Consider the following 144,179-nt stretch of genomic DNA (forward strand, 5'->3'; position numbering starts at 1 on the left):
TTTTTTTTAATAAAAGCACACATAAGATTCTCAAGAGTTTACCATATGCTTGACCACAAGGCAAATATCAGTAATTTAAGAAAATTAAAATCATATTATACATTTTTTCTGATCACAGTGTTATGAGATTAAAAATAAAAGAAAAAGAGTATAACATACATGAATGTGTGGAGACTAAGCACTATGCTGCTGAACAATCAATGGATCACCAAAGAAATCAAAGAGGAAATTTTAAAAAAATACCAAGGTAAAAATGAAAATGAAATCACAACAATCTGAAACCTATAGGATTCAACAAAAGCAGTTCTAAAAGGGAAGATTATAGTAATACAATCTTAACTCAGGAAACAACCTGACCCTAAAAGAAACAACCTAACCCCTGTAGTTGTTCAGTCACTCAGTCGAGTCTGGTCTTTGAAACCCCATGGACTGCAACACACCAGGCTTCCCTGTCCTTCACTATCTCCTGGAGCTTGTTCAAACTTGTGTCCATTGAGTCAGTGATTCCATCCAACTAACTCACCTTCAGTCATCCACTTCTCCTCCTGACTTCAGTCTTTCCCAGCTTCAGGGTCTTTTCTAATGAGTCAGCTCTTCACTTCACCTGGCCAAAGTTTTGGATCTTCAGCTTCAGCATCAGTCCTTCCAATGAATATTCAGGACTGATTTCATTTAGGATTGGCTGGTTTGATATCCTGGCAAGTCAAGGAACTCTCAAGAGCCTTCTCTAAAACCACAGCTCAAAAGCATCAGTTCTTTGGGGTTCAGAACTCTTTGTGCTCAAACTCTCACATCTATACATGACTACTGGAAAAAACATAGCTTTGACTATACAGACCTTTGGTGGCAAATTTATGTCTCTGCTTTTTAATACATTGTCTAGGTTTGTCATAGCTTTTCTTCCAAGGAGCAAGCATGTTTTAATTTCATGGCTGCAGTCACCATCTACAGTGATTTTGGACCCCAAGAAAATCAAGTCTGTCACTGTTTCCATTGTCTCCCAATCTATTTGACATGAAATGATGGGATCAGATGCCATGATCTTCATTTTTTGAATGTTGAGTTTTAAGCCAGCTTTTTCACTCTTCTCTTTCAATTTCATCAAGAGGCTCTTTAGTTCTTCTTCACTTTCTGCCATAAGGGTAGTGTCATCTGCATATCTTATGTTATTAATATTTGTCCCAGCAATTTTGATCCCAGCTTCTGCTTCATCCAGCAGGCATTTCGTATGATGTACTCTGCATTTAAGTTAAATACCAGGGTGACAATATATAGCCTTGTCATATTCCTTTCCCAATTTGGAACCAGTCTGTTGTTCCATGTTTGGTTCTAACTATTCCTTCTTGACCTGCACACAGGTTTCTCACAAGGCAGGTCAGGTGGTCTAGTATTCCCATTTCTTTAAGAATTTTCCACAGTTTGTTGTGATCCACATAGTCAAAGGCTTTAGCATAGTCAATGAAGGAGAAGTAGATTTTTTTTTTCTGGAACTCTCTTGTCTTTTCTATGATCCAACAGATGTTGGCAATTTGGTATCTAGTTCCTCTGCCTTTTCTAAATCCAGCTTGAACATCTGCAATATCTTGGTTCATGTACTATTGAAGCCTGGCTTGGAGAATTTTGAACAAAACTTTGCTAGCATGTGAAAAGAGTTCAATGTGCAGTACTTTGAGCATTCTTTGGCATTGCCTTTCTTTGGGATTGGAATGAAAACCGATCTTTTCCCGTTCTGTTGCCACTGCTGAGTTCTCCAAATTTGCTGGTATATTGAGTGCAGCACTTTAACAACATCATCCTTTAGGATTTGAAAAAACTCAGCTGGAATTCCATCACCTCCACTAGCTTTGTTTGTAGTGAAGGCCCATTGACTCACATTCCAGGTGTCTGGCTCTAGGTGAGTGATCACACCATCCTGGTTATCCAGGTTATTAAGATCTCCTTTATAGAGTCCTTCCATGTATTCTTGCCACCTCTTCTTAAATTCTTCTGCTTCCATTAGGTTCATACCATTTCTGTCCTTTATTGTGCCCATCTTTGCCTGAAATGTTCCCTTGGTATCTCGAATTTTCTTGAAAAGGTCTCTAGTGTTTCACATTCTATTATTTTCCTCTATTTCTTTGCATTGTTCACTTAGGAAGACTGTCTTATTTCTCCTTGGTATTCTTTGGAACTCTGCATTTAAATGAGTATATCTTTGCTTATCTCCTTTGCCTTTAGCTTCTCTTCTTTCCTCAGCTCTTTGTAAGGCCTCCTCAGACAACTATTTTGCCTTTTTGCATTTCGTTTTTTGGGGGATGGTTCTGATCACCACTTCCTGTACAGTATCATTAACCTCGTCTCTAGTTCTTCAGGCACTCTATCATATCTAATCCCTTGAATCTATTTGTCACTTCCACTGTATAATTGTAAAGGGTATGATTTAGGTCATACCTGAATGGTCTAGTGGTTTCCCCTACTTTCTTCAATTTAAGTCTGAATTTGGCAATAAGGAGTTCATGATCTAAGCTACAGTCAGCTCCTGGTCTTGTTTTTGTTGACTGTATAGAGCTGCTCCATCTTCGACCACAAATAATATAATCAGTCTTGTTTCAGTTTTGACCATCTGGTGATGTCCATGTGTAGAGTCTTCTTTTGTGTTGTTGGAAGAGAGTGATTGCTATGCTTAGTGCATTCTCTTGGCAAAACTCTGATAATCTTTGCCCAGCTTTATTTTGTCCTCTAAGACCAAATTTGCTTGTTACTCCAGGTATCTCTTGACTGTCTACTTTTACATTCTAGTCCTCTATGATAAAAAGGACATTTTTTTTTAATGTTAGTTCTAGAAGGTCATGTAGGTCTTCATATAACCATTCACGCCATCTCTTTGGCATTAGGGGTTGGGGCATAGATTTTGATTACTGTGATATTGAATGGTTTGCATTGGAAATGAACAGAAATCATTCTGTCATTTTTGAAGTTGCACCCAGGTACTGCATTTTTTACTCTTGTTGACTATGAGTCTATTCCATTTCTTCTAAGGGATTCTTGCATACAATAGCAGATATAATAGTCACATGTATTCAATTCACCCATTCCAGATCACTGGTTCCTTAAATGTGGATGCTCACTCTTGTCATCTCCTGTTTTAACACTTCCAATTTACCTTGACTTCACATTCAAGTTTGTGCTTAGTCCTCAGTCCTGTCTGAATCTTGCAACCCCATAGACTGTAGCCTGCAAGGCTCCTTTGTTCACGGGATTTTCCATGCAAAAATACTGGAACGGGTTGCCATTTCCTTCTCCAGGGGATCTTCCTGGACTAGAAATTGAACCCAGGTATCCTGCATTGCATTGCAGGCAGACTCTTTACCGACTGAGCTATGGGGGAAGCCCTAACTTCCAGATTCCTATGCAATATTGTTCATGATTCCTATGTAATATTATTTTTTATAGCATTGGACTTAACTTTCTCCATCAGACACATCCACTACTGGGAATTGTTTCCTCTTTGGCTTCTTCATTCCTTCAGGAGCTATTTTCCTGCTCTTTTCCAGTAACATATTGGACACCTACTTGACCTGGGGAGTTCATCTTTCAGTGTCATATCTTTTTGTCTTTTCATACTGTTCATGAGGTTCTCAAGGCTAGAATGCTGAAGTGGTTTGCCATTCCCTTCTCCAGTGGGCCACATTTTGTCAGAACTCTCCATGACCCATCTGTCTTGGGTGGCCCTAAGCAGCATGGCTCATAGTTTCACTGAGTTACACAAGATTGTGATCCATGTGATCAGTTTGGTTTGTTTTCTGTGATTGTGGTTTTCATTCTGTCTGCCCTATGATGGATGAGGATAAGAGACTTGTGGAAGCTTCCTGGTGAGAGGGACTGGCTATGGGTAAAACGGTCTTGCTCTGGTGGGCAGGGCCATGCTCGGTAAATTTTTAATCCAATTTTTTAAGGTTAGGTTTAACCTAACCTTACCCTAAACAAACCAGAGAAAGAATAAATAAAATCTAATGTTAGTAGTAGGAAGAAATAATAAAGATCAAAGAAGAAATAAATAAAATAGAAACAAAAAAACAATAGCAAAGATCAATAAAAATAATAGTGGTTCTTAAAACTTTAGCCAAACTTATAAATAAAAGAAGAGAGAAGAATCAAGTCAGTAAAGTTAAAAAAGAAATAAGAGAAGCTACCATGGACACCATAGAAATAGAAAAGATCATAAGAAGCTACTACAAGTAACTATGGGCTTCCCTGGTGGTTTAGATATTTTTTTGCTTTCTTTTTTAATTTTTATTTTTTATCGGACATGACTGAGTGACTGATCTGATCTGATCTGATAATTAATTTATTTTAATTGGAAGCTAATTATTTTACAATATTGTAGTGGTTTTTGCCATACATTGATATGAATCAGCCGTTGGTGTACATGTGTTCCCCATCCAGGATCCTAGGAAGACTTGCTTAGCAACTGGGACCCTGCTCACAGTCTGGTGAAGGATGCCATCTGTGGGGCCAAGATTGTCCCTTGCCTTCTGGCTCTGGTTGTCACAGGCCTGCCTCTCTGCCTCCAGTGGGAGGATGGGCTGGTCCACAGCTGGCTAGCTCACCTTTGGTATTCACTCAATCCTTTGTCCTGTGAGCAGACCAGGCTGTGCCTTAGTTAGAGCTTTTCATGGGAAAGTTCTCTCTCTCTCTCCTCTTTCTGGTTATCCCACAGTTTGTGTTTCTATCTCACATTAGCTCCTTCAGATTGTCCACAGGGCACTCAGGCTCAGTCCTTACTCTAAGCATGCAACCCGTGCCTCCCTTTCAGCCCCTACTCACTTGTGACAGACGCAAGTGTCTGGGCTACTTCTCTGCTGGGAGTTTTGGTTAGGTGTGTACTCTGTGGGTTTTTTTTTTTTTTTCCCCTTCCGGTTATGTTGCCCTCTGAGATTCCAAAGCTCCCACATACCTGCTGGTGAGAGGGTTTCCTGCTGTTTGGAAACTTCTCCTCCTTCACTACTCCCTCCCCAGGACAAGTCTCCATCCCTAACTCTTTTGTCTCTCTTTTTTTCTTTCATCTTTTGTCCTACTTCCTTTTGAAGAGAATGGGCTGCCTTTCTTGGTGCCTGGTATCCTCTGCCAGTGGTTCAGAAGTTGTTTTGTGGAAGTTGCTCAGCATTCAAAAAATGGAAACTGTAATCAGAAATCTTCCAACAAACAAAAGCCCAGGACCAGAAGGTTTCACAGATGAATTCTACCAAAAATTTAGAGAAGAGTTAACACCTATCCTACTCAAACTCTTCCCGAAAATTGCAGAAGAAGGTAAACTGCCAAACTCACTCTATGAGGCCAGCATCACCCTAATACCAAAACCAGACAAAGATGCCACAAAAAAATAAAACTACAGGTCGATATCACTGATGAACATAGATGCAAAAATCCTCAACAAGATTCTAGCAAACAGAATCCAACAACATATTAAAAGGATCATACATAATGACCAAGTGGGCTTTTTCCCAGGGATGCAAGGATTTTTCAATATTTTCAAATCAATGTGATACACCACATTAACAAATTGAAAGATAAAAACCATATGATTATCTCAATAGATACAGAGAAAGCCTTTAACAAAATTCAATATCCATTTATGATAAAAAAAAAAAACCCTCCAGAAAGCAGGAATAGAGGGAACATACCTCAACCTAATAAAAGTAATATATGATTAACCCACAGCAAACATTATCCTCGATGGTGAAAAATTGAAAGCATTTCCCCTAAAGTCAGGAACAAGACAAGATGCCCACTCTCACCACTACTATTCAACATAGTTCTGGAAGTTTTAGCCACAGCAATCTGAGAAGAAAAAGAAACAAAAGGAATCCAGACTGTAAAAGAAGAAGTAAAACTTTCACTGTTTGCAGATGACACGATCCTCTACATAGAAAACTCTAAAGAATCCACCAGAAAATTACTAGAGCTAATCAATGAATATAGTAAAATTGCAGGATATAAAGTTAACACACAGAAATCCTTTGCATTCCTATACACTAACAATGAGAAAAAAGAAAGAGAAATTAAGGGAACAATCCCATTCACCATTGCAATGAAAAGAGTAAAATATTTAGGACTCAGTTCAGTTCAGTTAAATTCAGTCGCTCAGTCATGTCCAACTCTTTGCAACCCCATGAATCGCAGCATGCCAGGCCTCCCTGTCCATCACCAACTCCCACAGTTTACTCAAACTCACGTCCATTAAGTCGGTGATGCCATCCAGCCATCTCATTCTCTGTCGTCCCCTTCTCCTCCTGCCCCCAATCCCTCCCAGCATCAGAGTCTTTTCCAATGAGTCAACTCTTCGCATGAGGTGGCCAAAGCACTGGAGTTTCAGCATCAGCATAATTCCTTCCAAAGAACACCCAGGACTGATCTCCTTCAGAATGGACTGGTTGGATCTCCTTGCAGTCCAAGGGACTCTCAAGAGTCTTCTCCAACACCACACTTCAAAAGCATCAATTCTTCTGCACTCAGCTTTCTTCACAGTCCAATTCTCACATCCATACATGACCACTGGAAAAACCATAGCCTTGACTAGATGGACCTTTGTTGGCAAAGTAATATCTCTGCTTTTGAATATGCTATCTCGGTTGATCATAACTTTCCTTCCAAGGAGTAAGCGTCTTTTAATTTCATGGCTGCAGTCACCATCTACAGTTATTTTGGAGCCCCCCAAAATAAAGTCTGACACAGTTTCCACTGTTTCCCCATCTATTTCCCATGAAGTGATGGGACCAGATGCCATGATCTTCGTTTTCTGAATGTTGAGCTTTATGCCAAACATTTCACTCTCCTCTTTCACTTTCATCAAGAGGTTTTTTAGTTCCTCTTCACTTTCTGCCATAAGGGTGGTGTCATCTGCATATCTGAGGTTATTGTTTCTCCTGGCAATCTTGATTCCAGCTTGTGCTTCTTCCAGCCCAGCGTTTCCCATGATGTACTCTGCATATACGTTAAATAAGCATGGTGACAGTATACAGCCTTGACATACTCTTTTTCCTATTTGGAACCAGTCTGTTGTTCCATGGCCAGTTCTAACTGTTGCTTCCTGACCTGCATATGGAGAAGGAAATGGCAACCCACTCCAGTTTTCTTACTTGGAGAATTCCAAGGACCGGGGAGCCTGATGGGCTGCCGTCTATGGGGTTGCACAGAGTCGGACACAACTAAAGTGATGCAGCAGCAGCAAAGAAACAAAAGACCTATGTATATAAAACTATAAAACACTGATGAAAGAAATCAAAGAGAACACAAAAAAATGGAGAAATAGACCATGTTCATGGATCGGAAGAATCAATATAGTGATAATGAGTATACTACACAAAGCAATCTATAGATTCAATGCAATCCCTATCAAGCTACCAATGGTATTTTTCACAGAACTAGAACAAATTATTTCAGAATTTGTATGGAAATACAAAAAACCTTGAATAGCCAAAGCAATCTTGAGAAAGAAGAATGGAACTGGAGGAATCAACCTGCCTAACTTCAGGCTCTACTACAAAGCAACAGTCATCAAGACAGTATGGTACTGGCACAAAGCCATAAACATAGATGAATGGAAGAAAATAGAAAGCCCAGAGATAAATCCATGCACCTATGGACACCTTATCTTTGACAAAGGTGGCAAGAATATACAATGGAGAAAAGAAAAGACAATCTCTTTAAGAAGTGGTGCTTGGAAAACTGGTCAAACACTTGTAAAAGAATGAAACTTGAACACTTTCTAACACCATACACAAAAATAAACTCCAAATGGATTAAAGATCTAAATGTAAGACCAGAAACTATAAAACTCCTAGAGGAAAACATAGGCAAAACACTCTCTAACATAAATCATAGCAGGATCCTCTATGACCCATCTCCCAGAGTAATAGAAATAAAAGCAAAAATAAAAAAATGGGACCTAATTGAACTTAAAAGTTTTTGCACAACAAAGGAAACTCTATGCAAGGTGAAAAGACAGCCTTCAGAATTGGAGAAACTAATAGCAAATGAAGCAACTGACAAAGAATTAATATCAAAAATATATAAGCAACTCCTGCAGCTCAATTCCAGAAAAATAAATGACCCAATCAAAATATGCGCCAAAGAACTAAACAGATATATATCCAAAGAAGACATACAGATGGTAATAAACACATAAAAAGATGTTCAACATCACTCATTATCAGAGAAATGCAAATCAAACCCACCATGAGGTGCCATGCCATGCTGGTCAGAATGGCTGCTATCAAAAAGTTTACAAACAATAAATGCTGGAGAGGGTACAGGAAAAAAAAAAAAAACCTCTTACACTGTTGGTTGGGAATGCAAAGTAGTACAGCCACATCCAGAACACTCAAAGAGATTCACAGAGTTATATAGAGAAAAGAAGAGGGAGGAAGGAGACATATGTGACCAGGAGGAGAAAAAGGAGAGTTAAACGGGGAGAGAGCAACCTCACCCATAATCAAATCCTTAAGTGCTCTTTTTATCTAGGCTCGCTTGTTCAGTTGTGCTGTGGGGAGGGAGGGACACTGCAAACAAATACCACTGGCATGTGTGGGGAATGTTCACTGTGGATGGACCACACTGGGTTTGCTGCAGCCCAAGGTGGTGTGCACTTTCCAGGTCCACACTGCTGAGGTTTCAGGGTGCTCTGCAAGAGCACCAGAGAACGTCAGAGAAAAAAATAACGTCAGAGAAAAAAATAACGTCAGAGAAAAATAATAGACAAGGGTTCATCCAAAATTCCTCATACCTACACTGAAACCAAGCTCCATGCAAGAGCCAACAAGATCGAGTGCAAGATACACCACGCTATTTCTCCAGCAAAAGAGGAACACAACTCTGAACATTAAAAGACGGGCTGCCCAAAGCCATGCCAAACCTATAGACACCCCAAAACTCACTACTGGACACTTCATTGCACTCCATAGAGAAGAGACTCAGCCTCACCCACCAAAACACAGATAGATGCAAGCTCCCACAACCAGGAAACCTTGACAAGCCACTGGTCCAACCCCATCCACAATTAAAAGGAACCATGAACTTCCAGCCTGCAAAAAGGGCACCCCAAACACAGCAATCTAAACAAAATGAAAGGAGAGACAAATATTCAGCAGGTGAAGGAACATGATAAAAACCCACTAATCGAAACAAAAGAGGAGGAGATAGGGAGTCTACCTGGAAAGGAATTCACAATAATGATAGTAAAGATGATTCAAAATTTTTAAAACAAAATGGAGTTACAGATAAATAGACTAGAGACAAGGATTGAGAAGATGCAAGAAATGTTTAACAAGGACCTATAAGAAATAAAGAAGAACAAATCAATAATGAATAATGTAATAGCTGAGATGAGAAGCACTCTGGAGGAAACCAACAATATAATAACTGAGGCAGAAGGGAGGATAAGTGAGGTGGAAGATAGAATAGTGGAAATAAATGAAGCAGAGAGGGAAAAAAAATAAGAAGGTTCAAAAAAAAAAATGAGGAAAACATCAGAGATCTCTGAGACAATGTTAAATGCCACAACATTCGAATCATAGGTGTCCCAGAGGAAGAAGACAAAAAGAAAGGGCATGAGAAAATACTTGAGGGGATAATAGTCCTAAACTTCCCTAAAATGAGGAAGGGAAATAGCTATCCAAGTCCAAGAATCCCAGAGAGTTGCAAACAGGATAAACTCAAGGTAAAACACCCCAAGTCACATGTTAATCAAAATAACAAAAATTAAATGCAAAGAGCAAATATTAAAAGTACCAAGGGAAAAGCAACAAATAACACACTAAGAGATCGGCATATGGATAACAGCTGATCTTTAGTAGAATCACTTCAGACAAGGAGGGAATGTCAGGACATTGTTAAAGTGATGAAAGAGAAAAAACTACAACCAAGAAAACTCTACTCAACAAGAATCTCATTCAGATATGAAGAAGAAATCAAAAATATTACAGAGAAGTAAAAACTGAGAGAATTCAGCACCACCAAACAAGCTCTTCAACAAATGCTTAAAGATCTTTTCTAGACAAGAAACACAGAAAAGGTTTATAAAAATTAACCCAAACCAACAAAGTAAATGGTAATGAGATCATACTTATTAATAATTACCTCAAATTTAAATGGGTAAAATGGTCCAACCAAAAGACAAAGACTGGCCAAATAGATGCAAAAATAAGACGCTTATATATGCTGTCTACAAGAGACCCACTTCAAACCTAGGGACACATACAGACTGAAAGTGAAGGCCAGGAAATAGATATTTCATGAAAATGAAGACCAAAAGAAAGAAGGAGTAGCAATACTCATGTCAGATAAAATAAACTTTGAAATAAAGACTTTGAAAAGAAACAAGGAAGGATACTACATAATGATCCAAGGATCAATCCAAGAAGAAGATATAACAATTTATATATATATATATATATATATATATATATATATATATATATGACTGAAGTGACTTAGCAACTAGGCAACAACAATATGTAAGACAAAGGCAAATGTTTCTGCTGCTGCTAAGTCGCTTCAGTCATGTCCAACTCTGTGCGATCCCATAGATGGCAGCCTACCAGGCTCCCCCGTCCCTGGGATTCTCAAGGCAAGATCAGTGGAGTGAGTTGCCATTTCCTTCTCCAATGCATGAAAGTGAAAAGTGAAAGTGAAGTTGCCCAGTCGTGTCCGACTCTTAGCCACCCCATGGACTGCAACCTACCAGGCTCCTCCGTCCATGGGATGTTCCAGGCAAGAGTACTGGAGTGGGTTGCCATTGCCAAATGCTAACAAGTATGAAAGGGGAAGTAAGCAGTAACACAGTAACAGTGGGGGGACTTTAATACTCCACTCATACCTATGGAAAGATCAACCAAACAGAAAATAAGCAAGAAAACGCAAGCTTTAAGTGATACAGTGGACCAGTTAGTATTCACTGATATCTATAGGGTATTCAGTTCAGTTCAGTTCAGTCTCTCAGTGGTGTCCAACTCTTTTCGACCCCATGAATTGCAGCACGCCAGGCCTCCCTGTGCATCACCAACTCCCGGAGCTCACTCAAAACCACGTACATCGAGTCGGTAATGCCATCCAGCCATCTCATCCTCTGTTGTCCCCTTCTCCTCCTGCCCCCAATCCCACCCAGCATCAGAGTTTTTCCAATGAGTCAACTCTTCGCATGAGGTGGCCAAAGTACTGGAGTTTCAGCTTTAGCATCACTCCTTCCAAAGAACACCAAGGACTGATCTTTAGAATGGAGTGGTTGGGTCTCCTTGCAGCCCAAGGGACTCTCAAGAGTCTTCTCCAACACCACAGTTTAAAAGCATCAATTCTTCGGCACTCAGCTTTCTTCACAGTCCAACTCTCACATCCATACATGACCACTGGAGAAACCATAGCCTTGACTAGACGGACCTCTGCTGGCAAAGTAATATCTCTGCTTTTCAATATGCTATCTAGGTTGGTCATAACTTTCCTTCCAAGGAGTAAGCGTTTTTTAATTTCATGGCTGCAGTCACCATCCGTAGTGATTTTGGAGCCCCCCAAAAAATAAAGTCTGACACTGTTTCCACTGTTTCCCCATCTAGTTCCCATGAAGTGATGGGGCCAGATGCCATGATCTTAGTTTTCTGAATGTTGAGCTTTAAGCCAACTTTTTCACTCTCCTCTTTCACCTTCATCAAGAGGCTTTTTAGTTCCTCTTCACTTTCTGCCATAAGGGTACTGTCATCTGCATATCTGAGGATACTGATATTTCTCCTGGCAATCTTGATTCCAGCCTGTGCTTCTTCCAGCCCAGCGTTTCTCATGATGTACTCTGCATAGAAGTTAAATAAGCAGGGTGACAATATACAGCCTTGACGTACTCCTTTTCCTATTTGGAACCAGTCTGTTGTTCCATGTCCAGTTCTAACTGTTGCTTCCTGACCTGCATACAGGTTTCTCAAGAGGCAGGTCAGGTGGTCTAGTATTCCCATCTCTTTCAGAATTTCCCACAGGTTATTGTGATCCACACAGTCAAAGGCTTTGGCATAGTCAATAAAGCAGACATAGATGTTTTTCTGGAACTCTCTTGCTTTTTTGATGATCCAGCGGATGTTGGCAATTTGATCTCTGGTTCCTCTGCCTTCTCTAAAACCTTCTTGAACATCAGGAAGTTCATGGTTCATGTATTGCTGAAGCATGGCTTGGAGAATTTTGAGCAGTACTTTACTAGCGTGTGAGATGAGTGCAACTGTGCGGTAGTTTGTGCATTCTTTGGCACTGCCTTTCTTTGGGATTGGAATGAAAACTGACGTTTTCCAGTCCTGTGGCCACTGCTGAGTTTTCCAAATTTGCTGGCATATTGAGTGTAGCATTTCACAGCATCATCTTTCAGGATTTGAAATAGCTCAACTGGAATTCCATCACCTCCACTAGCTTTGTTCGTAGTGATGCTTTCTAATCCCCACTTGACTTCCCACTCCAGGATGTCTGGCTCTAGGTGAGTGATCACACCATCGTGATTATCTTAGTCATGAAGATCTTTCTTGTGCACTTCTTCTGTGTATTCTTGCCACTTCTTCTTAATATCTTCTACTTCTTTTAGGTCCATAGAATTTCTGTCCTTTTTTGAGCCCATCTTTGCATGAAATGTTCCCTTGGTATCTCTAATTTTCTTGAAGAGATCTCTAGTCTTTCCCATTCTGTTGTTTCCTATATTTCTTTGCATTGATTTCTGAGGAAGGCTTTCTTATCTCTTCTTGCTATTCTTTGGAACTCTGCATTCAGATGCTTATGTCTTTCCTTTTCTCCTTTGCTTTTCACTTCTCTTCTTTTCACAGCTGTTTGTAAGGCCTCCCCAAACAGCCATTTTGCTTTTTTGCATTTCTTTTCCATGGTGATGGTCTTGACCCCTGTCTCCTGTACAATTTCATGAACCTCCGTCCATAGTTCATCAGGCAGTCTATCTATAAGATTTTGTCCCTTAAATCTATTTCTCACTTCCACTGTATAATCATAAGGGATTTGATTTAGGTCATACCTGAATGGTCTAGTGGTTTTCCCTACTTTCTTCAATTTACGTCTGAATTTGGCAATACGAAATTCATGACCTGAGCCACAGTCAGCTCTCAGTCTTGGTTTTGCTGACTCTATAGAGCTTCTCCATCTTTGGCTGCAAAGAATATAATCAATCTGATTTTGGTGTTGAGCATCTGGTGATGTCCATGTGTAGAGTCTTCTCTTGTGTTGTTGGAAGAGGGTGTTTGCTATGACCAGTGTGTTCTCTTGGCAAAACTCTATTAGCCTTTGCCCTGCTTCATTTGATGTTCCAAGGCCAAATTTGCCTGTTACTCCAGGTGTTTCATGACTTCCTACGTTTGCATTCCAGTCCCCTACAATGAAAAGGACATCTTTTTTGGGTGTTAGTTCTAAAAGGTCTTGGAGGTCTTCATAGAACCATTCAACTTCATCTTCTTCAGTATTACTGGTTGGGGCATAGACTTGGATTACTGTGATATTGAATGGTTTGCCTTGGAAACGAACAGAGATCATCTGCCATTTCTGAGATTGCATCCAAGTACTGCATTTTCGACTTTTTTGTTGACCATGATGGCTACTCCATTTCTTCTAAGGGATTCCTGCCCACATTAGTAGATATAATGGTTATCTGAGTTAAATTCACCCATTACAGTCCATTTGAGTTCGCTGATTCCTAGAATGTCAATGTTCACCCTTGCCATCCCCTGTTTGATCACTTCCAATTTGCGCTCATTCATGGACCTAACATTCCAGGTTCCTATGCAATATTGCTCTTTACAGCATTGGACCTTGCTTCTCTCATCAGTCACATCCACAACTGGGTATTGTTTTTCCTTTGGCTCCATCCCCTCATTCTTTCTGGAGTTATTTCTCCATTGATCTCCAGTAGCATATTGGGCACCTACTGACCTGGGGAGTTCCTCTTTCAGTATACTATCATTTTGCCTTTTCATACTGTTCATGGGGTTCTCAAGGCAAAAATACTGAAGTGGTTTGCCATTCCCTTCTCCAGTGGACCATGTTCTGTCAGACCTCTCCACCATGACCCACCCGTCTTGAGTGGCATCACATGGCATGGCTTAGTTTCATTGAGTTAGATCAGACTGTGGTCTGTGTGATTAGATTGACTAGTTTTCTGTGATTATGGTTTCAGTGTGTCTGCCCTCTGATGCCCTCTCACAACACTTACCATCTTACTTGGGTTTCTCTTACCTTGGATATGGTGTTTTTCTTCATGGCTGCTCCAGCAAAGTGCAGCCACTGCTCCTTACCTTGGACAATGGGTATCTCCTCACTGCTGCCCCTCCTGACCTTGAACGTGGAGTGGCTCCTCTTGGCCCACCTGCGTCCCTGCAGCCACTGCTCCTTGGACGTGGGGTTGCTCCTCTGCACCACCGCCACTGACCTCAGGCGTTGGGTAGCTCCTCTCGGCTGCCGCCCCTGACCTCAGACGTAGGGTAGGTAGCTCCTCTTGGCCATGCTTCTGTGAGGTTCATCACAGCCGGCATTATTACACCCCCAAAAAATGGATTTCAGCTTTTTCTCAAGTGCACACAGAACATTCTTCAGGATAGATTACATCCTGAGCCATAAATCTAGCCCTGGTGAATTTTTAAAAATTGAAATCATTTCAGGCATCTTTTCTGATCACAATGCAGTAAGATTAGATGTCAACTAATTGACATTCAGGAAAAAAAATTTTTGTAAAACATATGGAGGTTAAACAGCACACTTCTGAATAGCCAATAGATCATGGAAGAAATCAAAAAGGAAACAAAAATATGCATAGAAACAAATGAAAATGAAAACACAATAACCCAAACCCTGTGTATGAGACAGCAAAAGAGACACTGATGTATAGAACAGTCTTATGGACTCTGTGGGAGAGGGAGAGGGTGGGAAGATTTGGGAGAATGGCATTGAAACATGTATAATATCATGTATGAAACGAGTTGCCAGTCCAGGTTCGATGCACGATACTGGATGCTTGGGGCTAGTGCACTGGGACGACCCAGAGGGATGGTATGGGGAGGGAAGAGGGAGGAGGGTTCAGGATGGGGAACACATGTATACCTGTGGTGGATTCATTTTGATATTTGGCAAAACTAATACAATTTGTAAAGTTTAAAAATAAAATAAAATTTAAAAAAAAGAAAAAAAAAAACAAGTGCTAAGAGGGAGGTTCATAGCAATTCAAGCCTACCTCAAGAAACAAGAGAAACATCAAATAAACAGCCTAACTTTACACCTAAAGCAACTAGATAAAGAAGAACAGAAGAACCCAATAGTTAGTAGAAGGAAGTAAATCATAAAAAATAGAGCCTAAATAAGTGAGAAAGAAATGAAGGAAACTATAGAAAGAATCATCAAAACTAAAAGCTGAATCTTTGAGAAGATAAATAAAGTAGACAAATCGGTAGCCAGCCTCAAGAAAAAAATGGGAGAAGAAACAAATCAATAAAATTAGAAATGAAAATGGAGAAATAACAACAGACAACACAGAAACACAAAAGATCATAAGAGACTACTATGAGCAATCATATGCCAATAAAATGAACAACTTGGAAGAAATAGACAAATTCTTAGAAAAGTATAACCATCCAAAACTGAACCAAGAAGAAAAGGAAAATCTTAACAGATCCCTAAGAAGCATAGAAATCGAAACTAATCAAAAATCTTCCAAAAAAAAAAAAAGCCCAGAACCAGATGTTTTCACAGGTGAATTCATTCAAAAATTTAGAGAAGGGCTAACACCCAGCTGCTGCTTCTGCTGCTGCTAAGTCGCTTCAATCGTGTCCGACTCTGTGTGACCCCATAGATGGCAGCCCACCAGGCTCCCCTGTCCCTGGGATTCTCCAGGCAAGAACACTGGAGTGGGTTGCCATTTCCTTCTCCAATGCATAAAACTGAAAAGTGAAAGGGAAGTCGCTCAGTCATGTCCGACTCTTAGTGACCCCATGGACTGCAGCCCACCAGGCTCCTCCATCCATGGAACACCCAGCTAATCTACTCAAAATCTTCCAGAAAATTGCAGAGGAAGTTAAACCCTCAAACTCATTCTATGAGGCCAACATTACCCTCATTCTAAAACCAGACAAAGATGCCACAAAAAAAGAAAACAACAGGCCAATATCACTGATGGACATAGATGCAAAAATCCTAGACAAAATTCTAGCAAACAGAATGCAACAACATATTTAAAAGGTCATACATCATGACCAAGTGGACTCAATCCCAGGGATGCAAGGATTATTCAATATTTGAAAATCAATTAATATTAACAAACTGAAAGATAAAAACCATATGATTATCTCAATAGATGCAGAGAAAGCCTTTAACAAAATTCAACATCCATTTATTATATAAACCCTACAGAAAGCAGGCATAGAAAGAACATACCTCAACATAATAAAAGCCATATATTACAAGTCCACAGCAAACATTATCCTCAATGGTGAAAAATTGAAAGCATTTCCTCTAAAATCAGGAATAAGACAAGTGTGCCCACTCTCACCACTACTATTCAACATAGTTTTGGAAGTTTTAGCCACAGCAATCAGAGAGAGAAAAAAAAAGAAAGAAATGAAAGGAATCCAGATTGGAAAAGACAAAATAAAGCTCACACCATTTGCAAATGACATGATCCTCTACGTAGAATACCAGAAAGATACCAGTAAAAAATTTCTAGAGCTAATCAAGGAATATAGTAAAATTTCAGGATATAAAATTAACACACAGAAATCCCTTGCATTCCTATACATTAACAATGAAAAAACAAAAAGAGAAATTAAGGAAACAATGCTATTCACCATTGCAAGATAAAGAATAAAATACTTAGGAATAAATTTGCCTAAATAAACAAAAGACTTATTAAAGAAAACTATAAAACACTGATGAAAGAAATTAAAGATGACTCAAATAGATGGAGAAATATATTATGTTCATGGATCGGAAGAATCAATATAGTGAAGATGAGTATACTACACAAAGCAATCTATAGATTCAATGCAATCCCTATTAAGCTACCAATGGTATTTTTCACAGAGCTAGAAAAAATAATTTCACAGTTTGTATGGAAATACAAAAAACCTCGAACAGCCAAAGCAATCTTGAGAGAGAAGAATGGAACTGGAGGAATCAACCTGCCTGACTTCAGACTATACTACAAAGCCACAGTCATCAAGATAGTATGGTACTGGCACAAAGACAGAAATATAGATAAATGGAACAAAACAGAAAGCCCAGAAATTAATCCACGCACCTATGGACACCTTATCTTTGACAAAGGAGGCAAGAATATGCCATGGAGAAAAGACAATCTCTTTAACAAGTGGTGCTGGGGAAACTGGTCAACCACTTGCAAAAGAATGAAACTTGAACACTTTCTAACACCATACACAAAAGTAAACTTAAAATAGATTAAATATCTAAATGTAAGACCAGAAACTACAAAACTCCTAGAGGAAAACATAGGCAGAACACTCTCTGACATAAATCACAGCAACATCCTCTATGACCCACCTCCCAGAGTAATGGAAATAAAAGCAAAAATAAACAAATGGGACCTAATTAAATGTAAAAGCTTTTGCACAACAAAGAAACCATAAGCAAAGAGAAAAGGCAGACTTCAGAATGGGAGAAAATAATTGCAAATGAACAACTGACAAAGAACTAATCTCCAAAATAAACAAGCAACACATTCAGCCCAATACCAGAAAAATGGGGCAAAGAACTAAACAGACATTTCTCCAGAGACCTACAGATGGCTAACAAACACATGAAGTGATGCTCAACATCCTTCATTATCAGAGAAATGCAAATCAAAACCACAGTGAGGTATCATTTCATGCCAGTCAGAATTGCTGCTGTCAAAAAGTCTACAAACAGTAAATGCTGGAGAGGGTGTGGAGAAAATGTAACCCTCTTACACTGTTGGTGGGAATGCAAAGTAGTACAGCCATTATGGATAGCAGTGTGGAGATTACTTAAAAAACTGGAAATAGGACTCCCATATGACCCAGCAATCCCACTTCTGGACATACACACCAAGGAAACCAGAATTGAAAAAGACACATGTACCCCAATGTTCATTGAAACACTGTTTACAGTGCTGGGTCATGAAAGCAACATAGATGTCCATCAGCAGATAAATGGTAAGAAAGTTGTGGTAATATATACATAGTGCATATATACATAGTACATAGTATATATACTCATCTATAAAAAATAATGCATTGAATAAGTTCTAATGAGGTGGATGAAACTGGAACCTAATATACAGAATGAAGTAACTCAGAAAGAGAAACATTAATACAGTATATTAACACATATATATGGAATTTAGAAAGATAGTAATGCTGACCCTATATGCAAGGCAGCAAAAGAGACACAGATGTAATTAACAGACTTTTGGACTCTGTGGGAGAAGGCGAGGCTGGGACGATTTGAGAGAATAACATTAAAGCATGTGTATTACCATATGAAAAATAGCTGACCAGTGCAAAGTTTGATGCATGAAGCATGGCACTCAAAGCTAGTACTCTGGGACAACCCAGAAGGATGGAGTGGAAAAGGAGGTGGGAGGGTGTTTCAGGATTAGGGGACACATTTGCACCCATGTCTGATTCATGTCAATGTATAGCAAAAACCACAATGATATTGTAAAGTTATTAGCTTCCAGTTAAAATAAATAAATTAATTTTAATGGGAAAAAAGGAATTGAAAAACATATACACAGAATATCAGTTGGCTTTGAAAAAACTGTCAACACCTAACATATAAATAACTGAAATTCTCAGAAAGTATGATAGGATAAATAGAAAATAGAAAGAGAATATAAAATACTATTTAAAGAAATAATGGCCACATTTTCCACAAATGTAGTAGTGTTAGATGCTCAGTTGTTTCTGACTCTTTGAAACCCCATGGACTGTGGCCCCCTAGCCACTTCAGTCCATGGAATTCTCCAGGCAAGGATACTAGAGTGGGTAACTGCTTCTTTCTCCACAGGATCTTCCCAACCCAGGGCATGAACCTGGGTTTCTCACATTGCAGGAAGATTCTTTGCCTTTTATGTCACCAGGGAAGCCTCAAATTTAATAAGAACTACATAAATCCACAGATTCAAAAATCCAATAAATCTCAAACACAAAAATCATGGATAAAATAACAATTAAAAGCTACATTATGATTCATTGGTCAAAAGCAGTGATAAAGAGAAAATATTAATAGCAGTCAAAGAGAGAAAAGAAATTGTTATGTACAGAGGACTAAAGGTAAACCTTACAGTGGATTTCTAGATAGAAACAATGCAAACCAGAAGACAATGGAGCAACATCTTTAAAGGATTCAAAAAAAAATTGTACACCTAGATTTCAATACTCCTCAAAAATATCTTCCAAATGAAATGTGAAGTAAAGACTTTCAGATATTCAAAAGTCAAAGAATCCCTCAACAATAGACTTCACTACAAGAAACATTAAGGAAGTTTTTCAGTCAGAAGATAAACAGTGCCAAAGGGAAATCCAGATCTCCTAAAAGGAATGAAGGGCCCAGAAATGGTCAATGCATGTATGCATTGTGTTTGTGCAGATTCAATAATGTTTGACTCTGGGACCACATGAACTGTGGCCCAGCAGGCTCCTCTGTCCATGGAATTTTTCAGGAAACAATACTGGAGTGAGTTGTCATTGCCCACTCCAGGGGTTCTTCCCAGCTCAGGGATTGAACCCGAATCTCCTGCACTGTAGGCCAATTCTTTACCACTAGTGCCACCTGGGAAGCCCAATACATGTATAAATACAAGTAATATGATTTCTATGTCAAAAAACAAACAACAAAGAGTCTTCTCCAACACTACAGTTCAAAAGCATCAATTCTTCAGTGCTCAGCTTTCTTTATGGGCCAACAATAAACCATAGTTTTGACTAGACAAACCTTTGTTGGTAAAGTAATGTCTCTGTTTTTTAATATACTGTCTAGGTTAGTCATAGGTTTTTTTTCCCAAGGAGCAAGTGTCTTTTAATTTCATGGCTGCAGTCACCATCTACAGTGATTTTGGAGCCCAAGAAAATAAAGTCCGTCACTGTTTCCCCATCTATTTGCCATGAAATGATGGAACAGGACGCTATGATCGTCACTTTCTGAATATTGAGCTTTAAGCCAATGTTTTCACTCTCCTCTTTCACTTTCATCAAGAGGCTTTGTAGTTCCTCTTCACTTTCTGGCATAAGGGTGGTGTCATCTGCATATCTGAGGTTATTGATATTTCTCCTGGCAATCTTGATTCCAGCTTGTGCTTCATCCATCCCAGCGTTTCTCATGAGGTACTCTGCATATAAGTGAAATAATCAAGCTGACAATATACAGCCTTGGCATACTCCTTTCCTAATTTGGAACCAGCCCATTGTTCCATGTCTGGTTCTAACTGTTGCTTCTTGAACTGCATACAGATTTCATAGGAGGCAGGTAAGGTGGTCTGGTATTCCCATCTCTTGAAGAATTTTCCACAGTTTGTTGTGATCCACACAGTCAAATGCTTAAGCATAGTTGATTAAGCAAAAGTAGATGTTTTTCTGGAATTCTCTTGCTTTTTACCCCTACCATAGTATGGCCTCAGGCCAAACTACAGGGAGGAAACAGCCCCACTCATCAGCAGAAAGTTGGATTAAAGATTTAATGAGCATGGCCACACCCATCAGAGCAAGACCCAGATTCCCCCACAGCAAGTTCCTCCCATCAGGAAGCTTCCACAGGCCTCTTATTCTTATCCATCAGAGGGCAAACAGAATGGAAACCATAATTATAGAAAACTAACCAAACTGACCACTTGAATCACAGCCTTGTCTAACTCAGTGAAACTATGAGCCATGCCATGTAGGGCCACCCAAAACAGAGGGTCATGATGGAGAGTTTTGACAAAATGTGTCCACTGGAGAAAGGAATGGCAAACCACTTCAACATTTTTGCCTCGAGCACCCCATGAACAGTATGTAATTTGTTACATTTACCTCATTGTTTTTTAATATTATTTCCTTAAATTTTGCCATTTTAAAGACAATATGTCTTGGTGTTAATCCTGTTTGGGAGCCTTTGTGTTTCTTAGATGATCTGGGTGTCTGTTTCCTTTCCCAAGTTAAGAAAGTTTTCAGCTATTATAGCTTCAAATATGTTCTCTGTACATTTCTCTCACTTTTCTCCTTCGGAGACACTTTTGAGATGAATGTTAATATGCCTTATGTTTTCCCAGTGGTCTATTGAACAGTTCTCATGTCTTTCCTTTTTTTTTTTTCTATTCAGCTTCAGTGATTTCCACTACTTTGTCTTCCAGTTTGGTTATCTGTTCCTCTGTATCATCTAATCTACATACCTTTTATTTCAACTATTCAGTTATATACCTTCAACTCTGGTTATTTTCTGACTCTTTACTAAAAAGTTCAATTTCTCACTCTTTATTAAATCTTCTCCAAAGGTCTTTGAACATCTTTACAACCATTACTTTGAACTGTTTTTTGGTTAGATTGCTTATCTCTACTTAAATTAATTCTCCTAGGGTTTTATCTTCTTCCTTTATTTTTAATATATTTCCCTATCATCTCATTTTTTCCCAATTTACTGGTTTTATTTTTATGTATTTTGTAGGTTGGTTATGTTTTCTTACCTTAGACAAGTTTTTTTTTTTTTAAATATAAGCCCAAACTTCTTATTATTAGATTCAACAGACAAAATGACATTTCAGTAAATAATAATAAACATAGCATAGGAAAAAGAAAAAAAGAAAAAAATTACAAAAATTACAGGGCTAATGACATGTTACTCATAAGGCATAATGTCTACCTAAAGTGTTTTAGGTTTTGATTTGGTAAAACTCATAGTAGAGAAACCATTCTTGCAGAGGCTATGTCAATAGGAAAGGAAGATTAGCTTTTTAAAGCAGTTTTCACAAGCTCAGGATATTTATTTAAACCTTTTATCCAAAGTGAAGCAAGTCATCCTATTATTTTCAAACTACTCTTCCATCTTTTATCAGTCACTGATTTCAACAATTCTCTAGTATATAATTTGCCTCTTGAAGAAAGAAATGATTTCTGAGTTTTATACACTGTTGGGTTACAGTTGATCACAAGCGTGAAAGTGTTAATATATTGTGATGTAGACCTAGTATATATTCCTGGCATGCAGCTTGTGCCACACATGACCCTGTCCATTAAGTTTGATGGTACCCTAACTAGTCTATGACTTGTCCAACGAGAAAAGTCCACTGACTACAAGCTTGGATGTCAGGGCAGTGTCAAGGTGCTAGAAAAGTTTCTAACTGCTTACTTCCATTTCTGTACATATCTCATAGGAAAGTAGCAAACCACTGGCCAATAGTCTTCAAGTATTATTCTTGAATAATATACGTTCTTCAAGTATTATTCTATCTCTCTGTTGTACGATTTATTTTTTCTCTTCTTCTGTGCCTATCCAAATCCTCCTTGGTAAACCAGTCTCTCAGAATCTCATTTTTGTGACTTCCTACTATGTTCATTTGTTCTATACATAGACAAGTGGTTTTTTGTAGGAGACTGCCTATGCATCCCAGTAGCATACCCCCCAGTCCCCCTGCCCTAGTCACCAGAACTATGTTCTTTAGGAGTGTCCCCTATTTGGTCTTCATGAGTCCTTCTGTTGTAGTGAGTAGACTACTGTGAGTAGTCTGGTGGGCATGGCTACTCTGGTTGGTTGCTAAGCCTCACCTTATATAAAGGCTGCTTATCACTTGTGTGGGGGGAAGGGTGTCACAAGGCCACTGGATGCAGAGCCCTAGAGGCTCTTGAAGCTAATGCTGGTCCACTGATGGTTGATCCAATTTCTGGACTGGGGCATTTGTGGGGATAGGGGTCCATGATCTAGTGCCAGCCTGTCACAACTGGCTGCAGGATGTGGGGTGTCCCAAAGCTGGTGTAAGTTCCCTGGTGGGGCTGGATCTCAGAGTGATTGGCTGAGGGCCCCATGGTATGCCAGAGTTTGTGTTGGCCTGCAATAAATAAGGACCAGGGCCCATGGATGGCTTGGGGGTGGTGCCCACCTAATGGTGAGTGGGCTGTGTCCTGAGGCTACCGCTGGCTCTATGGTGAATGGAGCCAGGTCATGAGGTTTCTGGAGTCCAGGAGGGACTTTGCAGGGTCCAGAAGTCCCAGAACTGATGTAAATTCATTGATGGGTGGAGCTGAATCCCAGGGGATCTTGAAGCTGGTGCCCACCCAGTGGTGCATGAGGCCAGATCCTAGGACTAATGCTAGCTCCTTGGTAGGCAGAGCTGGGTCCAAGGATCTCCAACTCTTGTGGCCTGAGTGTCCCAGGGCTACTGCTGGTGCACTGGTATGCACAGCTTTGTTCTGACCCTTATGGTGGATAAGGCTGTGGCCCAGGGATGTTGTGAATACAGATGGTACAAAGGCATCAGGCCTCTTAGTGGGTGGAACTGCATCTCCACTCAGTGCTTGGTCTGAGGCATACCGATACTGGTGAGGAAAGGCTGATGGGTGAAGTCAGGCCCTGGCACTAAGATAAATGGAGGATTCTAAAATACTGCCTGCCAGCACAAGAATACACATGTGGTAGAACAAGCTCTCAAAAATTACTGCCAGCAGTGTCTATGTTCCCAGCATGAGCTCCAGTTATATCCTGTTCCCAGGAGGCTCTCCAAGATCACTAAGTGGGTCTGACTGAGGCTTCTTTCAAGTCACTGCTTCTTCTCTGAGTCCTGGATTGTGTGACATTCTATATGCACTCTTTAAGAATGGAGTCTCTCTTTTCCACAGCCCTCTCACTATCCCCAAAGTAAGTTTCATTGACCTTCAAAACATATGAGAGATTCATCTTTTTAGTGCAAGACACCTGGACTAGAGAGCCCAATGAGGGACTCAGACCGCTCGTTCCCTAGGGAGAAACTGAGACTGTAATTATCCTCCTAATTGTGAGTTGCCAACTCTGAGGTATGTGTCTTGACTTTGTCACATCTCAGTCCCTCTTACCCATCTCATTATGATTCCTTCTTTATATTTTTAGTTGTAAAAGACCTTTCCTGCTCATCTTTATGTTTTTCTGGTCAATAGTTTCTCTGTAAACAATTGTAGTTTGGGGATAACCATGTGAGGAGGTGAGCTCAGGGTTTCCCTACTTCACAATCTTGGCCACTCTCCCCCCATTCTTCTTTAAAAAGTCATTTTATTGTGATAAATTGTGTATAGTATAAAATATAATATAAATTTTACCATTGTGACCATTGCTAAATATTCGAATCAAGTACATTCTCAATGTATATAACAATCACTACTGTCCATTACCCCAAACTGAAACCCTATAATTAGGCAATAACTCTTCATTCTCCTTTACCCTCAGCCTCTGGTAAACTCTATTCTACTTTTTTGTCTGTATTAATTTACCTGTTCTAAATATGTCATATAAGTGGAATCATATAATATGTTTCCCTTTCTGTTTGACTTTTATCACCACAATATTTTCAAGGTTCATTCATATTGTAGCACATATCAGAACTTCATTTGTTTTTATGACTGAATAATATTATATTCTATGTATACACCACATTTTGTTTATCCATTCATCTGTTGATAGATGCTTGGCCTGTTTTCACCTTTTAGCTATTGTAATCAATGTTGCTATGAACATTGGTGTGCGTGTCCTGTTCTTAAGCAAATCCCAGCCTGGACTGAAGGTGTTGGATCAATGACCTCAGATATTATTGGGACTGTTACTTAGCCTTAGCATGTTATTAAAGTGAATTATGAGCAAATTGGACATATCTGAATCACAGTTACCTTCCCCCATTGGCCCACACTGGACTCCTGCCTCTATGTCCCTACTTGGAATGTCTTCAGATTTGGAGGATGGTTATTATATAATTAGAAATTGTAAAGGGCCAAGGCAGCAACCTATCAGGAAGCAAACTGATCATAGAACTGGAGCAAGGTTATGAAAACTCGCCTGTTAGTCCAGGTGTAAATCTTTTAGTTGCTGATTGTGGGAAAGTCTAAGAAGTCCTGAAAGAGAGACTAGAGTGGACAGGGAAATGTTAGGAAGAATAAAGACCATGACCATTTATTTACTGGCATTGAAGTGTTTCAATATTTAAACAGTTAATGTGGATTTACTAGTAAATTGTGCCTGTCAGTCTTGTACATCCTAGAGTCCTAGATTCCTAAACCTGGTGCCATTCACAAGCTCTTCCAAAAAACTAAGGAGGCCACAGTCCCCCAACTCATTCTATGAGGCCAGCCTTACAATGATAGCAAAATCAGACAAAAAAAATCACAAGGAAAGAAAGCTAGGGATAAATATCCTTTCTTACTATAGATAAAAAATTTCTCAACAAAATACTAGCAGACAGAACCATCAACATATAAAAAGAATTTACATACCACAAGTAAGTGAGATTTATCTCAGTAATACAAGGCTGACTCACCATATGAAAATCAATCAATGTAATGCACAGTATTAATAGAACAAAGAAACAAATCACATGATCCTCTTAATAGATTCAAATATAACATTTTTCAAAATTCCTTTCATTATAAAAAAAAAAAAAAAACATGCAACACACTAGGAATAGAAGTGGACTTCCTCAGGCATCTATAAAAAATAACAATAACAGCTAATATCATACTTCATCATGAAACTGAAAGCATTGACACTAAAATTAGTAACAAGACAAGGAAGTCAGCTCTTGTCACTTCAGTTTAGCATTTTGCTGGAGGTTCTATCCAGAGAAATTAGACCATTAAAATGAATAAAATTTATTCAGTTTAAATAGTAAGAAGTAAAACTATCTCTGCCTGCAAATGATTTGATCTCACATATGGAAAATTCTGAGGAATTCTCCTCAAAATGTAAACATGCCATATGATCCAGTAATTCCACTCCAAGAGAAATAAAAATATATGTACATACAAAATCTTGTACATGAATAGTGATATTAGCATTATTTATAATATCAAAAAGTATTTAAAAACTCAAATTTCCATTAATTAATCATTAGATAAATTTAATCATTTAGATAAATTTTTTAGATAAATTTAAATTTTATGAATAGTCCATTCATTCAAAGAGTAAAAATGGACTATTCATTCATCCAAAGAGTAAAATAGGATTCATGTAAAAATTTGTATGAACCTTGAAAAGATTGTCCTAAATGAATGAAGCCAGATACAAAACATCATATATGATTTCATTTATGTAAACTATCTAGAATAGGCAAATCTATAAAGACAGAAAACAGGTTAGCGGTTTCAGGGATTTGTGGCAGCATAAGGAGAGAAGTGGAGAGAGACTGCTAATAGGTCTGAGGTTTCCTTTGGGGATTATGAAAATGTTCTGGAATTAGATAGTGGTAATGCTTGCATTACCTTGTGAATATAATAAAATCCACTGAATTATGCATCTTAAAAGGATGACATTTCTGGTAAGTGAATTTTATTACAGTAAGAAAAATTACAATAAAAATGAAGTAAAAAAATAATGACAATGTCTCATGAAAATCAGAACATCAATAAAATGAAATGAAAAATGAAAATTCTAAGGTTAAAATAACAGTAACTTACAGGTTCTGTGAAAAACAATATAGTTATTCCTCAAAAAAGTAAACATACAGTACCATACAATATATCAGATTCATCTCTGAGTATATAACCAAAATAATTGAAAGCAGAGATTTGAACAGATATTTATGTGCTCATCTTCACAACATTATTCAAAAAAGCCAAAAGGTGGAAACAATACAAATGTTATTCAATATATAAATGTTTAAACAAAATGTGGTATATGCATGCAATGAAATCTTATTTAGCCTTAAAAGAAATGAAATTCTGATACATGGTACAACATGGTTGAATCTTGAAGACATGATAAGAGAAATAAGCCAACACAAAAATACAAATATTGCATGATTCCACTCATATGAAGTACCTAGAAAAGTCAAACTCACAAAAATATAGGGTAGAACAGGGGTTACCAGGGTTAAGAGGAGAGGATACTGGGGAGCTATTGCTTAATGGTTATGGGGTTTCAGTTTGAGACAATGAACATTTTCTAGAGATATATAGTGGTGATGGATTTACCACACTGTACATGTACTTGATACAACTGAACTGTGTGTTAAAAACTGTTATAATAGTTAAGTTTTATGTTATGTACATTTTCCCAAAATTAAATATAGATGCATATAATAGATATGAACTGGCAATGAAGAGTAAGTAAACTTGAAAATAAACTGATAGATGTTATGCAATCCAAAGAACAGAGAAAAATAAAGAATGAAAAAAAAACAGTCTCAGAAAAATGTTGGACACCATTAAACCACCAAACTATAATAATGAAAGTACCAAATGAAAGGAGAGAAAAGAGAAAGAAAAATATTTGAAGAAATAATTATTGAAATTTGTCAAATTTTATAATAAAGCATTAACCTATCCATCCAACAATTTCAATCAACTAGATCCACCCATGTTGCTGCAGATGGCATTATTTCATTCCTTTTACTGGTTGAGTAATATTCTATTGTATATATGTACCACACCTCCTTTATCCATTCCTCTGTTGATAGACATTTCGGTTGCTTCCATGTCCTGGCTATTGTAGTGCTGCAATGAACATTGGAGTGCATGTATCTTTTCAAATTATGGTTTTCTCCAGAAATACGTCCAGCAGTGATATTTCTGGATCAGATGGTAACTCTATTTTTATTTTTTAAGAAACCTCCATACTGTTGTCAATAATGGCTATACCAATTACATTCCCACCAACACTGTAAAAGGGTTCCCTTTTCCTCACACTCTGTTCAGCATGTGTTGTTTATAGATTTTTGAGGATAGTTAGTCTGACCAGTGTGAGATGATACCTCATTGTAGTTTTGATTTGCATTTCTCTAATAATGCATGATGATTATCTTTTCACGTGCTTATTGACCATCTGTATGTCATCTTTGGTGAAATGTCTATTTAGAACTTCTGTGCATTTTTTGATTGGGTTGTTTATTTTTTATATTGGGCTGCATAAGCTGTTTGTATATTTTGGAAATTAATCAATTGTAAGTTGCTTTCTTTCCAAACATTTTCTCCCATTCTGAAGCTTGTCTTTTCATTTTTTTTTATGATTTCCTTTGCTATGCAAAAGATTTTAATTAAGTCCCATTTATTTATTTTATTACTCTATAGGGTGGATCAAAAACGATCTTGCTTCAATTTATGTCAGCCAACATTCTCCCTATGTTTTCCTCCAAGAGTTTTATAGTATCCAGACTTATATTTAGTACCTCATCTTGAATTTATTTTTGTGCATGGTGTTAGAGTGTGTTCTAATTTCATTCTTTTACATGTAACTGTCCAGTTTTCCCAGCACCACTTATTGAAGAGACAGTCCACTGTTTATTCCTGCCTCCTTTGTTGTATATTAGGTGTGTGGGCCTGTCCCTGGATTTTCTATCCTGTTCCATTGATCTATATTTCTGTTTTTGTTCCAGTACCATACTGTCTTGATGACTGCAGCTTTGTAGTATAGCCTGAAGTCAGGAAGCCTGATTTATTCAGCTCTACTTTTCTTTCTCAACCTTGCTCTATTTGTGGTCTTTTCTGTTTCCATACAAACTGTAAAATTTTTGAAGAGAAGGTTCAAAATGGCTAGGTAAAAGGACGTGGACTCATTTCCTGCAAGATCACAAAAATCACAACAAGCTGCTGAAAAACCATCAATAGGAGGATGCTAGAACCCACCAAAAAAAAAAAAAAAGACACACCACATACAAGGACAAAGGAAAAGCCACAGTGAGATTGTAGGAGGGGAATAGTCATGATAAAATCAAATCCCATACCAACCGAGTGGGATACTCAAAAACTGGAGAATAATGCCAAAGAAGTTCTTGCACTATTGTAAAGTTTCTAGGCCCCACAACAGGCTTCCTAGGCTGGGAATCTGAAAAAGGGATTGGGAATCTCCAAGGAATCTGACTTTGAAGGCCAGTGGGATTTGATTAGGACCTCGACAGGATTAGAGGAAAAAGAGACTTCACACTTGGAGGGCACAGACAAAACCTTGTGTACACCAGGACCCAAAAGAAAGGAGCAGCAACCCCACAGGATACAGAATCAGGCCTTCTTGTGAGTGTTTGAGGGTCTCCTGCAGAGGCGTGGGGTAGCAGAGGCCTGCCTCGGGGACAGGAGCCCTGGCAGCAGTAGTCCTGGGAAGCACACGCTGGCATAAGTCATTTTGGAGGACATTAGCCCTACCTGGGTTTCCCTGGTGGCTCAGTTGGTAAAGAATTCTTCAATGCAAGAAACCTGGGTTCCACCCCTGGGTTGGGAAGATACCCTGGAGGAGGGCATGGCAATCCACTCCAGTATTCTTGCCTGGAGAATCCCCATGGACAGAGGAGCCTGACAGGCTACAGTCTAGTCCGTCAGTCAGTTCAGTCGCTCAGTTGTGTCCGACTCTTTGTGACTCCATGAATTGCAGCACGCCAGGCCCTCTGTTCATCACCAACTCCCGGAGTTCACAGAAACTTATCTCCATCGAGTCGGTGATGCCATCCAGCCATCTCATCCTCTGTCGTCCCCTTCTCCTCCTGCCCCCAATCTCTCCCAGCATCACAGTCTTTTCCAATGAGTCAACTCTTTGCATGAGGTGGCCAAAGTACTGGAGTTTCAGCTTTAGCATCACTCCTTCCAAAGAACACCAAGGACTGATCTCCTTTAGAATGGACTGGTTGGATCTCCTTGCAGCCCAAGGGACTCTCAAGAGTCTTCTCCAACACCACAGTTCAAAAGCATAAACTCTTTGGTGCTCAGCTTTCTTCACAGTCCAACTCTCACATCCATACATGACCACTGGAAAAACCATAGCCTTGACTAGACGGACCTTTGTTGGCGAAGTAATGTCTTTGCTTTTGAATATGCTATCTAGGTGGGTCATAACTTTCCTTCCAAGGAGTAAGCGTCTTTTAATTTCATGGCTGCAGTCACCATCTGCAGTGATTTTGGAGCCCCCCAAAATAAAGTCTGACACAGTTTCCACTGTTTCCCCATCTATTTCCCATGAAGTGATGGGACCAGATGCCATGATCTTCGTTTTCTAAATGTTGAGCTTTAAGACAACTTTTTCACTCTCCTCTTTCACTTTCATCAAGAGGCTTTTTTGTTCCTCTTCACTTTCTGCCATAAGGGTGGTGTCATCTGCATATCTGAGGTTATTGATATTTCTCCCGGCAATCTTGATTCCAGCTTGTGCTTCTTCCAGCCCAGCGTTTCTCATGATGTACTCTGCATGTAAGTTAAATAAGCAGGGTGACAATGTACAGCCTTGACGTACTCGTTTTCCTATTTGGAACCAGTCTGTTGTTCGATGGCCAGTTCTAACTGTTGCTTCCTGACCTGGATATAGGTTTCTCAAGAGGCAGGTCAGGTGGTATGGTATTCCCATCCCTTTCAGAATTTTCCACAGGTTATTGTGATCCACACAGTCAAAGGCTTTGGCATAGTCAATAAAGAAGACATAGATGTTTTTCCGGAACTCTTGCTTTTTCAATGATCCAGCGGATGTTGGCAATTTGATCTCTGGTTCCTCTGACTTTCCTAAAACAAGCTTGAACATCTGGAAGTTCACGGTTCACGTATTGCTGAAGCCTGGCTTGGAGAATTTTGAGCATTACTTTACTAGTGTGTGAGATGAGTGCAATTGTGTGGTAGTTTGAGCATTCTTTGGCATTGCCTTTCTTTGGGATTGGAATGAAAACTGACCTTTTCCAATCCTGTGGCCACCGCTGAGTTTTCCAAATTTGCTGGCATATTGAGTGCAGCACTTTCACAGCATCGTCTTTCAGGATTTGAAAGAGCTCAACTGGAATTCCATCACGTCCACTAGCTTTGCTCATAGTGATGCTTTCTAAGGCCCACTTGACTTCACATTCCAGGATGTCTGGCTCTAGGTCAGTGATCACACCACTGAAACTATCTTGGTCGTGAAGATCTTTTTTATAGTTCTTCTGTGTATTCTTGCCATCTCTTCTTAATATATTCTGCTTTTGCTGGGTCCATACCATTTCTGTCCTTTACTGAGCCCATCTTTGCATGATATCTTCCCTTGGTATCTCTAATTTTCTTGAAGAGATCTTAGTCTTTCCCATTCTGGTGTTTTCCACTATTGCTTTGCATTGATCACTGAGGAAGGCTTTCTTATCTCTTCTTGCTATTCTTTGGGACTCTGCATTCAGATGCTTATATCTTTCCTTTTCTCCTTTGCTTTTCGCTTCTCTTCTTTTCACAGCTATTTGTAAGGCCTCCCCAAACAGCCATTTTGCTTTTTTTCATTTCTTTTCCATGGGGATGGTCTTCATTCCTGTCTCCTGTACAATGTCACAAACCTCCACCCATAGTTCATCAGGCACTCTATCTATCAAGTCTAGGCCCTTAAATCTATTTCTCACTTCCACTGTATAATCATAGGGGATTTGCTTTAGGTCATACCTGAATTGTCTGGTGGTTTTCCCTACTTTCTTCAATTTACGTCTGAGTTTGGCAATAAGGAGTTCATGATCTGAGCCACAGTCAGCTCCCGGTCTTGTTTTTGCTGACTGTATAGAGCTTCTCCATCTTTGGCTGCAAAGAATATAATCAATCTGATTTTGGTGTTGAGCATCTGGTGATGTCCATGTGTAGAGTCTTCTCTTGTGTTGTTGGAAGAGGGTTTTTGCTATGACCAGTGCATTCTCTTGGCAAAACTCTATTAGCCTTTGCCCTGCTTCTTTCTGTATTCCCAGGCCAAATTTGCCTGTTACCACATGTCCAAGGAGCGGTGGCTGCATGGGCGCAGTATGGCCAAGAGGAGCTACTCCAATGTTCAAGGTCAGGAGGGGTGGTGGTGAAGAGATACCCCTCGTCCAAAGTAAGGAGCAGCGGCTGCGTTTTGCTGGAGCAGCTGTGCAGAGATACCCCACGTCCAAGGTAAGAGAAACCCAAGTAAGATGGTAGGTGTTGTGACAGAGCATCAGAGGGCAGACGCACTGAAACCATAATCACAGAAAACTAGTCAATCTAATCACACAGACCACAGCATTGTCTAACTCAATGAAACTAAACCATGCCCTGTGGGGCCACTCTAGACGGGCGGGTCATGGTGGAGAGGTCTGACAGAATGTGGTCCATTGGAAAAGCGAATGGCAAACCACTTCAGTATTTTTGCCTTGAGAACCCCATGAATAGTATGAAAAGGCAAAATGATAGGATACTGAAAGAGGAACTCCCCAGGTCGGTAGGTGCCCAATATGCTACTGGAGATCAGTGGAGAAATAACTCCAGAAAGAATGAAGGGATGGAGCCAAAGCAAAAACAATACCCAGCTGTGGATGTGACTAATGAGAGAAGCAAGGTCCAATGCTGTAAAGAGCAATATTGCACCAGTTCAGTTCAGGTCAGTCACTCAGTCGTGTCCGACTCTTTGCGTCCCCATGAATCACAGCACACCAGGCCTCCCTGTCCATCACCAACTCCCGGAGTTCACTCAGGCTCACGTCCGTCGAGTCAGTGATGCCATCCAGCCATCTCATCCTCTGTCGTCCCTTCTCCTCCTGCCCCCAATCCCTCCCAGCATCACAGTCTTTTCCAATGAGTCAACTCTTTGCATGAGGTGGCCAAAGTACTGGAGTTTCAGCTTTAGCATCATTCCTTCCAAAGAAATCCCAGGGCTGATCTCCTTCAGAATGGACTGATTGGATCTCCTTGCAGTCCAAGGGACTCTCAAGAGTCTTCCCCAACACCACAGTTCAAAAGCATCAATTCTTCAGCGCTCAGCTTTCTTCACAGTCCAACTCTGACATTCATACATGACCACTGGAAAAACCATAGCCTTGACTAGACGGACCTTTGTTGGCAAAGTAATGTCTCTGCTTTTCAATATACTATCCAGGCTGGTCATAACTTTCCTTCCAAGGAGTAAGTGTCTTTTAATTTCATGGCTGCAGTCACAATCTGCAGTGATTTTGGAGCCCCCCCAAAATAAAGTCTGACACTGTTTCCACTGTTTCCCCATCTATTTGCCATGAAGTGATGGGACCAGATGCCATGATCTTCGTTTTCTGAATGTTGAGTTTTAAGCCAAGTTTTTCACTCTCATCTTTCACCTTTATCAAGAGGCTTTTTAGTTCCTCTTCACGTTCTGCCATAAATGTGGTGTCATCTGCATATCTGAGGTTATTGATATTTTTCCTGGCAATCTTCACTCCAGCTTGTGCTTCTTCTAGCCCAGAGTTTCTCATGATGTACTCTGCATATAAATTAAATAAGCAGGGTGACAATATACAGCCTTGATGTACTCCTTTTCCTATTTGGAACCAGTCTGTTGTTCCATGTCCAGTTCTAACTGTTGCTTCCTGACCTGCATACAAATTTCTCAAGAGGGAGGTCAGGAACTTGGAATGTTAGGTCCATGAATGAAGCTAAATTGGAAGTGGTCAAACAGGAGATGGCAAGAGTGAAGGTCGACATTCTAGGAATCAGTGAACTAAAATGGACTGGAATGGGTGAATTTAACTCAGATGACCATTACATCCACTACTGTGAGCAGGAACCCTTTAAAAGAAATGGAGTAGCCATCATGGTCAACAAAAGAGTCCAAAACACAGTACTTGGATGCAATCTCAAAAATGACAGAATGATCTCTGTTCATTTCCAAGGCAAACCATTCAATATCACAGTAATCCAAGCCTATGCCCCAACCAGTAATGCTGAAGAAGCTGAATTTGAACGGTTCTATGAAGACCTACAAGACCTTTTAGAACTAACACCCAAAAAAGATGTCCTTTTCCTTATTGGGGACTGGAATGCAAAAGTAGGAAGTCAAGAAACACCTGGAGTAACAGGGAAATTTGGCTACAGTCTATGAGGTTTCAAAGAGTGACTAAGAACATACATTATGCTTCACGACTAGGTTCCCTCAGGTGAAACAACTAGCAGGGAGGGAGCACAGCCCCACCCATCAGCAGAAAATTGGATTAAAGATTTTCTGAGTATGGCTGAGAGTCCCTTGGACAGCAAGGAAATCAAACCAGTCACTGGTCAAGGAAACCTTTCCTGAATATTCACTGAAGGACTCATGCTGAAGCTGAAGCTCCCCTACTTTGGCCACCTGATACGAAGAACTGACTCATTGGAAAAGACCCTGATGCTGGGAAAGATTGAAGGCAAGAGGATAAGGGGGTGACAGGGTGAGATGGTTGGATGGCGTCTCTAACTTGATGGACATGAGTTTGAGCAAGCTCCAGGAGTTGGTGATGGACAGGGAAGCCTGGTGTGCCGCAGTCCATGGGGCCACAAAAAGTTGGACACAACTGAGCGACTGAACTGAGCATGGCCCTGCCCACCAGAGCAAGACTCAGTTTTCCCCACAGCCAATCCTCCCATCAGGAAGCTTACACAACCTTTTATCCTCATCCACCAGAGGGCAGACAAGCTGTAAACTTTTTCTTCTAATTCTGGGGGAAATGCCATTCTTAATTTGATAGGGATTGCATTTAATCTGTAGACTGCTTTGGATAGTATAATCATTTTGTTAATATTGATTCTTCCCATTAAAGAACATGTTATATCTCTCCATCTGTTTGTGTCATCTTTTATTTCTTTCATCAATATCTTATAGTTTTTGGAGTACAGGACTTTGATCTCCATAGGTAGGTTTATTCCTTGGTATTTTATTCTTTTTTGATGTGATGATAATAGGATTGTTTCCTTAATTTGTCTTTCTGATCTGTCATCGCTAGTGTATAGGAATGCAAGAAATTTCTGTCTTTTAATTTTGTGTGCTATTGCTTTACTAAGGTCATTAATGAGCTCTAGTAGTTTTCAGGTGGCATGTCTGGATTTTCTAAATATAGTATCATGTCATCTGCCAACAGCAACAATTTCGCTTCTTTTTCAGTTTGGATTCCTTTTATTTCTTTTCTTCTCTGATTCCCATGGCTAGAACTTCAAAAACTATGTTGAACAAAAGTGGCAAGAGTGGACATGCTTATCTTATTCCTGATCTTACAGGAAATGCTTTCGGTTTTTTTATCATAGAGAATAATGTTACCTGTGGGTTTATCCTGTGTATGTATATCCTCACTTGAATCTAAATCTTTGCAACGCTATGAACTGTAGCATGCCAGGCTCCTCTGTCCATGGAATTTTCCAGGCAAGAATACTGGAGTGGGTCATTTCCTTCTCCAATGGATCTTCCCAACCCAGGGATCAAACCCGAGTATCTTGCATCTCCTGCAGTGACAGGCAGATTCTTTACCACTGCACCACCTGGGAAGACCATAGATTTGTCATATATAGCCTTTATAATGTTGAGGTAGATTCCTTCTATGTGCCTACTTTCTGGAGAGTTTTATCATAAATCGATGTTGAATTTTCTCAAAAGTCTTTTTCTACACCTATTGAGAAAATCACATGGTTTTTAAATTTGATAAGGTAGTGCATCACATTGATTTGAGTATATTGAAGAATCCTTGCATCCCTGGGATGATTCTCACTTGATCATGGAGTGTGACCCTTTAATATCTTATTGGACTAGGATTACCAGTATTTTGCTGAGGATGGTCGCACCCATTCATCAGTGATATTAGCCTGTAATTTTTTTAATATCTGGGTCTGGTTTTCATATCCGGGTGAGGTAGCCTCATAGAATGAGCTTGGGGGGTGTTCCTTTTTCTGCAATTATTTGGAAGAGTTTCAGAAGGGTTGGAGTTAACCCTTCTCTAAGTGATTGATAGAATTCACTTGTGAAGCCATCTGCTCCTGGACTTTTGCTGGTTGGAAGTTTTTTTCTCACACTTTCAATTTCAGTGCTTGTAAACGGTCTGTTTTATATATTCAATTTTTTTCTGGTTCAGTCTTGGAAGTTTGTACCTTTCTAAGAATTTCTCCATTTCTTCTAGGTTGTTTGGCCTTGTAGTAGTCTCTTGTGATCCTTTGGTTTCTGTGGTGTCAGCTGTAACTTTTTCATTTTAATTTTACTCATTTGAGTTTTCTCCCTTTTTTTCTTGATGAGTCTGGCTAAAGCTTTATCAATTTTGTTTAACTTCTCAAAGAATCAGCTTTTAGTTTCATGTATCTTAGCTTTTGTTTTCTTTGTCTCTGCTTTCTTTGTTTCTGCTCTGATATGTGTGTTTTCTTTTCTTCTAACTTTGGGTTTGTTTGTTTCTCTATATCCAGTTGCTTTAGGTATAAAGTTAGCTTTTTTTATTTGAAATTTTTATTTTTTCCTGAGGTAAGATTGTATTTCTATAAACTTCTTAGAATTGCTTTTGCTGTTTCCCATATGTTTTGGATCATAATGTTTTGGTTGTCATATGTCTCTAGGTATTTTTAAATTTCCTCTTTGATTTCTTCAGTGATCCATTGGTTGTTCAATAACCTATTGTTTGGTCTCCTTGAACTTTTGTTTTTTACCTCTTTTTTTCCCCTGTAATTGATTACTAATCCCTGAGGACACTAGTCAGAAAAGATGCTTGATATGATTCCAATTTCCTTACATTTACCAGTGTTTCAACTTCCCTGTTGGTCCAGTGGTTAAGAATCCACCTGCCAGTGCAGGGGATACAGGTTTGTTCCCTGGTCCATGAAGATCCCACATGCCATGGAGCAACTAAACTCATGCACCACCAAAACTACTAAGCCTGCTTGCCTAGAACTTGTGCTCTGCAACAAGAGAAGCCACTGCAACGAGAAGCCCACACACTGAAACTAGAGGACCTGCTGCTTGCCACAACTAGAACAAACCCATGCACAGCAAAGAAGCCCTAGCACAGCCAAAAGTAAATTAATTAATTAATTAACTTACCAAGGCATGATATGTTACCCAAGATGAGACCTATCCTGGAGAATGTTCCACATGCACTTTCATGAAGAAAGTGTATTCTGCTGCTTTCAGATGGAATGTCCTATAAATATCAATTGTCTCTCTGGTCTAATGTGTCATACAAGGTTGTCTTTTCTTATTAATTTTCTTTCTGGATGATCTGTTCATTGGTGTCAGTGGAGTGTTAAAATGTCCCATTATTGTTGTATTACTGCCAATTTCCCCTATTATGGCTGCTAGGATTTGCCTTATATATTGAGGAGCTCTTGTGTTGGATACATATTTATTTATAATTCTTATGCCCTCTTCTTTCATTGATATCTTGATCACTACGTACGTACTTTCCTTGTCTCTTGTAACAACAGTCTTTATCTTAAAGTTTATTTTGTCTGATATGAATATTGCTACTCCAGCTTTCTTTTGATTTCTATTTGCATGGGATATCTTTTTGCATTCTCTTACTTTCAGAGTGTATGTGTTCCTAGATCTGAAGTGGGTGTCTTATACAGGTCTTGTTTTTTATATATATTCTGTCAGTCTGAATCTTTTTTGAAGCATGAAATTCATTTAAATTTAGCATAAATATCAATATTTAAGTTCACTTCAAATCAACATCTATTTTCATTTCAGTAAATGTTTAGGGTTTGTTTTTGTAGGTCATTTTTTCTTCTCTTCCTGTTTTGTTCTCTTTTGGCTCATCTTTGGTGTTGTATTTGTGTTACTTTTTCTTTCATGTGTGTATATCTATTGTAGTCTTTGGGGGGGGGGTTCCATTTCCTATGAAGTTTTGATATAGCAGTTATATATATATATGCTTCCCTGGTGGCTCAGACGGTAAAGTGTCTGTCCACAATGTGAGAGACCTGGGTTCAATCCCTGGATTGGGAAGATTCCCTGGAGAAGGAAATGACAATCCACTCCAGTACTCTTGCCTTGAAAATCCCATGAACAGAGGAGCTTGGTGCAGGCTACTATCCATGGGGTCGCAAAGAGTTGGGCATGACTGAGTGACTTCACTTTCACACACACACACACACACACACACACACACATATATATATATATATATCCCTGGTGGCTCAGACAGTAAAGCAATGCAGGAGACCTGGGTTTGATCCCTGTGTCGGGAAGATCCCCTGGAGAAGGAAATTGCAACCCACTCCAGTATTCTTGCCTGGAAAATCCCATGGACAGAGGAGCCTGGTTGGCTACTATCCATGGGGTCGCAAAGAGTTGGACACGACTGAGTGACTTCACTATCTATCTACCTATCTATCTATATAGTTGCTTTAAGTTGCTGGTCTCTTCATTTCAAATTCAGTTCCCATTTCCTGCATTTGTACTCTCCTCCTCACATGGTTCCTGGTTTTGGTATCATATTCATGTATGGATGATTTCCATTTTTTACTGTTTGTTTTAATTGGGTTTCATTGAGCTTAAGAGTTAGCAGGACTGTGTTCCTTCTGGAGGTTCTGGGGGGAGAATCTGCTTCCTTGCCTTTCCCAGTTTTTAGAGGCCACCTGTATTCCTTGGCTTGTGTCCTCTTCATCTGCAAAGCCATCAACACTGCATCTTCAATTGTTTCTCTGACCCTCTTTGATCTTTTAAAGACCCTTGTAATTACATTGGGCCCACCTGGATAATCTAGAATCATCTCCCAAACTTAAACTCCTTAACTTAATCACACCACCATCGCCAAGTCCCTTTTTGCCACATAAGGTAATATATTCATCTTTGCGGGGGGCCATTATCTTGCCTGCCACATGTATCTTCCTGGAAACGTAAGACCACTTGTCTCCCATATTTGCACATATATAGCCCAACATACACACAGAAACAGGCACCCTCTGGTTGAAGCTGGAGGGAACCTCAGTTCAGTTCAGATCAGTCGTGTTTGACTCTCTGCAACCCCATGAATCGCAGCACGCCAGGCCTCCCTGTCTATCACAAACTCCCGGAGTTTACCCAAACTCATGTCCATCAAGTCGGTGATGCCATCCAGCCATCTCATCCTCTGTTGTCTCCTTCTCCTCCCGCCCCAAATCTCTCCCAGCATCAGAGTCTTTTCGAATGAGTCAACTCTTTGCATGAGGTGGCCAAAGTACTGGAGTTTCAGCTTCAGCATCAGTCCTTCCAATGAACACCAAGGACTGATCTCCTTTAGGATGGACTGGTTGGATCCTTGCAGTCCAAGGGGCTCTCAAGAGTCTTCTCCAACACCACAGTTCAAAAGCATCAATTCTTTGGCACTCAGCTTTCTTCACAGTCCAACTCTCACATCCATACATGACCACAGGAAAAACCATAGCCTTGACTAGATGGACCTTTGTTGGCAAAGTAATGTCTCTGCTTTTGAATATGCTATCTAGGTGGGTCATAACTTTCCTTCCAAGGAGTAAGCATCTTTTAATTTCATGGCTGCAGTCACCATCTGCAGTGATTTTGGAGCCCAAAAAAATAAAGTCTGACACAGTTTCCCCATCTATTTCCCATGAAGTGATGGGACCAGATGCCATGATCTTCGTTTTCTAAATGTTGAGCTTTAAGACAACTTTTTCACTCTCCTCTTTCACTTTCATTAAGAGGCTTTTTTGTTCCTCTTCACTTTCTGCCATAAGGGTGGTGTCATCTGCATATCTGAGGTTATTGATATTTCTCCCGGCAATCTTGATTCCAGCTTGTGCTTCTTCCAGCCCAGCGTTTCTCATGATGTACTCTGCATGTAAGTTAAATAAGCAGGGTGACAATGTACAGCCTTGACGTACTCGTTTTCCTATTTGGAACCAGTCTGTTGTTCGATGGCCAGTTCTAACTGTTGCTTCCTGACCTGGATATAGGTTTCTCAAGAGGCAGGTCAGGTGGTATGGTATTCCGATCTCTTTCTGATCCACACAGTCAAAGGCTTTGGCATAGTCAATAAAGCAGAAATAGATGTTTTTCTGGAACTCTTGCTTTTTCAATGATCCAGCGGATGTTGGCAATTTGATCTCTGGTTCCTCTGTCTTTTCTATTTGATGCCTTAGAACTGAAGGTGTGCAAATACAGTCATCCCTCAGTATCCATAGGGGATTGGTAACAGGTACCTTGCAGATATCAAAAGCAGTGCATGCTCAAGTCCCTTTTATAAAATGGTGCAGTATTTGCATATAATCTATGCACATCCTCCTGTATAGTTTAAATCATCTCTAGATTATTTATAATGCTTAAAACAATGTAAATGCTATGTAAATAGTTGCCAAGATGCAGCAAACTCAAGGTTAGCTTTTTGGAACTTTCCAGAATTGTTTCAAATATTTTTGATCCACAGTTGATTGAATCAGAGGATGTAGATTCCAAAGATACAAAGAATCAAATGTATTTCCTTTTTCCAGTGCATGTCTATCCTTCCTCAGGCCCTTGGTGGAAAGAGCAGGGAAGAAATATAGTGTAGTGATTAAGAGCACAGGCTCATGAACTAGATTGCCTAATGAACAATTGCCTAGATTGTTCATATCCTGGCTCTATTACTTCTATCTGCAACCTTGGAGAAATTAACTCATCTTATTGGTCCTCCATTTCTTTATCTGTAAAATAGGATAAAACAGTATATTCTCAGAGCATTTCCCACTACTAGAGATTATAATTTGATCTGAGGAAGTGGTCTAGGCTTTTAAATCTTTAAGATTCTAATATGTAGACAAGTTTGAGAGACACTGCCTCAAAGGGTTGTTGTAAGGATTTAAAGCTCACAGAATACATAACTTGCTTTTCCTTGCACACGATGGCTCACCAAGAAGGGAGCTGGTAAGTGAGAGTACGCCAGGTCCAAGACAACCTAGAAGGCTTATCTGAGTCTGTTTCCTCATCTGTAAAACTAGGACAACCATAACAAGGCTACAAAATGACATGTTTTATAAACCATAAAGTACTGCCCAACAGTTTTTGTACATACATATATTCTCCATTCTCACTTCATACTCCCACTATTTTCTGCAATAGGGTTCAACTCAAGGTAATTTCTCTGACCTTCACTGACACTACAAGAAGTGAGGGTAGTAGGAGGTGGGCAAGCTTGGAGGTATTCCTGACAAGGAGGCAGGAAAGGGCCTGACCATCCCAGTAGGAGTCCAGAGATATAAACCACTCCTTACAAGCAGACCCAGAGCCAAACAAACCCAGGAGCATCACATGGTCAATGCAGGGCCCATCTACCTTGGAAAAATTGGTCTAGGACTATGGAAAGGGCACAGGCTACTAATTCATACAGTCCTGTGTCCTTGGGCAGTTATTCTACTCTTCTATTTTTTCAAGTTCATTCCTTCCTCTATAAAACGAGGATGGATAGTCATATACACTCCCAATAGGACTGAAGTGAGAATGAAAAGAGACCAGGGATAGAAAAGTGGTTCACAGAGTGGAAATTACATTAAAGTATTTTACAGTCATCCACTGATGCCATAAAGAAAGATTAAGTCATAATGAAGTCTTCCTAAATTTTATTGGCACTGAAATAGAACATGGGTTAAGCATAAACCCCTCCAAAAACAAATTAAAAAAAAAAAAAAAACCCAAAAGATGCACAAAAAAACCCTGAATATAAAATCTAATCTTTCTCCCCAGCTTCCCCTGGCGGGGAGGGGGGTGGTGGTGGGGTGGTATACTATCTTTAAGGCAGCTGGATTGCCCCATAATTCCAGGTTTGAATTTAGCAAATATAGGGCACATCACCAAGAAAGTGTCAATATAATACACAGCGATGCACATAAGATTTCCCAAGGTCAAGCAGAAGACAAGGGGATGGAGGGATCAAAGCCATGGGCTCTGGGCTAGGGGCACTGCATGGAAGTACAGTAGGGCCCCTTTGGGGAATGAACTTTGAGAAGAAGGCAGGAAAAAAAGGGAACAATAAAACCAAATACCAAGTACTTTAAAAAAGGATTGTATGACCTACAGTGACAGATGATATCACTAATACTGAAAGCTTCTTACATTAATTTTTCTGGCAAAATATGCTTCTTAGGTGTAGGGGTGGTAAAGGAATGAGGCCAAAATGATCCTGTCCCAAGACTAGTATCTTCTAAAGGTGCATTAGCAAGAAATGCAGAAATCAATGTTGAGTTAGATGCTGCTAAAATATATAACACTGGTAGAAAGAAAAAGAGCACACATGAGACAGAGAGGAAGAGGATGCTGCTCCAGGGTTGAGAGAAAGAGGTGGCGGCGTGAAAGGGACCAGACCAGAACCCCTAACAGCTCTCTGATTTATAAGTCCAAGGGATAGCACAGCTGGTGGGAAGATCTGGGTTAAAGGTTTATTAAACAGAGGCAGGACCCAATCATCACCTCAGAGAGGGGTGATAGGAAGGGGCTGTTAGGCACCTGGTAGGGCTCAAGTAACCTGTAGGATCTGAGTCACGAGCTTCTCACACCACACTTGGCTTCTTCCACACATTCACCAATTGAGCCAACTGACATCAAGATCCAGGACTCACAAAACCAAGGCCTTAATGACCCTGAAGCAGAAGTTGTGGCCCAACTAGCCCTGAAGGGAGAAGTGGTTTGGGACTGCCTGGAGGTGAAAATACTGAAGCCACATGTGAATATTTCATCCCCTTGGCAAGAGTTCTAGATGTGGCTGGCTGGGTTTGAGAGTAATCATCCCTATTGTTCTACCTGAGGGGATTTGTGGATTAGAGTGGGGAAGGGCAGGTCCCAAGAACGGAAGAGGAACACAGAATAATAAGGGATATCTCTGCCCATAGAGCTCACCTGAAATAAGCCTAGGCTCCCATAAAACATAGAGGCATATTCTCTACCCAATCAGGTCTGAACAGAAGGGCTAACCGCCTTCCAGGAGGTTGGGGAAGCCTCTTGAAGGCATATTCTCCCCCATACTACCCTGAAGAGAAAAATCAGTGTCTGAACTCAGGCACAAGGCTTATTGGGACTGAATTTGTAACAGGCCCAATCTGGGAGGTAGAGAGAAGAATGACTGAACATCTTTTTGCCTCCAATGATTACAAAGCATAAGTAACTCTAGAAAGAATGGACATTGGGAGGCCTAATCCTAGGGCAGTTGACATTCTAGAGCATGTAGCCAGGGCCCTGCCTTCTTTTCTAAACCTGTGATGCTTCAATTCTGCAAATCACAAGACCATGAACATGAAGGCTGTGGTAGGGCAGGGGTGAGGGCCAGTTTTCAACCTACTCCACACTTGACTCCTGCAGAACAGCATTAAATATGAGGGTATTTCCCAAACCAAGTGGGAAGTGCCTCTGAGCTGAGAAAGTGTTCTCTTCTAGCAAGCCAGATCACCCAGGACAGAGGAAAAAGAGGATCTCATTGGCACCACAGTGGCCATCTCTCTGCCTAGGGAAGTGAATAAGGATTGAGGGGCTAGGTTTGGTCCCATGGCTGCACTGAATGCTTGGCGTGACTCCAGGACTGCTCTAGTTAATGGCTCCAGCACAGTGTGAGTTAGGCAAGAGTATAAGAGTGTGAGAGCAAGGAAGAAGGGAGGAGGGGTCCCTAGGGGCTAGGTGCCCTTTACATAGACTCAAACTCATCAATGCGCTGCTTAGTATTGCCCTGCCGGATCTGGCGCAGGGTCTTGTATTTGTCTCGACCCAGTCGCATGTTCTCAGCATGAATCATGTCATTAGCAGTCTTCTTGGACTCATCACGGGCATTGGCCAGCTCTGAAGTGAGGGCCTGTGAAGGTGCAAGGGGATAAAGGGTTAATGGCTTCCTCTAATTTTACCTCCCCTTCTTAACCAAATGTATTTCCTGATTTATCCTGTCCCACCTTCTCCCTCACCTTTCTCTCTCCCCTCCCACTCCACTCCCACTGCCCCCACCCTTTATACACACAAACACACACACACACACACACACACACACATATTTTTTGAGAGCCATTTCCAGCCCTGTTAGAATTTCAGGGGGGCAAGAATAAAACAAAAGATACCAACTGAGTGGATCAATTGATGACAGGTATTCTCTGTGAGTGGAGCAATACATCAAAGATTCAGGTAGGAATTGTGTCAACTAAATATTTTCTGAATATAAGAGGTAAATGGAATATGGATGGAGGACAGAGTGAAAAAAAAAGGAGGGGGAACAGGTAGTTCAGAGTCTGATTTATAAGTGAGAGATCCCTCCATTAGAGCCCTCATTGAGAAATGCTCAAGCTCCCACACAGCACTGAGACAGGTTCTTCTTCTCCCCTACCCCAATGATCTAGGGAAGGCCATAGCTACTAAGTCAATACACACGGTCTCCATGACTCTTTGGGTCTGCCTGGATACCTTCAGGTGCTTCTGCACACGCTCATTCTTTTCCGCCTCAGTGGTACGTTCCTCCTCACTGCGATCCTTGGCCATGGCATCAGCTCGCAGTTCAGCGCTGGCCTCTGCCCCATTCTCATCCTGCTCATCCTGCTCATTTTCAGCAGGCTCTGCCACATGAGGCGTGCTCATGGCAGTCTTCAGCTCTGCACGGGTCTTCTCCAAGTCTTCTTGTACCATCTGAGCCTGTTCAGTAACAGAGGAAGAGAAGGGCTGGCAGCTAAACCAGGTTAACTTGTAGCATCCCTACATGTGCCTAGAATGGCCCAGAAGAAAGCAGGCACCAGGTAGTTCAAGCCACTTTGCCTGACTGATCCTGAGTTTCTTCAGCTGTATAACAGGAGTAATTGTACCAAATTCCCTGGGGATACTGGAGAATTCTGGGAAATATTTGAGAGAGCCTTGAGCTCCTCCCATGATACACACTGTCAAGGAAGGATGGAAAAGTGACGAAACCCAAACCTGAGGAATCCAAGAACTTATGCATGATATCCCATCCCACACTGCTTAGTCCTGGGCACTATGTCTTACCTTCTGCTGCCATTCCACAGCCTCACTCTCCTTCTTTTGTCGGGCCATCTCCAGCTGGGAGATCCGAGCTGTCAGCTCTGCCATTTCCAAGGCCTATGGATCAGTTGGAAACTTATGAGAAGTGGGCCTTCTGGTCCCTAGGGCCCAAGTTTCTTCAACCCCAGATCCTCTGAGAACTAACAGGGAACTTCCTGTTTCACTTGCATGCTTCTCTGGAGACTCTTTTTACCACACCTCCTCCAGGAAGCCCAGAGGGAACACTCTCATTATCCAATCTACTACAGCACCCTATTAACTCCCTGCCTAGACTAGACTAGACTTGAAAGCAAACAACGTGTCACCTCTGGTTCTTTATGTCACTCTCTCCCCTCTCTTCTCTCTCTCACTGCAGAGTTCGGGCCTCAGTAAAGCTTTGGAGATCACTGTATCACTGCCTGAAGTGGCAGACCCTTTCCTGTTATCCTACAATGCTCAGGCCTCCACTAAGATCTTCTCAGGACAAGTATAGGAATGACACTCAAGTGTCACAGAGTGATATGACCAAGGAAATAAAGCTTATGCATACCCTCACATCTTGGACAAATCTCCCAGAGGACATTTTCCCCTGAAAATTAGGTTTTAGTTTCCTGTACTCCCACTCTAAACAGTACAGGGTAAAAGCATATGTTAAGGAATTTAGGCCACAGGTCCTTAAATTCTGAGTTACAGAACCCTTGGAAATTGTGATGAAAATACAGATGCTCACCCTCCTCCCCTATAAATAATGTATAGACATACAACTTTACACATGATTTTAGGGAGTAAACCCTTACAAGAGAAGCAGAAATGACTTCTCATTCTTAGTCACAATTGTGTGACCTATGCAAGTCTCTTCAACCACTCTAAGCCCTAATTTCATTACCTGGGCATATTATCCCACATGGGTTAATCCCATAGGATTATTAGGAAGAGGAAATAAGAAAGTAAGGAAAAGTGAAAAATTGATCGTATAGTTTGTAACACACATAGCTAGTCAATCAGGTGTGAATCCCTTCTTTCCTTCCTCTCTTTGTCAGGTCATCAGCTCAAGTCCCCACTTGCTAAGAAAAAGAATAAAAGTAAGGGTTAGGGAAGTAACTTCTCAGCTTGCTTCTGAAAGATCTATCTGCTGGAAGCCTGCAGAGAGGTACTCTGCTAAAAAGAGCCAGATGTGCAAACAGAGGTAGCTGTGAATAGGTAGATAGACAGAAGAGAAAATTCAGATCCCATAATCCCATCCCATTTTGTAGCTTTACCAGTTGTTCCTGGGTCTTCTTCTGGTCCTGGGAGGCCTGCAACAGGGCCTCCTTGGCCTCTTCAGCTTCTTGACGCTCTTTGGCCAGTTTTTCAGCCTCACTCTGGGCACGCTTTCGCTCCTGTTCAAGTTCCAGAGCCCTGCGGGTCTGTTCTTCCAGTTCTGGGAAGAGAAGGAAGGGGAAAGGTGGTAAAGAGTGCAGAGATTAAGAAGGGATGCCTAACTTCCTTCCTGGAAATGCTTCACTCCAGGCACAGATGGCAAAAAGCTCTAGGCACTCTTCCTTTTGCCTCATCATTCCTCTATTCTTTTAGCCACATCTTGAATATATGCCCCGAGTCTGCAGCTCAGACAGAAGGGTTTCCAGCTCACAGAGTCAGACTGTGGGAAAATCCAGTCTCCAAGATGACTCCAAGCCTCACCTTGTTGAGCCTTCTTAGTCTGTTCCTCGATTTGCTTCAGCCTCTCCATCAGTTCCTCCTTTTCCCGTTCAATCTTCTCCTTCTCCTTTTCTGCCATCTCACGTTTCTTCTTTTCATTTTCCAGCAGAGCACTAGGAAAGGAGAAAGAAGGAATGGAACAGGATAGCAAGGCCACATGGAAGCCTTGGGATCCCCAAGACCTTCTGGCCCTGATCCCTCAGTCCCCACCCATCTAGCACACTCGGGGCTTGTGAGGCAAGATCACTCTCCCTTCTCCCTATATTCTTGTCCTCATATCACAGCCCCACATGGGCTGGTATGCTCAGAGCCCTGCCAGTTTGTCCCAGTATCAGGAGATCCAACCTGGACTCCCAGCTCATCCACTACCCAGTGAGTAACCAGTGGGTGACCTTAGCTGCATCATTTCTTTGGTCTTGTTCTTAGTAATCCTATGTGTAAGATGGCCAAATAACTCTTACCCTGTCTACCTTATGGAGTTACAGAGAGAAAAGTTTTGACTCTTTGCTGATACACTGTGCTTCAAGTCTGGTGATCTCTATGGCTAGGGCATTAGTCCTCTGCCTTGTGAAGTTCAGTTTTAGGCTCCTTTCTCTCAAAATTTGTTGTAAATCTAAAATAAGTACTGGCTTTTTCTTGCCCCAGCACCTCTTCTAGTAGTCCTTCTTTTCTCCCTTGGTTAGATGTCTTTTCTCTCAAAATAGTTGGCCCTATCCTTCTCCATAGCCCTCCACCCTGTTATTTTTCTCCAAAGTACTTATCATGTCACAGACTGTATAATATGCTTATTTGATCTGCCTGTCTCGTCCCACTAGAACGACAGCTTCATGGGAGCAGAGCAGAGATTTTTGTCTTTTGTTCACTGCTCAATAAATATATATTGAGTGAATGAATGACACAGCATTGTGCCCTGAATAGTTATGCATATACTGTTTTTCCCCTTTCTTCTACTAGACTGTGAGGTCCTATAGGGCAGGTTCCTGCCAGAACCAGTTCTGTAAACTGCCCCTCATATCATTTTTTTTTTCAGAATAAATGTAAATCTTGGTGTCTAACCTCTCATACATGGAGTCATTTTCCAGCCTACTAGATTAGAAGCTTCCTGAGATTCCAAACTCTTTATGATAGAGTATCTATTAGAGCAGTGCTATCAAACCTTAACGTGTACAGGAATCACCTGGGGTCTTATTTTTTTAATAAATTACTTAGTGATAATCATATTAATAATATAAAGTTAATCATTTAAAGCAAATAATTAAGTGGCATTTAATACATGCACAATATTTCATCATGCCAAAGTAAAACCTCATACCTGGTGTTAAGAAGTTTCTCCACATCTCCCTTCCCTCCAGCCCTTGACAATCATCAATCTGTCATCTGTCTCAGTAGGTTTATCTATTCTGTATATTTCATATAAATGGAATAATACAATATAGGCCTTTTGTGTCTGGTTTCTTTCACTTAGCATAATGTTTTAGATATTCATCCACATAATAGTATGTATCAGTATTTTGTTCTTTTTAATGACTGAATAGTATTTCATTGGATAGCTGAATAATTTGCTTATCCATTCATTCAGTGATGGACATTTGGGCTGTTTTCATCTTTTGGCTACTGTGAATTTCACAGCTACAAACATGTGTGTGCATATACATGTTTGACCATCTGTTTTCAAATTTTTTTTTCAGTGTATACCTAGGAGGGGAACTGTAGAGTTATACGATAATTCTACATTTAACTTTTTGAGGAACTATCAATTATTTTCTACAGCAGTTGAACCATTTTACATTCCCAACAGTGAAGAACATGAGTTTCAGTCTCTCCACACCCTTGCCAACAGCTGTTATTATCTGTTTTCATTTATTATATCCATATTAGTGAGTATGAAATAGTTCCTCACTGAGGTTTCAATTTGCATTTCCCTAATAACTAAGGGTATTTTCATGTGCCTGCTGGCCATTTACACATCTTCTTTGAAGAAATGGTTAACTAGGTTCTTAAAATGCAGATTTTGAATCAGCACATTTGGGGTAGGTCTCAGATACTGCCTTCCTAAATAGTTTCAAAGTTGATGCTGATGCTGCTAAGCCTTGATGCACTTTGAGTAGCAAAGGGGCCATAGTGCAAAAGGGCTGGAAAAATCTGGTAGCTCTGTCTAATTCTACTCAAAAGATCCTATAGAGTCCAGGTTTAAATGTGCATAGAGCCTTTTGCTACCACCACTATACTGGTCAGATAGCCCAGAGCAACCCAGAGTCCACCTAGAAGAGCAATAGCATGAGGGTCATAAATAACGGGGAACTATGAAATGCCCCTCTCTCCTATGAATCTCTGAAATCCTAGGGTTCTAAATGCCTGATTCCTGGGGATGAGGATATCTGAGACTTAAAGGAAGAGGTGTCATCCCTGTACAGCTCCCTTTCCCCTAGTACCAGGATGACTTCATGTCCTGCCTTTAGCAGGCTTGGCACCTTTGAAAAGCTTCTTTGCCATAGCCCAAGCCCCCACTTCAGTTCCACACCACCTACCGCTCCATCTGCTTCTGGTGCTTCTCCTCCCGGGCCTGTGCCTTCATCTGCTGTACTTCAATGGTGTCGGGCTTGCGACGGCGCATGTATAGCTCATGGTTCCCCATGCACAGAGCCAAGATCCGTTTGTTAATCCGCAGCCGAGGAGCATAGAAAACAAAGTCCTGGTAGAAAACCAGCAGTTAGAAAGAGTGTAGAGGGAAAGATGAAGGTGGGCTTCTGCCTTCTGAAAAGCTAAGTTAAAAAGCACTGAAACAATCATATTACAGATGGGAAGACCAATTATCAGAGTAGTGAAGTGACTTGCTCAGGGTCAGATGGCAAGTTAGTGGCAGACCCAGGTCTAGAACCCAGGCTTCTTGACTCCGAAACTAGTGCTCTTCCTTACCAAGCCACAATTTCTTTCAACATTTGCTTATGAAAATCATCTTAAAATACCCTCAATCCAGTTGAAAGATAGAAACTGACTTCATCTGCTAATTAAATATCCTGCTGGGTCTCAGGAACCTCTCTTAGAGGTACAATAATCTTTAGATAATACCCTGGTGAGTGTAGTATGAGTGGGCTGGACTGGTTCTGTATCTTCTAAAAGCATATCTTAGAGCTAGTCCCTTCAATCCTATTTGGAATAAGGCAGTGTATTTGTAAATACATACATGAATATATAAGTCTCCTGAACATCAATTATCCTGGTCGTTGTGTTTTAAATAAGCCCTTGGTCTCAGCTGGCTTTGTTACTTACCTTTCTGATGAAAGTTAAGCAAAACAGCAGTTAAAACACACACACACAAGAAAATCCAGTGAGCTGGAGTTTGTTGCTACAAATACCACTGGACCAAGTTCACCAGCTGATGTGCTAACCACCAGCTCTTCTGCCACTGAACCCAAACTTCTACCATCTCATATAGCTTGGGGTGCAGTAGAAGGAGCACAAGCTCTAGAGGTCAAACAACCTAGGTATAAATCCCAGCTCTACCATTTTAGCTGTATGATCTTGGGCAAATCACTCCATCCCTCTGAAACTCAATTTCATCACTTATAAAATAGGAATGCCATTACCTACCTGACAATATCATTGAGGGTTGAAGGAGACAATATATATAAAGTTCTTAGCAGGGAAAGTTCAGAGACCTCAAAGCTAGAAGAAGGTTGAGACCCCATGAGAAGTGTCTAGTTCAGCATGGCCACTTGCCCTTGGCACATGAGAAGAGGAGACTCTCATCACAGTTTTCTATCTTATTCCCAATCCCCAGTTTTTCAGTCTTGTCAGCCACAGGCAACTACAGGTGACAGGTGTGGCAACCATGTTAGAGGAATTACTGGACTCAAAGCATTATTTTGTATTTGGATTGCTCTGGAGAGAAGTCTTAAGAGGACAGCAGTAAAGTTATAACAAAAAGAACAACATTTGGATCTGGACTTCTCCTGGCTCTCTCCCTTCTCCACAATTAGAGATAAATCAAGTACATGAACGATTTCTACTTTTCAAGCCTAGAGGCTTTAAAAGATAAGATGTACTACCCCAGAGCCTTGGGGCAGTAACAAACAGTGGCTAACAGGCAGAACTTAGACTGCCTGTGTTTCTCCCTAATCCATGCTTCTCCTGAGACACAGTTAGCAGGGTAGCACCAGTTACAGGATGCCTCCTGACCATTTATTGGCATCAACATCCTTTTTCATTGCCAATCACTTTTTGTACCTCCTATTCCCATCCACATACACAAAAATCCAGAGAAAGGAGAGAAATATGCAATGACATGATTGCTTCTAGCATTATGTAGGCCTTGGCCAATATGACCATTACCTAGGCCTTGGCCAGTAGGAGGAGCCACTTACCGGGGCTTTTTTGTCAATGGGCTTGATGACAAATTTCTTGTCATTGAAAGAGATGTTCCTGATTTCACTCCAGGGGAAGCCTATCTTAGGAGTCAGCCTGTAAAAATGGATACCAAGAGCATTAGGACAAACACAAGGCAAGAAGGACATAGAGGGTTGGTGCCTTGCCCTCACCACCACCAACTTCTCCATTAAGGAGACAGATTCATTGCCAGCTCAGCCAGTATCATCACATGCCACCAGGTCAGCTGCCAGCACTGAGAGTTCACAAAGGACTTTCTAATACTACAATCAACATATCCCTTGTCTCAACAACTAAGGTTTGCTTTATTTTTTGTTGAGGCATGGACCTTGTAACAATCTCTCAAAGAATCACCAGCCTTACTTCACTGGATCTCTTCTACTCAAAGTTGTAAAATCTGAGAGGACAGTAAATAATGAGTTCCAAGACTCAAGTTACACAAAACAATAATATATTGATCTTTATATTCATCAAGAGAAAACCAAGGGAAAAAAAATAAGCTAGTGAGATAAGGCTGTAGCAAGAGAGATTATAGGTCAAAAAATACTGAATCATCATATGAAGTGAGATTAATTACAAATCCTGACAAGGTGGGTTTTAAACCAGTGCTATCCAACAGAAATATAAATTATCACACATGCAATTTAAAATTTTCTAGTAACCACATGTAAGTAAAAAGAAACAGAGTGGAATTAACTATAACAACAGTTCACTTAACCCAGTATATGCAAAATACTATCATGTATTTTGAACATGTAAATGTTCCTGAAGATGTAAATGAATATTTAAAATACATTAAATGAGACATTTTATATTGTTTTTCACACTAAGTCTTCAATGTAGTTTATACATATAGCACATCTCAATTCAGACCAGCCACATTTCAAGTATTCAACAGCTACATGTGGGCCAGAAGCCACCACAGTGGACAGTGAAAGTCTAGTCAATGCAAGATTTAGAGGCCTGAGGGAGGTTGTGTGATCATCTGGGCTGGTCTAATCTAGGTAGAAAAAGAATGATACAGGTGGGACCCAGGAAGTATAATCATACTTTGTCAAGTCCTAGGTGTCAAAGTAGCCCAAAAAAGTAAACAAGCTGAGCAATATCATATGATATCTTTTATATGTGGAATCTAAAAAGAAATGATACAAATGAACTTACTTACAAAACAGAAACAGATTCACAGACTTAGAAAAGGAACTTACGGTTCTTAGAGGGGAAGGACAAGGGGGAGGGATAGTTAGGGAGTTTGACATGGACATACACACGCTGTTATGTTTGAAATGGATAACAAACAAGGACCTACTGTATAGAACATGGAGCTGTGCTCAATGTTATGTGGCATCCTGGATAGGAAAGGAGTTTGGGGGAGAATAAATACATGTATATATATGGCTGAGCCCCTTCACTGCTCACTTGAAAGTATCACAACATTGTTTGTTAATTGGTTATACCCTAATACAAAATAAAAAGTTAAAAAGCGAGCTCTGAACTATACCTGTCATTCTGCTCATAGATGTTGAGACCCAGGGCATCCACCCCCAGCCATAGCTCTGAGCCTTTCTTGTTCTTGATGCTAAAGTAGTTCACACCATACATCTCCAGATCCTGGGCAATCTTCAGATACTCCAGGACAGCATCCTCCCTAAACAACAGAGCAGAAGTCAGTGGCGGTGGGGTGGGGGTGGGGGTGGGCGCGGAAGGGGCAAGTAATAAAGGGGAGGGAGCCTATGACTCAGACACAGGGAGACAGAAAGCCTACTTGCTCTCCACTTCTGACAAGAATCTTGCGAAAGCAGTTGAAAAGAGGATGGAAGGTGAGCAGATGATGGTTAACACAGCAAAATGTGACTTTTGCCAAAACATGCTCATAGAAGCCTAAGGTCTGAGATTCCCAAGGGGAATAAAGGCAGGCTGACTCTTGCTGACCTCTGGCATATTAGCTATCACAGAAGCCTCTTACACAGGCACATTATTAGCAGAGCCCAAATGAGATGGTGATGACAAAATGAAAAGATTTGTTCTTCAATTAGACATCTCCCAAATGGTATGCCATGTTCATAAAGATCCTTCCTCATTTCATTCTTGGAGAGGGGACCCTTGTGGCTCAGAAACTCCCTAGGGGAGGGAATCTCAGGATCCCCTCATTTGGGCTATCAGCTCCCATCATCCACAAAAACCACAGTTTTATAATGGTGCTGATTTGCCTTCCATTTCTAATTTCCTCTTGTAAACGGCATTTCTGTCTCCAACATCCTCCAGTGTTCCTAGCCTCTGCCTCTTCTTCCCCACTGAACCAACTCTTATTCTCCTTGCAAGGGCATAGCATAGAGTCCACAGTTCCTAGGGTAGGCTTACCTGAGCATGCCCCGGTGCTCCTCATGCCACACCTGGATCCTTTCCTCCCACTGGTCCTTGTTAAGCTTGTGCTGCTCCAGGACCCTGGAAAGATGATGTGGGGTCAGTTACACCAGAAGCAGACTGAAATTACAGCAGGAGATATTAACTAGACACAGGGAACTGCCTGAGGGGTATGAGACATACAGAATGGGTGACCAAGAAAGACAATGGGAACACCTTCCTTTGTACCTTTAACCAGAAAATCCAATAATGTGCTGTGGTCACCAAGCAAAGCAGTAACATATTAACAGTCTGTGCTGATTTGTGAGACTGAGAGGAGGAATTGGCCTCATGGAGGCATGCATACTCTCTCCTAGATCTCTGTGGGGCCAATAGTTTGCATTTGTGAGACTACTGCTCAGGGATAAGATATAGCCTGTTGCTATGGAACATAAAACTGAGTCCAAATGGTTTAGGAAAAAAACTAACAGGTTCAACTGTTATTATCTGTAAAATGGGCCCAATTGTAATTATATTATAACAATAACTCCCAGATCTACTAGATCATAAACAAGGCTTGCTTTAAATATGCTATTTCAGACATTATAGCAGTGACTGACTCATGTAGAGTCCCAGGGCACAACCACTATCCCTAATACCTTCAGGTGAGTTGTACATTTGCCATAGCTCCACTGGGACTGAGGTTACTGGAATGAAGCATAATTTTCCTTCCAATTTAAAAGCCTATATAAAATAGTGACTGGATGCAGTAGGGTTAAAAAAAATCAAGACTAGGGTTCCAGGTTGCCACAAATGAGCTGTGGGAGATTCAGCAGGTCAGAGTGAGTACCTCTACATCTTTATTTCCTTAGCTAGGAAATAAGGATTATGCCTGCCTTATTCATTCTGTGTGTTGTTGCAATGCTAAAATAAAAATAATTAGAGTTTGAGAATGTTCAGTTTTGAAGTTTACAAAAGGAGAAATCTCTGTATACTGGGTATCAATATTAAAAGACTGTTTTGAGCTCCCTATGTCCCTAGTTTAAGTATTTCTCACTCCAATGAACCTCTGATATAAGAAGTCTAAATCAGTGGAAAGGATCAAGAAAATGGAACTGGGGCAAGGAGAAGTAATCCATCTCTGGTTCTCAATATAAGCACCTGTTTCCACAGTAATGAAGTTCTGTAATAGGCAAACAGAGGAGGGAAAAAAGTGTTTTATTTTGAGAACCAGAGAAATAAGAACAGAGTATGGTGCCATATGCAAGTATGTCTGTCTGAGCATCATAACATGGTCTTCAGACAGACCCTAGTGGAGAGGGACAGATCTGGCAACCCCTGTATAACAGGAATCAATCAACTTTGGGCCACAGCTCACTCTGACCAGGGCAGATCACCAGGATACCACCTCACCTCTGTGGCAGCAACCTGTCCCCAGCCAAGTAGCCAGACTTGTGGACTTCCTTATTGAAGTCACCATACTTGGACTGGACAGCATAGGAGGCCAGCAACACAGCAGTCTCAGGTGGGCAGTAAATATCATCATTGAGAATGTCCTCCTTCACTTGCAGGAAGAATAGTCGCTGTGTGATGTCCTGGATCAACTCTTCAGATACATCCTCAGGGTAGAACTTGGCCCGGAACTTGAAAAGCAGAGGGCTTTCCTTCCGCACATCCTGGGCGGTCACCTAGGAGCACCAAGGGGCTATGCACTCTCAAAAAAATAGATTTTAGGGGTAAGGGAGTGGCTGTAGGGTGGGGAGAAGACACTGGAAAGTCATCAATTTGAATAATCCCAAAGAGTTGGGTAACAATTCTGGTAATTCAGAAAAGAGACATATTACTTTCATCAGGGACCCAAGCCCACATCCATAATTGCCTCCTATTGGGAATTTCTCCTTAAAATAACCTAACACCTATTGATAGTCATAAGCTCTTAAGCCATGATCAGACAATATATCCAACTGCTCCTACATTCTGAGGGTAGTTTTAAGAAACTCCTCTTTTAAGACTCTCCTCCAACTCCATAAATCAACAAAGTAAAGACTAAGATGTATGACTGAGGTCTGGGAATTGACTAGAAAAGAGGACAAATTAGATTGTCTTTTGAAGCCTGAAATTGGCTACTAATGGTTCCACATTTTCCCAGCAAAAGTCTCCACTCTTTGGGAAAAGAAGACTCTGCCAGCAAAAGGTGGAGCACTCACCCGCTAGACACAATCGGGAAAATAAGCCACAGGACTGTATGGAGACCTCCAAGGACAAAGTCAGACAGTTTGAGGATGATGAGATGGAGAACTGCTATGTACCTGCAGAGATTCTGCTGGGATGTGGAGAGTTTGAATGGACCTATACTTAAACCCTGGTGGCTCAGATGGTAAAGCGTCTGCCTATAATGCGGGAGACCCGGGTTCAATCCCTGGATCGGGAAGATCTCCTGGAGAAGGAAATGGCAACCCACTCTAGTATTCTTGCCTGGAAAATCCCATGGACAGAGGAGCCTGGTGGACTACAGTCCATGGGGTCGCAGAGTCGGACACAAATGAGCGACTTCACTTTCACTATACTTAAACCATCTCACTTGGAGTTCAACTGAGAAAATTAAGAAAGAAGGACACATCTTTATGGGGTGCAGGCATAAGTTAATAGGCAAGAAAATAGACAAGATTATGAGACTTTCAAGATTCTTTCCAGTTCGATAGTCTGTGACTCTCTGTTTAACAAATTTCCTAAAGCCCTTGAGTTTGGAAAGGAAAAAAGGATACCAATCTCCTCTAGAAGAACTACTGATAGCTATGATCCATAAGTAGATCCCATCCTCCTTGGACACTGGCCATTCTTGCTGTTACAAATCCAAATAGAGACAGAGCAAGAGCTCTACCCTTATTCTGATCTAGCGGTTGAGAGACCACCCAGTGAAAAATGGAGCCCTACATGCCCTAAATTTGCCAGCTGGCACATTTTACACTCCTGAACAAAGTCTAGTAGAAGAGTGAATTCCAAATGTGGCAGTGGAGTAAGCAATTACCTTCTTATTGAGTTTCAGCCAAGTAAAGAAACCCTTAGTGTCCTGGTACTGCAGACCAAAAAACCAAATTTCCCTCAGGCCAATAGTTTTCACCACCTGAAAGGCAAAACAGAAAACAACCATTGATTTGAGTGCCTACCCTGTGCCAGGCACAGAGGAGACAAATGTGGAGCCCATGTGGTCCCTGACCTTAAAGGATATAAGGCACCCAGGTCTGAAAATAAAATACACTTGGGCAGTAGCTAAGAAATAATGTCAACATCTCTCTGCACCAAATACTTCTGCTGAGGTATGGACTAGATAAATTATAAGCACTACCAGACACCAATAACTTGATATCCATTATCTCCTTGAATTTTCACAATAGTCCTATGATATAATTACAACTGGGCCCATTTTACAGATAAATAAAAGTAAGGTTCAGTTAGTGAGTAGCAGAGTCAGGACTGTTTGACTCCAAACCCATTCAAATTCAGTGCTTTTTGCCATCACCATCCCACTCAGTTATGCCATGCAGCTTCATACTCCCAGGATAAGGTAAAGGCTGAAGGTAGAAACTGTTGGTTTAACTCCTGAATCTTGTTCTCCTGGACTCCTTCTTTATGTTTAGCAATTAGGAATAATGCCCATACCCTTCAGGCTAAGTCCTACTTACAATGCCCAAAGAAAAAATGTACTTTGGTATCTATAAACCCCAAACCTGTGCTGTGCTTAGAGGCTAAGATGCTTATTTTCAGCCCTGATTAGAGCTCAGTCATGATTCTCCTTTACTACTCACACAGGTTGACAGTAGGAATGAGTATAGTAGCTGAAGGGCCCCATGGTGTTCAGCTACTGGGCATTTTGGCTGAGCAGTGGGCAGGAAAGGAAAGACAACCAGGAAAAGATAGACAGGGTCTGTTTTCCAGTCCATGACATTAGCATGTAAATAGTTCTGGCTGGTGGCTCAACCCTAGCATGCCCACCACTGGGGATAGAGGTAATAAAGCCATTTCCTAATGAGGTGTCAGGGAGTCTTCTTTATATTTTCTTCTACTGGGGTGGGAGGGGGAATTTGAGGTGAAGAAATTTACCTGGAGTTAGAAACAAGTAGCAGGGACCCAGCGTTGCTACACACTGCACTGTATCCACAAAGTTTCTACTATGCATCCAAGGCCAGGCCAGACCCATTGTCACTCCCAGAGCTTACAATCTAGAGCTTCAGAGGCCTCAAGGAAAAAGTAGATCATGTTTATTAAGTACCTATTATGTGCCAGGTACCAAACACTGAACAATCATGAGATAGTTATTATTTCCATTTTATAAATGAGGAAAATAAGGCTTAGAGAGCAATCTGTCTAAAACCATAGAGTCTAGACTAAAATCCTAATTATATGACTCTAAAACCTATACCCTTTTTCTCTTGTTTGCTATCTCCTAAGGCCAAGGGTTCAAAAGAGCTTAGAAGCTCTGGGGTTCCCAAGTGACTAACTGCCTTGTCTCTCTTTTGATCCAGATATACCAGCCAGAAAATGAACTTCGACTACCTCTGCATCTACATATAGCTCCTGGCTTTTCCACTAGGTTCAGTCAACAATCACTTTGGAGAGAAGCCATACTGCCAAGACATTAACCTTCATTGCTCACCAGGGTGTTCATGATGATTACCCTCCCCTTTCATAGCTTGAATCAGGTATCAAGAAACCTGAGTGGAAGTCTCACTTCTGTCTTCCACTTGCTGTGTGATGTTAAGGCAATACATTTCCTTCTCTGGGCCTCAGTTTCCTCATCTATCCAGCTTCGCCATCTACTATGAGTGGTGTGGCTTAAATGACTTCTTTATGCTCTCAAGTTCTACCAATCTACTAATTAAGTTATTTGTAAATGACCAAGAAATACAGCCCCATTTCCCACATACCTCTTGACAACTTGGGTAACTAGGAACATGCTTAGAAAAAAATAAATGAGGGAAGGTGTACTATATGAGGAAAGATCAAGACTTCCAGGATTTGATGGAAAGGTGAGTCTCTGAGTCTAAGTCAATAGGCATTACCATCAGGTTTTAGATGGAGAATACAAAGTAGTCATGTTGAAATGTGACAGTGACTTTTTTTTTTTTGCAGAGGATAAAGGGAGAGGATGTGGATAGGAAAGATTTTTTTAAGCACCTCTTACATCCTATATCTAAGATAGGGTCTAATTAATGGTTTTCCACAAGGCTGCAGAACATAGTGTGTACAGGTGCAATTGGTGTAAAGAAATAAGTTCCAAGAAACAATGCAGCCCCAGGATAGAAAAAGACCCACTGAAGATGTTGAAAATGGACCATTAGGACAGGATGCTAGGTCATGGCAGGGCATACTGGGAACAGAACTAGTAGGGTAGCAACTGGCTTTTGCCTGTACCAATGGCCCAGGTGTAGAAACTCAAGAGACACCAGAATTGAAAGAAAGTGAGGCAGGCACAGACCACACAATCAGTTCCACAGGTCCCAGGAGTGAGTTCCTTAGCCTCTACACCATGTTGTCTGCTTCACTAGCGGGATGGTTAGGGGTATGATGAGAGGAGTATCATAGGAGCTAAAATAATTCCAGGATTTAGAGTATCTCTGAGGATAAAGTAATAGTTAAAGTGATATCAAAAGAAAAGATATCAGGATCAGCAGGGCATTTTAATCTCTCTGAGCACTGCCTCTTCCCTATGAACACAAAGAAATCAGATGCATATAAATGCTCTACTTCCTTAGACTGTAGGCTTGGAGAGAGAGCGATGTCTCAGCCTCCATTGAAGTCCCAAAGTAAGGAAGTGAGTGTGTTGGGTGAAGGAAATATGGTCTGAAGTCAGAACTGAGACTGAAAAAGAACAAAGGATAAAACTGATGACTCGTGGACCCCAGGCTGTAAGGAAATCTCCAATTAAGGTCCACAGGGTGCTGGGAATCATTTGATCAGGCAACTCTTGGCCCCATTTTCAAATTCTAAAATATGGAATGAGGCCAAGCTTAGCTTGCTTCAAGCTTTGCCTCCTGCTGAGAACTTACTTCAGAGGAAAGAGAAACCTCATTTTCTAGTGGGAAAGAGTGTCTAGGTACTGGTTCTGGGAAAACATCTGTGGCTCCAATGAGCAGGTTCTTTACCATTCCACTCTGAGAAGTGGCTGCATCTCTAAGAAAAAAATTCTTTGCTCCCTTTGATTTCAGACAGCAATCTCATCTGGCCTGAGCTAGTATTTCTCAAAGCTGCCATGGAAGACATTTTTAAGCCACAGAAGATAATGAATGCATATACCCAGGGGATGGGGGTGGGGGGGTGGGGTGGGGTTGGAAGTGTCAGAATACTAGGAGATGGCTGGCTGTAAGTCATAATTTCTTTGAAGCCTGATTGTTTAATCTTAATAATTTGTGCAAAATTTACTGTTTACTCCTTAAATATCTATATTTTAATAATAAAATAGATATCTACAAGTACAACTGATGCTCCAAGATAGTAAATCACATTCAGCCTACAGGTCTGTGAACCTCTTGGAACCTGGCACATTCACCTTGAGGGGGGCTAGGACTTTAGTTTGCAAAACACTGGCTGTGGATTCTATTCAGCCACATAATACTAACCCCCAAAACAGACTGGAGCATTACAGGATCCAAGCAGCATAAACTAGAAAACTGGGGTCCCATGAGGGAAATAGACTTGCCTCTCAGAAAATTGTCACTAATTACCAGGAGCATCATAAGTAAGAAAGAACTCCTGTTTGCCTCTTTTTGCATGTGAAGGCTACTTATATCTGAGATCTGGGGAGGGCAGAGAATATTAGGCCAATTCCAGAACCCAAAGCCCCCTCCCCATATCCTCTATGCATCTATCTGAATAAATAAACTAGTGACATAATCAATCACTTCAGAAGCCAATAGCAGGATTGGGAAGCAAGGCTTGAGGCTTAAGTGCGTGAGAAATTATGTGCAAAACCACTGCTGCTGCTAAGTCGCTTCAGTAGTGTCTGACTCTGTGCAACCCCATAGACGGCAGCCCACCAGGCTCCCCCGTCCCTGGGATTCTCTAGGCAAGAACACTGGACTGGGTTGCCATTTCCTTCTCCAATGCATGAAAGTGAAAAGTGAAAGTGAAGTCGCTCAGTCATGTCCGACCCTCAGCGACCCCATAAACTGCAGCCTTCCAGGCTCCTCCGCCCATGGGATTTTCCAGGCAAGAGTACTGGAGTGGGTTGCCATTGCCTTCTCCAGTGCAAAACTGCACCAATGCCCAAATACCCGAGGCCATTACAGGCTTGGCAGCAGCTCCATCAATCACCTACCTGAAAGCAAATCAGTGCACAACTGGAAAGTTCCAGGAGGGGCTGTCACCATCTCTGCTTCTGTTACCCTACACTGACTGTGCCCAAGTGGCCATCTACTCTATAACACAGAGCACGTTCATCTAGGGTTCTAAATATAGGGACCAAACTTTGCTTTTAGAATGGAAACAGGCAAAGAAAGGGGAAGTCACAGAGGACACAGCTGACAAAAGGTACTGGGAAAATTGCAAATGCTATGTGCCTTGATTCAAACCATTATACTATGTCCTAGCTATCTGACCTTAAACAGGTCTTTTCCTCTTTCCAAGCCTCAGTTCCTCATCTATAAGATGGAGATACAACTATTACAATAACAGATATTAGGTATTTTATAAAATAAAAATGGAAAAAGGAGGATTGCTGTCTTCAATACAGAGTCTACAAATCCTAAGAACTTCACTGAGCCAGAAAAGCCTCTTGATTGCATGGCTCCATTATCTGAACTCCCAGGGGAAATTCTACCCACTTATTTAGCTCTTAATAAGAACAAGCAACATTAGAATGCCTGCTATGCACCAGGCACTTTACTTATTCGAGGATTAAATAAGACTACAAAATCTCTAAAATTGTGTGATTACTATTTTACTGAGAAAAGTGAAGTCCTAAGAGGCTACACGAGCCATCCAAGGTCACATGGCTAAACAGCAGGATAGAATTTGAACCCAAGGCTGACTCTAAATCCCATGCTCTATATACCATCTCTACGTACAACTTGAGTCTCAAGGATGTTTTTTCATTCAACGTGAGAGGAGAGTTGCATGTATTTTTCTGTTTCCAAAGGTGAGTAATTCCAAGTTCCTTAAGGACAGAGATGGTATCTGATAGGCTAGAGATCCTTCTCAAGACACAGTAGACCTTCAGTCAATATTGAATCAGTCAATGAATAGGATGGATGCTCTGAGATTTCACCTCTTTTCCACAGCTCAAAACCTTAAGTGGAGGGGACAGGTAGAGCTAGACTAGAGCTAGAGCTTAGAGACCATGGCTGAGGAGGAGACAAGTAGAGGGTTCTTAAAGTGGAACTTATGCCACCTAAGTAATCATGAGCCCTTGGAAGAAGCTCAGGTTTTAGAAATGGGGCTAAGTGACAAAAATTGCTATAGAAAAATGTTCTCTCTCTCATCCCTAGATGTTCTCACTCCTCCGCACTGACAAGAGACAAAGGCAAGTGAGAAGAACTATGGGCCCCATTTCCCTTTCCCACCATGCCTTGGGCCTCTTCAAGCTATGGAGTCCCATTGTTGCCTGTTATTTATCACCAGTGCCAAGGAGAGTGCTTCGTCTCCAGTCAGCTTCCTCTCTGGTCATCAGCCAGACAACTGCTGGATTCCAGGATGGCCCCAAAGCTTTTGTCAGTCCCTCTCAAGGAGTCCAGCTCCTTTCTCCTAGGCCCCTAATCTCCCAGAAAGAAGGTCAAACATAATAGACTTCCTCCCTTATGCCTCATCAAGTTGGAGAGAGGGAAAAGATCAAACCCCCCCAGTGGCCTGTGAACATGCACCGGTCTGAGGATTCCCACCCAGACTTGCCTTGGCCCTGAGAGTGCCAGATGCTCAATTCTGTGTCAGAGTTCAAATCTTTTTGTCCTGTACTTTTCACCTATGGGGTCCCAGCTCTGTTCCTTCTGACATCACAGAACATGATTGCCCCTTCCTTCCAATGATAGCACCTCAGTGACCTCAAGACAGAGAATACATATCTTCTTGAGTCTTCTCTGAGCCAAACAGGCTCATTCACCCCAGAGTAGCACAGTAGGGAAAAGTATTGTTTTATTTACAGTCAGAGCTATAATTTAAACTCCATATTACAATTTACTAACTATATAACCTAGAGTGTGTTCTTTTACTTCTTATAAGCAGGGTCACTGCAAGGTTTAAAACACTGAGCCAAAGTTAGTCCATAGTAGGTACTCACTAAATGATTTTTCTCAAAACACTGATCTTCCTGGTTGGGAAATCATGAACTTCGCGGTTTCCTCCCTTTCCTGTCTCTAACCATATGAAAGATTCAAGTTTCGCAAGGGCTTTTCTGGGGAAGTAGTAGCTTTCAGAACTAGCACACCAATCCAGCCAAGAATCCCTACCATATGGGCTTCCCTCAGAACCACATCCATAGTACGCAAACCAAACAAACACTAACAAAGAATAACCTGGCCTTGTGGCTTTTTGAAGTTAATAAACTTCTTTGTTCAAAGATTTTTCTGCCCTAGTCTCTAAATTATACCTTCCTCACCCTCCACAGTTACCCCATCCAATGCAAATGGACAAAGACCCCAGTGTTGAAGGCAGGGGATGGTGTCATTTACTTGAGAGAGATTAGGCATAGAACTCTGGAAATGAGTCTGGGCAGAGGTTGAGGGAACCTCTGGTTCCTATCTGGACTATAAAATTCACATTGGCTCATACTCTCCTCTCTACAGCTGCTGCCCAGAATGATATTCCCGTCTGAAGCAAAGGGCCCAACAGCCTACCTATGGTATGGATACCTTCTCCTTTTTGTCCCAGGGACAGTAAGAAGCCTATACAGGAAGAGTTGTCCTTGCTGTCAGGCAGCTTTGCCCTCCCCACTCCCTGGTATATGCCAACTGCAAATCATACTCAAGTGAAGCATTTCCTTCCTTTTTACAGAAAGGGGTCATCTGAAATCCAAATAGTGGGGTTAGAAATGGGAAAGAACAAATATGGATTACAGAAATAAGTGCCATAAATTTCTGAGAGATAACCAGATTTGAGGTATCAGTTAGATACTGTACAGATGGGAAAACTGAAGCACAAAGAGGGGAAAGGTTTGTGTAAGGTATCAGGAGAGTTAGTGGTAGAGCCAGCCATAAGGCCCAAAATTTCTAACTTTCTATTTAGTGCCCTTTCTAGTTCACTAGGCTATCCCTTTATAAGCTTTCCAACATAAAACCTGCATGCAAAAGAAGGCAAAACTTTAATATAATCAAAATGCAATGTCATATTCAAGATTAGCATTGTAATCACTTGTGAACTATATGAATGCCAGTACATTAATTGTAGTAAATGTGTGTTTAAATGTTCCTCTAATTTTTACTTTCTCAAATTAAATATCAATGACTACCTTACAACATTTGATACAAAACAAACTCCAGAGAAGAAGCAAGTTCCAGCTAAATCCAGTTACATATGCTGAGGATCTTCAAGCCGATCTCTCAACTCTATCTGATTAATCAGACAAGAAGTGTCACGGTGTTTGACAGCTATCATTTATTACATCTCTATTATACGTCAGATGCTTCACATAACACTCTTCTCTATATGCACTTTCTTATAGTCTTTCTCACCTATTTTAATTTATCCTTTTGAATTTTATATATCCTTACAAGCCACTGGGTAGCAAGTGAGATACAAATAATAGACTCTTTCATAATCTCACAAAAAGTCTGTGAGGTAGACATTAGATGCACTTTGGTTGGGGTGGGGGACGTGGTGGGGGAATGAGACTACTAACCCAAAAAGGTTCAATAAATTTTCCCAGGGCCTAGCTAAGAATATGAAGATTTTTGTTTCCTCATCTGTAAAATGGGGCTAGTACTAATCCCTGCACTCACAGGGCTTTGTGATAGTCAAGTGATATGGTTTACAAAATGCCTGGCATAGTACCTGACATACAGGAAGCCCTTGACAAAATGTTAACTTTCATCTGTATTAGCCATAGACAGCAATTTTCGTACTCTACCATATGACATCAGGGACTCAGGAGACATGCCCAAACTGTCTCACATTTCTAGCCATACTTTCCTTCTTTTTACACAGAGATCTGAATGGAAAACAGCCCTGTACCATGCCCATCTCCATCCTCTCCTCTCACCAGTCAGATGTATTCATAGTAATAGAATGATCTTATTTGAATATAATCTCTTTCCTCCTTTCCCTTCCCAAGTATGGGTAAGCTCCGACAGCAGAAGTACACAGAGAGCAAAGGAGAAAGGGAAGCAGGAGGGCATGGAAAATCCATTAAGGGGACATGTGGTCCCAACATCCAGGACAATGTCAGACTCTCACCTCGCCAGAGGCTGGTGTGGAAGTAGGATAATGGCCTGTCTGGAGGGATTCCAGTCTCTGGAAATGAGAGCCCCATTTTTACTCCTGGAAGTCTGGTCACAAAAGGCACATTCCTTTGGATTCTATGGCCCCCACCTGGCTGTTATATAGCACATCCTTTCTGACAATGGTGATTCACAATGAAGGGACATTCTTTGGATTGTAGATGGGGATGACTACTTCAGTATTATCTCCATGTCAAGTTTATAGGAGCTGAGGTATCCTCTTATTGCATTTCTCACCCACTGTGGTATCTTAAGTCCCAATATTCCTTGAGGGAAATGTACATAGAGCACACTACTACAGGGAGAATATGTTGGTTTCCTTCTAGTGGGAAGAAAAACCAAGTGACAGAAGCCATGTTGTACAGTGACAAGAATGTGGGGTTCAAATCCCAGGCAGATACCAACTGAGTGCAATAAAATTATTTAATTTCTGAGCCTCATTGTTAAATCAGAGAAGAATCACATATCTTTCAGAGTTGAGAGAAGGGCTCTGCCTGCTGACATTTTTAAAGTATCTAGCACAGTCATACCCTACTTGCTTCTCTTTTCTCCCATGTTTAGCCCCAAGGATAGGACTGATTGGGGCCATCCAAGATATAGGCTTCCAGAGTTAAAATTTGCCTACTTCATTAAGGCTGAGGTCAGCCTTTGTTTTGACCTCTGCTGGAGGAGTGAGTAGGAGAAGAGATTCCTCAAAAGTGGGCATTTTGGGGAAAGTGGAAGCTATTGGGAGAAGTAGGAGGCTAAGAAGCAATAAGTCCTCCCTTACCTGGTCAAACAGCTGCTTCCCGGTGGTGTTGGGCTGGATGGCAAACTCCAGCTCAGCGTCCATGGTGGTCACACGCACATTGATCTAGGATTAGATCAAAGGAGATAAGTCAGTTGTTTGGCTTGATGCTCAACAGAGCCTGGGATAAGTCTCTGTCCAACCACAGGAGAAGAAACTAAGGTGCAGGAACCTATGGAATTTAGATACTGGTGTGAAGGAAGGGAGACCATTAAAACAAACAGTAACCTAGCCCTCTGCTCCCAACCAGTTTACTGAAGACAAACCCCCCACTGCTACAAGGCAGTGCTTATCAAGAGGAAAATAAATGAATGCAAATAAACCTATTATCAAAAGGAAACAAATGTTGGCTATACTTCTTCCAGGAAGCCTTCTCCACCTACATCAGCCAGCTCCAAGCCCACAGCATTCTCTCCCCACCTCCGATCTATAGCCTGGATTATCTACAGCACTGGTCTTCATAGAGGCAAGTTAAGGGCAGGATAAAGAACACTGGATTCCAAGCCTAGCACCATAACTGACTTACTCTACAACCTTGAATAAATCTTATCCCATTCCTGAGCCTTAGTTCCCTTCACCTGTGCAAGGGCAGGAGTGCAGGAGATGGAGTTTGTCAATTATACTAGGCAATCTCCAATAGCCATTTCAGTGCTGATGTCTATGGTTCTATATACTGTCTTGCATTGTTAACACTTCCTGTATATATGTCTCACTGGTTTCCCTAGGCACAAGAGAGGAAAGGGCCCTCAACAGAGATAGGTTTGAGCAGGACAGAGGTGCTACCAAAGCCAAGTAAGCAGAGGGAAAAGGGACAGGGACAGGCCCAGATGGAAACACAAAGTATTTCATACGTACTAGAAAAAGCACCCTCTACTCTTAGGAATAGATCATCTAGCCAAAGTCAATGATAGCTGATATTTCATCAGTAGAGATAGGATTCTTTGGCTGAAAACTTGGTAGCAGTGGTAATAGTATTAACAGTAACAATAAGCAGCGGCTTTCATGTATGAAGACTCACTACTCACTAGGCACTTTATATGTACTATCCCAATAATCATAATCATCCTGTGAAACAGGATATCTCCACATTGGGCATGAAGACTTAGATATTTGTCTAAAGTTACTTTGCTAGTAAGTGGGGAAGACAGGGTTTGAATTCAGATCTAAGTCCAAGTCTCACAATTTAAGCCAACATGTCAAATCTCTCTTACATCGAAGTGTAAAATGCCTCTATTAAAAGAAACCAAAGATTAAGGTTTTTTCATTTATTTTTTAACTGAAGGATAATTGGTTTACAGAATTTTGTTGTTTTCTGTCAAACCTCAACATGAATCAGCCATAGGTATATATATATCTCCTCCCTTTAGTTATATATATATATATCTCCTCCCTTTAGAACCTCCAAAGATTAAGTTTTTTAGTTGTTGGACATTTTGCTTAGGTAATCTATATGATATAGCCATATGATGGCTTGTCACGTGGTCAAATAAAATATGCATAATGATTATTTCATGCCCACATAAAACACCTCAGTAATATTAAGAAAGAGTAAGCAACAAGATTTCATGAGCTCAATTTTATAAAAAAGTATTCAAAGAGAGGTTATTGGAATCATACCCAAGTACTTGTCAGTCTTGGTTTTTGGGTAGTGATCTTATGAATGCATCCTCCCTTCTTTAAATTAAAAAGAAAACTAATCTACATTTCTAGGATGCTCACATATTACTTATTCTGTTGGAGGGGAATAAAAGTAGAATTGCCAAAGATACAAATCCCCATGGAGTAGCTAAAACATTAAGCCTTATGAGTCTTTAATACCTATGGGCTTTTCCTGAGCACAGGGGTCAGCTAGTGGGAAAGAGGGGGCCAGACAGCAATTTTGCCAGCTAAACAATTCTGATGAGGACCAGGCCTGGGGAACAATTTTGTAAATAAATCTCACCAGGGAGCCAAGGAGGAAATCTATTTCAGGATTGACAATGGGACAGGAAAGGCCATGAAGGCAGGAACAAGTAAGGCAAGTACCCCAGTGAGAGACAGCAGGCAAGATTAGTCACTTTGACTCAGTGTTACCTAGGCTCCCTGCCAATCCAGTGACCTCCATATAATGGACCCTCATAAGGTAGGGAGAATGAGGCCCAATGGACTAGAATTTGGCTTCAATTCAGTTCAGTTCAGTCGCTCAGTCGTGTCCGACTCTTTGCAACCCCATGAACTGCAGCACGCCAGGCGTCCTTGTCCATCACAAACTCCTGGAATCTACCCAAACTCTTGCCCACTGAGTTGGTGATGCCATCCAACCATCTCACCCTCTGTCGTCCCCTTCTCCTCCTGCCCTCAATCTTACCCAACATCAGGGTCTTTTCAAATGAGTCAGCTCTTCACATAAGGTGGCCAAAATATTGGAGTTTCAGCTTCAACATCAGTCCTTCCAACGAACACCTAGGACTGATTTCCTTCAGGCTGGATTGGTTGGATCTCCTTGCAGTCCAAGGGACTCTCAAGAGTCTTCTTCAACACCACAGTTCAAAAGCATCAATTCTTCTGTGCTCAGCTTTCTTTATAGTCCAACTCTCACATCCATACATCCATACTCTCACATCCATATTGGCTTCAATATCTAGCCTTAAATCACACTTGAGCTGAGTTAGGGGAGCCCTCAAAACACCAATGACTTGGCAGATAAAAAGTAGAAAAGGGACAACAGCCCTTTTAGTATACTGAGAAATTTAATCCTCATTTTGAGGCTTCTATCTTAATTAGAGCTACCTCTCTAGTATCTAGGGACTTCCCTGGTGGCTCAGATGGTAAAGTGTCTGTCTACAATGTGAGAGACCTGGGTTTGATCCCTGGGTTGGGAAGATTCCCTAGAGAAGGAAATGACAACCCACTCCAGTACTCTTGCCTTGAAAATCCCATGGACAGAGGAGCTTGGTGCAGGCTACTATCCATGGGGTCGCAAAGAGTTGGGCATTACTGAGCGACTTCACTTTCACTTTCTCTAGTACCTAAGACTCAGTGGGTACTCACAAGATATTGGCTAAATGAACAGTACTAAGCAAGGAGATACAAGAGATAGATATAGCACAGTATACAGACTCAGAGATGGGAACATTTTACATCTTGACTTTTTTGTGCCACGGACCTTTCTGAGCAGTATGGTGAAGTCTATGGATTGCCTTCTCAGAAATTTGTAAATGCATGAAATAAAGTAGATACAAAGAGACCAATTACATTGAAATAGTTACCAAAATTTAATATGTACTTCTTCATTATTATATTATATAATTACCTAACACTGGTTCTTATTAGTTATTACTACTGTAATTTCAATCTTGTCTTCAGCATAAATGATATTCTGAAAAATCTATAGTAACTAAACTGTAATATCAAAGTATCTTAGATTTCCTCTGGTGACAAAGTCACAGGTACTGCCTTTTTTTGGCCTAAATTCATAACTGAAAGAAGGGTTAAATTTTAGTGAGAAGTCAGTGAAAACAAATATGTAAATTTTCCTCCATCCATCTTCATAGATCCTTCCCACTTCAAATTATACCCATAGATTTCATGGAGGCCCAAGGACTCCAGGTTAAGGAGCTCTCTATAAATTTATTTCAGTTTACCCAATATTAATGGAATACTATGTTTAGGGAACTATGGTTGCAGTAGAGCTATAGAATCAGTCTCTGACCCTAAGGACTTACTGAATAACAGGGAAATTATTACATACAAGGGAAACCCTGAGAAGTACCATACCAGAACAGAAGAAACTTTTTTGTAGAAATACAGAACCACAGTTCAAAGTGGTATTTGCAGGGTATCTAAAGATAAGAATTTTGAAAAAGGGAGAATGTGAGAGTTGGGGGGAAGAGCACCCAAATGTCCCAGGTAAAGAAAGAGACACAATGCAATGGCCCCAAAGGAGACAGAGATGCAAGGATTCAGAGCTCCTCCAGGGTAAATGAGGCCTGCAAGGTGAAGAGTGGGCACAGAGGCCAGGAAGGTAGATGGAAAGGAGTCATACCAATCTACCATCTTCAGGGGCTGGCCCATAACTCCAAATATTTAACTGAAATATTTGTTTATAAATGTTTCTTAAATAAATCAACTGGTAGAAAAGAACTCAGTCTGGGTTAGGGATAAATATGTCAGAGAGGCTAGAACTGTTCATGCTTCCTGTATCATATATAGAGCATTGCCCCAGAACAAGAAAGAGCTCTCCTTCAATCTGATGCTGTCCAGTTGAAACTAAACTGGAACCTATGTCTCCAGAATCCCTGCTCAGAGTTTCTGTCATTCCACTGTGGCTGTATCTCAAGGGAAAGCAGCCTGTGGTTCCCTGAACTTCACTGTGGAGATAAAAAATCTTAGGTTTAAAAAATTAGGAAGAAAAGCAAACACAACACAAAGGGACTTCTATTCTTGCCACCACTCAACTCAGAATAAAATGTGAGTCTTGAAGACAGGATCATGGGTCTGTGTTCTCCTGATTTTCAGTGTGTTGGCAGTAGGGGTAGCAAGGGTAATAGCATGACCAGGGCTGAAGGTGATAGGTATAGGGCAGGAGTGGTGATCAAAGAAAATCTCTCATTTTCCTTAACAGTAATCTGGGACCCAAATGTGTACAAGGAGCTGCAGGCCCAGATCCACTGCCACACAGGATGCTCACACAAGTGGGCACCCACTGCCTTCCTTTTGGGCCTGGCCTCTTCAGTATCAATGAAGAGAGGAGGGTAGTCTAGCTTGAAAGGCAAGAACCTGAAAATAAAGCCTCCAAAGTCAGCAGAAAGTTCCCAGGCAGCCCCACAGCTCAGCGGGAATGGATGAGCTGGCCTGGGTGAGAGAGTATTTCAAGATGTGGTCCCCAGTAAAGAACTAAGGCCCTGTCTAAGCCTGTCCTTGAAAACTGTGTTTCATGAAATCATTTAGGGTTTACGGAACAGAAAGAGTCTGGATGTGGTGGGGGGGGGTGTCACTCATATACACTAGCCCACCCACCCCTAGCCCAAGAACAATAAATCCACTGTTACTTATTGAAAAATGGAATACAGACAATTCCCAAGCAAGCCCTTCATTGGTCTATAGCCCATCTCAGTAGTCTATCATCCAAAGCCCTCAACAAACTGGATCTCTCCTGTGTCCCCAGTTGGCTGGCCTAGAAAAGAAAATAACTACCTACCTCTGCCTTGACAGCAACAGCTGGGGAACTTTGCCCTCTAGACCTGGCCAACTTCAAATAAGGAACTCTCTCATTTCCTAGGGCCAAGAGTACCCACATGAGCAGTAGCTGGGCCACAGAGAGGAGATCGGGGCAAAGTCTCCTCTCATTTGCTCCATGTTACTGAACTACAATATGGCTCTTTACCAGAGAGGAATTTGGAGGATGGCTTCCCAGGTGGTGCAGTGGTAAAGAATCCGCCTCCCAATGCAGGAGATGCAACAGATGTGGATTCAATTCCTGGGTCGGGAAGATCCCCTGAAGGAAGAAATGGCAACCCACTCCAATATTCTTGCCTGGAAAATTCCATGCACAATGGAGCCTGGTGGGCTACAGTCCATGGGGTCACAACAAGTCAAGACACAACTGAGCATGCACACACGCAGAGGACAAAGCAGAGACAGTCAAATAAACTGACTTGTCTGGACAATGGACCTGTATGCTAGAAGGAACTGGCATTACCAACCCCACATCATGAATAAGGAAACTGATGAACAAAGAGGCAGGTAACATAAAGATGGAAACGAACAAACTATGTTAACAACAATGCGCCAAGCCCCTTCACTCACAGTCTAACTTAACATCACTGAAACCACATTTACTCAGCCAACAAGTGGTAAAGACAGGCCTTCTGGACATTCCAGAGCACCATCCTTGACTCCACCTACCTCTCTGGTCATGCTGATTTCACTGCTGACTTCAGACAATGCCTTGGCAACTGTTTTGGCTAAGGCCCAAACACTCTGGTACAAGGGAACCTGGGCACATCTGTGAAGCATTACTTGGGAAGGCCCCCTTGCCAGGGCAGAGCTTGTGAGTCAGCCCAATTGAGTCTGAGCTCAATGACCTCACCTCTCACCTGCCACCTCCCCATTCTTCAAAGGCCCAAGTCCTCTGGGCTTTCAGTGGCATTGCCGTTATAGAGAAGGCAAAGGTAAGTGCAAAAGTGTGGCCAGAGGTAGGATGAGCCCTACTAGGGCAACCCCAGAACTTCAGTCTCTTCCATGGACAGAGGGCAGTCACTACATTGTGACTCAAATTTGCCTTTCACCATTATTTAGGCTCTAGCATCCACCATTTCCTGCTGCCAGAACTAGAGCCAGAGCAGGGCAGGGCCTGGTCTGTCTTGGCTCTTGAGATGACAGCACTGACTCAAGCATCTGTTTTCCATAAGGGGTAAAACAAGGGTTGCTTTTAATCTCTAGCCTAGGAGGCATTCTCCCCCTCTCCCTTCCCCTCCTTCTTCTCCACTGACTCACTCACTTCCCAGCAACTCAGCCTCTTCCCGTGGACTTGGAAGTGGGATGTGGTACAGTTATCTGTTCTGACCTCTTCTTGCCCATTTCCAGACCCTTACTTAACACAGAGAGCAAAACCTGCCTAGGGTTAACTCTTCCTATGCCATGCTTTTCCCCAGTAGGTTCTAGAAAGGAGACCACCTGGACCCCATGCACACCCATACCTTTAATGCTGCTGCTGCTGCTGCTGCTGCTGCTAAGTCACTTCAGTCATGTCCAACTCTGTGCGACCCCACAGACGGCAGCCCACCAGGCTCCCCTGTACCTGGGATTCTCCAGGCAAGAACACTGGAGTGGGTTGCCATTTCCTTCTCCAATGCATTAAAGTGAAAACTGAAAGTGAAGTCGCTCAGTCGTGTCCAACTCTTCGTAACCCCATGGACTGCAGCCTACCAGGCTCCTCCGTCCATGGGGTTTTCCAGGTAAGAGTATTGGAGTGGGTTGCCATTGCCTTCTCCGATTAGTTACTCCAACTGCTGCAAAGGGCATGGGAGACAATGGTTCCCTTTAACTTGCTTTGACCCAGTCACCTTCCCTAAGAATCACTTCAACTGGGAGACAAGGGCATATTGGACCCTGGGTGTTACTTGCCCAGTTATATTTGGGGGAGCAACCTCAAACAAAACTAACCTTTGTTAACAATGAGAACATAATTACATTGTTGCTATGTGAGGAGAGCTCAGGACAGAGACCAAAGCTAAAAAGGAGATAAACAATCAGAAACTTTAGCAAGCTACAGCTTTCTTATTAATCCAGCCTTAATTGCACAGCCTTTTGCTTAACCTGAGACCGAGGTAGAGTTCCCCTCTGCCTCTCAACACATTAAGGTCCGGAAGGAAACTAGCTCCTCACCATTTATACCTAACTCCAGGACTTATTTTCAAAATCAGCTCAGCCAAACCATACCCCTACCCCCTACCCTAACTCATCTCTTCTCCTAGGCACAGGGTTCTGTCCCATACGCTCCTTAGCATGACCATTCCTCTTTAAATTTCCTCAAGATTTCAATCTACTCATCCTAGAACCTCATCTGGCTCCTTCAGAATAAACCCTTCTGAATTTCTCATCCCTATTCTCCAAGAGAATAAATAATCCAGAATCCCCAACTATCAGACCTGAAAGGAACCTCAGAGATCACTTGATTCAAATTCTACAATATGCAGCTGAGGAAACTGAGGTCCAAAGAAGGGGAAGCATTGGCCTAGGGTCACACAGCCGCTGGACAGTGTGAGAGCAAGGATTAAAAGCCTTGCTCTTGATCCACTGACCATAATAAGCAATAGAAACACCCTAGCACTTAGAAAACAGTAGACAAATCAGGATGTTGAGCTGAAAAGACTATGTGGAGAAGGCAGAACCAGCTTGCTTCCATTAAAAACTCTAAGTGGACACTGAATGGAAGTCTAGTTTATGACCGAGGGAAAGCCTAACTTTTAGGCTCTGATACATTCACCATCACTCATTCTAGAGAGACTAAACCTTTTATAACCACAAGGAAGGAAACTAAAAGGTCTCCTGTTTTAGGACAGCTTCTTTTTAAAACAAATAGCAATTAATTGGGAAGGTCTCTGGCAGCAGGTACAGCCAAGACCCAAGCTGGAGGTTGGGGACAGAGCAGGGAGGTACAGAGGGTGAAGATGACACAGCAGGGAAAGAGGCAAGGAATTGGAGGAATGGGTTTATATCCAGGTAGCCAAGAACAACAGATTCTTCAATTCTCATAAAACTTTGAAGCCACTGAATTTAAAGGAAAGAGGGCCTAACATTAATAAGTCTCTCACATGGATTAAGCCTCTCTCTGGGGCCACACCCAGCAGGGCTTCAGTCAATAGCATCAGTTTCCTGCTTAACCCAGCTTCCTGCCTACAAGTTTCACAAGAAGTATTTATAGACTTAAACACAGACCATTTGCAGCTGCCTGGAGACACTAGTTATGCAGAACACCAGAAGAGGGCTCTATTCTCTCTGCTCAGAAACACACCACAGCAACCCCCAGCATCCCAGCTCTGAAGGGCACTGGAGCTGACCTAAGAATCAGCTTGGATTCCATCCATTACTCATGGGCTTTCTGCCCTGTCCTGTGTTAAAAACTGCTGAAGACAGGATCAGTCAACTATGTAGGGGCAAGAGGAGGCTTCCAGCTAAATAAAAAAGCTCTATTTTCCAAATGTATGGTTATTAGGAAGGGGTAGAGATAAATTGAGAGATTGGAATTAACATATATACATTACTTATATGGGCTTTCCAGGTGGCGCAGTGGTAAAGAATCCACCAGCCAATGCAGGAGATGCAGGAAATTTGGGTTCAGTCCCTCGGTTGGGAAGATCCCATGGAGGAGGGCATGGCAACCCAATCCAGTATTCTTCCCTGAAGAATCCTATGGACAGAAGAACCTGGCGAGCTACAGTTGTGTCACAAAGAGACACAACTGAGTGCATGCGTACACACACACACACACACACACACACACACACACACACTACTATATAGCACTCAATACTCTGTAAAGAATTATATGGGAAAATAATCTAAAAGAGTGGATATAAGTGATTCACTTTGCTGTACACCTGAAACTAGCACACTGTTGTCTATTTTATATATAGTAGTCAACTATACTCCAATATTAAAAAAAAAAAAAGCTCTGTTTTCCGTCCCAGAGCTAAGCTATGATTGGCTTCCTGCCAAACTTGCTGGTATGCCAACAGTCAAACCTGGCATCTAGGGGACTCACAAAACTGGAGTCCTCATCCTAGAAATAATGGTCTTAGTTCTTTGAGAAATAAATCTTGGTACAGCTGAAAGATGCTTTAGAGTCTCTCTTACCTTCCTGTTTCTAGAACTCAGTTTTCTAATATATAAAAATGAACCTAATAATATCAACCTCACAACAGGGTTATTGGGAGATTTAAGTTAAAAATAACAGACAAGAAAGTACTTGGCATATCATAAGTAGAATGTGATGATTACTAGCGCCTCCATTTTTAGCCATGTTATTACAAATATTCAATCGCTCCAGAATAATTTGAACTAAAAGCCGGTTTGACTACACAAAAGGGCTATGGGTTGCCAAGAAAACCTGCAGAGGGCCCTTCTAGCCTAAGGGCCCTTTGATTTTGGGGGAAACTCTAAAATATGATTAGATTTCTAGTTGGTTAGACAATTGAAGCCATGCATATCAGGCAGAAACACACACATCCTTGTATTATTTTAAATGTTTTCTCTCTTGGGAGGGATAGGGATATCCCCTCAAGAATCAGAGCCCTGAAGTGAGGCAGAACACAACAGAGCACCTAGGCTACCTTGTCCTTTTAAAGGATACCTGCTCTTCTTTCCTCATCCTAGGCTCTGCCTTGCCATTTTCTCTAATTATGTCCCATTAATATACACAGGTTTCCAGCCCTCCAACACAACCCACCAAAACGTCCAAACTCCTTCAGCTGGTATCCAGAAAAATCACAAACTGGGTCTGTAGATAGGCTAATCAGCATCACTTTGGAAAAATTTTAAAGACAGATTTCCTGGCCCTACCCACAGAGATCATGGTTTATTATTATATAAGAAGCAGGGCCCTGGCATCAGAATTTAAGAGCTTCAGATAATTCTAAGGCCCAGCCAAATTTGGGAACCTCTGGCATGGAATACAGCCTCTCAAGGACTAGTGTCAACAGTCAATATGGGCAGAGGGATCCTCGATTGAAGGGAAACAAAGCCAAGTAGATAGCAGTAACTACAGAGACATCTAGGCCAGTGGCCCTAGTGAAAATGGTTCTCCAGAGTTAAATGCAGCTTACCTCTACAAAAGATCAGGGGCTAAAGTAATTTCTCTATATACTAAAGCAATTTCTCTACATACTAAAGTAATTCCTCTCTTGTAGAAGGAACATAGCTATGTACTCTAAAAACCTGAGGGCAGGATCGAGCTTTGCCAAAAACAAGCCATGATCTCTCAATCTTCCTACCTGCAAAATGGACAAAATGACACCCACGTGGCAGAGGATTGTGCAGTGGCAATGTGGTATTTCCCAAACTTAACTGCTGGGAATCATTTGGGGCACTAATTTAAAAACCTAGATTCCTGGACCCCACTCCAAGCTTACTGAAAAAGATACTTCAGAGGAAGAGCTAGGAAAGCAGTAGTTTTGTCCCAGGTGATTCTTATCCTCTGGGAAGTTTAAAGAAACATCACCTAGCATAGATTCTCTTGAGATGAGATGAGAGGTCAGACCAGATCTCCAGTCCTCCAAAATACTTTCTAGCCCAGAGATCCTCATAGCTGGGACCTTCAGGTTAGAACCCAGAGGAGCAGGCTCTACAGGCAGGAGAGGGAGGATAGGCTTTGGGATTTCAAACAGAAAGCTGAGTGCTTTCTGGAATGACCAAACCCTCAGGCCATTGTCCAGAGCCTTCCACTATCTTCCCATCTAGTTAAGAATTAGACAGAGGAAGGAAACAACTGGTACAAATACCTCAGCAGCCCAACAACATTGATCAAAAATACTCTAATTAGAGCCTCAATCAAAATCTTAGGCAAGGAGCAGACCTTAAATGATACTCTCCTTTTCCTAGATGCTGTGGGAACTTAGGGAGCAAGCCTTGTATCTGCATACAGATGTGAACAGGTTGAAGTTGGGGACAGGCTAGGGACTCTCAGATAGGTGCAATCAATAACAGTGCACTGGAACCAACTTACACTAGAGCTGATCTCTGTATAAGTCCTCCTTCAAGGACCCTGTGTTGGTAGTTTGAAATTGGCCACGGTGAGAGTTGGACACAACTGAGTGACTGAACAACAAGTGGTGAGAGTATTTATACCATTGGGGTTGGTAAACCGTACAAATCATGGCTTCACCAGAGAGTCTGTTGTGAAAAATTTATCAGTACATATAAAGGAAGCATCTGTAGGCCCATTTTAAAAATGAGAAAACTGAGTCTCAATGAAGGGAAGCAACTACCATCTTTTAGTTGCATGACCTTGGACAAGAGCCAGTTCTAACTAGCAACACATCCTAGACCTTCCTACCAGCTCTCCAGGGGAGTAAGAAGTCCCTCTTATCAACAAAAAAGGTTGCTGACCCAAAGGGCTCCTCCATCAACTAATGGCCAAACAAGGGCACCTAAGTGCACTTGGTGTATGTACCACCAAGGAAAGCAAGGAGTACAGAGCCCAGGGTTGTGACATGAAGCCAACAAGAGAGGAGAGACACTGGAGTAGATCAGGGAATGGGTTGGAAAGTTACAAAGGAAACCACAGCACTTTCTTAAGATGTTTTTACAAATATATGACGGACAGTGTGGGCTCTAGAGGGAGGAGCAAGCCTTGTATCTGCATACAGATGTGAACAGGTTGAAGTTGGGGACAGGCTAGGGACTCTCAAGATGCCCAAGATGGCAGCCACCATGAAGAAGGTGGTTGCAGATGTCAGTCTTACAATACACAAATTAGCACAGAATACAAGTAGAATCATAGAACTAAAGGAATAAACAGAAGTAAAAAAGAAATAACTCCAAAATTTAGAAGATGTTTGTGAGGATATCATGCTTACAGATGACTGCTTAGTGATACCTTATCAGACTGGTAATGTTTTCATTAGCCATTCTAAACACAAGAAATGTTAGCAGAAGTAAATAAAAATTTGCAAGAAGAAACTGACACCTTACAATATTGTATTGGTTCCCAATTAAAATAAATAAATTTAAATTAAAAAAAAAAGAAACTGACACCTTAGAATCCATAGTGGAATCAATTCAGCAGGTATTAGCAGATTTGAAAAGTTCAGTTACATGCAAAATTTGGGAGTAACATAAACCTTGAAGGTGATGAAAGGTAAACATTTTATAAAACTTAAAAAAATCTGTTTAATAAACTTGAATATTGTTTAAAATGATAATTTCCCTTCTTCAAATGATATGGAAAGCAAAACTTTTAAAACTTTTTTCATTCACTTAATGGAAATTTGCCTACTTTCATGTCTTGTTTATTTTATATTTTTAAAAGAAGACAGTATTCATCTATGTATTTTACATAACAATTGTATCAAGTGTAAGAGTTTTATGTCATGTTATTAAAATCAGTTAAGCAATAAAAAAAAGACACTTGTCCACATGCATTCTCTTGCTGAACTCAAGTCTGTACAAAAGGCAGAGTACATATCAGCACTATTTTATAGACAGGAGAAATGGAGGTTCAGTGAGGCAAATGGCACTTTGTCCAAGTGTAAAGGAGACTGGACTAGAACCCAGGTCCCCCGAACTTGGAACTTTGCCCTCCCAATTTTCTCTTATTTAAGGTTGCAAGAAGGTCCTTCCAAAGGCTTACTTGCTATCATTTATTTCATCCAATAAATTTAATGGCCTCTAGCTCTTGTCTTGGAGAAGGCAGTGGCAACCCATTCCAGTACTCTTGCCTGGAAAATCCCATGGACGGAGGAGCCTGGTAGGCTGCAGTCCACGGGGTCGCTAAGAGTCAGACAGGACTGAGCGACTTCACTTTCACTTTTCACTTTCCTGCATTGGAGAAGGAAATGGCAACCCACTCCAGTGTTTTTGCCTGGAGAATCCCAGGGATGGGGGAGCCTGGTGGGCTGCCGTCTATGGGGTCGCACAGAGTCGGACACAACTGAGGCGACTTAGCAGTAGCAGCAGCACCTCTTGTCTCAGGGTGCTTCAAGAGGGGGTCTCCTTGGGATGGGAGAAGATCAAGGCAACACAGGATGGGAACAATCTTTCCTATAGTCGAGGGAGCCACACTATTAGCTGGAAGCAATCAGCCAGGAACAGTGGACCAGTGATCTTGAGACAGTCCCTTCCTCTTAGGTCAGAGTGTGACCAATTGTACTGGGTAGGTCTTGATCAGTCGTTTTCAACTTTATTTGTTTTTTCAGCAGCTTCCTGCCTCTTCACTTTCCCAAACAGAAAATCACATGAAATTTCAAGATATAATGTACATAAAAGTAGAATTGTTCTGGTCAAAGGAAGGCTACCCCAAGCAGCTTGGCCAAATACAGTTTGCCAACCACTGGACCAGCAGCTTGGGAAAGGGAAGGAGCTTCAGTTCTAACCTTGTAAAATTCTACACAACTCTGCCACCAATTCTTTAGAGGACTTAAAGACTCCCTGGGGCTCAGTTTCCCTATCTGTGGTATGAGATGGTTGGACCAGTTGGTGCCTAAAAGTACTTTTTTGCCTTGTGGTTCTAGAAAAAGGGAGCCCAGCAATCCCTGTTGGTGGAGAACTGTAAAGAGAGACCAAGAAGAACAAAGCCTCATCCCTATGCCCCAGAGAGCCCCTATGCCTCTGATGACTCTGAACTTAACTCTACAGTCGGTTCCTCAAGCACTGGCAGCTGGGAGGGTGGGCAGACAGGCAGGAAGGCGGGCGCCCCACCCTCCCTTGCACAGGAAGCTAGCTACATCCTCTTTTCCCCACCCCAGGCAGCACATCTCCAAAGGTCCCCAGCAGAAGTAGTGGGGGCAGGGAAAAGAAGAGGACGGGGCCAAAAGCAAACTGAACATTAAAATCGCCTCAGTGTGCTAGAGACCCATCTGTAGGGAGGAGACTGACAAGGTCCTGGGAAGAAGCAACAAAGCAACCACATTCTCTACTGGAGCCCAGCTCCCTAGACAAAACCTTGCCAAAATGGCCTATGGCTACAGAGTCACAAGGCATGGGCTGCTACAGCAGGCTGCCTGAGCCCACCCACTCCTTGCCACTGAGTTTCTCCAGCCTGAAGAGCTGGTCCTCACTCATAGGTGTTTACAGTTCTTTCTTAGAGTAAGAACACGGACATGTCATGAGTAGGTGGGTGGGTGGGTGGGTGTACACATGAATTAACACTTGAGAACAGAAGGGCTCTTCATGCCTCTCAAAGCCAAGGAGGCAGGCATCAACCCACATGGCCACACTACCAGCCCACTTTCCCGCGCCCACCCCCATACCCTGTGACTGGGGCCCAGCCCTCCCCACATCCTGTTCTCAGAGAACATGTGGCTGCCTGGGGAAAGATAATGTCATTACCACACTTCCCCTCCCTGGAGGAGGCTTTGGTTGACTAGGGAGGGAGCTGGAGTAATCTGCTTGATCAAGCTGAAAAATCTGCAGTAACCTCCTACTTTCACAGAAAAGGACAGGAAGGGTGACCAGCTAACCACGGGGGCATCTTCCACACTGGAGGATCCATGTCTACAGAAAGATGGTGATGGTCCAAAGTACTTCTGGAAAAATGAATTTTCTGAGGAAACACAAATTGGCAACTTCTATGTTTGGAAACAAAGAAAACATGCCAATGCTCTTCCTTGATCAATGAACCAGGAAATGCAAAACTACAGTAAATTTTTTAAAAGGATCCCAAATATCACTGAAGTTTCACTACACATGGATTTTAGATGCCAGTATCAACATTTCTGCTAAAGCAACGTGATTTGCACAGGGTCTTAATGGGCCTAGAGTGCTTTGGCCACTGGGTAAAAGAAAATGACTTCAGGCCAGTAGAAACAGTTCTTCCAACAAGATCAGAGGAAGAAATGGAGAGAGGATACCAGTCTGAGCCCACTCATTGTTCAATTTCCCTTCACTCCTCTCTAACCAGCTGACATCCTGACTCCTCCTTGTCTTCCTTTCCCGGACTATAAGTAGCAAAGAATGTGGCTGAACACTCCATCTGAATGTTCAGGGAGGGTCTCCTCATTCATACAGGGTGAGAAATCAGAAGGCAGATGCCATTCCACAGCGCTGCCTCACTAAGTGCAGACTTTCAGTGAGTATAATCCCAGGCTAGGTTTATATGGGAGAACTTGGTCAATTACCCCTAAACAAATCATCCCCAGTCCCAACCAGCCTGCTGCTTTCTTACACCTAATCTGCAGCCCAATCTAACGCTAGCACTCATCAAGGAACAAGATTTATCCTTATGGAAACACCAACTCTTAGCACCCATTTCCAGTGGATGTGTTAAAGGCTGAAAAGTGGCATGTGGTATCATACCTGCCCTAGGGTACCTCTGTTTGTAGCCACAGTCTTCACTTTTGTTATAGTCACCTTCCTAAAAGCAGAGTTATAGAGAGCCCAAGTAATGCCCTTGAGTTCTGTGCATCTATGACTCTTTTAGAAAAGTTTTAGGGAACAGTGAGGGGAGCAGTCAGTAAGAGAACAGAGACATGACATCCAGCTTATTAGTTATGGTTCCTACACAGTTAACATAACTTCTCTAAAAGGTGGCTTTGTATTTTTTGAGTTGATAAAGCCACATCTTGCCCTCCAAACCACAAGCTCAGCTACTCATTTATTAAGACCAGTAGAAACTGTTTAACTTTACCCAACCAACAATACCAGGGTTTTTAGCACCCCTACCACCAGAAACTTACAAATTTTGTACCCCTTAATGCTAAGGTAAGCATGCATGAAACCACTTACTCCAAATACATACATACATCAGAGTTCTTCAGGTAGAGTAAGAAGCACCCCTACCCTAACTTTGGTTTACTTTCTTTAGATAGCAGCAGGGAAAAGGCCCACTACAATCTCTACAGAAATTACCCAGCAGCCTCCCAGGCAATAGATAATGTTCCATAATCCAAACTGAGCCCAAAACTTTACCTATAATACTAATAAGGCCTAGAAAAATAAATAGGGCCAACTCTTACCTACGTCAGGTGTTTCAGAAATGACCTCCACTCCTGACAGTCACATATATACACATGCTTGTTCCACACACCACTAAGTTATAAGACACCCAGCATGGACCAGGCCATGAGACGATGATTCTAAAGTTTGCACATGTACATATGTGAAAGTAAATGAGTAAGCGTGTGAGAGTATTTCTTGTAGGGGAGGGGTTGTAAGTAAATGAGGAATTGCCATGTTGCACAGGGCTTCTCAGGTGGCTCAGTGGTAAAGAATCCACCTGCCAATGCAGGAGACACAGTAGACGTGGGTTCGATGCCAAGGTTGGGAAGATGGGCTAGAGGAGGAAATGGCAACCCACTCTAGTATTCTTGCCTGGAAAGTCCCATGGACAGAGAAGCTTGGCGGGCTACACTCCATGGCGTCACAAAGAGTCAGACATGACAGTGACTGAGTATGAGTATGTACCACATACTCTTGTACAACAAAAGCAGTGATAGAGGTAATCAGAGGGAACTGTGGAAACATAAAGGGGACCCAGGCTATAATGGAGAAGGCAGAAGAGCAGGTTTCCAGAGAAAGAGCAGACCTGTCCTGAATGATAAAAATATTTTCACAGGGAAAATATTTTAAAAGGAAAGTGAAGCTCAAGGTATTCCAGGTAGACAAATAGCCTGTACAAGGACACAGAGGAAAGAAACACGATGTAGGCCCTTCAAATGCCACAGGAAAATTTCCAATTCGTGAAATCCCTCCCAAAAGTACAAAGTTAAGGGTCAAGGCCTCTTTGCCCAGCTCCCTGACCTTCTTGCCAGAAACTATCAGAAGAGAATACACTAGAGACCTTTCCACAGTATTGAACAGCAGTTCATCAGATGTGGGGAGGGGTGTGCCACAAGCAGAGACAGAAATCCCTGAAGACAAAGCCAGACAAGGTGGCCTAATATACAAGATACATGTTGGAAGCTGGCTTTTTTTCCCGCACAGTCCCACTAAGGTACCAGCTTAGCTTAATGAGGACTCCCTATCCTAACTTCCACAAACCTCAGGGGAACCACTCTCCAGATCTTGAGAGATCCCATTACAACCCACTTTCAGTCTATATAGAAAGCCTGTCTACTCACAGGCATATCTGAAAGGGTGACCAGATTAAGACCTCCCCCTGTACCTTACCACACACACACAGGAAGTGAAAGCTACCAGCACAGCAAGGGCTGGGGTGGGCCTCAGCTATGGCTGCCTGGCTTCTGCAAAGGGGCAGGGACCCACAAACTGTTTTGCCTTCTTGAGTAAGGGTTCCTCTAACCATTTTCCCCTCTGCACATTCTCTCTTTTACCCATCCCACAACCATCCTATCTAACCTGGGTCTCATAATACCTCTTCTCCTTTACCCTACTCCCTCATATTGGGACTTTCAAGGCTCCCCAGAGCTGAGGTTCTTTGCAGAGCAAAAGATATACCCACAAAAATTCTTATACTGTTTCCCCTCAACAGGCTGCAGTGAAAGATACTACAGTACAGGGAGCACATTTACAAATTAGAGGAAAAGCCTAAACTAGGGTCCTAAAATTATTTTATCTCAAATACTTAAAGAGAGCAAAATACAATTAAATAAATTAAGAGAAATAGGGCTTTTATCAAGCACCTTCAATATGCCAGACATCCTGCATGAGCTCTTTTCTCTCTCCTGAATTCCAAGTAAGTGGGTATCATTTTTATCTCCATTTTAAAGATGAAAGACTTCCTTGGTGGTACAGTGGCTAAAAATGCAAGGGACATGGGTTTGATCCCAGGTCCGGGAAGATTTCACTTGCCACAGAGCAACTAAGCCCGTGGGCCACAACTACTGAGCCTGGGTTCTAGAGCCCACGTCCTACAACTACTGAAGCCTGTACACCTAGAACTTGTGCTCCACAACAACAGAAGTCACTGCAATGAGAAACCCGTGCATCATATTTGTCCCAACAAGAGAAAACCCCTGAACAGCAATGAAGACCCATCACAACCAAAAATAAATAAATAAAATTATTTTAAAAATAAAGATGGAAAACTAAAATTCAGAAGGCTAAATACCTTACTCAGGGTCATGCAGCTATAAATAATGGTTGAAAATATTTCTATACAATTGGTGCACTTAATTTATCTTATGGCTACCATCCTCCTTTTTCAAGTCACCTTGAACAATACTGACCAGACACCTTCCCAAAGAAGTCATGAGAAAAACATGAGGCAACTCTACTTGGAATGCTCACCATTAACTGTCACCTTAAAACCATTTAAGTTAACCTCATTAACTGACGATTCACAAATATGCTTTAGTCCCTAAGAGTCAGAACATCTTTACCCATTCCACAAGTCTTCTATATTGCTGGGTAGAGGTGTAGGGTTTTGGGGACAGGAGGGAAGGAGAGAGGAGGAGCAGCCCTGGTTACCCCTCAGGAAGCTCAATGGTTGAGCTGTCCAGGTCTAAAGGAGCATAGACAGGGGAACTACAATCCTAGGTGTGTTTGGAGAAGGGTAGGGGCAGCAAAAGAGAGAAGAGAAAACATTCTAAAGCAGATCTGGTGCAACACCTTATAATCTTGACTTTTCCAAGAGAATGACTCAGCCTTGGCACCATACTCTCTCCATTCCCAGGCACTTGGCAAGAATTGGCATGGGTGCCCAAATAGGCATGTACCCACATAAACACACAACAGTTAACAAAATGCAAATCTCCAGAACACTGGATATAAGGGCTCCAGATGGAGCTTAGAATGCCTTCCTGTCTGGATAAGAGCTACACTCTGATATCACCCCTACAACAGATAGTCTCAGTATCTTACTCTAAAAGTACCCAGGATTCCTTCTGTTCAGGCATAGTCTGGAAAGAACACAAAGGAGGCACCTTCTCAAAAAGTTATGTTTGATTTTAGGAGGCAAAATAGCCAAGGATGAAGTGTGAGGGGGAGGAGCAGGAAGAGTTAGCCCCAGCTCCAGAATCCCCTGTCGTATTCAATTTTGGACTTTTGTGATTTTTGTTTTCAAATCTCTGTAATTACCATCAACAGGAGCTGCTTACTTATAAGATTTGGGGCCATCTGAGATGAAAGGCTAAGTCTTTCACAGGAAGAGAAAGGTTGAGGAGAGCATCATTTTTCAAGTTCTTTCTCCTCCAAGAAGAATACAATCCTAATTCTAACCCCTAGTGACTAAGACACCAAGTATACAACAGAAGGAGATACAGTGGATTTGTTAGTTAGCATCCAACACAGAAGAGGCTAGCTACAAACATCTCAGTCATAAATCAAAAGAGCCAAAGGCCTACCGTGTGCTTGGCTCAAGAAAGAGAAACTATGAGTTTATGAGAAATTGGTGTATAATAAATTGGTAGTATAAAGTATCACGGGTTGGCAAACTGTTTCTATGGACCACATATGGTCTCTGTTGCATAGTCCTCTTTTATTCTCTTTAACAATGCTTTTAAAATGTGAAGCCTTTTCTTAAAAAATCAGGCCTCACAGACAAGTTTGCTAATTGCTAGACTAGACTAGTAACTCCATTCACTATCTGCAAGACCTCAAACCTGAACCAATAGCTCCTTCACATTCTACTTTCCATAGAAGATGGGCAGCAAGAGTCTTATCTGAAAATTAATCAAAAACTGGACCAGATCATCATACACAGTAGCCTATTCCCTTCCTAAGTAAGGGTATTGGTGGGGAGGGGAAATAATAAGCTTAGACTACTAACCATCTATTTCTGAAAGGCTCATTCACATACCAGAAGGGACCTGTGCCAAGCCGAACCCCCTCAATAACATGCCCCAGACCAGGGGCTGAGTCAGTGATAGCTTGATCCCTAGGCCTCTGGCTCAAACATCTGGTCTTGAAGAGCAAGAGGCATGTATGAAGAAGAAAGAAGAAGGAGACCTTCCCAGCCAGCCTATTAAGGGCTCAAGAAACAAAGGTACATATGTGGCTTGCTTCCCTCCCTATCCCCTTAGAAAACATTTGGAGAATAAAAGGAAATCAAGTTGGAGCTGCCAAACTCAGTGGGAGGGAAAGCTAAGAATGAAACTAATGCCAACCACAAAACTCCAAGGATAAAGACCCCCATTAGTGCCCAACATTGCAAACAAGCCTTTCTCCTCTGGACGTCTAGGTACTTCAGGGTCCAGTTAGTACTTCTCTCACAAGGAAGTGGTAAAAAGAAACAACCATTCAGGAATGTCCACCTTCTAACCTCCCAGTCCATGCCCTGACTCCTCATATTTGCCCTCCCATAGGAAAACAAACAAAGGAACATATATTTGAAAGTATGTGTACCCTAAAAGTCAACTAATACTAAGAACTGTGGGCTTCTGGATCCAAGGGATGCCACTGACAGCCAATGCTCAGATACAGCCCTTTCCTCTTCACTAGCTTTCAGACTCTTCCCCCAGGAAATAGAAGGTTTCTAGAGAAACTAGCCTGACTCAAGGGAGGGAACAGGAGAAGAAATGCCTTCAAATCAATTCAGCAGCTACTGAGCACCTGCCAAGTATGGGGCAGGACACTACAGAATATGGAGATTTAGAGAATACAGAGATTCTGACAATCTCTGAGAATACACAGAATACAGAGTTTATAACAAGCCCCTATTTCAAAGGGTTCCTCATCTAGTATTGAAAAAATGTAATGAGTAGATCCACAGAATGCAGTGTGTGCTATATTTACCCAAAAGCTCCCAGTCACCATTCTCTTCAAATCCAAAGTTTCTTTGGAGGCTGGGGCAGGGAGAAAAGAAATCAAGATATTCTTCAAGTGCTGCCTTGTTCTCCACTAAGTACCTTCATGTGCTCCTGGAGAGACTAGGAACAAAGTCGTATTTCCTATCATCAGTTCAGTTCAGTTCAGTCACTCAGTTGTGTCCGATTCTTTGTGACCCCATGAATCATAGCACGCCAGGCCTCCCTGTCCATCACCAACTCCCAGAGTTCACTCAGATTCACGTCCATCGAGTCAGTGATGCCATCCAGCCATCTTATCCTCTGTCGTCCCCTTCTCCTCTCACCCCCAATCCCTCCCAGCATCAGGGTCTTTTCCAATGAGTCAACTCGTCGCATGAGGTGGCCAAAGTACTGGAGTTTCAGCTTTAGCATCATTCCTTCCAAAGAAATCTCAGGGCTGATCTCCTTCAGAATGGACTGGTTGGATCTCCTTGCAGTCCAAGGGACTCTCAAGAGTCTTCTCCAACACCACACTTCAAAAGCATCAATTCTTCAGCGCTCAGCTTTCTTCACAGTCCAACTCTCACATCCATACATGACCACTGGAAAAACCATAGCTTTGACTAGATGGACCTTTGTTGGCAAAGTAATGTCTCTGCTTTTCAATATGCTATCTAGGTTGGTCATAACTTTTCTTTCAAGGAGTAAGCGTCTTTTAATTTCATGGCTGCACTCACCATCTGCAGTGATTCTGGAGCCCAAAACAATAAAGTCTGACACTATTTCCACTGTTTCCCCATCTATTTGCCATGAAGTGATGGGACCAGATGCCATGATCTTCATTTTCTAAATGTTGAGTTTTAAGCCAACTTTTTCACTCTCCTCTTTCACCTTCATCAAGAGGCTTTTTAGTTCTTCTTCACTTTCTTCCATAAGGGTGGTGTCATCTGCATATCTGAGGTTATTGATATTTCTCCCAGCAATCTTGATTCCAGTTTGTGCTTCTTCCAGCCCAGCATTTCTCATGATGTACTCTGCATGTAAGTTAAATAAGCAGGGTGACAATATACAGCCTTGATGTACTCCTTTTCCTATTTGGAACCAGTCTGTTGCTCCATGCCCAGTTTTAACTGTTGCTTCCTGACCCACATACAGGTTTCTCAAGAGGCAGATCAGGTGGTCTAGTATTCCCATCTCTTGAAGAATTTCCCACAGTTTATTGTGATCCACACAGTCAAAGGCTTTGGCATAGTCAATAAAGCAGAAATAGATGTTTTTCTGGAACTCTCTTGCTTTTTCGATGATCCAGCTGATGTTGGCAATTTGATCTCTGGTTCCTCTGCCTTTTCTAAAACCAGCTTGAACATCTGGAAGTTCACGGTTCACGTAAAAGGAATTTATTCTTTAATTGAGGTACCACATACAAAACAATGGAAAATAATAAAAGACCAGACTGTGATATGGTGCCAGGGCTTATGACAGAGCTTGGTATACTCTGAAAGTATAGGAGCAGCAGGGACTGGGACCTAGTCAGATGTAAAAGCTATCCAGCTTAAGCAGGAAGTAGAGAATCAGCAGTCTTCAGTTCCAAAGCACCTTACCTTGGACACAGGGCAGGGTCTCAGCCCAGCACTTCTATTTGTAACTGAGGAATGAGGTCACCATGTCCTTGGGCTCTTACTCACCAACTCTCTGTAATGTTCCCACTAACTGAATGCCTTGGTGCCCACAGCATTACTCACTTTCCATCCTGTCCTATCCTTTCTCCCACACCACCACCAGTATGCACATGCCCAGACACTGAATTTGAGCTCTAAAGAGAGCTGCTTACCTCCCTGGGGTCCAGTTAGTTCTTTGAACCTCACCCCTTCCTCTAGTACTTGGAGCAGGTGGCATGGTGCATAACTCCCATCTCATTCAGGCCCCAAAACCAAGTTTAGAGGATGCCTGAATGAGCTGTCTGGGTCACCTTTACTTCCAGCTACAAATGGAGTGGAAAGAGCCCTAGACAATCTCAGCTCAGCTCAGCTATATTCATGCTGTGTGGGCACCGGTATGGACCTCCATTTCTCAGGCTCAGTTTTCTCAGATGTAACATGGAGAGGCTTCAGAATTAGAATATCCTAGGGGAGCTCTTAAAAAAATACTGATGCCCAAAGCCCTAAGCCAAGACCTGAGTTTACAACATGCTTCCACAAGCTGGCCAAGACCAACTAACTGTATAGGCAAGCTGGACTTTCCCACTGGATCAGGAGGCTGGTTCCATGAAGAACTCAACACTCTACCATAAGGAAGGCAGCCCTAAAAGTTAAACTCCACCTTCATTCTAGCTCTTAGGGCCACTAGGGTAATGAGCTCAAATTTCCCACTTTTCCTAACCTTGCTTCAAATCCACAAGGAAAAAAAAAAAAACTAAAATGTATCAACACTAGTAAATTCAACCTCACAAGCTTTGACATTAAGCAAGCATTATGAATTTTCCTTCTTTTGAAGGATCAGCCCTATCTGCCGTTACAAAACAGGTTTTCCCATTTGCCGCCAAGAACCTCACACTACACAATGGGGATGGTGACAAAGGAAGGCTGTTTCCACAGCCTTTGACTGCTCTAGTGACATATTTCCTAGTGACAGTGTCACATTCCTGAGGGCTTACCAACTACTTGGGACCAGGAACTACACTAAACTGTCTACCTCATGATATCATCCTACTGCCTGTTTCTGGTGGGCTCCCCGAGAACTACCTTTCCAGAGCACCTCTTCCCTTCTTACCCAGATCAGGCCATGTCTGATTCCTGCCACCCTTGCCTGCCTAACCCTCCACCCAATTATATTCCATAGCATTTCCAAAGCCTTTCTATGAAGGGGGTCTCCTCTAAAGCCAGGTGTAGCTGATTACTCTCAACCTCTCAGAGCTAGTAGAATTGCCATTTGGACCAGTATAACACAGATTGAGAGCATATCTGATATGTGTGCCACAAACCCCCTACCCAAGGTGGGGCAGACCAGGAGCAATTACTGAGGGAATGTAACATCTCTGAATATATTATAGCCTTTCAGAGCAGGAACGGCCCTCAGACATTAGCCAAACCAATTCTTTGTAGAATACACCATGGTCCCCAAAGGACAAAGACCTGGCCAAGACTGCTCTGGGAAGCTAGAAGCAGAGCTCAGACTAAACTCCATTTCTTCAACTCCAGAAGAGTGCTCTTTTCACAATTTCTCAGTACCTCTTCCACTCAACAAGTTAGACCAATGCTCATGTTCCCACCAAAGTCCAAACAAGACCCTATGTTAGCTAGGCCTAAGCAATCCTCAAACAATTCTCACTTCCTAACAAGCAACATCTATGCGTCCAAGAGCAAAGTGAAGTCATGTAAATTATTGGCCCAATCAGCTGGAAAGCTCGACCAGCCCTGAAGACAGTAGTCTGAGATCAGCAAGAAGGGTGACAGAAAGCCAGCTGCAAAACAAGTGTCAGGCCAGGCCCCAAGCAGGCAGAACATGAACAATATGACAGGTGGACATCCACTTAGAGACCCCAACTACTGTAATTCTCTCTAAATTTTATTCTTCACTCATGATATTTTGTTGTTTTTTAAACACTAAGTCATGCCTGACTCTTTTGCAACCCCAAGGACTGTAGCCCGCCAGGCTCTTCTGTCCATGGGATTCTCCAGACAAGAATACTGGAGTGGATTGCCATTTCCTCCTTCAGGGGATCTTCCTGACCCAGGAATTGAACCCACATCTCTTGCGTCTCCTGCATTAGTGGGCAGATTCTTTACCACTGAGCCAACAAGGAAGCCCCATGATATTTTAGGAGAGACTAAAGGGAGGTTTAGCAACTATTAGAACAGGGAAAGGGCCTAATTTAAAGTTGCAACTTCTTTTCTAACCTTAGAACTCTGACTTAATCATGACTAAGGCTTAAGTCCAGGCCTTTATGAAACAACACTCATTTCCCCGTTCTACACCCTCCACACCATGTAGTCTAAAGTCAAAGTCTTCTGTCTCCCACTCAAGTCCTGTTTCCCTTATTCATCATCTGAGTGCTTTCTGCAGTCACTTAACCTCTCTGAGCCTCAGTTTCCCCATACAAAAAGCAGGGTTAATCATTCCTAACTTGCTAACTGCAGAGAGTTAATGAGTATCAAATGACATAATAATTATAGTGGTAAAAAGGGTTTTGGCAACAACAATGCATATTACAAATGTAAAGAATTATCAGTATTTTGGTTAGGAGCTTTCATTCTTTTGGTCCATACATGGACTTAGTATAGCTAGGAACATTGAAAAGTAATTTCAGAACAATGCCAGACAACCTATAAAGGAATTCCTTCAATTCATATCTGAAAAGGCTCTTTTAAACAGGGAACTACTTGGAAAGCAGACAGCTACTCCCTAAACTCAGCAGTAGCGATCTAACCACTTTACTTTAAGAATTTTTTTGGAAATACTTACATAACTATGTCTTGTTTGGACTATTACAAAAGCCAAGGGAGTTTGCATTCTCTGGGCTCATATGGTTTAGGTCAGGCAGTCCACACATAGCTAGGACAAGAATGTTTTTGTTATGGATAGTTGAGAGCTGATTATATGGCAATACATTATTGGTCCCAAATGGTCTATAAATGATCTGTTCTACAGAAGTGAAGTTTTCCTGATAACTGAGGCTTACTCTTTTAAGGATCAGAACCATTCTTAATGGTGAAGTGAAAGTCTTTTATCCATTGATCACATTTTACTGCCTTTGTCAACAGAGGGTGTAAAAATACGATTTATGCTTCTCTGAGCACCTGAATCCTATATGCTTGCTTTTCTACAGAACTAACATTCATGGGCTTTTTAATGTTATCCAAGTTTTCCATCAACACTGAGGATTATCATCTCTACTTTATCAATGAAGAATGGTAGGTTCAAAGAGGTTAAGGGGCTTCCAAAAGATCACATAACCAATAAATGTTGAAAACACAGATCTTCTTACAAGCCTGGAGTACAATAAATGCCTAAAGATACTTTGGATCCAAGCCTTCTCAAGTAGCCCAAGAAATTCTTTAAAATGTCATTCCCTTTCCCTTTTTAGAATATGACCTCAGACCCTTGCTCTCCCTGCCCCACGAGGATTCGGAAAGCTCCAATCACTCAATTTGCAGGCAGCTTCCTGTTTGTCTAAAGGGGAAGACAATAATGCCTTCAGTGGCCTACAGTACACCTGGTCTAGTCAAGGTCAACCTCTGACGGCAGAGCCTCCAGGATTGAAAGCTGGGCAAGCATAAGCTCTGCTCCACCCACTGTGAAAGTCTGGGAACTAAGACAAGAGAAGGGTGGGGCATGTTATGAGTGGGCACAAAAGAGCCTGTATTTCTGGTAATCCTGCTTCTCCTTGCCTGGCCTGGCTTCTTCAAGAATGATCAATACCCTCAAACTAGCAAGCTTCTAAGAACAGGAATGGTCACTTGTCCAGACTTTGTTTTTTAGTAAACTGTGTACAGATCACTCACCTAGAGCCAGACATTCAGGAATGTGAAGTCAAGTGGGACTTAGGAAGCATCACTACAAATAAAGCTATTGGAGGTGATGCAATTCCAGTTGAGCTGTTTCAAATCCTCAAAGATGATGCCGTGAAAGTGCTGCACTCAATATGCTAGAAAATTTGGAAAATTCAGCAGTGGCCACAGGACTGGAAAAGGTCAGTTTTCATTCCAATCCCAAAGAAAGGCAATGCCAAAGAATATTGAAACTATGGCACAATTGCACTCTTCTCACATGCTTGTGACTTCCCTGGTGGCTCAGATGGTAAAGCATCTGCCTACAGTGCGGGAGACCCGGGTTCAATCCCTGGGTTGGGGAAATCTCCTGGAGAAGGGAATGGCAACTCACTCCAGTATTCTTGCCTGGAAAATCCCATGGACGGAGGAGACTGGTAGGCTATAGTCCATGGGGTCGCAAAGAGTCGGACATGACTGAGCGGCTTCACTTTCACATGCTAGTAAAGTAATGCTTAAAATTCTCCAAGCCAGGCTTCAGCAACACGTGAACCATGAACTTCCAGATGTTCAAGCTGGTTTTAGAAAAGGCAGAGGAACCAGAGATCAAATTGCCAACATCCGCTGGATCATGGAAAAAGCAAGAGAGTTCCAGAAAAACATCTATTTCTGCTTTATTGACTATGCTAAAGCCTTTGACTGTGGATCACAATAAACTGTGGAAAATTCTTCAAGAGATGGGAATACCAGACCACCTGACCTGCCTCTTGAGAAACCTGTATGGAGGTCAGGAAGCAACAGTTAGAACTGGGCATGGAGCAACAGACTGGTTCCAAATAGGAAAAGGAGTACATCAAGGCTGTATATTGTCACCCTGCTTATTTAACTTATATGCAGAGTACATCATGAGAAATGCTGGGCTGGAGGAACCAAAAGCTGGAATCAAGATTGCTGGGAGAAATATCAATAACCTCAGATATGCAGATGACATCACCCTTATGGCAGAAAGTGAAGAAAAACTAAAGAGCCTCTTGATGAAAGTGAAAGTGGAAAGTGAAAAAGTTGGCTGAAAGCTCAACATTCAGAAAACGAAGATCATGGCATCCGGTCCCATCACTTCATGGCAAATAGATGGGGAAACAGTAGAAACAGTGGCTGACTTTATTTTTCTGGGCTCCAAAATCACTGCAGATGGTGATTGCAACCATGAAAGTAAAAGACACTTACTCCTTGGAAGGAAAGTTATGACCAACCTAGACAACATATTAAAAAGCAGAGACACTACTTTGTCAACAAAGGTCTGTCTAGTCAAAGCTATGGTTTTTCCAGCGGTCATGTATGGATGTGAGAGTTGGACTATAAAGAAAGCTGAGCGCTGAAGAATTGATGCTTTTGAAGTGTGGTGTTGGAGAAGACTCTTGTGAGTCCCTTGGACTGCAAGGAGATCCACCAGTCCATCCTAAAAGAGATCAGTCCTGGTGTTTATTGAAAGGACTGATGTTGAAGCTGAAACTCCAATACTTTGGCCACCTGATGCGAGGAGCTGCCTCATTTGAAAAAACCCTGATGCTAGGGAAGATTGAGGGCAGGAGAAAGGGACAGCAGATAAGATGGTTGGATGGCATCACCGACTCAATGGCCATGGGTTTGGGTGGACTCTGGGAGTTGGGATGGACAAGGAGGCCTGGCGTGCTGCAGTTCATGGGGTCGCAAAGAGTCAGATATGACTGAGCAACTGAACTGAATTGAACTTAACAGTTGACCCTGAACAACATGGCTTTGAACTGTGCCGGTCCACTTAATAAGAATATTTTTTTTCAATAAATACATACTACAGTACCACACAATCTGTGGTTGGCTAAACCTGTGGTTGGTTGGTTGAATATGTGGGTGTAGAACCAAGGATATTGAGGGCCAACTGTAGAGTTAAAGGAGAATTTCAACTGGCAGTACATGGGTGGGGCAGGGGGTTGCCCTGACCTCCCCATTGTTCGAAGGTCAACTGTATTTATTTGCATTTCAAAAATCACTCTTTCTCAACTCTTCAATTAGATGCTTCAGCTATAACAGAACACTCTGCAAAATTCTAATTTGCTGCCACCTGGACAAGATCCCTGGTAAGTATGGGATGAGCAGATTCTAATCCAACTTCACTATTCTTCTCTGGGGAAGACTGGAAAGGCATGTGCACACCAACAAAGTGTATGTACACGCATGCACGCACACATACACACACACTCACACACAGCTTCTTTCCTCAACCTCAGATAGCTACAGCAGCCCAGAATTGGTCTGAGGAACAGGGTTCTCAGTCATGTACTGTTTGGAATCAAATTACTCCAAATTGGCAAAACCACAGAAAAGGGAGAGGGGATGCTTTAAGCACAGGGAAGTCCCAGGCAAATCTGAGGTTCCTGATATCATATCACAGAAAGAATTCAGTGACAAAGTTATAGATAAGAAGTGGATTTATTTAAAAACACACTCCACAGACAAAGAATGAGCCATCTCAGAAAGCAAGAGAGCCCTGAAATATGGCAGTTAGTTTTTATGCATTGGGTTATTTCTTAGGCTACTGAGTAGGAGGATTATCCCAGTTATTTTGGGGAAGGAGTGGGGATTTCCAGGAACTGGGCCACAGCTGACTTTTTGGCCTTTTATACTGAGCCTCAGAACTGTCAGACTTTATTTTCTTGGGCCCCAAAAAATCACTGCAGATAGTGACTGCAGCCATGAAATTAAAAGATACTTGCTCTTTGGAAGAAAAGCTATGACAAACATAGATAGCATATTAAAAAGCAGAAACATTACTTTGCCATCAAAGGTCCATATAGTCAAAGCTATGATTTTTCAGTAGTCACGTATGGATATGAGAGTTGGACCATAAAGAATACTGAATGCTGAAGAATTGATGCTTTTGAGCTGTAGTGTTGGAGAAGACTCTTGGACTACAAGATCAAACCAGTCAATCCTAAAGGAAATAATCCCTGAATATTCATTAGAAAGACTGATGCTGAAGCTCCAATACTTTGGCCACCTGATGGGAAGAGCAAACTCATTAGAAAAGACCCTGATCCTGGGAAAAATTGAAGGGAGGAGGAGAAGGGGACAACAGAGGACAAGATGGCTGGATGGCATCATTAACTCAATGGACATGAGTTTGAGCAAGCTCAGGGAGATGGTGAAGGGCAGAGAAACCCGGCATGCTGCTCTTCATGGGGCCACAAGAGTTGGACACAACTGAGACTGAACAACAACAACAGAACTGTCATGTTGTTGGATGTGTCATTTAGCATGTTAATGTATTATAATGAGTAATGATGACACTCAAGTTCCACTGGAAAGCAAATTTTCCACCATCCTGGACCTAGTTGGTTCTGACCAGTTTTTGTCATGTCCTAGGATGAGATGGCTGGATGGCATCACCGACTCAATGGACGTGAGTTTCAGTAAACTCTGGGAGTTGGTGAAGGACAGGGATGCCTGGCATGCTGCAGTTCACGGGGTCGCAAAGAGTAGGACACAACTGAGCGACTGAACTGAACTGAACTGATGGCTATATCATTCTTTTATAGATTGTGCCCTTCCACCTTCCCTCTTGTTTCACTACCACCAATCACTCCACTAAGATAACTTAAGCATGGGTGAAATCACAGCAATCTCTAAAAGTGGGGCCTACAGAGCTTGAAAAGGGGAACAGCTATCATCATTTTATTCTTTATCCCAACAAAAGCATCCACAACTCCTACCTTCTCCAGAAATCCTTCTCTCTCAGGTTTCAGGTAGGAAAACCCTTGCAGTGTTCTCTTTATTTTCCATTCAATGAAGAATATAAGCCCTTTTCATTTGTGAAAAACTTTTAAATGCTTTTAAGTGTTCTACTCACTTGATAAATCGATTATTAATGAGCCCACACAGATGTTAAAATCTGATTTGATATGAAAAGTTGCACACCACGTGGTAAGTTTAAAAAACAAGTAGTTGAATAGTATGGATTTATATTATGTATGTATTTAAAGTTCTATGTGTATAAATGCATTTAAAAAGGAGTCTAAATTCACATTAACTAACTAGTTCACACAAATGTTGGTTGTTTCTAGAGAATAATCAGGGCAGAAGACAGGAGATTTTAAATTTTTCAGTGCTATTTTATTTCCACAGCAAATACGTATCAGTTTCATAATGAAAAAACAAATCAAAAATTGTAAAATAAAGTCCGATTTTATTTGTCTGCCCTACCAAAAAGCACAGATTGTATCTGTTAATATTCTTCATACAGTGTCCAGCTCAGCACTATAAGAACAGATGGAAAAAGTCCTTTAAAGACCAGATGATCCTCAAAGGCTCTTGCTATTTTAGGCCACCCAATCCTATCTAGTAGGTCTACTCCTATATCTCTCAAATGCTGGCCATACTTCTCTTTCAGGGAATGTGTGGGAGAAAAAGTATCTCCTATTGCTCCTCAAATTAGCCTACCTTTACTAAAACAGAAAAGCCTACCTTTATCAAATCTGAAAAGATGGGCAGTCTAGGACCTAAGGCAGCCTGGATGATGGTAGCAGTAGTGGTGATAACAGGAACAACAGCAGAATACAGCTGCTGGGTACCCCAACATGATGATCTATAGGATTTCCCTGCTGTCCTCCCAGCACTATGTCTGGCCCTATCCATCTCTTAGCAGAAAAACCAACTCAATCCTTAAACCTCAGGATCACAAACTTCTCATGATAAGATTACCCAATGCAGTCCTGCCTGCTGGCCATGCCACAATGAGCAGTTGTTGTTGTTCAGTTGCTCAGTCGTGTCCAACTCTTTGCGAGCCCATGGACTACAGCACACCAGGTTTCCCTGTCCTTCATCATCTCCCAGAGCTGACATCAAACTCATGTCCATCGAGTCAGTGATGCCATCCAATCATCTTGCCCTCTGTCGTCCACTTCTCCTGCTTTCAATCTTTCCCAGAATCAGGGTCTTTTCTAATGAGTCAGCTCTTTCCTGAGTGAGAGTGGCCACCACTTTCATCAGGTGGCCAAAGTACTAGAGCTTCAGCTTCAGCATCAGTCCTTCAGAAGAATATTCAGGATTGATTTCCTTTAGGATTGACTGGTTTGATCTCCTTGTAGTCCAAGGGACACTCAAGAGTCTTCTCCAACACCACAGTTCAAAAGCATCAATTCTTTGGCACTCAGCCTTCTTTATGGTCCAACTCTCACATCCATACATGACTACTGGAAAAACCATAGCTTTGACCATATGGACCATTGCTGGCAAAGTAATGTTTTAATATGCTATCTATGTTTGTCATAGCTTTTCTTCCAAGAAGCAAGCATCTTTTAATTTCATGGCTGCAGTTACCATCTGCAGTGATTTTGGATGCCAAGAAAATAAAGTCTGTCACTGTTTCCATTGTTTCCCTATCTATTTGAAATGAAGTGATGGGACCAGATGCCACGATCTTAGTTTTTTGAATGTTGAGTTTTAATCCAGCTTTTTCACTCTCCTCTTTCACTTTCATCAAGAAGCTCTTTAGTTCCTCTTGGACTTCTGCCATAAGGGTGTTGTCATGAGCAGTACACATACAAAAAAGTAAAAAAATTTTAAAAAGCTGGGTAATTCCTGATACTCCAGGGCCAAATTCTGGGTTGCTTCACAAAGACATATAAAAATGCTTACATAGCTACCTGTTAGACTCCACTAAAAACTTTGATTTAAATATTCTGCCTTGGTGTGAACACTACTGTATTGTGTGAAGACATGGCAAAAGGGAATGGAAATTAGTTATGAACAAACTAGCCACTCACAGGTAAACAGGTTCTTCAAGGTACACAAAAGGGAAAAATTCCTCCCCATTTCTTGGCATTATTTACCTCCATTCTGCCAGGGCCCAGCTAGGTTCACATTGGGTAATTTCCAGTGGGCCCCTGAAACTGTTGTTTGGCTTTGTAGTAGACATAAACAAAGGAGTCTGTGCAAGACAATTCCAATTTGACAATAGTAGCTATTAATGTATTTATTGAACAAATTATTAGTGAGCTAAGCTGATAGAAGGGGGAGGCAGAGGATGAGGTGGTTGAATGGCATCACCGACTCAACGGACATGAATTTAAGCAAACTGCAGGAGATAGTGAAGGACAGGGAAACTGGGCATGCTGCAATTCGTGGGGTCACAAAGAGTCAGATTCAACTTAACAACTTAACAACAACAAGCTGATAGAATGAAAAGAATACACTCCTGAGAGTCTTGGCTTAAAGACTGGCTTCTGCCCCTGACTCACTGCATGATCTTGAGCAAGTCTCTTCCCCTTGTTGTGTTTTATAGTTGACCAGCAGATCTTCCATAGGTTCAGGTAATTTGCTTCCTTTATAAGGCATACAATTCTGTGGTGGATTCAGGGTTTTCAGATGGCCAGGACAGCAGGAAGGAGTCATGGGTAGTATGTGGAAAAAACAAAAACCACACTAGGTGGAGGAGAATCTCTATCCAAAGACCTTAAAGCTCTCCATGAACTGTTTGCACAAGACAGGTGGGATGGGAAGGCCTCTGAGTAGCATATAAAGACATGAGTTCTGTCCTTCTAACAGTACTTGGCTGATTTGAGGCCAGAAGTCCTGAAAGATGACCAGTTTTACTATAGCTTCTATAAATACTTACACCTCCAGCTGAAGAGATGTTAGAAAACCCTCTACTCTAGTACCACTCATTTGTTGCTGAAGAGAAGATGGTACCTCCCTCCCCGGCCACTTGTGGCCATTTTTGAGTAGGGTTGTGCTGGGGCCAATTGGAGCCATGTTGCCCAGGTAAGTGGGGAGATGGGACTTCCCTACATATATCCCACTAAAAGCATCAGGTTGTGGGGCACCTACGGGAATGCTTGCTCAGGGAAATTATAGCACCTGACATTATGGGCTCAGAATCTTGTGAATAACTACACAGAGAGAACTTACACAGAGGCCAACTGGAACAAAAATTATGGGGTGCCCTAGCTCTACTCTTCCTCCCCTATGCCCCATACTTCACAGAGCACCTCCAGATGCATTAGTGCCTGAATATTCACCCATAACCCTAAGGAGTAGAGTGCTATTACTCTTTCCATTTTACAGATGGGAAACTGAGAATTGGAGTGGTTTGAGAAGTTTGCACTGGTGGATCAAGGTCAGACAGACTCTCTCTCAGGCCTCTCTTCCCTAAAGGTGCTAATGTACCCTATCCTTCTCCAAGGTGTATTTTCTCTATTACTGGTGCCTACAGTATGTCCTACCAGGTGCTCATCCAACATTGGATCCCTTGTATATATTATTGCTGCATATATTACCCTTCTCCATGTCTGTCACTGACCATGTGCTCTCCAAAGGCCTGCCCATCCCTAACCATCTCTACCTGAACAACAGCCCCTTCTTGAGGCAAGAAGAGTTAGAAACTTTCAAATCTACCGTTTTGCTAAAGGAGAAAGAATGGGAGCCCAGATGGCTGCAATACCACATGGTAAGTATCATAACAGAAATTCTTACAAAGTACAGTGGGCACACAGAAGACACTGCAACTAATACTACAGGGAGTATTAAAGCATCCAGTGGAGGTGTCAGAGTAGGTGGAGGTGAGGAAGATACACCTGACATTTCAAGTTGAAAGAAAAAACATATGCTAAAGGTGAAAGATATAAGAGGTATGGCTTACTTGGGGAAATGATCCCACAAAGCTACAGCATAGTTAGTGTACATGTGGGGACAAGTGGGACTTGAGTCTAGAGACAGAGCTATGATGTAGCCAGGTATCAAAGGGCTCTCCATATATACCACACTAAGGGTTTTAGATTTTCTCTTATTCACGTTCACTGCAGTGATATAAATACTGGCAAATGCTGGGAGTAATTTTAAAGCCCACCAAAAGGGGAACGGTTAGTACACTGTGATATAGTCATTGGATGAAATTTTGTAAAGGTATTAAAAATGCTCATTTTTAAAAACTAAAGTGCATTTACCTAAGCTTTCAGTGATTTTTTTTATGTACAATATGATTATACCATGGAAAACTAAGGTACATATGTGAGATGTGATGAGACACACACATAAATAATAATTGCTATGTTAAAATGGTGGATTTATGGAAGATGTCTCCCTCTATTTGCTAAACTCTGTCATATGCCATGTTGGGTTTTATAAAAACAGGAAGTATAAAAATAAACACTCTTCTTCTATCTGGTTCCTCTTTCCTTCTCCCCATCTCTCTCCTATATCAGCTTTCTTTCTCTCCCTCACCAACAGTGTTTCTAATATACCACCTGCAACTGGAATCCTTAACACATGGAAGGCTCCTAAGAAGGAAAGGCTGTGAGCAAGGTGGCTGCTCCAAGCAGCAACCTCCTGCATGGGCCAGAGGCCATTCCAGCTTAATGCTGGGGAAGAATCTTCCACCCAAAAGTATTGTCCAGTTTCACCCAACTAAGCCTTCTCTGCCCTAGGAACTTGTTCCCAGAGGAAAGAAGACAGACACAAAGAAGACTTCTATCTTGCCCTCACTTCAGAAGGTTCAGAGCAGCTGAAGAGTATGTTCATGGCCAACTCCTAGGTGGCTGAGATACAGCCAGGGATCCCTGATTTACAAGCAAGTACTGTAGAAAATAGGGCTTCCCCGGTGGCTCAGTGGTAAAGAATCTGCCTGCAATTCAGGAGATGAAGGGGGCATGGGTTCGATCCCTGGGTCAGGAAGATTCCCTGAAGAAGGGAACAGCAACCTACTCCAGTATTCTTGTCTAGAGAATTCCACAGACAAAGGAGCCTGATGGGCAACAGTCCCTGGGTCACAAACAGTCGGACATAACTGAAGCGACTGAGCATGCATGTACACACTGTACAAAATGTCACTAAGGAGGAAGAAGGGTAAAAACAGATCCAGCCAAGGGTATACCATCTCCAGTGAACCTCTTATGCTTCATAAGCCCATCACTCCCTCACAGGAAATTCAGAGATCCCTCCCCTTTCATCTGCAGATCTAAGACCACTGGAAGCCATATTCACAAAATGCAGGATAAGTTGAAGGCTGAACACTAGGCTTGTGGCAATCTCCCTCACTAGAAATTTCTCCCCTTCACTCCAACCAAGACTACATCACCTAGCTCTCCTGATCCAAGGAAAACAAAGGCATCAATGATTCAGACAGAAGAAGGGGAAGGGGAGCTTAGCAATTTTAGATGTAGCCAAAGCAATTTCATAATCCTAAGGAGAGGGATGTTGTAGGGGAAGAGAGTACAAGAAGTCAAATTTCATTTGCATTTCAGTTTTGGTTTGTTTCTTGGTCTTCCCCTTCCCTACTGGAAGGACCAATTCAAGGGTCTTCCATTCTTCTTGGAGTCACCAAGGACCCAAAATAGCCAGTTACTGTACTTTGGAGAAGGAAATGGCAACCCACTCCAGTATTCTTGCCTGGAGAATCCCCGGGACGGCGGAGCCTGGTGGGCTGCCATCTATGGGGTAGCACAGAGTCAGACACGACTGAAGCAACTTAGCAGCAGCAGTACTTTGCAGGCTGAACTCCAAGGCCCCACACCCATGGCTCTCAGTTAACAGTTGTCTCTCCAAGTCAGGATATCCAAGGCAAGCTCTGTCATAGGTTGATCCAATACATTTAAGCAGAGCTCACTGAAATAGACAGGGCTACTTACACAATGATAGCTGGGAACAGGGTCAGGGAGAATGACATTCCCAATACCATTCTAAAGAAGAAAAAGCAGCTTCACCAAATAGTCTTTGTTCTATTAAACGCTTTCCATGAACTTCTTATCATCTTCTTAAAGACTAGGCACAAGTAACCAGAATGTCAGAAAAAGCCAATGTTCTCATTTTACAGATAGGAAAACTAAGGCCCATAAAAGTGACTTGCCCAAGGTCACACACATTGAGACTAAAAACCATAAATTCTGATTCAGTCTGTTAGTCTTTTCAATGTACCATTTCTACTCAAAAGCCTTAAAAAAAAAAAAAAAAAAAAGACAAGTGCTTGAAGCTGTGTCAAAAGCTCAGCTCTTCTAAGCTGGGGTGAGACAGCTCAGGACTGGAGATAAGACTAAGAAGGATGTTGGACCGAGCCTACTCAGAAAAGCCAAGTGAGAAGCCTAGGCATACAAAAGGCACATATAAAGAATTTAGCAACTGGATGGTGTGATCACTCACCTAGAGCCAGACATTCTGGAATGTGAAGTCAAGTGGCCCTTAGGAAGCACCACTACGAACAAAGCTAGTGGAGGTGATGGAATTCCAGTTGAGCTATTTCAAATCCTAAAAGATGATGCTGTGAAAGCGCTGCACTCAATATGTCAGCAAATTTGGAAAACTCAGCAGTGGCCACAGGACTGGAAAAGGTCAGTTTTCATTCAAATCCCACAGAAAGACAATGGCAAAGAATGTTCAAACTACCACACAATTGCACTCATCTCACATGCTAGTAAAGTAATGCTCAAAATTCTCCAAGCCAGATTTCAATAGTACATGAAATTCCAGATGTTCAGGCTGGATTTAGAATAGGCAGGGAAGCCAGAGATCAAATTGCCAGCATCCGTTGGATCAATGAACAAGTGATAAAGTTCCAGAAAAACATCTATTTCTGCTTTATTGACTATGCCAAACCCTTTGACTGTGTGGATCACAACAAACTGTGGAAAATTCTTAAAGAGATGGGAATACCAGACCACCTGACTTGCATCTTGAGAAATCTATATGCAGGTCAAATAGCAACAGCTAGAACTGGACATGGAACAACAGACTGGTTCCAAATCGGGAAAGGAGTACATCAAGGCTGTATATTGTCACCCTGCTTATTTAACTTATATGCAGAGTACATCATGAGAAAAGCTGGGCTGGATGAAGCACAAGCTGGAATCAAGATTGCCAGGAGAAATATCAACAACTTCAGATATTCAGGTGATACCACACTTATGGCAGAAAGCGAAGAAGAACTAAAGAGCCTCTTGATTAAAATGAAAGAGGAGAGTGAAAAATTTGCCTTAAAACTCAACATTCAGAAAACTAAGATCATGACACCCAGTCCCATCACTTAATAGCAAATAGATGGGGAAACAGTGGAAACAGTGGCAGACTTTGTTTTTTGGGGGCTCCAAAATCACTGCAGATGGTGACTGCAGCCATGAAATTAAAAGATGCTTGCTCCTTGGAAGAAAAGTTATGACCAACCTAGACAGCTTATTAAAAAGCAGAGACATTACTTTGCCAACAAAGGTCCATCTAGTCAAAGCTATGGTTTTTCCAGTAGTCATGTATGGATGTGAGAGTTAAATTATAAAGAAAGCTGAGCAAAATTGATGCTTTTCAACTATGGTGTTGGAAGACTCTTGAGAGTCTCCTGGACTCCAAGGAGATCCACCTGGTCCATCCTAAAGCAAATCAGTCCTATATATTCATTGGAAGGACTGATGCTGAAGCTGAAACTCCAGTACTTTGGCCACCTGATGTGAAGAACTGACTCATCTGAAAAGACTCTGACACTGGGAAAGATCGAAGGTGAGAGGAAAAGGGGACGACAAAGGATGAGATGGTTGGATGGCATCACCGACTCAATGGACATGAGTTTGAGTAAACTCCGGGAGTTGGTGAGGAACAGACAGGCCTGGAGTGCTGCAGTCCATGGGGTCACAAAGAGTCAGACTGGGGTCACAAAGAGTCAGACACAGCTAAGCAAGTGAACGGAACTTAACTGAAGGCTTTAGCTACTGCAAAGAAGTAGTTTCAGATGCTGAGAGCCCAACCTGGCCCCCCCCTACCCCCACACCCTGAGCCTTTTCAGGCCATGCAAGACTACTCTTAAACTATCAGAGATCTAGGTAAGAAGCTAGAGAGTGGTGATCAGGCAGGGGTGAGGAGGACAAGAAAAGATAAGAAAGCAAGGTGGAGAAATCAGTCATTCCAGAGCTCTCCCATCTTCCTCTCTCCTTTCTCACTGGTCCCCACCCTGGCCCCAACAAAGGGGCCACCTCCTGTTCTAACAAGCTCTAAACAAGAAGAAAAGTTTGTAGGTGGCATTATACAAACATGAGGAAGTTATTCCCTGTACCGAAAAAGAACAAGACACTAGTTGAGGTGGCAAAGGCATTTCAGGGGGGAAAATATAGCCAAATAAGGCATACTTGACTTGTAGGGAATCATCAGGAAAGATTCCAGAAGCTGACGTCGCAGGGAGGAAGCCTTTAGTCATTGGTTTCCTCTGGCAACTGGCCTAAGGCCAGGCAGCAAACTCCCAACCTTAGGAAAATGCCCGGGTTATGGCAGAGAGAAAGGCAACTAAATCTAAATTTTCCCTAGGCCCTCTTCAGGTCCTGCTGGAGCACCTCTCCAAGTAACAGCAAAGAGGTATAGTGTAACTCTGAAGCAAAGCGGCAAATGTTCTCACCAATTATATGCTAGATCCACCATGGCCCCAGTGCCAAGAAGAGTAAGGAACCTGAAGAAAAGGGCTCTATTTCAGTTATATATTTCTGTTATCATTGACACTTTCAATATAAAGAAAAATTAAAAGGTAAAAATGACTTCTGGTCTCAACAAGGGAACTTCTGTGGATTAGTCAACCTCCCAGGAATATCCGTGAGTATATTTGGAGAGAAGATTAGCTCACTTAAAACTTTTGAAAATACCAAAGGTTTGTATAGCTTAACTAATGACACCCAAATGGACTATTACTTTGACCCCCAACCCCCAACTCCATACCACAGATTAATCAACCCCAGTCAGAGATTACAACAGGTTAAAACATCTTTGTATACTTATCTAACCTTCAGGCTGAGATTTCTGAAAAAGAACAGGGAGGTGGGAGGGGTAAGAGGCAGATTACACCAACACAGTAAGATTAGGAACCTTATCTATACATACTTCACTGGAGGAAAATGAGCCTTAAACTTTCCCAGGTATTTAAGGGAGGCCAAGACTAAAGATAGGAAAGAAATGCTGACCAGGCCTGATAGGTATGCCTTATTCCCCCTCCTATCTGCCAAATAAATATACAGGAAAAGATTTCTCATGATTATACTTTGTTATTGTTACATACGATCAAATGTCCACACCTCAATTTTTCACTCATTAGACTCTGATTGATATCCTGGCCATACAAAGTATCTATCAAATTCCTACAAAGTAGAAGGGTCACCAAGCACAGAAAGAAACTTCAACTTTTGAAGTCACCAATCATAGTAGCTACCTGGCAAAACAATACTACTAAGCTAACACAGTGGTAGGTCACCATACCACTGGCCTAGGAACTATGTCAACACTAACCTTATATCACAAAAAGCCCACTGATAGGAGCATCCAATATGCTTCTATCATCAGGCACAGACAAAGAGCTATTTTTTGAAAGTCACCCAAAAGATCCTTTCTCCAAGTTTAAAGGCCCAGATAGTACAGCTGAGTCCTCACCAGAAAATGACATATCTATCAGGCATACCTATCAGGCTTGGTCACTTTTCAATCTACCACAATCGCAACACAAGGGAATCCTCCCCTCACTTCAGCACATCAAGCCTTCCTTCGTTTCAGGCAAACTCATTTTTAAGAGAACAGTGTGGCCTAGGGCCACTTGGTTTACACCCACATATGGAAACTGTCACTGTCCCCCTCAGAACAGCCATTGCCCTCGAGGGTATACACCCTTCAAGGCCCTGTTTATGTCCCAATAAACTCCCTTCTCAAAATCTATAGAAAATGCCATGTATACATTTTTTCAAACTGTGTTTTAGTGAGTTCGCCCTAAATCTCCAGGTAAATAGATCTAAAGTGAAAGTCGCTCAGTCGTGTCCGACTCTTTGTGACCCCGTGGACTGTAGCCTACCAGGCCCCTCCCTCCATGGGATTCTCCAGGCAAGAGTACTGGAGTGGGTTGCCATTTCCTTCTCCAGGGGATCTTCCCAACCCAGGGATCGAACCCAGGTCTCCCGCATTCCAGGCAGATGCTTTAACCTCTGAGCCATGAGGGAAGCCCAGCAGAGGGTTAGTTCCATAAATAATAATAACATTTGCATAGCACTGATTAGATACTGGCCACAGTATAGAAGCCCTTTATAGAAACTTACCCCATTTAATCCTTAAACAACCCTATCAGATAGGTATCTTCAACTTTACAGTTGAGGAAAATGAAGCACAGAAGTTAAGCAACTTGCCCAAGGCTACAAAACTATTAACAGTTGGTCACAGAGCTGGGATCTGAATCCAAGCAATTTGGTTCCAGAGTTTATGTTTTTCACCAATACTCTATATTCCCCTTTCTGTAAAGGCCTGAAAAGTCCTTTTTTGGCTAGCTACCTTCACTGGGGGGCTTCCTAGTGGTGCAGCAGTAAAGAATTTGCCTGCCAATTTAGGAGATGCAAGAGACAGGGGTTTGATCCCTAGGTCAGGAAGATCTCCTGGAGTAGGAAATGGAAACTCATTTTAGTATTCTTGCCTGGAAAATACCATGGACAGAGGAGCTTGGCAGGCTACAGTCCACAGGGTCGCAAAGAGTTGGACATGACTGAGCACGCCTGCACCTTCATTGGGTCTGGCCTACAAAACCTAGAGATAAGTAGTGAGAGTTGAGGTCAGGAGACTCCAGTTTGTATTCAAATATTGTCACCAAAGTGAAAGAAAGTACCATAATATTCTCCTAACTCAAGGAACATGTCAAGCTGGACCACTGAGAATACAAAGAGGTCAGAGATCAAAATTTTAAATGGCAAAGAGAAAGCGGGGAATTTGGGTGAGGGGCAGGCAGGAAGAGGAAAAAGTCATTCTGAGGCCCCAGAAGAACTGAGTCACCCACTGACTGAAACCTGCTGCAGCAGAAGCTATTTAGGGGAACTCCATTGTGGCATTGTGGTCATACTGTTAATGTAATCACCACAGAGCCAATTCTCTGGATGTTGGTGTCCCATGAGTAAAAAGAGTCATCATCCTTTCAAGTCAGGCAAGTCCAGTGAGACACCACTAACTTGGGAATCAGGAAAGTCAAGTTCTCCTTTCAATACTGTTACAAACTTCATGTGACCCTGAACAAAAGGCAATGGCACCTCATTCCAGTACTCTTGCCTGGAAAATCCCATGGATGGAGGAGCCTGGTAGGCTGCAGTCCATGGGGTAGCTAAGAGTCGGACACGACTGAGCGACTTCACTTTCACTTTTCACTTTCACGCATTGGAGAAGGAAATGGCAAGCCACTCCAGTGTTCTTGCCTGGAGAATCCCAGGGATGGGGGAGCCTGGTGGGCTGCCATCTATGGGGTTGCACAGAATCGGACACGACTAAAACGACTTAGCAGCAGCAGCAGCAATAAAGACTCTTACGACAGTGAAGCCTAGTTGCAAGCAGGAAAACATAGCTAGTCTTCTCTCCTTACCTCCTTTCTGTGCACATATCTACTTTCTACCATGCTTCACAGTCAAAGCAAAACACTTACCTTCCTGGGAAGTGCTACAAAGAATCCCAAAAGCAAGGTCAGAGCCTGAACCATCCAGATTATCTCCAAAGTAACCTTTGAGATAAGCACTACATACACAGAAGGACTTGCTCTCAGGACCATTTTAACACTACAGTCCAGTCTCTGGTCACCCATAGCACAAAAGAAGAAAATGCTGAATATCTTGCAGTGAGTTCCATTTAAAAGGCAGACATTTAATATTTCCCACCTATCTGGAGTCAGACAAGTTGAATTTTAGTCCACAGCTCTATTATCAATTCATTCAAATCACTTCTCTTTCCTGGGCTTTGGTGAACACATGTATACCTGTGGCGGATTCATGTTGATATATGGCAAAACCAATACAATATTGTAAAGTTAAAAATAAAATTAAATTAAAAAAAAAAAAAATAAATAAAATAAAAATAAAAATGAAACATTGTCTAAATTAAAAAAATAAAATAAAATATAAACTAAACTTAAAAGTTTCAAGGCCAGCTCATTTACTCTGTGATTCAAAACACTTCTGTGAGAAACCCAGACCACTCAGAACAATCAGCTAAAAGGGAAACAACTTAAGGCTAAGGAAGCTCTGGGTCATCCTAAGTACAGATGCATTTGAAATGCTGTACCCCACAATAGCCAGCCCTCAGTGCACTGGTGGTAGATACCTTAAGAGGTTGGTTTATGCCCACTACCTCCTCACTGTCTACCAGAATATCTAACCACCACACTTGAGGTTAAAGTAAACTTGAAACATAACTCAGTAGCTTCCTAGCCTCTCAGCAGAACTGGGGGTGTGGGCGCAGGGCAGGAGACAGGCAGGGAGGAGCTATGCTTCAGGCAGGCAGTGAGAAGAAAAGAGGGGAAATCCATCAAGTTTTCGGTGTTTGAGGCTCCTAGGTCAACCCCAATCTTTACAATATACTCTCAGTTGGTTTCTTTCTTGTTCCCTACATAGATATAGCCCTTTCCCCTCCATAGAATCAAGAAGAAATGGCCCAGAACACTCATGCCAGTGTTCATGTCAGAGCTACTAATGAGACAAACCAACTCCAATGCTAGAAGCTCTCTATTCTGAACCCAGTACCCAGGAAGAAACAACACTCCAGAGGTGTAAGGGGACAAGAAAATACCTTTTAGCAACTGCTCTTCAACTGTATTCTCAGCATAGCCTAGCACACTTCCTGGTACAAAGAAGGCACTCAAAATTTAAGGAAACAATGTCTGAAGGAAGAAGACACAAAAATGGGAGGCCTGAGGGCTGTACCATCAAGGCTTTCAAGAGCATCAGTAGGGGCTTCCTTGGTGGTTCAGGTGGTAAAGAATCTGTCTGCAATGTAGGAGACCTGGGTTCAATTCCTGGATCAGAAAGATCCCCGGGAGAAGGGAATGGCTACCCACTCCAGTGTTCTTGCCTGGAGAATTCCATGGACAGATGTACTTACAAAAAGAAAATAAGATCAAACTGAGGGAGTTACTTAATTTATGATAAATATTTCTCTATAATAAATGACAATATCCAAAAAAATTTCTCAACTTATAAAAGAGCATCAATACTAGAAGGGTCCCTCAGTTCAGTTCAGTTCAGTTGCTCAGTCGTGTCCAACTCTTTGCGACCCCATGAATTGCGGCACGCCAGGCCTCCCTGTCCATCACCAACTCCCGGAGTTCACTCAAACTCATGTCCATCGAGTCGGTAATGCCATCCAGCCATCTCATCCTCTGTCGTCCCCTTCTCCTCCTGCCCCCAATCCCTCCCAGCATCAGGGTCTTTTCCAGTGAGTCAACTCTTCCCATGAGGTGGCCAAATATTGGAGTTTCAGCTTTAGCATCCCTAGAGTGTATCTATTACTAGTACAGTTCTCTTATGACAAGTTGGAGACTGAGGGCCTGAAGAAAGAACCTGCATAAAGGCCCACTTCATTTGGATCACTTAACTAAGGTCAGGGAATATGTCCTTCTTACATGGAAGAAGAAGGAAAACTATCAAGTCAGTGTTACCTGCCATTTCCCAACACTCACCTTCCAAATTAATGCAATCCTAAGCTAACCCTCCAAGTGACTGCTCCTATAACACAAATCAGAACCTGGAACTGAAAACTTTTTCAGCTCTATCAAGTATGAAATAGGAGGAAGGATGAACAGCAAAACCAGTCAATCATAATAAGACTACCTCTTTTACTTGACCAACAGACTGCACCCAAAAGAAACTACCTTTATACCGTTTTTTCTTTGGGGGCAGAAGAATAGAGTGAGGTAGCAGGGAGAAAATATCCTGAGTTGGGAAAGATACACATGATAAACTCAGTTCTATCTTTGAAATATCAGAAACAGACTGCTCCCAATCTGTAATGATGCCAATTGTCACCAGCTTAAACAGGAAAGACCCAATCCGAGTAGTGTGGGTAGCCAGATATTCTCCCTTCTAAGGACCTTAAGTCTTGTAATTCCAGTGAGGGGGACTCCCAGAAGACACAAAGGGACCTAGATATACTGTTGCCAAGTAACACTGTTAGAATAATTTCAGAGTAAATCTAGCTGTCAACTGAGCCTATCCAGAGAGAATTGGAATTGGAGTCAGAGAAATAGAACAAATGACCTCTAAATGTCCCTTCCAGCTCTATCATTCAGTACAGCAATCTCCTGAGAGGAGAAAGAGAAAAGTGAGAACACCCTTAAAACAAACTACTGTTATAGTCAGCTAGATAATAATGAAGAGTTAGTAGACCTATGATCCATACCATCTGTCACCTACTCACAGAGCAGCCTTCCCTTCCCCAAGCCTAAGATGATAGGATATAGATTAGCTGGTACCTTTGAGGGTCCCACAAGGGCTCTCCTGCCCCACTAGCCCATCTCTGCCCAGAGAGCTATTGAAGAAAAATCCTAAAGGAAATCTCCAAGATGGTTTCTGCTCTACCATCTAAACTTTCACAGAGGGCTAAGTGAACTGGAGAACCAAAGAAGTGGAAAGATAGATGCAGGATCCAAAGAGTCAATCTCTCACACAACCTCCATTCCTGATCCCTTGTCCACCCCTGAAGTCTACGGGCAGGGCTGATTCAAGGGTTAAAAGACTGATATTCTGCCTTCTATTCACCAAGTACCACTTTAGTGCCACTCGAGTGGCTCAAGCAATGCCAGGAATGGCAGAATAAACAGTCCACATGCCCCTGTTAAAATTTAGCTGAATGCAGACCCTGAAGCCCTCAAATACTTTAAGGAACTGGGTTCTTTACATTTGCTCATATGGATGGTCCCATCAATGACCATTTGATCACCTTTCCCTTGAGTTAGAGCTAAAAACTCAACAAACTGAAGAGGTTTTACCAAAAAATGATCCTGTAACTAAGTCACAGATTTAAATCTTATCCTCTCTACTGACTTACTGCATCATTCTAGGTCATTATGGGTCTCACTTTTGCCATGAGAACAATAAACCAAAAACTCAGGAACACCCTGAAAATTCAAAACAGTCACTTTTTAGGGAATACAGAGTCCCAAAGACTTTGTGATCTAAAAAAAAAGTTAAAGAGGGTAGAGGGGAGAAAACTTTTTTTTTTAACAACTGTCTTATCATCATCAAAGTATAGATGGCAGTTAATAAGCTTCTGTATTCTGGTTACTTAAAGTAGACTCAGGAAACTGGCAAGTAGAGGCACAGAATACAAGAGTTGGTTGGGGGCAGGGATGCAGAAAGGCATGTTTTAACAGATTTAAAGGGAGATAGGTGACTAAGGGAGAAAATGGGCTGTAAAAGTGAAACCAAGCCTGGACAGACTGTAGACATGGTTCATATGAATGAATGAATTGATTTTTCCACTATCTTCCTTATCTGTCATGCTCCAGAAGTAGCCTAAAGCACACTAGTGAAATAGGCTTCCCAGATGGCTCAGTGGTAAAGGAATCTTCCTGCCAATGAGGGAGACGGAGGAGATGTGGGTTTGATCTCTGGGTTGGAAATATCCCCTAGAGGAGGAAATGGCAACCTACTCCAGTATTCTTGCCTGAAAAATTCCATGGACAGAGGAGTCTGGCAGGCTACAGTCCATGGGGTTGCAAAGAGTCGGACATGACTTAGTGACCGAGTGTGCACAAACACACGCTAGTGAAGAAGGAATGGGAAATAAGGAATTTTCTCCCTTCATTAAAGTTACTAGCTGGTATGCAGTGAACTAGAAGTGTGCCCCTGGATACCTCAACAGCGGGATAAGGAATGGGAAAAGTAACAGGAGGCACCTGGTGACACCTGGAACTCTCACCAGGAGACCACACAAATACCAACATTAGTTACTCTGCCCAAATCATCCACTTCCTTTTATCTAAGGACCAGAAAGACCTGAAAATAAAGGTCAATTTGCTTTGAGCAAAAGAAGGGGCTCAACTTCAATAATACTTCAGTGAGTGAGAATAGAAGGTCAATGGGATGAGCATCAAGAAGCATGGACCCCAATCTTGATTCTGTCATCATGTGCCCTTAGGTGGTAGGTCCTTTCCTGTTAGGCCTAAATATCCTCATTAGTTAAAAGAGAGAGAGAGAGAGAGAGAGAGAGAGGGAGAGAGATCTACTAGATAGTGTGTGAGATCCCTTTTCAGGTTAAGATTCCATGGTCTTAACAGGCATAATACAGTTGTTTCTCCTAAGTTAACCTTTCTTTGAAGCAAAAAGCATGGGAAATTCTCTAAAGCTTCCAGTCTATCAAAATGTAGCCCTCTCCTTCCAGCATGATTCAAGTTTCAGTCAGTCTGCATAAAAATACTTTCACTACCCTAGGCCTGACGTCCAACAGCTCATACTCCAATCTCTCTCCACAACAGGAAGATCACCATGCTGTCTTCCTTGTCACTTTTCACTGAGATATGGTGGTTTAGATAACTTTGAAATCATTTCCAGGCACATTAAAGTTGTATTTAAATAAGAAGATATTTCAGAACTGAGGATGAGAGATGCCACATGTGTTGCAGGGCACAGTCAATTCCCAGAGATCCACATGCCTATTTAGGCAAAGACACATCTGAAGAAGAGCCAAGGAGTCAACCACAGAGATAAAACCAAAGAGAGGGTCCTGGAAGGATTTTTATAATCCTCTGTAAAGCAGAGACTTTTCCCCCACTCCCTCTTTTTTCAAAACCATTCTCTCTCACTTTGTGTGTATGTGGTATGGGGGTGGGGAGTGTGTGGAAAAGCCCCATGTCATAAAACCATGAGCAATGAAAAGATGAAGATGGTGGGAGTATACACTTGTTGAAAACTTGCTGTTTCTGAAGGACAGGGTTCTGGAAAGGAAAGAATCACTTGGCAGTAAGGCTGGAACACAGCAACGTGGCAACCAAAGCTCAGCACACACCCAAAGTACTGTCCCCCACCCCTTTCTTTTAGGGACCCTCAGTCCTTCCCACCACTGCTAGTCACTATCTCAGTTCTACAAGGCTCAGGCTGTCCTCAGAAGAAGGGTCCGGCAGAACTGCGTAGCCTAAGCCAGTGCAACAAGCTGCTTGGCCTAAGGGACTCAAGCCAGGGTGGTCACCCAGCCTTCCAGAGCAAGGGAAGGGCCTCAGCAGCCATTTGGCATGACTTGCACAAAAGCAAGCAGGGCTCATTATTCAGGCACATCCCTCCCCCCTCCCTCCTGGGCATCCGGCCCCCCTAGGCCCCACTCCCAGGAGGCGTCTTCTCTTCTCAAAACAGTGGGGTGGAGACCAGATCCTAGAAGCTACCACCACTCTAGAAAGGTGTGGCCCCACAGAAGAGTCCACACCTCACAGAACAGTCTGGAGTAGACAGGAGGAAATAGCCCGTGAGTAATGGGAAAGGCAGGGATTTGGCAAGTGAAGAGAAGGAAAAAACCAGTCTTCTTCTCAAAGTCTTCTTCCCTCCCTTCAGACTGGTGTCTAGTGAATTGTTAGCGCTCCTGGGCAAGAGTAAGTGGCCTCGTTGAGTCCATCCACAACTCTCCTCTTCTAGTGGGAAACAGCTGAAGCTGTCTGGGGAGGCTGTGGGAAAGGTGAGTAGGGGGTGCGGGATCCGCCCTGAGCAGCTCCCACCCTCCTACTTGCTTCTCGGTTCCCATGGCCCATCCTGGTCTGAGGCAGCCTGGCCCCATAAAAGCGCCAATTCCTGGACTGAGGTAACTGTTTTCCTCTGGATCAGAATTCTCTCCCCTGCGCCCAGGGCCCATCGTGGGTAAAAAGAGACCTTGGGCCCTTAAGGAAACCTTCCCTACTGTGGCATTCCAGACACAAGGAACTAGAATCTGAGAAAGAGGCCGGCCCCGCCCGGCCCACACTTCTACCCCGGGACCCCTCTACACTCGAGGACGCGCCAGAGCCGGACTCCGCCCCTAGCCTTCCCTGCTCCAGGCCTCCGCCGAGGGCGCGGCGGCGCGACCCGACGCGTGGCTGGCCAAGCCCCCGGCCATCCGCGAAGCGCTACGAGGGTCAGCAAGAGCCCCCAAGGCCGGCAGCGCCCACCCCAGACACTCACCGTCTTGGGCATGGTGGCGACAAAGGCAGCAGAGTTGGCGAAGTTTGGCCGGGAGCTGTCGGACGGCGCTGAGCACGCAGTACACACGGCTGACTCCGGGGACTGGGGGCTCGGATTGGGTCTCTCTCTAGCGTCGGGACGACTGCTCGGCTTCCTGCTAACGGGCCACGACTTCACAAACCCCACCCAGGAAAGAGCCGCCCCCGTCGTACCGCCCGCTCCTTTATGTGGCCGGGCTTCCGCGCCGCTCCCCGCCCTCGCGCCCGCCTTCTAGCCGACCGCCAGCCTCGCCCCGCCCAGACCAGCCCTGCCCGGCCACACCAGCTACTTGGGGGCCTGGCTGGGCCTGGGCGCCTCAGTAGGGGATCCCAGCCCTCACCCGGGCCTGCCTGCCTCCTCTCTCACTCCCTTCACAGACCTTGGTCCTTCGCATCCGGGCCATCCGGCCCCACCTCCCAAGTAGGGCTGGGCCCTAGGCCGCACCCTGGAAAGAGGCTTACAGCCCTGACTGCAACTTTAAACTAATTGGAGTTCAAGACCTGTCAAAATGGCTCTGACTCTCCAAAAGTTCTTCCTGCATGTATCTGAACTCTTCTGTGGTTCCGCCTATGGATCTCAACTGAGGCCACACAAATCTACCACTCTCCCAAACAACTCCTCAGAGATCTGAAGATCCCCTGTACATCTGAAACTTCTCTTCTCTTGGCTAACCTGCCTCAGCTTCTCCAACGCTTCATCAGTTCTCTTCTGCGGAATTCTGTATGACTTTTCCCATCATAGTTTGTCCCCATCCTTGCTCAATCCTCATTTTTTATCAAAAATGGGCTCCTTTTTCCTATATCTGTCCTCTATTCAGTTTCCTTCCTTCAAATCCCAGTCTCCAACTTTCTGAAATCCTGATCCTGTAGCCCCACTGCAACATATTTACTGATATGTGATTCACTTTCTGATAATTCCACCAGGTTAGATACACCCTAGTGCATTCCTTTGAGATACATCTGCCAGAACCCTTCCTGCTTCTTTTCAAGTTCACAGAATCCCAACATAGAGGTGTTCTAGACTGTAACAGTCATCTAGTTAAGTCTGAGCTTTAGTTTGAAAGTGATGGGCCATAGTTATCCTTTCTCATATCCACTGGTAACTGTGTGGAGGCATGGTCTGAGTATTTTTTGTGAGGTAGGGCAATGTATACCTCAGGAATGATGAACCAGCTTGAGGCAGTGAAAAAGATATTTGGGAGGGATGGTCACAACACCTGGATTTTAGTCATAGCTTTGCCATTAACTCCCTCTCTGACCACTGTGTAGCCTTGGGTAAGCCCCGTCCCCTCTTTGGGCTTGAGGTTCCCCTTCTGTAACAAGAAAGGGCTGAACTCTTGGGCTTCCAAGGTCCTTTCCCAGTCTGACGTTATAAAAGGATAAGAAAGGAAGTAAACTTCCTAGGACAATAGATGAGTCTAGCAGTGTTGCATAAGGACTGGCTTTGCATTTTCTCTCAGGAATCAGCAGTCTTATTCTCTACTCCTCTGCTTTCCCAGCTCAACAGGGTCCATGTGTCAATGTGCCTCAGCTTCTCCCACTGCTGTCAAGATTCATTGATAAGTGTTAGGGTAAGCAAAGTTCCCTGCCCAAACCATTTTCTGGAGCTGAGCAGTTGACCCAAGGAAGGGCAGCACACCCCAGAAAGCCTCAGCAGCATGGGTAGCAATGACATCAATCACATTCCTTGACACTGCAGTGGCCCTTTTCCTCCAGTAGTTCAAGGAACTCACTGATTTCTTCATTCATATTCTAGAGCCTACAGGGGCCTAGAACTAGGCTAAGTGCTTAAAAGGGGAGGGGAAGTTGATTGGAAACTCCAACTTTCATTATCCATCCTGGAAAGTGGAAAGTCCCTGTGTGTCATTCCCCACATGCCATGCCCCAAACACACACACACACAAGAGAGAGAGACCTGGTTAGGGAATGTCAAGCATCTGAACACAGTATTAAAGGGAAAAGAGACTCAGGAGTTCAAGTGAGGGGAAGGAAGTCAAAGGGTTAGGACGTTAAGGAGGTTGATGGAAAGAGAGGCTGAGAGAGGAGGAGGTGGTTGGCCCCCTGGGGAGAAGAAGGGTGGGGAATGGGAGGAAAACATAGGCTATCAGTGAGTGTTTAGTCTAGACCCCATTCAGGTCAAGGGAACTGAGGATCCAAAAGAGGAAAGAACTTATTCAAGATCTGGCAACCAGTGTGGAGAATGGATTCAGAAGTGATAGAGAAGACGAAGAACCCAGTTAAGCTGTTTCCATAATACAAGCAAGACTTTTTGAAGACTAGAACCAGAAGAGTAGTGCCGCCCCTACTTTATCAGACAGAATCTTGGTATGGTGATTACAGTCAAGCAACTGAACATTGTTTGAAGTTTAGACTTGAAACCTCCTGGCTAGGAGGGACCTATATTTGATATCTCCATGTCTCCAAAGCAGAGCAGAGGAAGCTGAGGTGCTCTCTTGTTCTTCAGGATGGCCATCGAAACACACCTTTGTTTTTACCTCTTTGTAAAATATGTCATACCTGTATGGTCAGAACTTCTGAACCCTCCCATCCACCCTGCACCCTACCATGATCCCATGTGAATCGAGTTAGCTCAATCTTATTGGGGCCAAAGTAATCTCAAGAATTAGATTCAGATATGATGAGGTTTATGCCAGTGTTTGTAGAGAGAAGACGTGAAAATAAGGGCTAAACATCCCCTCATATGTTGGCTGGGTAAGGGAAATAAGAAGTGTGAAGACACCTGGGTTTTTAGAAGAGTTAAATTCAAAGTTCAAGGAGGAACAGGCAATTTTTTTTAAGCAGTAAAACTAGATGAGAGGCAGTATAGGGACATTCTGAAAGTGGAATCCAATGAAGCTAGGGTGGAGGTGTCTGAATCAGGAGTAGGAGATACAAAAGGAGAAATTTGACCTGAGCTCTAGGTCCATACATGAAGTCTAGTGGAAAGGCTCAGGATTCCTAGGGGGCTGGGGCTGTTCCAGAGCTGCAGCAAGTCTGGATGTGAGAGTTAAGAAATGGCAAGCAGGAACTGCATAAGGCTGATTTATGTGAAAGCCTATGTCAAGCTCAAGAGAGAAATGAGATTGAACTTGTAATCACCTCCCACTCCAGATATAAGCTCACTGCAGTAAACAAGCTTCTGTATTCTAAATTGCATTCCTTTTTCAGAGGACACAATAGTGCAGGAGAGGCAATATCAGAGAGTAAGTAGGTAGGGAGCAGTCCTGAATGCCAGGAGTACTTTGAATAAAAAAGCCCTCCCCCTCCTCCACCCAGTCCATTGGATGGTAAACAGTTGAAAGTTTCCCATCACTCAGAGGGCTGCTTTTCATTTTCATCACTGTTAGAAAGTCCTTCTTTACATCTAAATTTGATTTCTTCAGCTTAACTCTGCGTAATTGCTCTTGGCTGATGCTTGGTTTAGGAATTAACTGAGCCTCTGAGTTGCTCTTCTCCTTCATTCATAGAAGAGATATGTATCAGAGAGATGAGGACAAACATAAGCTTGAGGCTACACACTCCAAGTCCTTCTCTCTCTCTTAATTCCCTTGGATCAGCAGCCCAAGCATTAGGCTATCTCTGCCCTTTACACAAACAAGAAAATAACAGAAAAATATACTCTTGTCTCCCCAAAGGGAAGAAGTCTTCTTGCTATAATATGGCTGAGAGTAAAACCTGAGCAGTAGAGAAATCTTGCTTTTAACCATCTTCTACCTATTTCTTGGAAAGAAAAAACTAGAGTTTGGGTTGAATATTTATTAATAATCATACTAATGGACCATAATGAGAGGGAAAAAATTTTCTCTCTGGCTCTGCTTCTTAGTAGTAAGGCTGGAAACTTTTTGAGAGCTTTTTCCCCCCAGCCAACCAATATCAATTCAATTTGAGCCAGTGTCATCTTAGAATATGAAATTAGCCCTGCAGAGAGGGTCTCCCAGTCTCCCAGTGGAGTCACTAGCTCTCAGCCCTGTCCCCAGCAGCCAGTGACCAGCAACCATACCTATGTGGCTGGTCTGCCTATGGGCCCCAGAGAGAAAACAGCCCACTGAGCACATGGCCCTTCCTTCCATGAACAACCTACAATTCACACTCGATACACTTAGAAGGAAACTATTCATCTGTGCATCCTTCCCATGCCTCCAGCAATGATCAGGTGTCTGCTAGGTGCCTGGTTCTCTGTGAGGCTCTGCAAGGGATACTCACCCTCTTCCTCCCCAGGAGCTCTCCTTCCCAGTGGCTCTGTATCTGTTGGTGGTTTTTCTGTTAGCACTGTCCTTTGTGTGCATAATGTCATCATCTTTAACTTTCCTCTGCCTGCCCCCTACCATCTGGTCACCAAGCCCTGCTGTGTGTCTGTCTGTTCTTCACAGCTTCTCTCTCCCCATCTCCACTGCCAGTGCCCTGTGTGAGTCCTCACTGACTCCCTGGTCTCCCTGACTTCAGGCTGCAGTACTAGGCCATCCTGCACATGGTCACCCTGGTGATCTTCAGAAAGGCAGCCTTCACCTATGCTCAGAAACATCCGATGACCCTCTCCACCCAACATACACACACCCTAACCTTTGCAGGCTTCTCTTGCTCCCACAGCTCCTCAGTAAAGCTCTACTCCTCAAGCTAGGCTAGTCTCACTGCATACACACAGCCCTGTGTGCTTGCTCTTGTCTCTGCACAAAGCCCTCCCTTGATCTTTCCTGCCCACCTTGTGCTCTCTGCCTCCCCCTAGCTCTTGTAGTGCCTGAGTCTGCAGTGCTTATCTGGCCTCCATCCCACACCCTGCTTTGTCTTGTCAGCTGCTGCTTTTTCTCTTTTTTCCTCCATTCCAGGCTTGGCTGTAGTTGTTCCCAGAAAGGGATCACACTTTGTGTTCCATGAGGAAGTAGCACAGCATACTTCCAGGACATCTTTGAAGCTCAGGATAGATTGCTCAGCTAAAGAGAGAGATCTGCTGTTCTATTTCCAGCCGTACAAGCCTATCAACTGCTATTATGTTCAGATTCTCTAAAGACCTAAGTTTCCCCTTATGTTGCCTCAAGTTCTCCTGTTAAGAGATAAGACCAATGAACAGAGCCTCCTATTCCTATCTTGTTACTCCTTCTCCACTCATTCACAGCTCTGTGTGTGTGGAGGAGGTGTGCATGCTTTACTACCACTCTATCTTAGGGAAACACTATTGTTCACAAAGAGGAATCTATAAGGACATTTACTGTAATACTATAATAATCCATTACTATGAGACTGATTATATACATGGTACATCTGTACAACAAGATGTTATTCAGCATTTAAAAGCAGGAACTACTCTGAAAAGAGGTTTTATTATTATTATTTACTCTGAAATCACAGAAAGATATAAATAGTATGATACTATTTATGAATTTAAATACCTGTATGTTTCTAGATATGTCACCCTGCTTATTTAACTTATGTGCAGAGTACATCATGCAAAATGCCCCACTGAATGAAGCACAAGCTGGAATCAAGATTGCTGGGAGAAATATCAATAACCTCAGATAGGCAGATGTTACCACCCTTATGGCAGAAAGTGAAGAGGAACTAAAGAGCCTCTTAACGAAAGTGAAAGAGGAGAGTAAAAAAGCTGACTTAAAACTCAACATTCAAAAACACTAAGATCATGGCACCTGGTCCTATCACTTCATTTCAAATAGATGGGAAAACAATGGACAGTGACAGACTGTTTCTTGGAATCCAAAATCACTGCAGATGAGGACTGCAGTCATGAAATTAAAGACACCTGCTCCTTGGAAGAAAAGCTATGACAAATCTAGATAGTATATTAAAAAGCAGAGACATTACTTTAGCAACAAAGGTCCATATAGTCAAAGCTATGGTTTTTCCAATAGTCATATATGGATGTGAGAGCTGGATCTTAAGGAAGGCTGAGCACTGAAAAATTGATGCTTTTGAACTGTGGTATTGGAGAAGACTCTTGAGAGTCCCTTGGACAGCAAGGAGATCCAACCATCCATCCTAAAGGAAACCAGTCCTGAATATTCATTGGAAGGACTGATGCTGAAGCTGCAATACTTTGGCTACCTGATACAAAGAGCCGACTCATTGGAAAAGACCCTGATGCTGGGAAAGATTGAAGGCAGGAGGAGAAGGGGATGACAGAATGAGATGGTTGGATGACATCACCAACTCAATGGACATGAGTTTGATCAAGCTCCGGGAGATGGTCAAGGACAGGGAAGCCTGGTGTGCTGTAGTCCATGGGGTCACAAAGAGTCTGACACAACTGAGCAACTGAACAACAACAACAACAAATATGTTTATATTTGTAAGTTCCCAGAAAAGGGGAAAGATGTATAGCAAATTTATACTGGTTGCTACCTCTGGAACAGGGACTGGGATTAGAGTGGAGAGTAAATGGAGAATTTTTACTTCTTAATGTATATATTTCTATATTAGGAATTCCCTTGTAGCTCAGCTGGTAAAGAATCTGCCTGCAATGCAGGAGACCCCAGTTCAATTCCTGGGGCAGGAAGATCCCCTGGAGAAGGGATGGGATATCCACTACAGTATTCTTGGGCTTTCTTGGTGGCTCAGATGGTAAAGAATCTGCCTGCAATGGGGGAAACCTGAAGAGCCTGGCAGGCTACAGTCCATGGGGTCGCAAAGAGTTGGACATGACTGAGTGACTTTCATTTTTTCTATATTATTCGACTTTCTGAATGAGCCTGAATTAAATGGCAGAAAAGAAAGAAAGATGAGTAGGAGAAGGAAGAGGAGAAGGAACAGAAAAATCTGGGAGAAAGTGTGGATAGGTTGGTTAATCAGGATGCAAAAAGTTTATGACAAGTTTGACTGATGGTAAAGATTAAAAGGATAACAGATATAAAGGTTGTGTGTGTGTGTTAGTCGCTCAGTCTTGTCCAACTCTATGCAACCCCATTGACTTCAGCCCGCCAGGCTTCTCTGTTCATGGGATTTTTCCGGCAAGAATACTGGAGTAGGTAGCCATTCCCTTCTCCAGGGGATGTTAAGGACCCAGGGATTGAACCTGGGTCCCCTGCATTGCAGGCAGATTCTTTTACCATCTGAGCCACCAGGGAAGCCCTGTAAAAGTTGCCAGTTCAGTCCTTCAGTCATGTACGACTCTTTGCGACCCCATGGACTGCAGCACACTAGGCCTCCCTGTACATCACCAACTCCCAGAGTTTACACAAACTCATGTCCATTGAGTCAGTCATGCCATCCAACCATCTCATCCTCTGTCATCCCCTTCTCCTCCCGCCTTCAATCTTTCCCCGCATCAGTGTCTTTTCAGAGGAGTCAATTCTTCACAACAGGTAGCCAAAGTATTGGAGTTTCAGCTTCAGCTTCAGTCCTTCCAATGAATATTCAGGACTGATTTCCTTTAAGATGGACTGGTTGGATCTCCTTGCTGTCCAAGGGACTGTTAAGAGTCTTCTCCAACACCACAGTTCAGAAGCATCACTTCTTCGGCACTCAGCTTTCTTTATAGTCCAACTCTCACAACCATACATGACTATTGGAAAAACCAAAGCTTTGACTAGACAGACCTTTGTTGGCAAAGTAATTTCTCTGCTTTTTAATAAGCTGTCTAGGTTGGTCATAAATTTTCTTCCAAGGAGCAAGCATCTTTTAATTTCATGGCTGCAGTCACCATCTGCAGTGATTTTGGAGTCCCCAAAAATAAAGTCTTACACTGTTTTCACTGTTTCCCCATCCATTTGCCATGAAGTGATGGGACCAGAGGCCATGATTTTAGTTTTCTGAATGTTGAGTTTTAAGCCAACTTTTTTACTCTCCTCTTTCACTTTAATCAAGAGGCTCTTTAGTTCTTCTTCACTTTCTGCCATAAGGGTCGTGTCATCTGCATGTCTGAGGTTATTGATATTTCTCCTGGCAATCTTGATTCCAGCTTGTGCTTCATCCAGCCCAGTGTTTCTCATGATGTACTCTGCATATAAGTTAAATAAGCAGGGTGACAATATACAGCATTGATGTACTCCTTTCCTGATTTGGAGCCAGTCTGTTCTTCCATGTCCAGTTCTAACTGTTGCTATTTGACCTGCATATAGATTTCTCAGGAGGCAGGTCAGGTGGTCTGGTATTCCCATCTCTTTAAGAATTTTCCACAGTTTGTTGTGCTTGGGTCCAAATAATCAACCTCATGAGGAAAAGATGGTAAAGATGTGACTTAGCAGCAGTGAGGCTAAAAAGACCTCTGAGGTTTTACTTTTAATAAACTACATGAATGTTAGCTGTGAGCAGTAGTTACCAGGAGACTTAATTCAGACTCATAAGGCTAATGTTTAGGGGGAAATGGACAGTCCTGCCTTTTGCTTCCCTGCCCAGAACCCATCTAAGGAGAGTATCCTTCCATGCATCCCTGTTTAAGGCGGAGATACACACACACAGGGTTATGTATATCCATTTGAGCTAGCTGGGGAGGGAGCTGGGACCAGGACACATGAAGAATAGTTGGAAGATGTGAGGTTGATGGACCTTGGGAAAATTCAGGAGGATGTTATCTATGTCTTTGGACAGCTAAATGCCCACCTTAAGAAATAAGGAACAGATGGGCCCCTTATGGCCCCGAAGGGCATAACTTAGAGAAAGCTATGATGTGACACAATGAAGAAGGTTCTTATGGTTATGTCTAGCTAAAACTGTTGAGGGCCACTCAGTGAGTACTGAAGTCATATTTGGGAATGTGTGAGCAAAGTTGGATGACCTCACACTATGCAAGGTAAAAGAGGAGATTCATATACTCTGAAAGTCTATGAAACCAGTGTGTTAAGGTGGCTCAGATGGTAAAGAATCCACCTGTGATGCGGGAGACCTGGGTTCAATCCCTGGGTTGGGAAGATCCCCTGGAGGAGAACATGACAACCCATTCCAGTGTTCTAGCCTAGAGAATCCCCATGGACAGAGGACTCTGGTGGGCTACAGTCAATGGGGTTGTAAAAAGAGTCAAACACGACTCAGCAACTAAGCACAGCACAGAACACACACACACACACACAAATCTTAAGGGAAAATGGGGTTGTTTTCAAATCATTATTTTATTCATGCTTAAGAAAAACTTAGGTAGACTTAGGTAGACAAAGTAGATATCAATCATTATTTGACAGATAAGGTAACTGAAATTCAAAGAAGTTACAGCACTTGACCATGATCACATTGCAGATAAGGACTTGAAATTAAGTCATTTGATTTTATTATTCATCTAATCCATTTTTAAAAATTCATTCATTAAACGTGTATGTGTGTGTGCATTCACTTACTATACACAAGGCACTGTACTAGGCCCCAGGGATATAGCCATGAAAAGATGGAAGAAGTCCTCACTCTCACAAAGCTCATTGCCTGGTGGGAGAGACAGAGAAGAAATCTATTATAGAAATAATGTGTTCTTTCCACTAGTCCCCACATCCTAAGTGTTGAGGTATGGGAATCAAAGTTTTCATCTCCCCAGGCCAATTGAAATCACTGGCCCATCATGGAAAGCTTCTTTGTTCTGAAAAAGGAGCCCATAGGTAAATGAAAAAGAAACAGAGGGAAGGATGGCTCAGGGATTTGAACAGACCCTTCCCCTCATTACTGACTGAGGCCTCCATAACAGTGCTGCTCAACACCTTCTGCTGGTGGCTTTATGCATTTATATATGCATTAAGCCATTTCACATTATTATTCATCCATTCATTTTATTCATTCAGAAAATGTGAATGCATATCTGCAGCATATAGAGATATGCACATGTACAGCAACATAGCAGCATGATTTTTTGGTATGCATATAGAAGAGAGAAAGAAAGTGCCACTTGGAATGCAGCATGAGATAGTATAAAAAAGCACTGAATCTGAAGTTAGAAGACCTGGTTTTAGCCTGTTTTGCCATTTACTAGTTTGATAAATTTAGGCAAATTAATTGGTTAACCCCAAGCCTCAGTTTCCTCATCTGTAAAAACTTAGATAATAGCAACTGATACCTTCCAGGATTGTTGTCAATAAGATATATAATGTTGAATATGAGAAATGTTTTTGCAAACCATAAGGTGCTTGCATGTGGAAAAAGTATTATCATAGCTATGTGTATTTGGGGTAGAGATGTAGGTTCCAGGGTTTTCCTGGGCCCAGATGTGCCTCTGTTTGGTCATATATGTATTGTCTATATGTTCCCATACTTGCCTGTTTATATGTCTATTTGCATGTATGTGTGTGTATTTCCTGAGGTGTATTTCCAAGTCAGTGACATGTAGATTCACTTTTTCTTATTCCTTAATCCATAGTCTCAGACCAGAAAACATTCTAACCTTCTTTTATCTGAGAAATGCAAGTCTCAAACATCCCTAAATATATTTCGAGAGTGCTTCCCCTTCTTTCCACTCCTCCCCACAAGGCACTTTGCTTATGTTCAACCCACCCATGTGTATACATACAGATGAGAGCCCTTATGCAGATATTTCTCTGTGAAAAAAATGCAGGGCCTGCCTTCCACTGGGTTGGACATGCCTCTCAGAACCAGACATGTCATATGCTCCTGGACACCCCACCCCCCACTCAAGTGGCACCAGAGGATGTGCTGCTGGTGGGTGTAATGCCTCAGGGGAAAAGGAGGAGCTATTCTCCACTTCCCCTCACACACAAACCACTCACAAAACCTTTCAGCCTCTCCTCTCCAAGGTTTTGGGATTAGTGGCTTGAAAGGTCCAGCTCTACTTTCCTCAGATCTGCAAAGCCTCAAATGTGCTTCCAGATGTCCCAAGACCTCTAGTCAATCATTCTGAGTTTCAGAGTGTTTGGGAGAAGTGAGAGAGCTCTGTGTTTAGCTCACAGAAACACTGAATCTTAGAACTGGCTTGGTCCTTCATCACTGCCTAGTGCCACCTCTCTCACATCCTTGTGAAAGGATGAAATCAAATCAGAATCCTGAAATATCACACCTTTAACATCATCTAGGCTACATGTCCACACTTTATATGTGAGAACATAAAGGCCAAGAGAAGAGAATGAACTTGCTCAGGGAAAATTCTAGCTCTCCTGACTCCCAGGCTAGTGTTCTTTCTGCTAGATCTCCAAACTCAAGAGCAATAAGGATCAAACAAGTCAGTATAAAAGAGGAAAGATCCTACAGTTCTGTTGCTTCGGGGACATCCCCTGGAAATATAAGCTGAGTGGTTCTTGGGGAGGGGAATAAAGGTACAGAAGCAGGCTTATGAGTCTCTCTGAAGAGAGTAAACCTGGACAAAGTACCTACTATGGCTCAGGGCAGTATTTGAAACCCAGGAAAAAAGTGGGCTGTCTTGTCTAGCAGCTGATCTGGAAACTGAGTAGGTCTTATTCCTCCCAGGATATGAATTCCAGATCTCCAGCCAAAACTCCTGAAGTCAAAGATTCTGATGTGGATTCTCTCTTGATCTCCCAGAAACTTGCCCAGCTCTAGTCCTTCTGATTGATAATGCTTGCCGTAGAGATGAGATCATCCTGGCTTCCCGGGCAAAGGCCTTTGTCTGGATCCATCCTTGAGCTGCAAGTATATTGGCCCTTGGGTGCTCCACATTCTCATTGTCCCCACCTTCAAGGGAGTTGAATCAGCAGGGCTCATGGGGTGGCCTACTGGACTAAGGGGTCTGCTTCTCATCCCTGTGACTCTTACCTCATAGACCACATGCAGAATGGAGATGGAGGTAATGAAACCCCTTCACCTCATTGCTTTTATTTGATTTACTTCTATGAGGTTCTCTGCTCCTACTTGAGCTCTCCCACTCTCTAGAAAAGGCCGGACTTGGGCTACTTCCACTTACCATTCAGTGTCATACTTTTTCCACGTTGGGGTCTTTGCACGCGCTGTTCCTTCTGTCTGGTAAACTCTTCCTGGAACATTTGTCCTCTAGCTCATAGCTGGCTCCTTCCCTTACTTTAGGTCTCAGCTTAAATACAATTTCTTTCTTTTGTCCATTATTTCTGAAATAGAATGACCTCTGCCCTCATCTGCCCCAAAACCCTTTATTCTCAATCTAAGAGATTTGTTTCCTCAGCACTTATTATAGTCTTCAATAATATATTTTATTTATATACTTATTTGTTAAATGTCTACCTCTCTCTGCAGTAGGAAGAATAATAGAATAATGCCCCCGAAAGATGTCCATATCCTAATCACCTGTGAATATTTTATGTTTGTGCTAAGTTGCTTCAGTCGTGTCTGACTCTTTGCTACCCAATGGACCATATCCCACCAGGCTCCTCTGTTCATGGGATTCTCCAGACAAGACTATTGGAGTGGGTTGCCGTGCTCACCTCCAGGAGATCTTCCCAACTTAGGGATTGAACCTGTGTCTCTTACATCTCCTGCATTGGCAGGTGGGTTCTTTATCACTAGCACCACCTGGGAAACCCGTGAATATGTTATATTTTATGAGAAAGAGAAATTAAGGTTGCAGATAGAATTAAAGTTGCTAATCAGCTGACACTGAAATGAGGAGATTACTCTGGATTATTCAAGTGAGCCCAATGTCATCACAAAGGTCCTTGTAAATAGAAGAGTGGAAGAGGAAGGCATGAGAGGACGTTGTGAATGATTTGGTAAGGATTCAACCTGCCATTACTGGCTTTGGAGACAGAGGAAGGGATCACAACTCAAGGAATGCAGGCAATCTCAAGAAATTGGAAAAGACAAGGAAATGGATTATCCTCCAGAGTCTCAAGAGGAATGTAGTCTTGCTGACCCATTTTAGATTTCTGACCTCCAGAACTGCAAGAGAATAAACTAGTGTTGTTTTAAGTAATTAGTTTTGTACTAATTTATTATAGTAGCCATAGAAAACTCTTACACTCCCCATTAGACCATAATTTTTATAAGGACATAAACTAGGTTCTGTTTACTATCATAGCCCCAGCATGCTGTATAGTGCTTGGCACAGAGTAGGGTCTCAATTAATATTGGTTGGTTTAGATAAATGAATGGAGCCTGATGCTCTACACACCCTCCCTCTCTAATGGCCCTCAGTGTGGGGTGGCATTCCATCCAAGGGGCTGAACCTAAAAGAGGCCAATAACTTCCCAGCCAGTGTTTGGTAGGAGAAAGAAGCTAGAAGCCTGGGAACACTTACATCTTTTAGTTCTCAGAAAAGGAGTCCTGTATATCAGCCACCCATCTATCCACACATGAATATACAGATGTTCTTTTTCATAGTTTCATATATACAGATATTGATTTTCTTTCAAGAACCTCCTCCGGAGCACCTGCTATGAGCCATGTTCAGTGTTAGCAATGTTGCTCATTGCTATTTGTGGATAGTGGTGGTGATGGTCTGTTTTCCCACATGCCAATCTTATTATCTCATTTACTCCTTGTTTTGACAAGAGATTCTCAGCCCTACTGTGAAAAGGCTCAGAAGATATGAGCCCTGCCCAAAACCACACAACTAGTGAGTATGAGCTGAAACTAGAATCCAGCTCAACAGATAGTATACACAGTAATAACTTTAATTTTTTTAAACTACTGCCTACTTTCACCACTCCTTTATATGCTGCTGCACCTAAATGCTATATTCTGCACATATATCCTATATGCTGCACCTGTCTTATTTCTTCCCTTAGACCACATCCGGAACATTCCACCATCTCCCTGCTGAAATGTATACCCTGACTTTTAGCAACCACTTTTTTTCCCCCATTTTCCTTCTAGTGAAAGAAAGCATTAGATTGAGTAGAAAGGTCATAGAATTTGGGATCCTGGCCTAGGTGTGAGTACTCACTTGGCAGCTTATGAAGAGTGTGATTACTGGCACCTTCTCCCTGTCCATAGCGAGGCCCTGTACCTTTCATTTCCAAGCTCATCTCTTCCTTTAAATGCAGCTGTATTTCTATATCAGGCTGGTATTTTCTTCGCCCATGCCATGCCCACCCCAACCCCCCACCACACACACACAGACACCCAACAACAATAAATATGATCAATCTTCATTGCTTTTTATTTATCAGATGCCTTGCTATGTGCTAGATATGTATTAATCTCATTTAATCATCACAACAACCATAAATCATGTTTTATTATCTTTGAGTTATAGACAAGGAAACTGAAGAGATTTAAGTAACTTGCCCAATGTCATTGACACCTGAAGATGACAAGATACAAACCCTGATGCTCTGACATAGGACACACAATTTTAACTACTGCACTCACTTGGCTATTCTATATTCACACACATATGCACACACAGCCTGCACATTCACACCTTAGAGACATTCTTCTAGCCACTCCTCCCTCCTGGAAAGTGGGGGTGAGGATGAGGAAGTAATCAAAGTGGTGCATCAGACAGAAGGAACATGATCCATAAAGTCAAGAAAGCAAGAGAGATCACAAAAATTTAGAGATCTGCAAGCAGATTGATAAGGCTGGAGCACTGGGTCATGTGGCAGAGACTCCAGCTCACAGGTTCCTCTAATGCAACATTTCTAAAAGGTGGATCCCTTCTGATCTTCCCTCTCAAATCTGTCCTCCTCCAGAAACCTGAGTAATTTTTAACATCTTTCTTCTTTACCCCTACCATTTCAGCCCATTACCAACTTCTATCAATGGGCCTCATAAATAGATCTCAAATCTGCTCACTTCTCCCCGTCTCCATTGTTACTACCCTGGTCCCACTTGAGTCAAAAGGACAACTGCAGCAGGTTCTTGACTGATCACCCCTCATCCTTTCTGGCTCTCCTCCAATCTATTCTCCACAAAGCAGTCAGGGGAATCTTTTCAGTATGCAAATCTGATCCTATCTTCTGTAGTTTAAAAACCTTCAGTGGCTTCTTACCTTAGTTCTTATGATGAAGAACAGAATCTTTGTCATGGCTTTTAAAAGCCCTTGTGGTCTGGCTCATGTCTACCACTATAACCTCTCAAACAACTCTTTCTGTTGCTATTTACACTCCAGTTACATTAGCCTTCTTTCTGTTTCTAAAATGTGTCACACTTCCTCCAATCCATCCCCTACAAAGATCTTTGCATACTATTTATTCTGCAGGGGCTACATACTCCCCTCCAAACACACACATACAATTCACCTAGTTAACACCAACATATTTCTTCTTTTATATCAAATACTACTTCTTGTGAAGGTTTCTAAAATTTAGAACCCCTGCCATATATCCTCAGAGAACTAGCCACCTTCTTCCAGAGAATTAACCACAGTTTGTAAGCATACATTCATTTGAGTCTTGAGATGGTTGATGTCTGTCTCCCCAAATAGATTGTAAGTTCTATGAGGACAGGAACAGTACATTTTTTTATTATTTTTAATTGGAGGATAATTGCTTTACAATGTTGTTGTGGTTTCTGCCATACAACAACATGAATCAGCCAGAAGTATACATATGTTCCCTTCCTTTTGAAACTCCCTCCCACCCCCAACTCCATCCCACTCCTTTAGGTTGTCACAGGCATTGGAATTGAGCTGTGTTGTTCAGAAACTTCCCACTAGCAATCTGTTTTACATCTGGTGATGTATATGCTTCAATCCTACTGTCTCAATTCGTCCCACCCTCTCCTTCCCCCACTGTGTCCACAAGTCTATTCTCTATGTTTGTGTCTCTTTTCCTACTCTGAAAATAGGTTCATCAGTACCATCTGTTTAGATTCCATCAGTTCAGTTCAGTTCAGTCGCTCAGTCATGTCCGACTCTTTGCGACCCCATGAATTGCAGCACGCCAGGCTTCCCTGTCCATCACCAACTCCCGGAGTTCACCCAGACTCACGTCCATCGAGTCAGTGATGCCATCCAGCCATCTCATCCTCTGTCGTCCCCTTCTCCTCCTGCCCCCAATCCCTCCCAGCATCAGAGTCTTTTCCAATGAGTCAACTCTTCGCATGAGGTGGCCAAAGTACTGGAGTTTCAACTTTAGCATCATTCCTTCCAAAGAAATCCCAGGGCTGATCTCCTTCAGAATGGATTGGTTGGATCTCCTTGCAGTCCAAGGGACTCTCATATATATATGTGTTAATATACACTTTTTTTCTGACTTACTTTGCTTTGTATAATAAGCTCTAGGTTCATCCACCTCACTAGAGCTGACTCAAATTCATTCCTTTTTATGGCTGAGTAATATTCCATTGTATACATGTACCACAACTTTATCCATTCATCTGTTGATGGACATCTAGGTTGCTTCTATGTCTTGGTTATTATATATAGTACTGCAATGAACATTGGAATACATGTGTCTTTTATTTTATTTTTTTTAGTGACAAGGAATAGACTTTATTTTTAAAAATTTTTTTTATTTTTTAATATAAATTTATTTATTTTAATTGGAGGTTAATTACTTTACAATATTGTATTGGTTTTGCCATACATCAACATTAATCCGCCACAGGTATACACATGTTCCCCATCCTGTGGGAATTGTGGTTTTCTCAGGGTATATGCCCAGTAGTGGAATTGCTCGGTCATATGGTAGTTTTGGGCTTGCCCGGTGGCTCAGACAGTAAAGAATCTGCCTGCAATGTGGGAGACCAGTATTTGATCCCTTAGTTTGGAAGATCCCCTGGAGAAAGGAATGGCTACCCACTCCAGTATTCTTGCCTGGAGAATTCCATGGACAGAGGAGTCTGGTGTGCTACAGTCCAGGGGGTCGCAAAGAGTTGGATATGACTGAGTGACTAACACACACACACACACACACACACACACACATATGGTAGTTTTAGTCCTAGTTTTTTTTAGAAGAAATCTCCATACTGCTCTTGATAGTGGCTGTATCAATTTACATTCTTATCAGCTGTGTAAGACAGTTCTCTTTTCTCACATCCTTTCCAGCATTTATTGTTTGTAGATTTTTTGAAGATGGCCATTCTGACTGGTGTGAGTTGATACCTCACTGTAGTTTTGATTTGTATTTCTCTAATAATGAGCAATGTTGAGCATTTTTTCCCATGTGTTTATTGGATATATTCTTTGGAGAAATGTCTTGTTAGGTCTTCTGCCCATTTTTTGACTGGGTTGTTTGTTTTTCTGGTATTGAGCTACATGAGCTACTTGTATATTTTGGGGATCGATCCTCTGTCAGTTGCATCATTTGCAATTATTGTCTCTCATTTCAAGGGTTGTCTTTAATCTTGTTTATGGTTTTCTTTGCTGTGAAAAGCTTTTAGGTTTAATTAGGTCCCATTTGTTTATTTTTGTTTTTATTTCCATTACTCTAGGAGGTGGGTCATAGAGAATCACTGCAAATTTATATCACAGTGTTCTGCCTATCTTTTCCACTGAGTCTTGTAGTTTTTGGTCTTACATTTTGAGTTTATATATAGCATTAGGAAATGTTCTAATTTCATTATTTTACACGTAGCTGTCCAGGTTTCCCAGCACCACTTATTTGAGAGAGTGTCTTTTCTCCATTGTATATTCTTGCCTCCTTTGTCAAAGATAAGGTGCCCATAGGTGCATGGGTTTATCTCTGGACTTTCTATCTTGTTCCATTTGTCTGTATTTCTGTTTTTGTGCCAGTACCATATGGAACAGTACATTATTTGTGATCACTATTGAATGCCAATGCCCAGCACAGTATTTAGCACATAGTATTACTGGTATTCAATAAGCACAATAAATGAGAGGTGGCAAGTTTGCAAAGTGGTTTGCAATTCACATTAAGGGTTTTTAATGTTATCCTCAGGGAAATGAGGAACTGCTGTTGATTTTAAAGCAAGCTGACATCTTGATCAGGATTTGTTTCTAGAAAGAATAATGTTGCAGGACAGAAGAAGACAAACTGGAGGGGATCAGATAGAGGTGTAAGATATAGAACTCAGTTTGGAAGCCATTGTAATAGTGCAGGTGAAAATAATGAGGATCTGGCATATTTTATCTCCTGTGGGCCAATCATCTGTCAATTCTTCCAGCTCTCAATATTCCATAAATGATCTGAGGTAACTTGCCACAGAAAAAAATGATAAATAAATAAATGCAATTTTTAAATCATGATGATAGACATTAGAATCAGAAAGACAAAATTAAGAAATTAACTAACTGTAGATGGTTAGAGAAGGATACATTAGTAAGAAGAGAGGACAGGTATGGAAGCCACTAGGGCTGACACTGTTGAGCTGAGAATTTGGCTCTGAGCATCTGAGCCAGTATCCAAGTAGCATGACTACTATGTTATACTAGTCCAGGAAGATCCCTTGGAGAAGGAAATGACAAACCTGCTCCAGTATTCTTCCCTGGAAAATTTCCCATGGACAGGGAGCCTGGGGGGCTACAGTCCATGCAGTGGCAAAGAATTAGCAACTCAACAACTACAAGAATCTTGTGGTCCATATTAAAAGAAAGACATGATCAGTCACATAATTCTCTTTCTAGAAAGGGAAAAGTTATATTAATTCTTCAGTACTGAACTAGGTCTGCTTTTGGTATGCTTTGCCCACTGCCTAAAATGCCCTTTCCTTGCTGATTTCCCTCACTCCCTACACCCTTATTTACCTGAAGAGCTGTTACTTTCCTCCTAGCCTCAGCTCATCTTAGCTGAGAGGGTTCCCCTGTCTTGAACTCTCATAGTTCCTTGAACTTCCTTTTCTCTTTGCACTCAGCATTTGTGGTGGTATTAGAAACAGAGAGAAGAGGATAAGTTACAGAGAGATTGAAGAGGTAGAATTGCTAGGACTCATTGATTAGAAATTTTAGAAGAGGACCAGTTTATGGGGCAAAAGATGAAGATTTTGGACACAGTGAGTTTGAGGTACTCATGAACCATCGGGTGGAAAGGTCTAGGAGGAAGCTGAGCAATCTTATCTCAACATTTCCTCCTGCATTCTCTGCTCTCTCCAGCACCATCATGCATTTCCTCTATGCTGGAACCACACCTAATCATCCCCAGGTAAGTTCAAAGCTCTATTCCTTTAAGCCTATTGCTCCCTCAGTTTTATAATCCTTTTCTCCCTGACCAACCCCTATCAAATTTTACATCTCAAGCCAAATGTCATTTTTCCCTGGAAAGCTGCCTCCCCCACCACAGAAATTCCCTTCCTTCCCTGTGTTACAACTATGCTTTGGACACTTAACTCTCCCACTGCTCTATAATTATTTTTGTCTGCCTTCCTCATTAGACTGTCAGTGAATGAACATGCTTCAAGGAAACTCCATGGGAAAGAAAGAAAGAACCTTGTGCTATAGTGAACTGAATTGAAGAGGTCATTACATGAAGCCCAGAATATTGATAGGGAACACTCCACCAATGCAGACTGAAACAATAAGAGCAGAGATCTTGGGTGATGTATTTATTTCCAGGGGGCAGAACTGCTAGGGGTAAAGGGTCCCAAGGCCCCTAGTCCCCTTGTCCCAGAGCAACCTGGAAAGCATACTCTTTGAGGGACAGCCTGAAGACCAGCCAGCCTGGGCCCAGAGTCTACCTGGCTTAGCCTAAACTCAGCCCAGACAGGGGAGGGTGGGACTGAGGGGCTGAACCTCCACACAGGAGCTGGGCCTCCTCCCAGCCCGGTATTCCAGGGGTGAGTAAGGGTTAGGTGTCATTCCATTACTCAGCAACTTGGGCCAGGAAAGTGAGTGTTTTGTTCTGAGATTGAGGATAATGCTAAGTCTCACATTGTTTTTATTAATCCCTCTCTATTCATCCTAGTGTTACAATTGGTTAAAGAGAGTTAAATACCTGACCCAAGTTTAAAACTGAAGAGTGGTGTTCTGACATCTATAGCTAAAGTTAAAACCCCTTACCAGGGTATATATGACCAGTCTCATCTGTCTAGCTACTGATTACCATGCTTTCTAGCCATACCAACCACTGGACAATTTTGATTCCTCTGGGCCATTGGGTCTGCTTTTCCCACTGCCTAGAATGCCCTTTCCCTACTGGCTTCCCTCACCCCCTACCCCCCTGTTTGCCTGAAGAGCTATTACTTTTCTTCTAGTCTCAGCTCATCTTATCTGAGAGGGTTCCCCTGTCTTGAACTCCCATAGTCCCTTGAGCTTCCTTTTCTCTTTGTACTCAGTGCTTGTGGGAAAAATTAAACACAGTGCCCTCAAAAAGAACATATGGACTTAGGGGGGTCTGGGAAGTTGTTGGGCAATGTCACATAACTCTGGAATAAAGGGGCTGGGCATCATGGTGTTCTGAGTTTGAATCCCAGCTCTGGCATTGGATGATGATCTTGGATCAGTCATTTTACCTCCTAGGTCTCTCTCTCTACAGCTGTTTAATGGTGGGATAGGACTGAAAGGTGTCTGAAATACTTTCCACCTCTGATATCCTAGACAACGTTTTTTAAACATTGAAGGAAGAGGTAAAGAAACACATGAGGGAGAAGAAAAGGATAAATGAGAACCAGCCCATCACCACATTGTACACAACAGATTTAACTGGCAAGAATCTTATGACCTTTACAACCTGGCAGGTAGTGCTTGTTATTTATAACATTCCATCCAGTAGTGTGTGGAGTGCTTTACAGATCACTGGGCCCTTTTACTAACGCTATTTCATTTTACAACAGGCAGTGAGAGAGTCAGTATAAGCATTCAAAGGCTAGCCCTGTTTCATAGAAAAGAAAACTGAGGGACAGAAAGTAATGGTTGTCCCAGTCTGTGCTCAAATAAGTGACTTAAGGTTTAAATACTTTCATTCAGCCTGTGTAGGGTGACCAACTTTTCCAATTTGCTGGGGATGTGGGACTTTCAGTTTTAAAACCAAAAAGTCCCAGGAAAACCAGAAAGTTTGGTCACCTATGCAAGTAACTAGCCCACCTGCCTCTAATCACCCTTGAGGCAAGGGGTATAGCTGGGGAGCAGAGAGCTAGTACTTGCCCTTCCCCATGGTTTTGTACTACTGAGAACCAGGAGGCAGATCTAACCCTGTTTGTTCTCTCCCACACTAGATTATATCTGACAGGGCTCTTCTTAACTTGGTTCACAGTCCTGGCTGCTTATTAGAATCACTTGGGAAGATTTGCAAAAATAAATATGCTTGCACCCCACCCTAGACCAATTAAGTCAGAATCTTCTGTGCTTGAGTGAAATCTGGGCATCAGTATTTTTAAAAGTTCTCTGGGTGAGGCCTAGGAGCTACTGAGTCTAGCTCTTCTAAGTTTTAACCACACAGTAGATTGGGCCCGTGGATAGAAAAATTTCTCTTCAAAGTCGTCTTCCCCTCTTCTGCTTTGCTTAGCTTCCCAGTGTACAAAACTTCTCAAGACACTCAGAAGAGGCTCTCTGCAGAATGCAGAAGCTCTTCCCCCTCTTTGCCTTTTCCTGGCAGCTTAAGGTGATCCCCTTCGTGGAATTACTGGCATTTTTGCAAAGGAACTTTGGAAAGCATTCAAGATTCAAAGGACGAAACACTAAGGGTGAAAACTCAGATATTGGGGAGGTCTCTTAAAACAAGAGGATCTGCCTAGTGCCCTTGGGTTCACACCACCTAGGTAATAGCCTACCTATTCAGCCTAACAATGGAGCCAATTAAACTCTCTGACCCCAAGATCTCGATGGACATGAGTGTGAGTAAGCTTCAGGAGTTAGTGATGGACAGGGAAGCTTGGTGTACTGCAGTCCATGGAGTCGCAAAGAGTCAGACACGACTGAGAGACTGAACTGAACTGAATTGACACCAAGGAGGGAAGAGCTGTAGGAGTTCCAGTCTCCTTGTTGGAAGCCCTGCAATTCCCACTGGTCAGATGCTGTAGAAAAAAAGAGGGGCTGGTGGGGAGGAGAGGCTTGGAGAGGTAAGGGGAGATCTCTCTAAGGGTCAGGGAGTGGGAAGCCAGGCTGATCATGGTCTTTGCTCTAACTCACTGCAAATCCCATTAGGCTTAATTCTCAGGGACTCCCACCCTTGCCTTTCCCATCAGTCTCAGGCAGGTAGTGCAGGTCCACAATATTTGTCAGGTCTGAGATTCTCAAAAACTCTAAGAGAACTGACTTGGAAGCCATCTGACTCCCTAACCCTCTTCTTACATACCTCCAGTGGTGAAAAGCTCACTTCCCATCCCTAGCTAGACATCCTGCTCAATCATAAGAGAACTAGGGCATTTGAAGAGTTTCTTTTATTCAAACCAGAATCAGTTTCCCTGGAATTTTTATCCTCTCTGTTTCCAGCACCTTCACCTAATTTCCCTGAGTTGTGTCCCTTCTAACCTACTTATGTCCTTCTGGATAGACTCTAATTTATCATTTGTCTGTGTGCCTGTTAACATACCATGCCTGAAGCTGGACCCTAGAGGACTTTGCCCAATGTACAGATGAATTTCTTCTAAAAATAATATTTCTCTTAATATAGTCCAGTATGTATGTATATATATATATATGTGTATATATATATATAAATTTGTAGTGCCTTGTACAATGATCAGAAAGCTCATGTGTCTGTGACGAAGGAAATAGACCAAAGTCCGTTTAGTCAAAGCTATGGTTTATCCAGTAGTCATGTATGGATGTGAGAGTTGGACCATAAAGAAGGCTTAGTACTGAAGAATTGATGCTTTTGAACTGTGGTGTTAGAGAAGACTTTTGAGAGTCCCTTGGACTGCAAGGAGATCAAATCAGTCAATCTTAAAGGAAATCAACCCTGAATATGCATTGGAAGGACTGATGCTGAAGCTGAAACTCCAATACTTCGGCCACCTGATGGGAAGAGCTGACTCATTAGAAAAGGCCCTGATGCTGGGAAAGATTGAAGGCAGGAGGAGAAGGTGACAATAGAGGACAAGATGGTTGGATGGCATCACTAACTCAATGGACATGAATTTGAGCAAACTCTGGGGTATGGTGAAGGACAGAAGCCTGGCGTGATGCAGACCATGGGGTCGCAAAGAGTTGGACATGACTGAACAATAACAACCACAAAGCTGGAGAGAGAGAGGTGTACACACACCAACCATAATTTACACTCTTTACATGCTAATTTATAATTTGATTTTTATTCACTCAAAAGTATTTCATGGGCATCTTTTTATATCAACTAATATAAATCTATTTCATCATTTTTAAGTGGTTGCATAGTGTTTCATTGCATGATGTACCATAGTTTGCGCATTCTGCTATCAAAGGGCACTTGGGTTGTTTTTCATTTTGTATTATCAAACAACATTGTAATGAATAACTTTATGCATATACCTCTGCAGTCTAGTCCACATTTATTCCTCAGTGAGTAAAAAGGTAAGCAACTTTAAAATTTTGATACATGTCACCAAATAATCTTCAAAGATTGTTCTAGCTTTCATTTCATGAGCAGTGCATGCGAGTACTTTTATCCTCACATGCTTACCAAGACTGGGTATCAGTCAATTTAATCTTTGCCAATATGCTACACAAAACAGTCCCTTCATCTTTATTTACATTTATATAATTACTAGTGAGGTTGAGCATCTTTTAATGTTAAGTTAGTCATTTATGTTTCTTCTTTTATAAATTGATTCATTTCCTTTGTTCAGTTTTCCCTGAGGTGTTCTCTTTTTATTATTGATTTAAAAAATTCCTTTATAGTTTAAGGGTATCACTCCCTTATATGTCAAATATCTTACAAATATGTCATCAGTTTTTCCTTTGTCTTTTGACTTTAATTTTTCACAATGCAAATTTTTTCTATTGTCAACCTTATCAATATTTGTTTTATTATTTCTGTTTTATCCTGTCAAGTTCATAAAAATTTTAATCTATATTTGTTTCTAATACATTTAAGCCCTTATTCTGACTACCACACCTTTCTTCTGCCTTCCATCAGAATTCAGCATCTGGCATCCACTTTCCTCTGTTTCCTGCTAGGTGACTGCTACATTGAAGCTCATAAACTGAGAAGTTCTATGTGTTCTCAGGCTTCTAGGTATGCTGCCTTGACATGTTAATAGGGGATTCTTGGAAGCAAATGCTACTGCACAAGAGTACTTTTCTAATGGAGTAATGATTTTGAGAGCTAAGATAGGTAGGTGAAGGAAATGATTTGCAGGCAGCAGGATCAGGTAGGTAGGTAGTAGAAATAGTGGAAATAGTACCAAAGTTAAAGTTAGCATTTGGGATCAAATTTGCATTTGGGATCTCAGCACTAGCTGTGTGTCATGGCCAAATCATATTCTCTCTCTGAGACCCAGTTTCCTCATCCATAAAATGAGAGGACTACCATGTGTTCTTTATGTTTATTAACTATTTGCCACCTGTGTCCTCCCGCTCTGGTCTCATTCACTGTACACTCCCAACACCCAGCACAGTGCCTGACAGAAAGTAGGTATTCAATAAGCTATTTTAATTTCTACCTGTAGAAATGTGTTAACTTTTTTGGAGGAAGAGGTGGATGTTGGGAGAGGTGAAAGAGAGAATGTCAGGTTAGGAGAATATGGAAAGTGGCAGGGAGTTTGAACATTTCAAAGGGAAGTATAACAAGTAAGAGAATAATTTAGAAAGGTCAGTGGGGGCTAACAAACAGGGTTAGGCTTATATATCTAGCTAAGGAATTTTGGATTTTATCCAGTAGGTACTGGGGAGCTGGTGAAGGCTTTAAGCAGGTGTGACACACTCCTGCAATCCCACCTCAACCCCAAATTATGATACGCTTGTCTGGAAAATAAGGAGGCTAGATTGCCCAGAGAGAGTCTAGAAGCAGAAAAACTATGCTATTGCAACAATCTATGACAAAGATAATAAGCTAAGGCAGAGGTGACAGAAATGGATCTAAGAGATTTCTTTTTTCTCCCTTCTTTTAAGAGAAATATTAATAGTGCCCCTTCCAGTTTTCCCCATGTATACATATTGAGGGAGCAAGACCAGCTGATCTCTAGATGGGATACTTTGGCATCTTGGGGTTTGAGGTGCTGTATCACCTCCATCGTGCTCCCTGGCTATCTCATCATGAATTGCCACTATTCCCCTCTCTCTCCATGACACCCCACTCTGGGGCAGTGATATTATTGTTTTCTCAGGGCTAGTTAGAGCTCAGGAAAGACAGAAGGCAGGCATGTCTCAGTTCTTCTATCATCAATGAATCCTCTGACAGCCCAGGCTGATTGGAAAGGGTAGGAGTCTTCTGGGAGATTTTGAAAGCTTCCAAAAATAGCCTCAAGGATTCAGTCAGAGAGCACAGGGCCAGGACACTGACTGAACATTGGAACTCACAGTCTTTGCCAAGTTCCCACCCCAGCCTCCATTCTATTACTGAATAAGCCACTTTTCCCTCCTGCTTTAGTTATCTCCTTGTAGGGCCCAATCCACATTTGAGAAGTTCAAACTTAGCCCTAAGTCTTCATCCCTAACTCCTCTAGAGAGAAAGCCCAAAATATAGCAACTTATCCTCTTTAAAACTCCCTGTGGGCTCTGGGCAGAGACGGCAATGGCACCCCACTCCAGTACTCTTGCCTGGAAAATCCCATGGATGGAGGAGCCTGGTAGGCTGCAGTCCATGCTAAGGGTTGGACACGACTGAGTGACTTCACTTTCACTTTTCACTTTCCTCCATTGGAGAAGGAAATGGCAACCCACTCCAGTGTTCTTGCCTGGAGAATCCCAGGGACGGGGGAGCCTGGTGGGCTGCTGTCTATGGGGTCGCACAGAGTCAGACACGACTGAAGTGACTTAGCAGCAGCAGCAGTGGGCTCTGGAATGGGAAAGAAAACAAGACAAAGGTGGAGATGATGAGACCAAGACACACATACACAGAGATCAAAAAGCAAAGGAAGGAAGATTGGTATATGAGGAAAATAGAGGAAGACAGAATGACAAGGAAGGAGACAGAAAGGATAAAAGAAAAGGATAAAGAGTCTGAGAGACTAGGGCAAAGAAGGATAAAGACTCAGAGATATGAATAAATAGGGAGGACAATAAAAAAGCAAAGAGAAAGAGGGAAAGGGATATATACAGTCAGAAACAGGCAGAGAAAAACAGAGTGGGAGCCAGGGAAAAGAGTGAACCTCAGTCCCTGGAGCTGTCCTAAACTCCTGCATCAAGCCAACCATTTGTGTCTAGAAGCCTGAACTGAGTCCAGGAGACAGTCCCTACAAAATCCAGTTCTTCAGGGTGGGAACTGACAGGGCCTCCCAGAGGCCGTGACAGACAGAAGGACCAAGGCAAGCTTGGCAGTCAGCCCAAACAGGCCTCATATTTGCACACTATTGTCATCAGGAACTCATACCTACCATGTAGTGCAGATGGGCCAATAAATAGTCACCCTCAAAGCCAGTGTACAAAAAAATGACCTCTAAAATGAGAACACTTTCCTATTTGATATTAAAAACACTCCAAATATTAATTAACTTCTGTACAGTGATTTCAACACCTTATTGTTTTTATTTTGAATTACATATTGGCAAGGGGAACAGAATCTGTTCAACATTTGAGGCCTTTAAAGGTTTTCCCCTGATGTGCCACCATGGATCTAGGGGCTAGTGTACAGTGATGAAATGATATGCTTTCCTTCTGGACCTGTTTTGATGTCTCTCTGAGTGCCTATTTTCAATCATTTTGTCAGAGTCCTTGGACAAGAAGTAGAAACTTTCAAGCCAAAGCCTGTCCTTTGGGGGTTGCAAGGACCAGTAGGGAGAGAACAAAGAGATTTGGCCAAGAAAGTGAAGAAGGGGTGTCTAATCTACTAGTAAGGCATTGGATCACATAGGCTTAAGGCCCAACTTTGCCCTAAAACAGTGTGAGCTTCAGTATGTGACTTTATCCTTTTGAAATTCAGCATCCTTTTTAATAAAATAGAGCTAATATCCATCTTGCCAGAGTACTCATGATGTTGACAAGAGAATAAACCATTAGAAACTACAAGTGTTTCTAATACCCAGGTGGTTCAGTGGTCAAGACTGTTGTTGTTGCTCAGTTGCTAAGTTGTGTCTGACTCTTTGTGACTCCATAGACTTCAGTACACCAGGCTGCTCTGTCCTCCACTGTCTCCTGGAGTTTGTTAAAATTCATGTCCATTGAGTTGGTGATGCTACCTAAACTTATCTCATCTTCTGTCACCCCCCTTCTCCTTTTGCCTTCAATCTTTCCCAGCACCATGGTCTTTTTCATTGAGTTGGCTCTTCACATCTGGTGGCCAAAGTATTGAAGCTTCAGCTTCAGCAACAGTGGTTAAGCATCTGCCTGCCAAAACCTGGATTTGATCCCTGGTCTTAGAAGATCTCACATGCTGTGAAGCAGCTAAGCTCATCTACCACAACTACTGAAGCCTGCGTGCCCTAGAGCCCATACTCTACAACATACTCTACAGTGAAGCCACCACAAGGAGAAGCCTTGAGAGCAGCCCCTGCTCACCGCAACTAGTAAAAGCCTGTGTTCAGCAACGAAGACCCAGAACAGTCAATAAATTAAAAAAATAAATTAAAAGAAAATAAAGAATCTACAAGTGTGAGAAGAGTTCCAATTATTACAAATAGTTTTTGGGAATGTCAGACCATTAAAGCAAACACACTTCCTGGTACAGATGAGGCAACACAGATTTTCTGAATTTTGCTAGGGCAGAAACAGGAGGAGAAAGCAAGAAAACCTGAAAGAAGCCTGGGGAAAAATGGGAAACTGGAGCAGGGGGTTAAAAATGGAAACCTACATTTATTGTCTTAATAAGAACTGAGATGTGATTAATGATGTGTTTATGGCCATGTTTGGGCTTTGTTTGGTGATGGGTTGGGGAGGAATTATAAATATGTCTAACATGTAGGGAGCTTTTTGTAAGAAACCATTGAAAAGGGAGCATGGCCAGCCCATCAGAGACCCAGAAATTAGCCAGTTCCTTGACAACAAGAATCTGAGCAAGAAGCCTTAGGAGATGAAGGGCACCATAAAAGTCTCCAATCTGGCCAAATGTCACTCCTGGGGATTTCGTGGCTCCCTAGTACCTATGAGATTAATTCTAAGCTCCATTTTGTAGTAAGTCCCTGCTTGATCCCTCACTGCTTTCCCCCAGCCTCATCTATGACTTTTCTTCACTGCAATCTCATATATCATAGCCACCATACTCCCCATATGTACTATCTATTGGAAATGCATCCATGCCACCCCTCCCTTTGCTTAGCTAAACTAACTTGTTCTTCAGAATTTAGCTAAAAATCACCTTTCCTAGGAAATCTTCCTTAACTATCTTTTATCCCCAGTCTGGAATCTTATAATTTCTGATTAATGCCGCCTCCATCTAATGTCATCTGGATTGATATTGTTTGACATTATGTGTTCCCATGTCTTTTTCTCCCATAAGATAATGACTATTTTGAGGATGGGGACGATATCATTGACATTTTTGTGATAACTATAGGTGGCATTACCTAACTATGCTATACACTTTACACACATGAACTCTCATATGAACTCCGTTGAGGTGGACACTATGAAAAAGCTCAGGTTATATAATGAGATATCACTGTTGCTACTGCTGTTAAGTTGCTTCAGTCGTGTCCGACTCTGTGCAACCCATAGATGGCAGCCCACCAGGCTCCCCTGTCCTTGGGATTCTCCAGGCAAGAATATTGGAGTGGTTTGCCATTTCTTTCTCCAATGCATGAAAGTGAAAAGTGAAAGGGAAGTCGCTCAGTTGTGTCCGACTCCTAGCGACCTCATGGACTGCAGCCTACCAGGCTCCTCTGTTCATGGGATTTTCCAGGCAAGAGTACTGGAGTGGGATGCCATTGCCTTAAACCCACAAAAATGTCTAAAGTAAAAAAGTGACAGCACCAAATGCTGATAATGATGAAGAAACTGAATCACTCATACATTGCTGGTATGAATTCAAAATGGCATAACTCTGAAAGTTTGGCAGTTTCTTATACAATTAAAAACGCAACTACCATGTGACCCAGCAATTACACTTGGTCATTTATCTCAGATAAGTGAAAATTTCTGTTCACACAAAAACCTGTGCATGAAAGTTCATAATGGCTTTGTTCATAGTAGCCCCAAATTGGAAACCAACCAAATGTCCTTCAGTGGGTGAATGGTTGAACACACTATGGTGTATCCATAATATGGAATACAAATCAGCAATAAAAAGGGAATGGACTATTAAGACACACAACAATAATGTATGAACCTCAACAACAGAAGAATTATGCTGTGTGAAAAAAGTCAGTCTCCAAAGCTACAATTGTAAAATTATATTCACTTAACATTCCTGAAATGACAAAATTATATATATGGAAAACAGGTAAAAGGCTACAAGAGATTAAGAATAGGGTGGAATTAGGAGAGTGGTGAGTGTGGCTATAATATAACAGGACAACATGAGGGGTCCTTGTAGTAATGGAAATATTCTGTACTTTAACTGTATCAATGTCAACATCCTGGTTATGATATTGAACTACAGTTGTAGGTAACTAGGAAAATACTGCAGAGGATACCTCTGTCTTATTTCTTATATCTGCATGTGAATCTACCAGTATCTCAAAAATAAGAGTTATTTTTTTTTAAAGGAGTAGAGTACTGATACATATTATGGCATGGATAAGCCACGTAAAATTATACTAAGTGAAAGAAGTCAGTAACAAAAGACCACATTATGCATGGTTCTATTGACATGAAATATTCAGAAAAGACAAATCCATAGAGACAGAAATTGGACTAGTCGTTGGCTAGAGCTCGAGGAGGGGTGGAATGGAAAGGGACTGATAAAGTCACTTTTTATGGTGATGAAAATGTTTGAAATTAAGATAATGATGATGATTGCAAAACTCTGTGATATACAAAGCCCACTGAACTGTACATTTTAAAAGGTAAAGTTGATAGTACTTGAATATATCTCAATAAAGCTATTGTTTAAAAAATTATAGATCATATAACAAAACAACAGAGTAGACAATTCCTAGCTCTCATTTCTCCACAGAAACATCAAAAAATAAGCAGAAACTGTCAGAGCCAACTTTGTCAGAGCTCTGAAAATCAGTCAAATATTTCTGACAATCAAGTGGACACTAAATCAAGAAAAAGACAACTGCAAATAGGAGAGTTTTGTGGTGCATTTGCATGCCCTTGCCCCACCCCTTCCTGGGTATTGTGGCAGCTTTTTTCTTTCTTTGAGCTTTGTGTTTTTTATTTTTTTCCTTTATAGTCAAGGACTCTTGCTTTCAACTTAAACAGAAATTCAAGTCTGTAACAGGTTGCAGCTTAAGTAAAATACCATGCACAACATTTGATTACTTCAAAACAGTAAGAACACACAGGGTGAAGTGAATGGTAAAATAGGGCTTACTGTTCCCAAAAATTAGGTATAACAGCAAAAACATTACCATGCATAGCTAAAGTTATTCCTTGAACCCTAGCTTGTGAGGCAGATAATAAAAGCATCAATTACTGGTAGATGAAGTAGGGCTTCTTAAACTTATCAGTTTAATCAATAAACAAGTGTTTTTTGTTTTAAGTTACTTTTTTTTGTGTCAGTTCCACCAATGAAAATCATTTGATTTGTACTTTAAAATCCATTGTTCCACTTAAAAGAGTATGAAAATATGTTTATAGAGGACAATGATGGGCTTCAGATCAGACTGCACCTCTTTAAATTCTCCCAACGTGTGTTATGTGTCATACATAAGCGTCTTGATCCACAGCACACAATTTCCCAA

General features: G+C 42.0%; 1 protein-coding gene and 1 pseudogene across 1 annotated transcript; one reads left to right on the forward strand and one right to left on the reverse strand.

The window, feature by feature from the left end:
* Positions 1 to 41,361: 41,361 nt before the first annotated feature.
* On the reverse strand, positions 41,362 to 113,851 carry MSN (moesin). The gene is made up of 13 exons (XM_005897421.3): positions 113,635 to 113,851; positions 65,392 to 65,475; positions 56,228 to 56,323; positions 54,613 to 54,887; positions 53,218 to 53,301; positions 52,358 to 52,504; positions 50,838 to 50,934; positions 49,002 to 49,165; positions 46,456 to 46,586; positions 46,035 to 46,195; positions 44,761 to 44,853; positions 44,191 to 44,415; positions 41,362 to 43,594 (listed from the first exon to the last, which is right to left on the reverse strand). Exons 1-13 carry the CDS (start codon positions 113,644 to 113,646, stop codon positions 43,430 to 43,432), a joined length of 1,734 nt encoding a protein of 577 aa, XP_005897483.1. The 5' UTR covers positions 113,647 to 113,851; the 3' UTR covers positions 41,362 to 43,429.
* LOC102282837 (prefoldin subunit 4 pseudogene) lies at positions 76,824 to 77,753 on the forward strand (annotated as a pseudogene).
* Positions 113,852 to 144,179: the final 30,328 nt, after the last annotated feature.

This window comes from Bos mutus, chromosome X (genome assembly GCF_027580195.1).
Source record: "Bos mutus isolate GX-2022 chromosome X, NWIPB_WYAK_1.1, whole genome shotgun sequence".
Taxonomy (NCBI): domain Eukaryota; kingdom Metazoa; phylum Chordata; class Mammalia; order Artiodactyla; family Bovidae; genus Bos; species Bos mutus.

Coding starts and splice junctions, on each gene's coding strand:
- MSN (XM_005897421.3), bottom strand. Junction 50,935..52,357: donor ATCTATGAGCAGAATGACAG/GTATAGTTCAGA, acceptor CCATTTTTACAG/GCTGACTCCTAAGATAGGCT. Junction 49,166..50,837: donor CCATTGACAAAAAAGCCCCG/GTAAGTGGCTCC, acceptor GTTTTCTACCAG/GACTTTGTTTTCTATGCTCC.